This window comes from Tympanuchus pallidicinctus, unplaced genomic scaffold (assembly GCF_026119805.1).
Source record: "Tympanuchus pallidicinctus isolate F22 unplaced genomic scaffold, pur_lepc_1.0 scaffold8, whole genome shotgun sequence".
NCBI lineage: Eukaryota > Metazoa > Chordata > Aves > Galliformes > Phasianidae > Tympanuchus > Tympanuchus pallidicinctus.
In genome coordinates, this window is record NW_026294802.1 from 8,140,663 (window position 1) to 8,267,744 (window position 127,082).

Consider the following 127,082-nt stretch of genomic DNA (forward strand, 5'->3'; position numbering starts at 1 on the left):
GCAAAGGCCTAGGCTATGGTGACAAAGTCTATATCTAAAGAGAAGACAAGATGCTGAGGGAATAACAGCTATTCTAAAATTTGCTTTAACTGGGGTGTCTGGAACAAGCAAAGGATATAACGAAACACTGTGAACAGAATAAGTAGCATAGCAAACTCTCAAATTCTTCTTTGAGTACGGAAGGTGGTACAAGAGATGAAGTAATCTGTTTCTGGATGTTTCCTCCACCTAGTCAGCATGACTTACACATTTTCTAAGCTGATTCTGTATCAGCTTGTCACAGTCTTCATTTTATCTCTATTGATTTGTCACCCCGGTGAAGCACTGAGGAGCCAAATGAGTCATGGCCTGCTCCTAGCAGTGACTAGACCAAATTGTCCACTGCTTTAAGACCAAAGACATTTTTCAGACTTTTTCAAAGCAGCACCAAGCAGCTCAGTCTGGGACATCTGTGTCATGGGAAAAAATGTTGAAATGTGAAGTTCTGCATCAATTAAAAATTTTACTAGTTATATTTGGGGCCTGGCTGGGACAGAAACGTGAAAGCCATCTGTATTATCTCATTGACAAACTTCAGTTTTCCAGAAGGACAGCACAGCAGCCATTCAGGATTTACTCCTTTTTTTTTTTTCTTTTTTTTTTTTTCTGCAAAGTTGGGCATTCCTCCATAAGAGATGTAAAAAGATTACTTGTGGGGCATTTCAGAGCAGAGGATTATTTGATTTTCTCTGAATTTTCCAGTAACCCTTGTTTATGAAAAGTATGGATTAGACTAAGTATAGTTCCAGGTGATCAGCCCTATACATCTATCTGAGGTAGGCTCGATGATAAGGATTTTCTCTACAGTTCACTACATCTATCCTGGAAATCCATTATTCTATTAGAGGATTTTTGAGATAGGATGCTGGGGATTCGAGGAGTCTGTTGTACTTGTTTAGCCTATCTGCTGTCTACTTTAGTATGGGATCACTCAATTGAAGTGTTTTCCTATCACATTTCTCAACCATAATTAGCAGTGTTGTGCTTCAGTTCTGCCAAGGTCAGGGTTGGGTCAAAGGCAAGGCTAGTCGTCCTGCATGTTACATGCTATGTTTTTCTTTATCTCATCTCTTTTTGCAATGATGTATAGTTTCAGGACAGCAGTGACTCCTCTTATTAGTGGTTTAATGTCTTAAAGGTCTGTAGGGTAATTGTCATGTGCACCTCTGTTGTTCATAACCTGGATGCAGGTTGCCTTTGTCATGGCAGCAGATAATTTGCTTAATGATTGTATTTGTATAGTGGTGGGCTCCTTTCATTCCTTATAATCTGTGCCCCCTGCCCAACATACTATCTATAGCACATGATCTAGTGTACCTGATCCCTTGCTTAAAAACACTCCCGGTGCCCAGAAGCCATCTACCTCTTTTTGCTCTAACACAATACAATCTCCTCTGGTTAGACAGACATGCCACAGATATTTAATCACATCTTCACCAGGCTTATGCCTACATTTTCTGCACAAATTAGCCAGCTGAAGGGAATCCCAAGGAATGGCCCTTTTGGTCACCTCCTTGGCATCTGGCAGATAACTCAGTTTTAGTAATAGGAACTACCATAAATTCACTCAACACAAATGAGTTACATGAATTAGAGGCTGCTGAAAAATTCTGAAACATCCAATTCATCCTTGTCATTTTCTTGATCAGAATCATCCCAAATATCCTTATCCTAACCTCCCAGGAACAAGATCTTTAAAGGATCTGACGGGTTGTGGATGCAAGTTATCATTATTTCTACCTTGCCCTCTACAGTTTGTTTTTCCTTTTCTTCCCTATTTGTTTCTGTAATTGTTCTATTTGCAGGAATAGTAGGATTTTTGTGTTGCTTTCTTTGTTCAACCTTATAGCATAACATTCTCACTTCATTTTCTTTACATTCCTTACCTGACTTGCTGTTTCCAAATGTGTTCCCAATATCTTGCATATGATTCCCTTTTTGTTAATGTCTTTCATTTTCCTTCTTGTGAGTTTTGTCCATTCCTCTACTTTATTCTAGCTATCCCAATGTTTATGTGCCCATTCTTCCAAGAATTTTGACAAAGGGTTGGCTCCATGCATCCCTAAGTGCTCAGCGACTGAATGTGCCATCTTGCCAGCTACACTGATCTTTGTCACAGGTGAATTATTGAAACAACTTCTCCTTGTGAAGTTAACCAGAAGAATTTATTAGCCACTATTTAAACAGAATTACTGATTAAACAAAAGTGGCAGTCAAACACTCTATGATGGATGGTTAATTGGCACTGAAACCTCTACTACTTACTACAGGCCTAATAATTAAGCTAGCTTGAAGTGTATGCAATGCCACTTAGGCTTGATATAAATGAATGTTGTATTGCATAGAAAAGTCTCTTGCTTCACTGTAAGGATCAGATAAGGGATCTCTCAACACTGAGGAGTAACCTTGAAAGGTGTCCGTACTTAAGGAGACATTGCCACCATGCAGCCCGTTGCCATGTGGGAGAGCTCAACCAACTCTATCAGCTGCAAATATTTATAATGTAAAGTAGTTGGCTGGTAGTCCAACTTCTTCCTTTAATGGTCATACAGTATGTGCCACTTATCTTTCTTATCAGTAGATTTCCAGCTACAACTGTTCTGCACTCATGTTCTTGGGCAGTTGGTGTAGTTCCTGATATGGCATGTCTCTTCATGCTGACATAGAATGATTCTGCACTATTTTGCAAATTTTCCGTACTCGTTCAACTCCAATTAGGTCTGCTTATCAGCAGTACCTGAAACAAAAACCTGCCAGCATGAGGTAGAAAGAGTGTATCTCATACCTTGATGGCCAGAGGCAGTGTAGGGTGGCTGTGGTCTGAAAACCATGCAGCCAGGTTGGCATAAAGGGTTGCAGCATCTTAATAACTGTTCCCAGATTTTGTTTGAGAAATGCAGTTCTACACTCCAAGGCTTTTCTCTTCACTCTGTTGTCTTCCTATGGCGAATGGCTGCATATATTGGGATGCCTTTTCTTACTGCTTTTTGCTCCTGCCCTGAGTACTCCTAGTAAAATTCCCTCACTAACAGCAAGGAGAGCAGGGCTCTACATTCAAATCATAAAAGTTCAAACATTTATTTTATAACAGATGCTATTTGGATGTCATGAGATTACAGATTTTACAGCAGAGTTCAAGTGTGCTTTGCAAACATTCCAAGCAAACAAATTTTGCAGGAAACAAAATTGTATATATATTACTAATCACTGGGACACAAGTGGTTTGTGGGGATATGATTTCCAACAAAGCACCTGCTCAAATCCTCTGCAGGTGGCCTTTGTACCTTTAGATAATCTCTATTTTCCTGTCCAGCCTTTTACTGGATAAACAGCTAATTCTAGTTGCAGAAATGTTTGATTAACTTATGGCTTCCTGTCACTCACTAGAAATATATTATTCATTGACTTTCCAATCGTTTGCCATTAAAACTAATCAAATGCACTTCAGTGATCACCTGCCTATCCCAGTGGCAATTTTGTTGTTTTTCTTCACCTTACAGAACTCATGCTGTCATCATTAGTTTTAATTCCTGAACCTGTTTCATCATTCACCATTTACACACTCTTGGCACATTAGCTCCCGTCACGAGGACCTAGCAGAACACCATCATACAGTGCTGGACAGCGAAGATGGCAGTGAGGAGAGGAGGACAGGATTTGAGCTGGGTCAGGAGGCAGAAGGTGCTCTGGATAAGTGCTGCTGGTGTTGTCTGTTGGCAAGAGAAGAGCTGAGAGGGTATAGCTGTATTGGTATTTGGAAGCAGGAATGACATTTATCGCTGGTCTAGAAGGGATTGCCAGGAAGTGGGCTACTGAGTCATCTGGCATGTGCTTGAATCAGCCCATGACTGACCCATGACCAATATGTAGGTGATGTTTTACATCTACGTGTGTACTTAAGTTCAAGCATTTGATTCAGCAAAATGGTGCATCCAAACTAGAACTGTACTTTTTAAGTTTTACTGATTGCCTATTCAGTTGGGTGATGTGCCTGTGAACAGCGGCATTGATGCCATGGGCCAAACTGAACGCAGGCTAAAATCTCCACAAGCATCCACACACCGAGTGGGGTTGAAGTATGACCACCACAATAATCTCTCTGATAGGATTGAGGCCCCTCTGGCCCAACCACTTGCCCCACATAAGCAGGCAGCCACTTGATCAGTAGCCGAGGAGACGTGGACTGCAGCAGTCGAAAGTCTTTAACAAAGTGCACGTGGGCCGCTGGGGTGCAGGGCTTCTTTTGGGCGGCGAGGATCGCGCACAGAGCGGAGCATCGGGGCAAAGCGGATGAGAGCCATTGGGGGCGGGCCTACAGAGGGCGGGGCTTTTATGGGGGCGTGGCTTAAGTGGCGCGGGGCCGCTGTGGGGGCGGGGCCTGCGAGAGGGTGGGGGCTGGTTCTTGCGAGGGCGGGCCGGGAAAGCTCGAGCCGCACGTAGCCGGCGGGCGTGGCCTAGGGAGGGGCGTGTCGCGGAGGGGGAGAGGAGCGGGGCGGGGCGCGGGCGGCCGTTGGCCGTGTGGCGCGGCGGGGCAGCCTCCTCCCGGGGCAGGCACACAAACAGCGCGGGCCGCGCGCGGGTGGGGTGTCGGCGCGGGAAGGCGGGCGAACGGCGGCGGACAGCGGGGCTGCCCCGCATCTCTTCGGCGCTCCGGCGACCGGCTCGGGACAATGGAAGAAGCGACGGCTACGGTAGCGGCGACGGCGGCGGCCGCGGCGGCCGGGGGGGGGCCGTGCCCGGTAGATCGGACGGGGGCGGCGACGCTGAGCGGGGAGAACGAGGCCGAGAGCCGCCAGGGCCCGGCGGAGCGGGGCGGGGAGGCGGCGCCGCTCAACCTGTTGGACACTTGCGGCGTGTGCGGGCAGCCCATCCAGAGCCGGCAGCCCAAGCTGCTGCCCTGCCTCCACTCCGTGTGCCAGCGCTGCCTGCCGCAGCCCGACCGCTACCTCATGCTGCCTCCCGCCGCCCCAACCAAGGAGCCGCCGCCTCCCCCTTCCTCGCCCGGCCCCTCGCCCCTGCACTGCACGCCAGGTAAGGCCGCTGGGGACGCGCGTGTCGCGATAGGCGACGGAGTGTTGCGAGGGGAGCATGGTGGGCGGGGAAGGAGGGGGGAGGGGGCTGGGGCGGCGTTCCTTTTCTTTCGTTCGAATTTCCCACCTCGACCCGGGGAAGTCCTGCGGATGTCAACCTCGTTGCGCCGCGCTCCGCCGGGCGGCGGGGTGGCACCTGTCCGCACCGCGCCGCGGGCGGCTCCCCCCGGCCTTAGGAAACTTGGTTCGTGTCTCAGTGGACAGTGAATAAGTTTTGGGGAGCTCCTCTCCCGTTGTGGGAGCTCGTGTTACGAGTGCATTTGAAATGATTGAGGAGCGCTCCGACCTGCTGCAGTATCCTAGGGAAGGGTACCCGCAAGCGTCCTCTGATCAGAGCGGGAAGGTCCTGGCGAATGCTGCGTGCAGAGGGGGAGGCAGAAAGAAGCTCGGTTTTCATGACAGGAGTTAATAGGATAGATGTGGCTGTGCTTTTTGGGATATGCACTGTGAGCTCAAGTATAAAATTCTACCTGCAGAAGGCAGCTTGAACTCCAGACATCTGTTATTAAGAAAGTATTGGCCTATTGTCCTCTTAAGTACCTGTACTGAAGGCACAGTGGCTTCTGTCTCTACTATCCCGCCAGCACATCTAATACAAAGGAGTACAGCTTGAACCATTTCCGGTTGTATGCAAAAGAAAACCTCTGAATGCTTGGGACAATTGGAGCCTTGCTTGGGTTTACCTGAGAAAGTCAGGCCTGGGATGTCTGTTAGCAGGGTGTGCTGAGCCTCTTCCTCGACGTGGATGTCTGCGTTAGTATGTTCATTCAGCCTTTAATTTTAACATTTAGTTTAGGTAGGAGTCAGGCTGTCTCATCAGAACTTCCAGAATGGGGGAAGTCGGTGAGACTCAAAGCTGGTGTATTTAAACTTGTTGGATCCAGGAGGTGCCGTTGCTTGTACATCTCAGAGCAGAGCCGTGAACTCCTGCATAGGAGGAACGTGAAAAGCTCAAACTTTGGTGGATGATGGAATATTTCAAGATGGGACTTGGAAATGAGAAATGGGAGCAGAGATGCTGCCAGCTCAGGAATTGCAACATAGGTTGTGGGAGCGTGTAATCATCCTAGGAGTTTCGAGGTCATGAACAGCATAGCTCAATTCCCAGATGTTATGCTTAAATATAGCAGAAATTAAAGTATGTCGTTGAGCATAAAGTGAGCTGCATCTTAAGAATAAAAAGATGAGTGCCATTCAAACGTCTGCTTACAGGAGGACAAAGGACAGCTAAAACAATGAATCGTAGCAGCAGTGAACTGATACCTCCATTTACTCTTTGATTATGTGAGTTGGTTCTGTGTGCATGAATAGCGCAATATATACTTCTCTCTGTTCTTCGAGTATACAGCCATACCGCATTTTTATCCTACTTTCTTTCTAGTTATTTATGTGCTTCCACCCTACTGTTAGTTGTCCAATGGGAAAAAGAAACCTGTATAGATCTCGCAGTCTTTGTCACATTCCTTAGGTCTTGTTGCTGTTTTGGTTATGTTAAAGTGAATGTATACCAGCTAATTACGTGTGTATTGGCTGCTTTGTTTTCCAACTGATTAAAGCAGCTGTAAATTTATTTTAGGTTCTGAAAAAATAATGTCACCTTAAAGCTGATTATGGTGAGGAGTAATGTGTTATGGAGGAAGTCCTAGAGTCTCAGAATACAGAAGAAGGGACAAAACAGTGTAAATCTGTTACAACCAGTAATATGTTGCATGAAATGTGTATGAGAAGTGATCTCGAGTAATAAACAGAAGAGTATAAGCTTAGAAAGCTGGACGATAAATTCCTCATGTTATGTAAATTATAAGATACTGTGACTACACTGAAGAAATAAGCAGCAAGGAAGCTGTTCGCTAGAAGCAGTGTCCGATGTAAGAGCCACAACAGAATAACAAACTATGAAAAACTCCTGAAAGGTAAACAGAAAGGCTGCTTATGCACGTGTGCCGAGTAGTACCAGGCACAAAAAGATGCCTGGAGAAAGACTGGCAGGAGGGAGTCAGGCTTGAACAAAGGAAAGGCTCTGATTTGACAAATGCCTCAGTGCGCCAGCTCTGGGAAGGCGCGTCGTGCTGTGCTAATATCCACATCAACTGAGAAACTGGGAGCTAAAAACAAACCGATTTTCGAGTATAGTCTGGATGTGTGGGCTCCTGTTTATCAGCGTTTTGTCTTCAGTGTACCACTTCCAAGCAGAAACGCTCTTTTGCTTTACTAAAACTGGTCTTGAAAGACAACTGGGAGATTGTTGGCTCACTCCCTGCAAAGTTATTAACAGCTAACAAGGGCGTGCTGAGGAAAAATCTTTCAAACCTGAGAATCTTGAGTGAGTTGAGTGCTGTGGTGTTGCACACTTGACGCACAGGTCAGTGTGCACAGCGGCAGTGCCAGGTGTCAAGACACAAGGGATTTCCTGTGGTATATGTAAGTCGGTGTTCCTCCCACAGGGGTAGCCTGGTGGTGAGGCCACCTGCAGCATAGATATGCTCTGTTACTGTCACATGTGTTCCATTTGGAAATAAAATATTTTTTTTTCTATAGAAAAGAATACTTGGGAGTTTCTGGTCTCTGGTATTTCTGAGGTATAGAGTGTTGCAAAGACAACTGTGTGATTTCAGGAATGTTAGTACCGGAAAACTCTCGGCTTGCTTTCTGAATTGCCACTGGCAACTTATTTGATGTAGTTGATGTATTTTGTGGTTGCACTGCCAAACTACAGGCTGCTGGGCACAAACATGAAGCAGGAGGAATGCTACAAGAGTGAGTCTGCAAATGTGATGCTTGTCTGCTGTTAAGAGTCTTGGCTAACTTCTTGTACGTTTCCCTTTTGTTTCTCAAATGACCCTTCTTCATTGTTTGATGGTGCAAATAATAATCAGTGTATACAAGGAAGCTGTGATTAGGAATCCACCATTTACCCAAATTTCGTGCTGAGTGATGCTTAATGACTGGCCAAGTAGTAGAGTGTTCATAATGGACTGTCTGAACACCACTGGGCTTCTGTGGAACTTTTTTTGTGTGAGGGCTTGTCTCACTCCAGCTGTTGGAGTAGATGATTTGATACACACACACATATATGCACACACACCTGGAGCGAGATAAAGACATAAGCGGGGTCAAATGTTAACCAACTAGATAACTACAAAGTCTGTAGAGTTAAGGAATGTGGGGAAGATGGGGAAGTTAGCAATAGTGAAGAGAGGAATTCTAGTGAAGGGATCACGAATTGGGGAGAGTCAGTACCATGGGTTCCGGAATGTCCTGATAGCCCCTGGGGGCTGCGGGTTGATCAGTGACATCTTGTTGATCTTAACGGCTGTGTTGGGTGGAGAGAGAGACTACCTGTTCTACCTCTGAACTCTTTGGGTTTTTGTGCTCTCTGTTCTGCTCTTGTGTACCTCTGGTTGGGGCAATGGCATGTGCTCCCCCATTGGGTGATCTGCCGTTGGGTGATTGCAGATCATGCGACAATCACACGCCTACCATCACCTGGCAGGCTGTTGAGCATGCATACTGGCTGCATGGTGGTCACTTACTACAAAACAACTGCAGAAATCAGCATGACTTGCAAATGTTAACTGAGAGCAGATTCTTTCTGGTCACTCAACCAGACAACTTCCTCTTGTTGTCTTGATCATAGCCTTGGGCAGGTCCTGCTGAACAAATCCTTGAGACAAGGATGCTTTCTTGCAAATTCTCTCAGAGGTACATAATAACCAAAGTTTGGTTGAGATTCTTTTTATTTAAGCCTATTAATTTTGCTTCATGCTGTAAATATGTTTTGGTGTTTGTTTCTTGTTGTTTGCTCAGCCTGTACAAAAAAAATAAAATCAAGACCTAATGTGTAGAAGAACTTGTGCATGGAAATGCATATGAAATTTTATGCAGGTATTAAATCGTACTAATTAAATCTGCCTAGTGTCAATAACCAGAATAATAGAGGGGAGTGTTTCTTCTTTGCTTTATCTGTAGACAAACCAACTAGCAAACTAATCTATATGAAGCTGTTAAAGCATGTAATGCTTGGGCACTCCTAGGATATAAATTCTTGAGGAGCGTCCAGACTAACAACTCAAATACATTCAATGCTTGCTCTTAATTAAGGAATAAATACTTCAGGTAGTAAACAAGGATTTCAGTGTTGTTCATGTTTTGTATTTTAGCTGATTAATGCCTAGAGATACTTGGTTACCGATACAAGTTGCAAGGTGTGGAATGAAGACCTAACCCTTGATATCCCATCATGTATGCAGATGGCATCCCATGTTCTGATATGTGCCATGCTCAGTCTTTCTCTGGATAGATTTGAACCCTCAGACTCTCAGCTGATCTTGGCATCTGCTGTCATCTGGACTTTGAGATGCCATCACTTCATTTTATAATGAAGACATAGCTTTTGAAATATCTTATATTTTCTTAATTTTCTGTATGTAACATGATCTTTCCCTTTTTAGGTTTGATAGTTAGGATCCTTATTAGTGAGTTTGAAGGACATAATAGCTTCATTTGAGCTTTCTTATGGTGAAGCTCTATTGTTCTTCCAGCTCTTGATAGTCTAGGAAGACTTAAGACGTCTTGATCTGCCTGCTACATATGTTTATTTCCATTTCATCTCACATATTGCTGCTTGATTAAAGTGAATTCTCTCCATCTTCAGTGCTACAGAGAATACATATTTTATTTATATATACACATACTCCCACAGACATACACATATGTGGTTGCCTCTATGCATTCTTTTACAAGTGTTACTTCCATTGTGGCACCATCAGGAAATAAATTCTTTAACTCATAACAAAATTAAGGAGATTTAGGCGTAAGTCTTTTTGAAAAGAACATGTGTTATAGATGTGCATTTACACTCTTGTTTTTTTTCCTTAACTATCCAATGGGTGACAGGAACACTGAAGCCACCAGATACATCAGAGGAGCATCAAAACCTCTGTAGTTGTGTAGCCACTCCAGTGGAGTTGGAAGTTGTCTAGAAGTTACTGTACCAAGTTCTGAATAGTCCAATTTGAGACACTTTTTAAAAAAAAAGGTTTAAATCCTCAAGGACAAACCTAATTCAGTTCAATTTATTCTTTACGGAAGCATACTGAAGAGCCAGCAGGTTGTGCAGTGGGTTTTTGGCTTGGCCTGCTGACTTGCATCTATGCCATAGAACGGCCTTGTTCACTCCATTTTAACCAGCTTGTTACATGTAAGGAAGAAATTTCATGGAAACTCTTCTGAATGTAGTATTGTCAAAGAAGACATTCTTCTGTGCAGGGAAAGCCAGTGGTGTCAAGCTTGTATTAAAATGCTCTATAAGGAATTTCCATGCTATTGAATGGAATTTCCCATCTCTAGTAAACTTGTGAGGCCGGTACTTTCCCTGTTATGCCTAATCTAAAAATGAGGCAGGGGAAAACCAAGACCAATTGAATTTCAAAGTAAGTTTCAATGTGACTATATTTTTAATTTGGGCCCTGTAGTGTATGTGCTGAACCTATGATCCAGCTGAATTATGAATAATACCATCATTTCTTAATGTTAACGAAGATTTGGTTACTGTGTAATTAATGGAAAAAGAAGTCAAAATGTAGAGTTCTAGTAGCTGCTTAGGCTTTGGTTATCAGCACTGATGAATGAAGTGGGTTTGACAATGCAGCTGGAATTCCCTGTGAAAATACAGAATAATGTGCAGGGAAGGAGGGAACAAGCCAAAGATTGTGTTGTTTCTGAGATCACAGTTATATTAAAAGGCAGTTCCTCTGTGTAAGTTCTGATTACCAGCTTTCCTTCCTGCAGTGTAGTGGTGAACCAAGTCTGCTCCAGTGGTGTGGAAGGAACTGCTGTCTGTGGATTTGGATAAACTAGGGGAGCAGGGAGTTGTTACATCCACTGTTAGTTCAGGAAAAGCAAATGGCAATGTGATTTCTGCCAGCTTTTTGTGATCTGGAGTGAAAATACTTGCTGTTACTCCCTTGAGTAGTTTCCTACTGATGTTTCCCATAGTACTTAAAGCAGAACATTTGCCTATTAAAAATTCTTAATGGATTTATTGCCTCTTACTTAAATTTCATCTGCTGTAACAGCTTAAATGTGCTTTTGTGTGTATGCGTGTGTGTGTGTCTCTTTGGCTAATTTAAAGGTCATAAAAATGTCCCAACGACGCTGTTGAAATTTACCTCAACAATTAGTTAGCTGTGGAGTCATTTACTGCTTAAAATACAAAGACTGCTCTGAAAGTAGTGCCTTCTATTTTACGACGCTGGCCTGGGCCACCAGAGGCAGATGCCGATGGGATGGCAATAGAGGTTGAACCTTCCCACTAATGTCCCATTACACGTTGTACCCTTTAAACCTCACTGTTACAGCTGAGCTGACTGAATTTCTACTTAAACTCCTTTTTCTAAAGGATGGAAAGAGTATAAAACAAATGTTTCTCAACAAAGCAGGAAATAATTGTGTAAAGTAACGGAGAATAGGGATTTATATAATCAGTTATTTGAAGATTTTATGTGGCGAGACTGTATGCTGCCACACATTCATTGTTAACATGATAGAGGATTGATGACAGACCAACAGTGTAGTTTTTGTTAGTTTGGGGGTGACGTTGTTTCTCAGGGAGCTTTGGAAAAAGCCAGGCAGCGAGCAGAGTTCAGCAGTTGGAACTGCACTCCTGGATTCTGGGGCCCTTGTTTCTCTGGACTTCGATCGCGGGCACATCTTCATTTCAAAAACAGAACTCTGCAACTCCAGAGCTGAACTCTACTTAAGCAGGAGTGCACGGACAGGAGAGCTGAGCCATTTGCTTGATGATTGTAGGAAGATTCCCACTTCTGATAGTGAGTGAGTGGCACTTCACTACTTCTCCTTTTTAATGGTGCATTCCACTTTTTGCCTGGTCTCTTAGGTGAATCTAGTACTATTTAAATAAAACTCAACTGTAGCTGAAATACTATTTGAAATTAAAGGCTTAATTAATTTGAAATGTGGCTGGATGTTTTTCCCAGTGAGCTGAAACACATCTCTGTACTGTACACAATAAGAATCAGGACTGTTTTTAAATATTTGCTTGGAAAAAACATCTGTATTTTCTAGAATACCTACTTTTAGTTCAGAAAGCACATAATAAACTTAAAAGTTCATTTTATCCTCCTCATTCACTTCTGGACATCTATTAGTGAGCCACTGTGGCTAAGGATATGCAGGGTTGATGTTGAAGCGATGCTGTGAGCCAACCCAACGGAAGATCAGATGACACTGCTGCTAAATTGCAGTACCAATACTTGCGACACTGATGCTCGTTAGGGACTGCTGTCAGCTGGGGAGTGAGTAGGGTGGAAGAAGGAAAAGCAGTAAGCTGTAGAACTGCTGGGAGAGGAAAATTGGGTTTATAAGGTGGGAGTAAGGTTCTGATTTTAAAGATAAGGTACAGTGCTTCTGTCAAACAGCCCAGTGCTGACAGGCCCAATCCTGGAAATGAATAGGGTGCAAGATCAGCCTATGCAGCAATAGTGTGATTTGAAATATGTGTATGTGTATGCAAATCTATCTGTACTGGGCTTTGAATCATCTTTATAGTGGACAGTGGGTCAGCTGAGATAAAGATGGCCTGTTTAGCAGACAAGCTCTGCCAGAAGAGCATACAGCTTTGTCACGATATGTAGTATCTAACAGCAAGACCTTGGTAATGTGCTACCTCCAGGCTTCCAGGAACACGTTTCAAGGGCAGATACAGTGCTTTGGTGTGTTCATAATCCTGGTTCCAGGAACACCTTTGCTTGCTTAAGCAATTGAATTTTAGCCCTCAGTAGTTTAATTCCTTACTTCAGGGGGTCTTTCAACGTGTATTAGTAGCTATTGTTCTCACTCATGCCTATGAACTGTTGGCCATACCAGCTGCCCAGTGCTTGGCCTAAACTACTTTTCTGTTTCCATCAGTGGGACCATGAGGGTTATAACCCATTGGCTAGAAAGCTGTTCTCTGAACCAACACCCTGCTTGAACTGAATAGTTCAATCAAGTGTTAAACTTTTTCTCTTTTGAAAAGTTCTCTATTTAACTTTTCCTAAGTCCCTTCTCTATGCAAGAAGTGAAAAATGGATTAGCTTTAAAACTTATCCGAGTGTTATCTCAAAAAAAAAAAAAAAAAAAAAAAAAAATCATCTACATATGTGAAATTCCAGAAATAATTATTCTAGCAGCTCTTTTGGCAACATGGGGAAGACTTTATGGGCATTCCAAATGGCTTGAACTGACTGACTGTCCTCTTCCTTCCATTCCACCTTTTGTACAAGAGCTCTGGGTACTTTTGGAGGTTTCTTTTTTTTTTTTTTAAATGGTAATCCAAAATCCTTTTAAAGCTAATGTAGCAACACTTAGGATTGTATTGTGTTCCAATTTGTTGGTATTTCTTGTGGTTTTTTTTTTCCTTGCCCCTACTTCCATTCAGATGAGACTGGATTTAATAAGGCTTTTATTTGGCTGCCTTTCTACCGATTTAAATTACTGAGAATACAGTATAGGTGCTATCATTTGTATGATATCTGACTTCAGATCTTTAACAGAATAGCTGTTCTGCTTTGTAAAGTATTTTGTTCATTTGTCATTATTCTTGCCAGGTAGGTTAAGGATCACGAAACTGTGGTGGAACTCTTGTGCCTATTCCCTAAAAAAACAGGAATAGTACTGTATATACATACTTGTCATTCATTCCCAAACTGGTTTTGGAGGCAAAACTCTTATTTCCAGAACTTTATTGTTTAAACTAATAGATGATCATTCCTATCAGGCAACACTGCATTAGAGGGTGGAAATAGATCAGACTAAAGAATAGGTAAGTGATGTTTGTGAAGGCCACTTATGGTAGGAGATTCATTTCCCTAAGCTTTGTTCTTTGTACAGAGAGAACAATACGAAGGCTAGATTTCTGTAATGGCAATAGATGTTAACATCTGTCAGCACAGAGTTTCATTCGTGCTTCAGTTCTGCATGGCAGGTTGCACCAAGAGAGGATATCAGGAGGTATGAAACAAGACCACAAGTAGTACCATGGGCTCTGAAGTCACTGTTGTTCTTCCTTCCTTGATCAGTCAAGAGTGCCTCTGACTCAGAAGGGATCACTTTTATTGGTTCTTTCAATAACTTTCATATTAATACACTATCCAAGTAGCGGGAGCACTGGTGCGTCATAATGCTGGTTCTTGGAGACTGCATAGTCTGCATGAGGCTCTCAATGTATACATGTTGTTTTTAGCTTCATCATTTTGAAGTGATGAGGGTATGGGAAAAGGTGGTCATCTTGTTTTCTGAAGCCTTGAAGCAGTGCCATGGGACACTGAACACAAAGAAGTTAGCCTAGATTGAGTTGACTTTTTTTTCCCCTGTACATCTGCACCTGGATAAGCAATGCTTAGTAAATATGCATAGTATTTTCCTCTATAGTTCCTGTTGGAGGGATTCTTGCTGTTCATCTGGGTGCTCCATAGTGGATGGCTGTATATAGTATGCTTTGAGCCTGCTTTAACAGAGAGTTGGATTAGATGATCCCCAGAGGTCACTTCCAACCCCTATGATACTGTAATTTTGTGATTATTCGAAAGAAGTAGAGCATTTCTAAGATACAATTCACTTGGCCATATGTAGATACCTGCTTTTAGGATGAGACAAGTCATGACCTAACTACGTGCATTGCTTAGATCTACACTGACTACGAAGGGCTCTTCATGTAAACTGACACACAGATGGGTGAATCTCACCCAAGGTATTAAAATGTTGGCAACACTCCGAAGAAATGTTATACCTCTTTCAAGTGCAGAGCTAAACTTTATGGACTTAATCTGGTATAGTAAATTGGTATTATTTCTGTGCTGCTATTAAGAGTTATTTTGTCATAGATGCAAAAATCCTGCTTGTGGCATTCAAGCTTTAATATGAAAAAGCTTTTGAATATGGGAAGTAGTCACAATAGACAGAAATTAGGAATCATAGTCATTTTGCTCAAATAAATGGCTTGAATGTTTACTTTTTTATTCCAATACTGACTTCCTGCTGAGCTCTAATACCTCCCTGATGGTAACAACAGGAAGTAGCAAGTACCTTCTTTTTTCCTCTTATTAACTGAAATTGTCAGTGGGAATTTTCATCAGATACTGTTTGTGTTTTCCATTGCCTCTGTCAACAGCAAGTTTTTTGTTTTAAATTAGAAATCCTTAAAAGATTACCAGGTTAATAATGGCAGTGCTTGTTACATAATAGCATTAATTCCAGTGCAGGCTGGAAGTGTGCCTTTGTAAATACTCAGGATTTATTGGTAAGTACATATTAAATCCCTCTTTTTCTCTGTTAGGAATCTGCTTCCTGGGCTTTGTGCTTCGGTGATAAGGAAGGAAACACAACGGAGAGGTGTTGAGGAGTTTTTGAACTGAGCAGAACTTTGCAACAGCTTTCAGTTTAGCAGAATACTACTGGATGCAGCAAGCACTGCAATGAAGTTGATAGCTCTGTGTTTTGAAATTAAAGTTGTTTGAATTGTGTTTTCTTTTGGAGCTGCAGACTGCAGTTTGTTCAGAGCTATTTTCTGTATGCCTCGTGGCAGCCTTTTGTACTGATGATTTGAAATGGGCTGCAGAAGCTGTAATAGCAAAGCAGTGTGAAATAGAGCAGACAGGGTGAGGTCCAGCTGTCCAAACTAGAATCACTTCTGCCACTTGTGAATTTCTAGAATCTCTGTGATATTCAAACCGGGGCCAGCAGATATACAATCCACAGCACAATCCACAGGAGGCTGGTTTCCTTTTGGAAGAGTATCTGGAAGCCAGGCAGGATATCCTTCCTCCTCGATCAGGTTACAGCTGTTCAGGCACCTGAATTGCTTGCCGTAGGCTACTGGCTCAGAAAGTGAGGGCCGGGGAGGCTGGTCTCTCAGGTCTTGATCAGCAGCTTCCTGTTATTTGATGGTGATCCTATCCTGTTGAGAATGGGGGGAAAGCTGTGAAAGAAAGAAGTGCGTGGATTCATCTGAGCATTCAAGAGAAAGTAAGATGAACTTGCTGAAGATCCCTAATTGTGTTAGTGTTTTTGCTTTTGATGATGTTTCTCACAAGTACTCTGACTGAAGACCTATGTATTGTCCTCAGTACAGCTTCTACTCGGTTCCCTTAATTTGGTTCAGATTCTTCAAAGTTATTTTTAGGCTTACTTTTTAAAAAACATATCTGCTTAGCGTTTATGAGAATACTATGGTATTTTCTAAAACAGTAAATCAATGTTGGGACTAAATGGGGGAACTGAATGGAATAAGTTATGTCCTGTAATGAAGTAAAAGCTTTATCTTTTCAACAAAGGGTTAAAAGAGCCAATTTCTTCAGCATCTTCCAAAAGGGCTTTGTGTGACTGGTTTCAACTGCCCAAATGATCATCTGTTTGTGCCTCCTTCTTTCTAAGTATTCTCTCTGATAATAGAGGCATTGTTGTGCATCTACTGAACTGTCAACCAGTAGTAGATGAAAAATCTGAAAGATAAGATCAGACTGTATGAAATTTCTCTGTAAAAGCGAATGACTACTAGCAGTGTCACGCTCACAACTGCAGTGAGAGATACATCTCCTTTTCTGGCATTTACATTTTCTGGCAAAACAATTTTTCTTATTCCAATGTTTTTTTCTTTTTTTGATAGTAAAGGTATTTCAGTACAATGTATCTATCTGGACTGCATTGAAGCCTCTTTCAACATGTTACTGTTAAGCTGCTCCGCTGCTCAGAGAGAATGATAGGAGAATGTCTCTGAATGTTAAAAATCCTCGCTTATAGCTTCATCTTGTGTACATAGATTTTGGAGATACGTAATGAATTCAAGTTGGAAATACTTGACAATTTCAGAACTGGAAGGAATGTATTTTAATTTTGATGAAAGAAATGCTCACCACAGCCAGCAATGAAAATTGGCATAATTGCTGGAAGCTTCTGCATCATTTAAGCGTGTTCATTGCAAGGCAGTGAGGTGTTTTTTGTTAATAATCTAGTACTTAAATACTGCCTATCCTGCAATAGCAGTATTTCCCTTTGTTACCATTATGATGCTTCTTATAATTACAATGTTGAAGAAAATGTGTTGGGCAGCGTTGGATGTGAATGTGAACTCTCCATGCAGAATTTGCGAAGGTATTTTAAATTTGTGAAGGCTGATGTCCACTTCTACAATGAGGTGAAGTCCAGTATGTGATATCTGAAATGTTCGAAGCTTGGGCATGTACAGCAAAAACAATGAGCCATTTCACAGAGCAGCTGAAATATTTTAATTCAGCTCTGCAGTGCTTTCCAAGAAAGTCAATGCACTGCAGCATAAAAACTGGCCTGTAACACTTTCAGAGGGGGGATTACAGATAGTATTCTTCATCTGTTTTTCACTTATTTACATTTTAGAAGGTGGCATATAGAGCATTTGGATTTTGATAAACTCGCCTGCTAGATTTGTGGTTGCTTGGAATGTTTCTGTTTTGGCAGTAGGTGCTGGTTTCCCCTTGAGGACTGTTTGCTTGTTGGTTTAACCTACCTCCCTCCACTAGCAGCAGCAGGCTGTCACAACTAGATAGGAGCAGCTTTTTCTGGAACAAACTGGTTTGAAGAAGTTGCCAATTTTGCAGCACCAGGATTGGCTTAATGAGAAACAAGAGGAAAGCAGCAATTACCTTTAAAATTGATTCAGACGTTATTGCAAATGATACCGTCTCTCAAGTTTTAAGTGCTTGTTTTTAACAGCAGAATCTAACCTGTATATGTGTATCCAGTTTCACCTCAACCCTGTGCATTTCTAATGAAAAACCTTGCAAATATGAATGGTGTGCATCCACACAACGAGAGGATAAGAAATCTGTGGGTTGTAACTGAAATGCCCAAATGTTTTGTGTGGTTATACAGTAAATCTTCTATCTGGCACTGTTTTCAGTCTCTAAAATACCTTAATATTAACTATTTTGCATGCTTGGGGGGAAAAAAACAAAACAAAACAAAAAAACACACCAAAACAAAAACCAACACAAAACTGTAAGTCACACGTAGTATTTTCTGTTCTAAAATCTCAGTAGTTAATATTTCAATAAAGACTTCTATACGATTGAGGAAAAATTGCCTTATGCAAGCTTAATTAATTTATTCTGTAATGACTATGTCATTTTAGGCAAAACTAGCAACCAGTTGCTTGCAGGTCTTCTATTTATTACAGGGAGCTTCGTGTCAAAAATTTGTATGCATTTGAGTAGGACTGATCAGTATTGAATAAAGGGAACTGTTAATTTTGCTCTACTTTTAGCAAAACACTTTACATCTACAACCAAAACTACAGTTTTGTATCTGCAGCTGATTGTCCAGTGGCTTTATGAAATTGGCTCTGAAAACTGTTTGTTACAGTAGAGATACAAACGAGCTGAAACTGGGTCAGAGCAGACCCGTCTCCTCCTATTGTCTCTGAATGCTTCGGTAGTCTCGAATTACTCCCAGGAAATTGAGAGTTGAGTTGGAAATAATACAATGTATGTCTTAAATCCATTTTACTGAATGGCTCGAGGTGGCTTTCCTATGGATGCAATATACAATTTGTGAAGAAGCACAAGAATGCTTTGCCTTACATGCATAAAACGTAGGCTGGTATTCCTTGAAGAGGCACTGCACCAGGACTCTGTAGAGAGTGAAGGCTGGTACACTGGAAACTAACTTCTCTCCCCAAACCCCCAAATAAATCCATGTTGTATTACCCGGTCCACCCATGTCAACATGAATCTCGGTGGTTGCTCAAGAGGGGTTGGTGTAGGGTAGAAATAAATGAGCAGGGCAGCCATTATTGTTACTTTTGTTAGGAGTGTGGTGTCCAGGCCTGGTTCAAGCAGGGTCTGAGTGTAAGGTTCCACAGTTTTAGTGGATGCTTCTACTAAAGAGTGCTCATCTCTACTTCACCACCTTGAAGAGTCATGTGCTCTTGATCCAGATCGCCGTGTAGCTGCACGAGCACCTCCTGGCACAGAGGACTAGATGGAAAATGCAGGTTATGATCACTTAACGTGATCCTCATGATAATCATAGTGGTGATTATGGAGCACCTCCCAAGTTAAGTAATATGCTTCCACCTGCCCATTTGAGCACTCTGCAAATGCTTGTTCCATTCAGTAAAAAAGATCACTGCCAACAAAAATCTTATGGGATTACTTTGACAAAAATAAAATCTGTCATGGGGCAACTTAATTTCTCCAAGCAAGAATAAACATGCATGTAGGTTTTAAACATCTTTCTCCCTGCAAAAATGTCATGGTAGACACAAGCAAATGAGTGCATTGAAAATAGTTTAGTTTGTCTCAATTCTCAGTGGCCTGCCTGTCTCCATTTAGGATCTCCCTCTGCTTGTATTAATGTGAGGAGACAAGTGAAGAATCAGTTTGAAGCTTTTCTTTCCTGATAGGCAGTGAATTTCTTTGGTTTGCTTTCTACCTTTGACTATTCAATTCAGTCACAAGTATCTCAAAGCTCTTTAGAACTGGTTGGGTCAAGAATTAGTTTAGCATCAGAACTTCCATATGGAATTTAAAAGATTTCTTCCTATCCCAAGTTTAATCAAGATAAATGGTAAAGCTGAGCCACTCAGGAATGTGAGTTTCCACTTATCCAAAAAATTCTATTCCATGTTATGTGAGTTAATAATGTGTAATGCTCCAGCTCTCCAGATTTTCCCTCTTTTGCCCTCATTGTCTTAATGAAAATTATGGGACTTTTAAAGGGAGAATGAGCAGCAAAATAATTTGGGATTTTTTCCTTTAAAGCAGTGAAGTAGTTCCCCATTTTTGTGACGTAGTCTATTTCTCCTCTAGTTTCAATAGAGTTATTTTTCTTACTAATTCATAGAAGAAAATCATCTAAATAACTTTTAATATCCTACTACTCAGAACTTGAATCTTCTTGAACAGATTGTTGTATAAAGCTAGAGTTCCTGGCCTGAAAGTAATGAGAAACTTATGGCACAGTTTAGGAAGTGTCTTGAAACAAGAGGAAGGAAGAATTGACATTAAAACTAAGCATGATTAGAAATCTATTGTGTGATTACCTCAAAATGTTAACCCCCACACAAAAAAATTGAATGAATTCACTTTAGTACTAGGAGAGTATCTTGCAGAGGGACTCAATGGAGGAAATGTTAATTATTTCAGAGGTTAATTTAGAAGTGGCATTCTATGTAGCTTAAGAAAAAGCTTAAAATGTAATTAAATGCTTATGGGAAAATGATGCACCAATGAACGTGCATATGTGGAATGTGGCTAAAAAAAAAAAAGGTTGGACTGTATCGGTGTGTCTTTATTTACTTTATTCCTTCTTAATGTATGTTATTGTGACTGATGAAATACAAGCCAGAGAGTCTCTGGAAAATGTCATTGCCTTTTTGCTTGTTCAGAAAGGCATTAGCTGCTTGGCACACCACCTGTTGGATTGTTAGCAAAAGGCTTACATGGGCAATCCTATGTTTACTTCAGCCATCTGACTTAACGCTGTTAAATTGATCTGCCTCTTTTTCGTACACTAAAGTATGGCAGCAGGTATATTAGTAGATGAAAGCAAGAATCATTAATGTCTGTGATGTCCTATTTTGTTACTACTGTCAGGACTGGAAGGGAATACCTGTCCATCTTTTTAGTTAAGCCTCCGTACTTGAAAGCTGGATGAGGACGGTGGTTTTCAAAGCATGTTTCTGATTTCTTCTATGGATCCTCGCTGTACATGCAGTATATTATAATTTATAGAACAGAATCACAGAATGGTTTGGATTGGAAGGGACATTAAAGACTATCTCATTTCAATTCCCCTGCCGTTTGTGGGGACATCTTTCGTAGACCAAGTTGATCAAAGCTGCAGCCAACCTCACCTTGAATACTTTTCTGTGTAACATTTTCCAGTGTCTCAGCAGCCTCTGTGAAGAATTTCTTCCTAATACCTAATCTAAGCCTACCCTCTTCTATCTTAAAGCTATTGCCACTTGTCATGTGGCTATACTCTTTTAAAAAGTCACTCACCTTTTTTGTAAGTACTTTTTAAGTATTGAAAAGCAGCAATAAGGTCTTTCTAGAGCCTTCTCCAGGCTGAACAACCCCAGCTCTTTCAGCCTGTTTTTGTAGGAGAGGTACTTCAGCCCTCTCATTGTCCTTGTGGCCCTCATCTGCACCCCCTCTAACCTAATATGCACCTAATGAAGTTCAGCAAGGCCAAGTGCAAGGTGTTGTACTTGGATCAGGGCAATTTCAGATATGTCTACGGACTGGAGGCAGTCCTGCAGAGTACAACTTGAGGGTGCTGGTGGGTGGAAAGCTGGATGTGAGCCAGCAGCGTGCTCTTGCAGCCAGAAGGCCAACTGTATCCTATGCTGCAACAAAAGAGGGATGGCAGTAGGGTTTGCCCTTGTCAAGCCACATGACTTGTAATAGGCATGTTGTGTATTCTCCAAATCTCTGTAGGGCTGTAATAGTATAAAGCAGTGTCTTCTCCATATAAAATCTGCTAAATTATGTATGGACCAGCATCTTTCTAGGTGCTGCTTCAGGTTTCATATAAACTGAATTAGAATTCTAGTTTAAAGCATAAAATCAGCCAATAAGACCGATCTGTAAGACTCATGTGCGGTGGGTTAGCTATGGCTGTCTGCCAAACACCTTGCTAACTACTTCCTCCTCCTCAACAGGATGGGGAAAGAAAATAAGACAAAAAAATCTCATGGGTTGAGATGGAAGTAGGGAGATTTCTCACTGTTACCATCACAGGCAAAATGCAACTGACTTTGGGAAGATTAATTTTGTTTATTGCCGGTTAAGATAGCCTTTTTTTTTTCTCCCTCTTTTAAAGCTGCCCTGCAGTGTTTTTTTGCTTTTTCTAAATTAGGCCAACAGCTCGTGGCTTAGACAGCATAAGGGATTCAAGAAAAACTTCTCAGGAGGATTTTGAGAGGTTTGAGAAGTTTTTTTTTTCTCCTTCTCCCATCTCAGTCTGGTATCTACACAGTCTCTCAACCTTACTGTTGCCATATTCAGTCTGTGAAAAGACCAGTGGAACGTTTGGTTTCAGTGCTGAAGTGCATAGCAGGTGTCTCTCTGTGTCAGAAATGACAAATATATAGGTTACACTGAAAATAATACCTTCTATTTATTTCCATGAGAACTAATACAGATAGAAAAAGCACAGTAACGCTATTTGATAGAGCAAATTCTCAGCTACAAAGCACTTTTTCAGGGTAGTCACCACCATTAGCTGTGCATTTTCACCAGTGATTAACGTGGCCTGCATGCCATGCTCATAGAAGTGCGCCAGCGGAGGTGACCCACTGTTGCTGTCACCAGCGCTTAAACACACCACCCCACTGCCTCACTGTGCTCACAGCCACTGTTTGGAGTCTGTAAATGTTCAGTAAGCATTGATGAATGTCAGTGGGTGCCCTTTTTCCAAACAGAGGGATGCAGTGGTGCACTTTTGCTTCATACGCATGTCAGTGACAGATGCCATTTTGTCACTGTCCTTCTGCTGCCGTTCTTTCTGTACCCCACTCCCAAACACATGTATGGATCAGCTCAGTTGCTTGCATTTTCCCAGAGAATTGTGTCTTGCTTGGACCAAGAATGAGCAATGAGGGAACACAGGGTTGTTTGTAACCATCACTGTAATGAAATGTTCTTTTTTACTAAAAGTATTTTCCAGCAAGTGTGTGGATTGAGTATTATTGTCTGTGGCAAATTGATTTGCTTAATAAGAGAAGAAAATAAGAACTGAAGAGTTGCATTACCTACCTGACATACCTGAATTGGATTTTTTTTTTTTTATTATCCTTCATGAAAATGGTATAAAAAAGTTGCAGAAGTTTTAACCAAAATATAGAATGTGTCTATCAAAGGAAGCTGCAGAGATGTATATTGAAACACAGACTTGCGAAATAGCAATTACAATTGAAGCAGGCTTAGTATCACAGCCTTACAGATGAAAGTGAAATGCCTTGCACACAAGGGGGAAGCTGCTGGCTAAATTTCAGGAGTGAAGAGCTAATTGAGTATAATGTGCTCAGATCTCTAGCATGTTATTGGAATAACACTATGGAAAAGTTATCTAAATGTTGTGTGAAACATAAGGAATTCAGTTTTTTTTTTTTATGGAAAGTAAAATATTTTAATGATTTCTGCACTTCTGCCTTTTAATTTAAAAGTGAAACAGGAACAAAATTAAGCACATACCAATTTAGTTAAATATTCAGGTGCTGAATTATTTACTGATTTTAAATTTGGTGCATTAAACTATACCTATAAGCTTCTCTTAATCCTTAAAAACATGCTTCTTTTGAAATAACAGCTGTAGGTCTAGAATCTGTCTTGGTTTGGTCTTGCATCACTATTGTGCTGTGGGATTTGCATGGTCCTACATCCTACATCAGAGAATGACAATATCCCACGTTTGGTGGGGCCCACAGAGATCATTGAGTCCAATCCCTGGCTCCACACAGCACCAGCCAGAAAGAAACCTTATGTCTTACAGATTTGTCCGAACACTTCATGAACTCCAGCATCACGGGGCCATGACCATTGCCATGATGAGCCTGTTCCAGAGCCTGACCACCCTTTTGTGAAGAATCTGTTCCTAACACCCAACCTGACCCTCTCCTGACACAGCTGCCTGCTGTTCTCTCAGGCCCTGTTGCTGTCACAGCGAACAGAGCTCAGTGCTGCCCCTCTGTGTAGTGATTATTTCAACCTGACTTAGTTTTTATTCATTTCCTTTTGGTAGCTGTGAGTGTGGATAATTTCCTTAAAGCAATACATTAATGTCAGCATTTCAGAGATTTCTCGGAAGATAAAGAAATCGCGGTGTTAATAAGACATTCAGTTGTTTTGGCATGTAGAAGAGGTGTCTTTAAAAATGTTTCTGCAGGTCTTCTTTGCTTAAACCTGATCTACTCACTGTTAAGCTCCAAGTCTTGAGAATGACTTTGTCCTTTTTTTTTTTTCTTGTGAGGGATAAATCAACTCTTTGTGTTACTGGTTGTCAGCTCTGTGTTCAACCTGGATTATGTTACTGTCGTGATCCAACTGGATCATGATTGCCTCAGGCTAAATTAAGGTGAAATGACACCAAAAGATTGGTTAAATATTTATTTGTATCCCACTACAATACCTGGCACATGACATGGAGAATACATATATTTAAATTTCTATACTGCATTGGTGACAAGCCAGGAATGTATGCCTTGTGTTACATTCTAATGTAACTTGAAAAGAGAGAGGAAAAAAAAATAAGAGGGGGAGAGAGAACAGAGGTGGGGAGAGGAAAAGAGGGAGTGGATAGGCATGGAAGGAAAATCCAGATTACCACCCTTGCTTCCAGTGTAGTCTCTGGTCTAGTAATACCCAGGTGGCAGGTGCACACCTGACCATTGTAGTCCTTTTTATTTGTAAGAAAAGTATATTGCATGCATATCTGTAGTTTGCATGTGAGGTGGGAGTAGTTGGAGTTCAGCATTGACCCTTTACTCCAGCTGAAATCAGGGTCATTGAGACTCTTTCACATCACATGAATCACATTAGCACCTCTTGCAGCAGGGAACCTTGCCCACATTTGCATGGAAGAGTAGTGCCATCCATCCTCTGACATACTCTGCATCCTCCTCAGCAGAGCACTTTTGGTTTCTGTTCCGGCTGCAAACTAAACACACTGTTTCCCTTTCTTCTTCACTGCTAAGCAATCCCTCGGTGACTGAGACATTCAAACGGTTTTAGAGATTTTCCACAGGACTTTGCAGGTACTACCTTAGAACTCTTCTTCAGTGTGTCTTGCAGAACAAAGGAGGGAGAGGACCTTGCTCATTTATTCCTTAACATATCCTTGCTTTTTATGAAGGTAGTTGCTATTTTAATGCAGGTCTGTTCCTTTATACAATTTCTCTTTGAATTTATTGCATTTCAGTTTCTCTCATTACTGTAGTTGGAAGTCAGTCGTGTCATGCTACTGGTGTGTGTAGAACTGTTCACTCTCACTAATGAATACTCCACATTAATAAATGTTTGCTTTAATCAATTGTGTAACAACAATTTGTCAATGGAATAGATGCTTTTAGAAGAAAAGGAATTAATTTTCTGTAAGATTAAAGCAAATCTAAAGTAGGATTGAAATGGAGATACTTGACCTTGGTTAAGGGAACATATCATCAGGGAATAACAGGTAAAAGGTTTCTTCAGTGATGAATGAGAACAAGCTTCTTACTCAGACATAATGGATAGAACAGTATTAATGTTGACTTTCAAAGTGTTTATCCTTACAAGCTGTCTTTGAAGTTGTTGATAAATCTTAAGTTGCGCAAGCATAATTAGATTTTTTTCCCCCCCAGTTGGTGTTATCCGCTGTCCAATTTGTGGTCAGGAATGCGCAGAGAGACACATCATAGATAACTTTTTTGTGAAGGATACCACAGAGGTTCCTAGTAGCACAGTAGAAAAATCAAATCAGGTAAGTGCATTAACATGTAATCAAGTTAACATGTGTTGGATGTGTATGCATGTCCTTGGCTTCTTGCTGCATGGCCTTTTTTGCTATTCATATACAGAAAAAGACCTGAAGTACTTAATCATCATATGAAGTAGCTACTCCAAAAAATCAGTTGAAATATATGAAAGTGCACATGAAGAAGAAGGTTGTTTAAGCTATTTTTAATTATCAATTTAAAATTGCATTGTGATAATAAAAACTAAATGCAAGAAATAGATATTAGAATGGAAATTTCTAGACTTTGGGCAGGACACTTTCAGCACTCTTTGATCCAGAGACCTAAATGACACCATGTCAGGAGATCCCAATGTAAAATGCAATCCTCTGCTTCAGTCAGCTTTAATTTTTTGTTATCACTGGCAAAACACTGCACTAAATAACATGTCTTCACTGTCAACTAATGAGAGAGACCAAATATCTTTTCAAGATTTTATTAAACTCCAGGAACTTCTTGGAAATGATTCAGCTTCTTTATGTTGCTGCATTCTTGGTAATAACAATAAAAAAAAAAGATTACTGTTTCAATGTGATGTCAATTTTAAGCTAATCCAATGTCACTTGTATTGTAGCCTTAAAGAACTTCTTGGAAATTGCCTTTCATCTTGTTCTAGGGAAATGTATTATTGGCTTTCGATCTATTTGTTTTGAGGATATCTTCTTAGAAGTCCTTTATTGTTTAGTCTGCTTGTTTGAAAGCTTAGCTGGAATTTGTGCTTACCTGCGTGAATGGGTATGTCAAGAGTCAATGGAAGTACCAATCAGGTTTGTAATGCTGACTCACTGGCTATTAAAGGCATACGTTTTGTCCTCGTCCCCAAGAAGGAGGACTTAGATTTATGTCTCCAAAAACCATTTAGCTGTCTTCAGAGAGTAGGACATTTTGCAGCTCTGATTCTTAGAAATTATATACCCTACCTGAAACTGGAATTTAGTTGGAAGTCTCTGAAGTACAAGCAATATCTCAGTGTTCTGTTGATGTAGGATTATTTGAAGCTGTTGTTGCTTTTTTGGTTTTTTTTTTTTTGTGTGTTTTTTTTTTTTCCATTGGTTTCCTTTGATTACTCTGCTAGTAAAAGAAAATAGTCCTTTTTGCTTCAGTTAGGAAGAAAAGCAAGATAACAAATTGCTTTGCTAGGCAAAAGCAGTCCTGACGTTTTCCAGTTTTCCTTTTTTTCTTTTTCTTTTTTTCCTTTGGGGCCTGTGTCATAACTTCTAGGTAAGTTATAGAACGTGTCCTGTGACGTGCTGCTCTGGGGAGTTGGATAGAAACAGAATTATTTCTACTGGTTTTGGTGGCAAAGAAGATTTTTTGTCTTCATTCTTCTTCCTCTAGATTTTTCTTAAACTTTAAGGTGGGGGGGAATTGAGACCTTTGTGTCTTAGATAAGGAATGGAAAATTCAAGGATCCGTTATTCTTGGAAGTTGATGGTAACCATGCAAAACTGGGCATACTCCTCTGAGCTACAGGGTATCAACAGCTGGAGTATCCACCAAACTCAGTGCTGTCAGGGTGAAGTCAGGCACTTATATGATAACAAAGTAGCTACCGTGTATTCTTCCAAAGAAGAACTAGTATGCTAAACACCTTAACAAAGCTGTACACATGGTGAAAAGATCTTTGAAAGTTGCTAGTTTAGAACAGTGGATAATAGGCTGTCTTGATACAGTTGTGATGTGCTTAGTAGCAAGGTGGCCAGTAATGGGATGTTGCAGAAAGGCTATGTTCCTTAGGGTTCGTGATTTAAGATGTCAGGATATGATTCATATTTAGAAGTACAGATGGGTGAGTATGTCCCAAAAGGCAGATGTTGTCCTTGCTGCTTTTGTATGTGCCAAGAAATATCAATTTTGGCACCGGTGTTTTTTAAAATAAAGGTTACAATTACATTTAATTTAACCTGGAGTAATTTTTATTCAGAATATTAGTTGAACAAATATTTCTCTGGAATGCTACTGAGTTCTTTTCCTTCAAAACTCGAAAATTTTGCTTATTTAATGTCTTTGATACTTAAAGCTAATTGGAAGAGTAGGTAGTACAGAGTAGCAGCTGAGAAGACAGCTCTATTACCTCAGCTCGTGCATACAAATCTGTCTTTAAGTAAACAAACAAGCTTTTAGAGCAGAAAATATCGTAACCTTCCTGGAACATGCTGAGTAATTTCAGCTTACATTAAAATTGAATGAAGGCCGAGTGAACACTTCCCAGGGTTGTAAATACTAAAACTAGTAACTGAATTAGACATACTTACAAGGAAAAGTCAATTAAAAATAAATCTGTCTAACCAGAATAAAGACTTGCAAGTTAATTAGGGAGAGTTTTCTTTGAAATTACTAAAGGAATGCTTGTATTAGTCAAAATAAGTGACATAGTTTTAGATTTTGTAAGAATATAGCTTATATTTCCGGTAATTGTGTTTCCATGTACTTTAGGTATACAATTTCTTCTAATAAGTCAGAGCTCTAGCAAAATCTAATCTTGATCTGAAAATGCATTTTTCAAATAAGAACTGGGTGGAAGCAAATTTAGTTTTTACCTACAGAGCAGAACTATTTTGACAGCATGAGTTATAATGTCTATGAAGAAGTTTATAAATCTGTCTGTCTTCTACTTGGTGGATTTGAGGAGTATAAAGTTGCAATACATGTATATTTGGACTACAAAGAAAGAGTTTCAGTTCATTTCACACCACCTGACTGGTTATTGAATCACAATCTTCTTTCTAACAATAACAGGTCAAAACAGACAGAAAAAAGTTAAAATGCATTGCAGAAATAAAGTAGACAAAGATCTTGGAATCTAGGAAGAATGATTACTTTCTGAAATCTTTTGAACTCATTTGAATGGTCTGACACATATCAAGCTTACCTGCCTGAGATTGCTAAAGGTGACCTGGAAAGAGCATAATATATTTATTAATTTCTTAATACTATCTGGGTTTTCACCTTTTCTGTTTTGTTTTGCTTTTTTGATTTAATAATAACAATGAAAAGGCCTTGAAAGATTGGTGTTCTTTTTTTTCCTGTTATCTTCTTTTATTTTTCTAGTTTAAAGAAAAATCTTACTTCTCATTCTGTGTATTTGCAAAACCTCTTCCTAGTCAGTCTGGGAGCATAGTATGATAATACTTCTCTGCCAACAAGTTCTTTAAAAGCTTCTTGGCCTGCAGAAGTTCTCTGCTCAGTCAGCAGTGCTCATGTAACTGATCACTGGGCAGCAGTGATGCAATCAATCTGGTTTTACACCAGCCTGGCGAAGGATTGCATCGGTACTTTTACTGAGAAGAAACTGGAAATGGAGGCAGAGAATTTCCTTCACGGGTTTTGCAGCCAGAGAAAATGTAACATTGAATTAACGCCTCAGCGATGCTTATTTACTTGTTTTACATACTTATCTAAGGATTCAGTATGGCTTTATGATTTTTTTCCCCCCCGAAGTGTCATAGAAATTAAAATTTTTCCCTAATTAACTGGTCTAGATAGCAATAGAATTTTTGTTGTTGAAGAGATGATGGGGAAAAAACATAAAAATAAGCAGAACATATTTTTTAAGAAGGGTTTTTAGTAAGACTTCCAGGCCTCCTTTTTGTAAAGAAACAGAAAAAGGGGCACAAGCCCAGTTTTTGTTTTCCTTTTCAGGTCACCTCTATGAACATGAACTGCCTCATACTCCAATTGAGAACAAGAAGGGTCTCCCATTCTTGTGTTGTAACATAATTTCTCAGAAGATATTTACAGTGAGAGGCAACACGATCCAGAAGAATAAGCACAGTGTTGGGAATCTGGGACTCGTATTTTCAAATTCCAGTTCTGTCAGTAACTTGCTATGTGGCCTAAGGCAAGTCAGTTCACCTCATCAGCTAATATTCTTCTTTTTCTGGAAGGGGCAAACTGGGACGTAGTTATACATATCTGCTTAGGATAAAAATTGTTGCTTCTGCTTTAATCTCTATCTTGTGTGGGTGCAGAAGCTGAATTTTTTAAAAATGAAACTAAAAGGAAAACCAAGATCTAAAGTTTTGTCCCTTGTATCCTGTTAGCATAATTCTATTGGTGGGATCTCTAGGATAGAGTGATCATCAGGCAGCTTGAATCTTTTGTTTGCAGCAGTGCTAAACCTTGATAGAAATGGATGATAGTTGCCTAAATGCTTCAAGATATGACTGGAGAGGGGAACGTGAAGGATGAGTTATGTGACTGTAAAGGAGGACTTAAAAATGAAATAATTTTATGAGCATGTAAATTGTTGTTGTCTATCACTCTTAGTTTTCAACCTGTTGCTGAAATTGTTGGTCGAAGGGAAATCTTCCTTACGTGGAGATACTGACTTTATGCAGGGACATTTTGATTGCTATCACAGAATCATAGAATGACCAGGGTTGGAAGGGACCTCAAGGGTCATGAATCTCAAGGATCATGAATCTCCAACCCCCCTGCCACACGCAGGGCCACCAACCTCCTCGTTTAATACTAGACCAGGCTGCCCAGGGCTGTCAGGTGTTATCCTAAATTACTTTTTTTTTCTAGATCTCTTGGGTGTAGTCCAGAGGCTGCAGTTTGAAAAATGTTACAGATTCCCTGAAAATGTCTTGAACTTTACTAATGTCTTGAGCTTTACTAATAAGCTGTAATCTGTCTCAAAGTAGCAATGCAGAGTTTCTTGAGTGGAACCCTGCTATTTTTTACTTTGTTTGTTTCCTGTAACTTTGTGTAGATGAACAGAAACTAAAACTAAAGCTTCTGTCTTCTAAAATCAGAGCAGTGCTGATTGTGTTCTGTCTTTACAATATGCTCTTGTGAAATATTTACTATATAGTAAACATTATACAACTCCTAAGTGTGCAGTGTCAGGTGGAAAGTAATGATTTGACTTCTGTGATGTCAGGTAAATGTTCTAGAGTAGCACTGATAAAATGACCATTTTCTTTGACAAGTCATATTCAATTACTTTTATATAGTTATTTATAGTGTTCCTGTACCTCAGGCAGTTTTCTGTTCCCATTTCACTCTTGTAGGGAATCTACAGAAGTACATTGATTATATATGAATAATAGCTTGTATGCATATGCTATATTTATTTTCATAGCTGCCATTTTTTTTCCTCTTCGTGTCAGGTCTGCACAAGTTGTGAAGACAATGCAGAAGCTCATGGGTTTTGTGTGGAATGTGTGGAATGGTTGTGCAAGACCTGCATCAGAGCTCACCAGAGGGTTAAATTCACAAAGGATCATACTGTAAGACAGAAGGAGGAAGTATCTCCAGGTAACATACTTGATTTGTAATTTTGCAAAGGATGTGTGTTAATCACAAAGAATGCATCAGAAAACCGAATTAAGTCAACACATTTAATTTTTAAAATGATGCATTTCAAAAATACTGTCCCTTAATCTTAGTAAATGTAAAAGGACAGATTCAGTGTGGTGTAAACTCTTGGTACATATGAATACTAACAAAATAAGTTTTACTTTCTGATTGGATCAGGAAGTGTTGGTTCCTGCCTTCCATTCACTTATTTCAGTTCCATTCTGAAGGCTGCAACCATTTGAACTAACTCTGGTGTTTCTTTGGAAGCACTTTAAACTCTTTAAGAGAATCTCTGAAATGGCTCAGCTAACAAAAGAAAACTGTTGGTTTTTTTTGTTGTTATTGTTAAGAATTAGATTCATTAGAATGTAGCTACTGAAAAGACAAATTTTTGTCATGGCTGCAAGTATAATAGTCAATTTCTTCTATCAGGTATGATACATAGTGGTGAGAAAACCTACAGATTAGTATTTAATTACAATTTTTATGTTGAAATGTTTTAAACATTATACATACCAATATGAATATAAAGCCAGTATAAATATAAAAGTGATGTTTCATCTGGAGTGATTGCTCGTTATTGTCTTGGCTTACAGATTAACCACAGAAAATACTTCTTCACGTATTTGGCTCCTCTAGCTTTTCTAGAGATCTACTAAATAGTTATGTTAATTTACTGTAATATCACAGCAAAGGGAGAACTAATAAATTAAATTCTTTCTGCACTGATAATAAGGACATGTTTTGTTAGCAGTGGAGCATGCCAGAATTCACATTTTAGCTAAGTATATTTTAAATTTGAAATGTTTTGCTTTAGAAATTCAAGGAAAATATGTTATGAATTTAGGAGTTTTTCCTCAGTAGGATCTGGGAAACTTGAGGTTGAAAGGAACATTAGGAGAATATCTAGTCCAGCCTCCTGCCTAAAGCAATTCAGCTGTGAGGTCACATCAGGTTGTTCAGGCTTTATCCTTTTGGGCCTTGAAAACAAAGATTGTTGCAGTGTACAGTACAGCCTCTAAGAAATTTTGAGTGTTCTCATTGTGAATGCCTGACTCTTCTCATGGTGAGAAAGAGTCCTTTTGTACTTTTATTTACAGAAAACCATCTTTGTTTATGCTCATTTTGAGTTTATGCTCATTTTGTCTCGTCTTCGAGCAACATTAGGACACTTACAAAAGTAATAGGGTGCTGACAAATTTTCTACTCAGGTTAAGTTCTATTAAGTCTTTTGGACATAGATGATCTTGTAATTATGTATTTTATTGTGAACTATTTTCTGTTATTATAAATACATGTATGTATTTTTCACTCCTCAATGTCAGTTTCTGTGGATTTTATATGTGACAGGATTTATCATTTCTGTAATCTACTTCTCAAAGGGTAGTTTCCAGTATAGTATATTTTGGGTGCTATATTTACATCCCACTTTCATACTAGTTAATCAGAAGTGACTGCTGAATGTACGTGGAAAGGACAAGAGTAGTGCATGACTTATTTTGAGTGTAATTTGCTGAGAAAAATGCCATAGGAAGGGAATGAATGGGAATATTCAGTCCTCCTCTGAGTGCTAGTCATTTTCAAATAATTTTGGTGAAATATAGATCAGAAAATCACACTGCAGATTTTTATTAAAATAAGCAAATGAATGGGTACAGCAAAGTGGCCTTCCTGGTCTGCAGTGAAGAAAGGGCTGCAGTGTCATTACAAGCTGTATAATCCTCACGAACTCAGTATACAGCCCAAGTCATAAGAAAAGTATTTTTTCTTCTCATTACGTTGCATAGAAGAACAGATATCATTTTTAATAAGTGATGATGTTTCCTATGCTCATTTGTATTTACTTCAAGAACTGAGACTTCCAACCCGTTTAGACTGGGCTCCTGAAGAAACGTAAGTAACTTCTGGTTAGCATATAGATGAGGAGCATAATAAGGAAACACATGATAATGCAAATCTATAACAATTTCAAGAGTCTGGACTGACATCTCCCTATAATTAATAGAGGCAGTTGGTGTGACCAGTCAGCGACCTGTGTTTTGCCCTTTCCACAAAAAGGAGCAGCTGAAGCTGTACTGTGAAACGTGTGACAAGTTGACCTGCCGAGATTGTCAGTTACTAGAACACAAAGAGCACAGGTATGAAAACAAAGTCAGTGTTTTATACAGCTTGCATGCAGGAAGACAGCTTGAAGTTAATTGTGGCTGTAGCAATATACAATTCAGTTGGGTGAAAAATTAAATTTTGTGATCAGGAAAAAAACTGAGATTGTGTCGAGAAGAACGTGGCTGGCAAATGCGTGATAGTTTGGAGATAAACCTAATTCTTTCGGTTTTTACTCTGGTGGTTTAAGAATAAGACCTTTATTTACTGACAATTTATTTGGATGGAATTTGTTGCTGTGCAGTTTTTCAGAGAGACCTTAGCACAGAGGCTGTTATGTAACTGTATGCTTATGTGTAATTTTTCCATTTGTCCTTCAACAAGATGTTTATATAACCAAACAATACCCAAGAAATTTAGAATGGAGCAAATGGACAATTTTTCTATGAAGAGCTCTTCAAAAAAGAAAAGTAAATCTGAAATTTAACTATACTGTACTTTGAGAATGCTATTTAATAACATTCAAATTTTAGGTTTCTGTTCTTTGGCCATTTCCTACTGGTCGTAGAAGATGAAAAGAGGAATAATATACAACTCCTGGGTACAGGACAGTAATTTTCTGTTAACATATAACAGTATTGGCCTGGGACAGATGTGCTCATAGGTTAAACATTAATATGTTCACTGTTCTAAATGTAACCACCCAATGAACTTGCTTGGCTGACAAGGCAGACAGACATCAGTAGGTGGAGGAGTGTTGTCCAATTTTGCTTCTTGGAACCAGCTAAATGTTGATCTTGCTGAATTGCTGTCTTCCTCTTAAATTCTCCTTCTCTTACAATTTATATCCTGTTCAGAATGTCTCCTCTTATTTTTTTCCCACAAATTGTTGCTGATTTCAATTCCTTGATTTAGTGTTACTGACTTTACTGACTCAGCAATCTCTTCTTTCTTCTGCTTCAACATCCTTATCTTGCATGAAGTAATAGCTTATGTGCTCTTTCACTTGGAGTAATAGTTACAGCACAACATTAATTTTTCTTTCAATAGAATTGTGACAAGGTCACACAGTATGCCTTCAATTTTATGAAAAACATAATTCTAAAAACTTAAAGTCAAAATTAAAAGGAATATGCTGTAAATAAAATAGGTCAGCATTTCCTGACGTATACCTCCATAATGGCAGTTAAATTTTTGACCTGAACAGCATCTTTCTTCATGTTACAAAGCCCTTTTGTAGGGCAGTCTGCTTTTTATTATATCCTACCTTTGGCATGTGTAAATACTCACTGTTTCTTCACTACAGGTACCAGTTTATAGAAGAAGCTTTTCAGAACCAGAAAGTGATCATTGAGACTCTAATCACTAAACTGATGGAGAAGACTAAATATATAAAATGTACAGGGAAGCAGATCCAGAACAGGTATGCACTGGATTTTGAGGTTGAAACTGACAGATTGCAACTTCAGTATACACTGTAATTTGTTGAAATGTTTAGATTAGTAGATTTTGCACCTCAGTCTTTATATGCTTCCAGAAAGAAAAATTTTAAGATTTTCTTGGCCTTCCAAAAGCTTCGGTTTTTTATTGTGTTGGGTGTCTTTTTAATGTGCTTGCTTATGTTAAGTAATTCTTCTGCTCAAACCCGTGGGAACAATAACTTGGGTGCAGTGAAACAAGTTATGCAATAAACTGTGCAGGAGGCGGTCTTATGTTCATCATCAGTGCGCTCTTTTTGTTAGTGTAGATCCCTTAGAAAGTGAGAGATAATGACTCATGTTTTCATAATGCTTGTGACACACATTTGAAGATTTATGTAATACTTTTGTTCTTTGGGCTTGAATTCACTCTACTGCAAATCTAGCAGAGGAATAAATCTGTAAAACTCATGCAGCAGTAGTCCTTTGTATCTGCTTCTTCAGCACTTACAGGAAGATTCAACACAGTAGAAGATGCTGAGTGTAACTTGAAGTCTTCCTCTCTGCCTGTCTTTAAGATAGCAGAGCAGAAACCATTCTCCTCTATTGCAGCATCTTAGTGTTATTATCCCCTGTCTTTTAGCAGTGCTTTTCACGATGTAAGAGTATGCCCTGTTACCAATTTGAGCATTACTACTGAAATAACTAAATGTAACTAACTAAATAACTATAATAACCCTTGTTTTACCATAGAATCATAGAATGGCCTGGTTGAAAATGACCATAATGATCACTTAGTTTCAACCCCCCTGCTATGTGCAGGGTCACCAACCACCAGACCAGGCTGCCCAGAGCCACATCCAGCCTGGCCTTGAATGCCTCCAGGGATGGGGCATCCACAGCTTCCTCGGGCAACCTGTTCCGGTGCGTCATCACGCTCTGAGTGAAAAACTTCCTCCTAGTATATAATCTAAGCCTTGCCTGTCTCAGTTTAAAACCATTTTTCTCGTCCTATCACTATCCACCCTTGTAAACAATTGCACCCCCTCCTGTTGATACTCATCCTTCAAGTACTGGAAGGCCGCAATGAGGTCTTTCAAGAGCCTCCTTTTCTCCAAGCTAAACAAGCCCAGTTCCCTCAACCTTTCCTCATAGGAGAGGTGCTCTGATCATCTTAGTGGACCCATTCCAAGAGTTCCACATCTTTCTGGTTCTGAGGGCCCCAGGCCTGGACACAGTGCTCCAGATGGGCCTCACAAGAGCCAAGTAAAGGGGGACAATCACCTCCCTCTCCCTACTGGCCACCCCTTTTTTAATGCAGCCCAGGATGTAGTTGGCCTTCTGGGCTGCAAGTGCACACTGCTGGCTCACATCCAGCTTCTTGTCCACCAAGAACGCCAAGTCATTCTCCGCAGGGCTGCTCTCAAGGAGCTCTTCCCCCAGTTTATATAAATACCTGGGATTGCCCCAACCTAAGTGCAGCACCCTGCACTTGGCCTTATTGAACCTCATTAGGTTTTCATGGGCCCACTTCTCCAGCCTGCCCAGATCCCTCTGCATGGCTTCCCATCCCTCCAGTGTATCGACTGCACTGCTCAGCTTGGTGTCGTCTGCAAACTTGCTGAGAGTGCACTTGATGCATTATCTATGTCATTGATAAAGGTTTTACAGACTTAGGTCTTTAGAACTTGCCACCAGTGGATTAATTTTATTGTAATTCACTGGTACTTGTTCTTTCTGTTTCTTCTAGTAATTTTCCTGACTAAAAGTGTCTGATTGTTTATGTATTAATTGGTGCATATAATCAAGGAATATTCTAGTCCCAGTAGCACAGAAGTATAAAATTCTGTGTTTGAAGGGTGGGTTTGTGACCTAAAGAATATAATTTTCTATACTGTTTACTTGCAGAATTCTTGAGATGAATCAGAATCAAAAGCAGGTGGAACAGGATATTAAAGTTGCCATATTTACACTGATGGTAGAAATAAACAAAAAGGGAAAAGCTCTGCTGCATCAGTTGGAGGTAATTTCATTTCTGTCACAAGAAAAAAAAAAAGGCAATTTTCTTTTTTTTTTTTTTTTTTCTTCTGGTGATGGTTGAAATCAATTTTAGCATTAGCTGTTTGTACATGTCCTATTGCAGTTCCAAAGCAGAGAGAAGTCCCACACAAGCCATTTGAGCAAGCGTATTTGTTTACTTATTTATTAGTGTTCCTTTATTTCTTTGTAAATCGTGTCTTTTATATATATATATATGTGTGTATGTGTGTGTATGTGTATATATATATATATATATATATATATGCATATATATATTAATAATCAAAGTTGTCTCTGAACCTGTTTTTTTCCTCCATGCTTTTGTAGGCCATTATTTTGTGCACCGTGCATGAAAAGTCTTTCCATCAGAACTCCATAAATTCTGCAGTCTAATAGAAAATCAAAGGAGGTTGTTTGAAATTGATGCCTAGAAAATGAGTTCTTAAAAAACTGTTTGTGTATATATAGGCATATATATATATATATGAAAATGTGTCATAAGAAAAAATGAAGATCTACATGCACTACCTTGATATCTTGAATAAATATTATGACTTTTTTGACTGGTAGCTATAGTCAAGATGTAGGGGAGTATTTTTTTAGAAGAGTTTCAGAAGAGAATCTCTCGATCATTGAGTCACAAACATGTAAGTTAAATGTATCTCAGCTGTAAGTTGAACGCTTTGACTATAACTAATTTTCTGCTTACAGACTCTGGCTAAAGAGCATCGAATGAAACTTATGCAACAACAACTGGAAGTGGCAGGTCTCTCTAAACAGCTGGAACATGCCATGAATTTTTCCAAATGGGCAGTTTCCAGTGGAAGCAGCACAGCTCTACTCTACAGTAAACGCTTGGTAAGACGAGGACAATAGATTTCTTTTTTTCCTTAAATATTATAGTTAGGTCATATGCGTGCACACATTTGTCTTTGACACCAAGGGATTAGGCATTTTAATGACTTCATACTACTTGGAATATTTGTATATCAATTTTTCTTGGTTTTCTCTCAAAAACATAAATGTAGAGTATTTATTATAATTTAGCTTAACTCATCACGATTCTCTCCTGTTGTGCTACCATAGTATTGTTGTAGATGTTCAGAATTTGCCTTAAACTCCTTTTTTCTGAAGTGAAAACCTTGAAGCCATGAAAGACTGGGCAAAATTGCTGTATGTCCTAAATTATTAATGAGATTTTTAGTAGTATATTTTACAGCTTCTGAGTTTAGATAAAGAAGCCTGATATCCAGCATTTAATACAGTGTATTGCTTTGTTATGTTAGAGTCATCTTCTGTGAAAAGTCTTCAAAAATTGATTTGTTAAGCTGATAAAAGTGAAGATATGGCTTGTGCTTTCTTATGCAAACTGCTATGGAACTAAGCATTTCAGTGTTGTAAGGACACGCGTGTGTGATCTCATTGACTGCTTGTGATGAAGAAGAATCCTGAAAAACAGTAACAACCAACCAGTCAAAGAGAAGATTGCCCATGAAATTAAAAACGAAGAAAAAAGATGACTATCAATCATTTATCCAGGGATTTCTAGATTGTACTTTCCAGATTAAGAAAATACGTGGTAATGTTGAGGAGAGATGATCATCTCCCAATTTCTTATAATTGGAACGCAAGTTTTCGTTTTGTCTTTGTTGCCTCACTGCCTAGTTGAGAATCTGTTGGTGTGTGTATGAGTTTGTTTGTTTGCTTGATACCCATTAAAATGCTGCAGGCTGTTTTCTCAACCTATTTCAAGTGGTTAAATTCACTGAGCCTGTCTTATACGGCCTTAGCAAGTAACTTTTTTTAGCTGAATGGAAAAAAAGGGCAGCACACTAAGTAACGTTGTTTAGAATTGCCTAGTGTTGCCACATAGACTTCTGCTATATGAGTGAGAAAGCATTTTATGTTGCAGGTGTCTTAAGATTGTAAATGTTAAAAATCCTAAGAAAAAGACCATCCTAGCCCATAAAGCCTCTGCAAATGAGAGTGAATTTTCAAAGGAACAGATGAAACTTCAGCTTCAGATTTTTGCTGGAGGTCAGAGTTATTTGGGGTCTGAATAGCTATGTCCACGGACATCTGAAATATGTGTTCCTGAACAGTTACTCATAGAGGAGCGTACGAGGTCTCTACTGAGGGATATCCAACCACATGTAACACATAGGAGGAATATCCAGCAGATTTAAATTCAGCATTATAGTTTGGAGATAATACCTGTACTTCAAGGGAATAACACACCTAAACAGTTCAGTAAGAAGGCATCAATTTCCTTGCCTAGTCCTCTGTCATAAACAAAACATTTTTGACTACTGTCATTACTGATAGGAGATAACCTAACTCTGAGTTTATTTGTAATATATATTTGTACACAGAAATAATATATGGAATGAGCTATGATAAAATTTTTTTGCAACTAGTGAAGAGATGAGTGAAGAGAGTAGAAATTTTCAAGCGTATTATAATTGTTTCTGGCAGTGTACAGAAGTACTAAGAGGTCTATATTCAAAGTGCACTTTAAATTTTCCATAGTAATTTAAAAACAAGCATACAAAAAGATGTGTAAGTCTTGCTAAATGTTTTGTATCTGGTCTAGAATCAACCTGCCTAAATGATACAAAATGTAGGAGCAAAGTGGAAACTCATATAAAATTCATGTAAGATAAAATAGATAACTGGTGTCCTTTTAGGTAATATGGCCAAATGTATCTCTTGTAATGATTTCCCGGAAAAGTCCGTAAGAAATTTGAAAGGAAAATGAAATTTTGACAAAAGAAGCGTGGAACTTGATAAGCTTTTTCTGTATCTGCTGTGTGTTACTCTAACATTTGTGTTAGATATTTCTAGGAAATATCTGCAAAAAAAAAATCTTTCTAGCAGCTGGATAAACTCAGATTTGTTCCAGCATTCTGCCTGTGTATCCCAATCATAGTCTAGTCTTTTGGAGCCAAGAAGTCTGAAGAATGTGAAAATGTCTGAGAATTTTCAAAGAACTGTATGAAAGAAAATATGATAAGCCTGTAATGGACAAAGCTCTCTGAAAAGACCTTGTATCTGCTACTAAGGAAAATTCTCTTTTGATGATGCTTGTCATCAAGAGGATGGAATACTTTTTTATTTTTAAATGAATGGGTTAGCTTAGATTTGGAGGAAAAGAAGCAATTAATTCATTATTTGTCTGCAAGTAAATTTTATGTAATAGCTGAATTTGTGGAAAGATATGCATTTATGGAGGGGAAAAAATACTTGCCTTTATGCAGTAATTGATTACTTTGTTGTTTTTTTTTTATCCTTTTAAATTTTTGTTTGGACAATCTTCTCTTTTACCTCAGTTCTTTGGGGGATTGTTGAAGATTTTTTGTTTGCTTGTTTTCAGTAGTTCATATTAATGGCTTTAACTGAAGAGGAAAATGTTATGTTTTGTTCTTGTTCTAGATTACATATCGACTACGCTATCTTCTCCGAGCGAGGTGTGATGCTTCACCAGTGACTAACAATACCATCCAGTTTCATTGTGATCCTAGCTTCTGGGCTCAAAATATTTTCAATCTAGGTGTGATAAAGTTTGTCAGTTCTTTGTTTTTATTTTATTTTTTTTAGAATCATCTATTTAACTGCAGAAGACATTTAAGATGTTGTGTGGAAAAAGTATTATATATGAATACTTTCGATGAAACATTAACAAACGTCCCTTGCTTGAATGTGATATGTGATGATGATTGATGCTGAGAATGTCGGTAGGTTAACCTGGCCGTGAGTTGTAGCAAGCAGGTATTTCTTTATTGCATCACTGGGCACCTAGGGGATGGCTCTGACCAATCTGTGCACCTTGGCTTATGTGCAGATTACATTTATTGGTTGTGCTCATGCATACTCATATTTATCCCCAGAATTTCATGCATATGCTAAATATTTTCTTTAGTCATTGTTTTCTTAGAGCTGATTAACATAAGACCCTCTTCCTTAGAGCATTGGGGTCCCTTTGGTGGTTGTCTGAGGATTGAGGGAGGAAGGCTGACAGTCTTCATTGCTCCTAAACTTTTGACCCTAGTCATGCTCAGTTAGGTGCTTACTTCCTCTCTAAATGTGGTTTCTCTGGTATGACCTGATAGGGCCTATCCATCTTCAATTTAACTTTATTTTCCTGCCTTATCTTCAGAGTAGTACATATGGTCCCTCCAAATATTGATGCTTGCAATATTTGAGGTCCTTACTCCATCAATGATGAAAGTAGCAACTTGCAGTTTGTTGGACAGTGCACATGCTATCTAGGTTCTGAAGCCAAAAACCCTTGATTAACCTTGATTTATAACCTAAGGAAGAGTTCCCAAAGACATTCTCATCCTGCATCTTACAGCACATTCTTTTAATTAAATCCAATCTTCCTAAACTGATACCCTTAGCAGCAGCATAACATGTTCAAAAACCCATATTCCTTGTCATTATAAGCAATAAGCCTTTCAGAAGGGGTGAATGCAACAGAAAAATAGAACAGGAAAGAGGACAATACTTTTGGCAAGTTGTCTATTTTTAAGATATTCTTTCCTGAAGTTAGGAATGCACTTCAGAAGAAAGCATGTTTTTATCAGGATTGCAATGTAGAAATTTAGCATCTGTACTCCTAATGCCTTCTGGGAAGTTTTCTCTGATCTCCAAATCAGTATTTTTATTTTTGTCTTATAACCATAAACTGCTAGGGTTTTATGACTGTACTGAACACCAGAATCTGGAAGCTTTGCAGGTAGTCCATATATGTGATTACCTGAAAGCCTCTGTGTTTAATGGAAATAAGCATCCTAGGAACTCATCAGATTGGGAACAGGAATCGAAGCTCAAAGATCTCCCTAGGTTGTTTTTTTTTTGTTTGGTTGGTTTTTTTTACTCCTGTTGTCTGCCATTTCTTTCTCTACTGCTGTCTTAGTGGCCACCTTTTATTTTTCTGTTATGTGTAGAATTCTTTGGGAGATACCTATTGAACCTTTTCTGCCTTTCATCAGCTCTATCAGCTCTACAGATGTATAAAGGTTCAAACAGTAGTGATAGGAAAATTTCTGTTCTGCTCTTTATTCCAGTAAGAGACAAAGGAGAGTCTTCAGCTTTCTTTATTCGAATAAAGGGAGAGTCCACTGGGGCAAACTCTTGTGGAGTCTCACAAAGTACTGGGGTACCCTTTTATCTGGGTACCTCAATGCTTGTGAGCCCTTCCCCCATTTCCCATTGGTTAAGGTAATCAAGGTTCACATTTTTCTCCATTTGCCTATCATCCGCTCATCCCCCCAGTGTGTAGCCCCTGGATCCAGAGTTTGTTGTTTTGCCCAGCCAGAACTATCTTTGTATCCTATAAAGTATATCTCTCTTTGTTCTGTCCAGAACACAAGATTCAGGTGCTAAGCTAGCATCTCCTGCCATATTCCTGCAAGATAAATTTGTTTAACCAGATCCTTGTGACCAAAACCCTTCTTCTCAACTTTATCTTGTTTTGTGGGGATCCCCTATCCTTCGTTTGTTCTTCCGAAATTTCTCCTTGTTTTTCCTTCAGTAGGCAGCTGAGCACCACATAGCTTCTTACTCACTCCCTCCTAGTGGGATGGGGAGAATCCAAAAGGTGAAAATGAGGAAACTTGTGGGTTGAGATAAAGACAGTTTACTTGAAGGCAATTTTAGACAATGGCTACTAAAGAAAAGCGAGTAAAAGAAGATTGAGAGGAAAGAGAAGAAGAGAAAGAAAAGAGAGATTTAAAGATAGATATCTTTCACCACCCCTTGGTTCAGCATTGTCTTAAGAGTAGTGTCTTGTTCCATGGGTGGTGAGTTGACAGAGATGAATGCACATGTTCATGGTTGGATGTAGTCAGTCCATCTGAGACTACCCTTGGGGTGGCAACCCCTTTGTGTCTAGAAGCTTCAGGAGTTTTCCAAGAGTATCTCTGGTGGTTATGCATCCCCGCTTTCCTTTTCTGATGTTTATCAGAGATGAGGGACCACGAGAGGAAGTGAAGATAAGCATCCCATCAATCTGCCTCCATAAAGTGAGTGTCTATAGATATTACAGCTTCCAATTTGAGTCATGAAGAGGTCTGCTCTTTCGATCTCAGACAGCCCTTAAGACTAATTGAGTCAGCAACTTCTTTGTACAGTCATGAAGGCTCCATTTTGTAAGGCGCCTTTTTGTTTGTTTGAGCCATCAAACACTTTTTCAGTCTCACACAGCAGCATATGATATGGAGGATCCCTTTGGCCAGTTTGGGTCAGCTGTCCTGGCTGGGTCCCCTCCCTGCTCCTTGTACACTCCGAGCTCCTCATTGGCAGGGCAGCATGAGAAGCAGAATAATTCTTGACTGTGTAAGCACTGTTCAGTAACAAGTATATAATCCTTGTATTATTAAGTTATTTTCATCAAAAATCCAAAACACAGCACCAAACAAGCCTTTATGAAAAAGATCATCTCAGCTGAAACAAGGACAGTAAATAAATTACTCCAGGAATGGCTTGAATTCTAGTCAGGCTGCATGCTACTGACAGTGTGATGGCATCTGTGCACTAAGTATTTTGGAGGGTAATTAGAAAATGAAATATTTTTTAATTCCACAAGTTGCCTGCTTTATGGGAAATTAATTGCCTAAAGCTGTTATAGGCTTAATAAGGAGTATTACTCAATAGGTTGGTAAGGGTTTTCATTTTCATTAATATTTTTGTTAATGTTTCTGATGTGGTCGAAGCATAATTAAAGTGTATGCAACACTGAATTTACTAAGTGTTAATACAAAAACAGTGTGACTGATCTTAATTTTCTGTCCTGTTCTCCACTACAGTGTTTTGGCTAGCCTAGACTGATTCTGTGTGTGTGTGCACATCTTTTTTCCTTTACGTGCCTGGCTAAGGAACCAGAATGATGCTTTTTTCATAGTTGCTGGTCCTTGGGGTGAAAAATGGAATATATAATACACAATGCATTTCTTCCTTGTTTGGATAACCGTTTCAAAAATGAGCCAGGCTAGACTGCACAGGATCTGTAGAGATGTGCAGATATGGGGAGAGAAGTGGCAGAGGGTGAACCCAATCTTCACGCATGCTCAGTTAGCTTCTTACCTTGACTGCACAATACTTGCTTTTAGAAAAGTAGCTGATTCAAAGCAGAACTTCCCTAATCTACTTGATGCAAGGACTTTACAAAACTTCCTTTATCTGCTCTGTACAAGGACATAGATTCTTCCTGTTTTCTGAACAAACTACAGGACTATCCACTAACAGGACTTAGCAAGCTCAACAATATCACTTTTTTAAACTAAGTAACTCTTTTTTTTCCCCACCCCCCGTATAATCAGCATACTCTTCCCTTGACTGTAAAGCAAACTCAATTTTTGTTGAAATTCATCTTTCGTGGTTGTGGTTGTGGTAGCCAGCTTTTGACCCAAGAGCTTTTTAGAATTGCCCTGTTGGTCTCTTTGGGTAAAGCCTTTCAACCAGCATTAGTGTCTAGAAGTTTCCTCTCTAGTTACATTTCCTTCTAAATCAACAGAGAGGAAACATATCCTGGAGGCGCCATTACATCCTAAAATTGGTGGTTTGTGTATTATTTGCATATTTCATTGTGGTGATTCAGAGGCAAAAAAAACCAAAAAAAAACAAAAAAAACCCACAAAATTTTTAAGTATTATAATACTTAAAAATAAAAATACAAAAATACTTATTTTTTTTTTTTTCTAAATCAAATGATTGGATCACAACGCTCTCATCTCTATGAATGAAATTTTGTTTCCTTGCTCTTCTGGAGGGGCCAGGGCAGCTGTCTAGAATTCACCTCTTAGAGCATGCTGTAGCATAAGACAGTTTGCTAATATCTCCTTCTCTTTCATTATAAAATACAGCCATGTTTTTGCAGGGAAACAATATGAAGTGAGTACTTTGTCTCATGTTTACCCATCCTTTGCATTATAATAATTAATTATTGCCTCATGGTATCAAAAAATCTAAAACTGTAAAAATAGCATTTCTGCTAACTGCAGTATTTTAGTATTCATTTATGTTTTTTAAACCAGGTTCTCTGGTAATTGAAGATAAAGAAACCCCACCACACATGCCCAAGAACCCTGGGACAGAAACAAGTTTGCAGCCACCAAGCAGCTTACCTTCAAATCAGCTATCTAAGTTCCCAATGCAAATAAACTTGGCTCAGCTCCGTCTCCAGCACATGCAGCAACAAGTCATGGCTCAGAGACAGCAAGCTCAGCGCAGAGCAGGTCCAGTAGGTTTACCAAATCCAAGAATGCCAGGAAGTGTGCAGCAGCCTCCTGCTTCTCATCAGGTGAGCTGTGACAATTTCCAGAGAAGATTTTTCTTTCCCATATATGGTGGTTTCGCCCTGGTGGGCAGCTGAACTCCAGCACGACCACTCTCTCTACTCAAAGGAAGAAGGGAAACTGCATGAAAATGCTTTTGAAGGTATTGGGTCTGTCAGTGCTGGTCACTTTCAAGTACCACCTCCTCTAAAGATCATAGGAACAGTCAATCCCAAAATGCTGGAAGTTGTGTTTATGGGGAAGATTGGCTGGGCTGTGCAGGGATCTTCTTTTAGAGCTTAGGAGGAAAAAGAAGGTGTATGGTCACTGGACGTGAGGTTGGATGACATGGAAGGACTATGGAGATACTGTTCACCATTGTAGGGAGAAAATCTGTGTGGCCAAAGCTTAGAGTTGAAGCCTTAAGCAGCCTTTCACTGATGAGGGAGAAAGTGAAGAAATAGAAGAAAAAAGAAAAAACAGTGATGTTTAAGTATAGAATTTCAGGTTTTCATCTTTAGCTGGTGGTTATATCGAAGAGAACGTTTTCTTTACTGAGAATTGAATAGACATTCTATGCTTGACTGGCAGAATGTATGGTAATACTCAGCCTTTTATTGTAGAGAAAAATATACGACATGGTATGTGATGATATACAGTACTGAGCTATATATATTGAATTTCTTTCAAATGCTTATAAAATGAATCTGTCTTCTTTTTTTTTTTTTCTTTTTTTTTTTTTTTTTTGCATGATACTGTGATTGTCCTATATAACTTCCAAAGTTGAAATACTCTCACTAGCTGTTTCAGTGCATCTGCACTTGTTGTATCAGAGTAACTCAAAACCACATGCTAGGTCTTGTTTTTAGCATTAATTTTCGGGTAAATTAGGTGATACTCTTTGTTTGCATTAAATATAAGAGTTAAGTGCAGTAAAAAAAAAAAAATCTGGAACATTGAATCAGTATCATCTAACTTACAGAACTGTTTTTTCTTCATGCAGGCACCTCCACGTTTGATTCATTTTCAGAATCATAGCTCCAAGTCCAATGGTGCAGCTCCTCCTGCGCAACAGATGAGATTTCCCCAAAATCAGAGCCTACCAAGGCAAGCAATAAAGCTCAACCCATTGCAGATGGCATTCTTGGCACAGCAAGCTATGAAGCAGGTAGAGTTTCTTTCCCATTTCACTTACTGTGTAAAAATAAAGCATCAAATGTGCTTTATATCATCATTTATGTTATGTTTCAAGAGTAATTTTCAATTGGAACAGAGAACGCTTTCTTCTCTGTGACAAGATATCCACAGTTTTCTTAATGAGAACTGTCAAGTTTCTTTCATTCTGACGGTTCTAAGCAGCTGAACTGTTACAGAAGTGAGCCACTGTGTGTAATACGTAGATGTTTCATTAAGTTATTTGCTATTACTGTGCTTTCTGGCCACTTACGTATGTGAGCATGTAGTCTACACACCACAGTGAATAAACAGATGGGCAAATCCTCCTGTTCATCTTAATGTTAGTGACTTTACTACCAGGTAAAAGCTTGATTAAAAAGTTGTAGCTGCCAGCATCTCTGGAGTATGCCAAACCTTACTGATTTAAAAAAAAAAAAAAAAAAAAAAAAGCCCCACAGTCAGGTGACCTTTGCTGAGTAAAAATGGTTGATGCCCACCTGATCAACAGTTGAACTAGGGCAGGAACGAATACTTCAGAAGCTTTCTGTCTATTTGCGAAGCCAAGTCCTTATTAAAAAGTACATTAATGTGTTCTTTGGTATTTTAAAGGAAAGAGGGCATCATATTTCCAGAGACAAGCAGGGTAGAATCAAATGAATCTGTTCTACCACCTGAAAAGTGGAGTAGTACCATTAATGTCTGCAATGCTTATGAAGTCAGAGAACTAATTTTAACTGAATTGAAGAGGGCTGCATGATATCGCAGAGAATCTGTAACAAGAACTATATCAGTTCCATTTGAGCATTTCAAAAGAAGATTGACCTGTCTGCAGGCCTTTCTTTCAAGTATTTTTATTATCTATTAGCATCTTTCTCAAAGCAGAAACCAGGGAATAGAGTGACTGACCAAAGGAATTGAGCAGAATCAAATTTTGCCTAGAGTTGCCATGAAATTCCATTTCACTTCTTGAAAACTGCATATGTCTAAATGAGAATTAAATTTAATTTGACTTGACTGTACGCTTTATATCATGGTGTTAAATGTATAGGTAGGTGGAAATCTATTCAGCATTTCAAATTCTTAATCACCTTAAGTTGTTAAAGAGAGCATTAAATTATTGATTGCATCCAAGTACAATGTAGATATTTAATAGAAGCACTGGATAGCTGTATATTCATCATATTATAATGCTTTAATTTCACTAAAATCATTACTTTCCTCCTACAATGCTGTCAGTGCAGCATGAAATATTAATAGATACTCAACATCTTTGAATTTAGGAATTCACATTCATTTCTTCTTTTCATGGCTTTTAAACACTTGTCATCTTTCCTCATCTTGTAATACTGGTTGTTGAAATTAGATAACTTCAGAGTAAATTGGGATTTTAAATTTGAATTCAACTTGCTGTACTAGATTGCTTGTTTAGCTGATGAGTTAGAGCAAGGACATGTAGTGTATGTATTCTGTAGAGAGAAAAATACTGACTTGTGGATTATCATCTTATCTTTTTAGTGGCAGGTCGGTAATGGACAAAGTTCAACTGCCGTTTCAACAGCAAGCAGCATAACTTCTACTCCATCCAGCCCCACAGTCACTAGTGCTGCAGGATGTGATGGGAAGACATACGGTCCTCCTGTGATAGATTTGAGTTCTCCAGTGGGTAGTTCCTACAATCTGCCATCTCTTCCTGATGTAAGTGTACCATCCATACCAATCTTCTACAGATTCTATTTTGAAGCATGCTTTAATGGTTTTGAAAAGTAGAAATTCTTTTTGTTTTGAAATTCTTCTGCTGGTTATCAAAATGAGATAATTCCAGAAAGCGATGCAAGATTGCCTACACATTTTTGGCAATATTCAGCACTGTTTTTGGGAAACAGCCATTAAGAATGCTAAGAAAAATAAAATTCCATGTTCTAACAGTAATTGGGCTTGTTTATGTGCTTGCTTCATATTGCAGTCTTTACCACCATCCACTGCTCAATGAATTCATTATAACTCGTTGAAAGTGCTATTGTGGGTGGTTATTGTTGATGTAGTGGAGTCAAATTTTCCTTATAGTACTTCCTTTTGGTACTTCTTTCCTTCATACTACCTCTAACATGCATGTGAGCAGGCGTTGGAGGAGTATCGTAAGTTCTTCATTTTTCTTCTGATTGGTCCTTATTTGTTAGAAGTCTATATTAGATGTTGAGCTTTGTTTGGTTGATTTTCTTCTTGATTTTTTTCTTTCTTTCTGCTGAGCCTATATATGTTTATAGAGACCTGAAACGTCACAGTTTTCAAATCATAACTTACTGTTTCTCTCCTGTCTTTTGATCTCCCCAAAAAACTCTTAGATAAAAATGTTGGTTTTTTAAAAAAATAAGAATACATTGATATTACAGTGTCTGTGAGTAAAAAGGTAGAGTGCACAACACAGTCATAAAACTACAGAATCTGAGACATTTCAGCACACTGATTTTTGTGCACGCCACTGTTAGAAACTCTTCTGCTTGCACGTGGTTAAGTTTGTATTATGAAGATGTGTTGCTGAAATCACTGCATGTATGCTGACCTAGCAGAGACTTCTGCATCCAATGCTTAGAAGTGTAGCATGTAAAGAGAAATTTCAGTGGCCAATGGAGTTGCTACCTGTAGATTTGTTACTTGGCTGGATAGTTGAGAAAACTGACACCAGAGTGACCTGTTTTCTGATCAAACATGATCTCACGTATTATTAAACAAACAAAACAAATCCAGCATCTAACTAACATCTCAAAATGTTATCTCTCTTTACCAAATCAGGATATATAGTTCATACAGAAAGCTAGACTGATAAATTTGCAGTTCCTAAAAGAAAGTTTTGCTGTCTGGCCTGGACCACGAATAAAAAGAACAAATGTCTTGTTGTCTGTGTTTTGAGTGAATATGTGTGCCTCCTACCCAGAAGATTTGTGAGGCAGATGGAATTAAGTGTCTTTTGAGGTTCTTCCAGTTCCATTCAAAATTAATGGTTTGGGGAGAGTTTGTCTATTGCTTATTGCTTATTGGTTTTAGATTATGTAATGTAAACGTGTTGAAAGAGGGGGAAGAGAAAAAATTTCATATCCTCTTCAGTGTATGAAAGCTATGTGTCTGATGTAAGCTATCTCAATAGATGATGGGGAAAAAAAGGCACTTCTATAATCACTTCAGCATAAACTAATGATGTGGAACACTGGGTTTGGCCATTTCTCTCTTTAGAGAAAATGAAATGACCTGTTTTAAAGTAACCACTTTACTTTTAGTTTTTGGTTGGCCAAAGTTAGATGGTCTTCATCTCAGTCTTCATCTCCAAAACAGAAAGTATGGCAGAGGCATTGTATTTTAACTTTTAACTGCTTTTCCTCTGTTAACCATCTTGTAGATTGATTGTTCAGGAAACATCACACTGGATACTGTTGCGAGGAAGGATGATGTCACTGCAGAGCAGAACCACCCAAAGCCCCCTTCAAACAGAACTGTGCAGTCACCAAATTCATCGGTACCATCACCAGGCATTTCAGGTAATTGGACTGTGATATGATTTTCTATTTAAGTAGCGTAATGGTAGAATGTAACATGGCAACGTTAACATGGATATCAGAATGAGTTGCTTCTATTTTATATCGACAGTAAGAAATATTAAAGGCAAAGAGGTAGAAAGCCTAGTAAGAGGTAAAGTTGAGACTGTTTTAGCACTGTGAACAAAGTTGGCAGACTTTTAAAACATAAGTAAATGTAAATACATAGTAGACACAAGAAAACTGCAAATGCAAGTGTATCCGTGGAAAACTCCAGGTATACCAGATAACATCCTAGAAGCTTTAGTAAGAGACAAGTATTTGATAAAGCAAGATAGTATGTAACAGGAGACAGTGGCTGCAAGTGGTCACTCGTGAAACTCAATTTGAACATTACAAAATCTTTTTTACCAGCAGAGTAATGTAGTACTGACAGAAATTGACCAGAAAGGTTATTGGTATAGGTAGCTAAATCTGGTAGAATTGGAAGACCCAGGGAATTCCTGACACCATGCCTGGTAGAATCAGTGGCTGCTCCTTACTCTTACCTTATAGGCCATTTCCTGATTTGGCCTGTAGTGAGGCTCTGTGAGCATGAATTCCCAGTATGTTCTTACTTGATGTTCATACACTTGGACAGACTAGCTCAGAAAGGAGGACATTGAGTACAGATGCTCTCATAAACAGAGACAGTGCAAACAGCCTGATACTTTTGCTCAGGAAAATTACCCTTCACAAGTCTTTTCCTGTCTGACCCCCAGAAGCTTTGGAGGGATCTCTCTCATATCTGCACCCTGTCCTGAGTCCTCATATTACTGACCAGCTAATATGGCTTGAAGTTTTATAGTAAATCACAGAAATAGAAGCTAGAAATAGACTTTAATAAGGTAAGACACAACAAACTGCAGTGATCAGGTGCAGGCATCAACCAGGCAAAGGTACCAAATCATCAGCCTGCATACAAGCAGTGGGGTTCTACAAATAGTTCTTTCCTTTACTCTATTATTCTTTTCTTGTTCTCTCATGATTTTGTACTAAATGAGATATCAATTAAGTAAATAACAAGGCAAGAGGAATTTGAACAAAGGCCTACATACTTCTCCAAATAATGGATCAGACTTGTCATAGATATACGTTACATTCTAATCTGATTCTTTTGTCCTAGGAGGTGTCAGTGTAACAAACATACATCCTCCAATACGTTCACCCAGTGCCTCCAGTGTTGGGAGCAGAGAGAGGTAAGGAAGGTGTGGGAGAGAAAGAATGTATGACTTCCACATCCATAGAACATGCCTCAGACTCTTCCATCGTTAGTGCAGAGAGATGTTAATGTACTTAAGCTTCTCTCATAACAGGTATGGCAGCTATTATAGTACTTAGAGCAGTCTGAAAGTATGAGGGCTGCTCTGAAAGTAAGATCTCCTGTGTTATTCTGTTGGCCCAATATGTCAGAGGCATGGTGGTATGGCAATAGTGGTTGAACCTTCCCACCAGTATTCCATTGTGTTTTGTTGCCATGCGAGAGATGGCAGCAGAGGGGCACTCTGACACAATGGTCTGACATGCAAGTGCATATAAAGCAAAGGTGTGGCACTGAATTCCTCCATGTTGAAAAAAATGGCACCTAATGACATTCAGTGATGAACGTTTATGAAGACCAAACAGTGGATGTGAGTACAGTCAGGTGGTGGGTAGTGTGCTCTACAGTTCGTAGCTGAGAATTTGCTCTATCAGAAAGTGTTATTTTGCTCTTTGTATCTGTTGTAGTTTTCATGGAAATAAATAGGAGGCATCACATTAAGAGCAATCTCTGAATTTCATTTGTAGTGTTTTGATAGCACATCTAATAATGTATCAACCCTGTGAATGATATATAGATTGATATTACTAAAAGAATGGTGTTTTAAATTCAAAAAGTCAGCTAAAGGAACTGATTGTGTGCTAGAATTTCCCTGTAGAACTATAAATGAGTTCAGATTTAAGGAACTGATGTTACAAAGTAATTACTAAGAATTTTCTGGTACTAAAGAGTTAGTTAAATGAGCACTAGATGTCTACTGAGAGTCTAGAAAAAAATGTTTTTATTCCTTAGTGATGGAATATAAATGAACAAATAGGCTTGAGACAATGTTGTTGAAGACAGCAGCTCCATTAGCATGTTCCAATAAATTAGAGAACACATCCGACATGAGATTAATTTTTCATGCAGAGAGGAATCAGATGACATTGATCCTACTTGAACTGAAAATGAAATTGCTTTTTTAAAATATACAGTATATTTTGCTCTATCCTTTTACGTAGCAAATATTTTGAAGGACTCAAAATGTACAAATATGAGAGCTATTTAAATGCTTTTCAGAAAAGTCTATTACTTTAAAATATGTTTCTATCTGCTGTTATTTGAATTCATTTGTTAGATATCAAATTATTATACAATAAAAAAAACAGCAGGCTGGTATTTTTTAATTTGATTATCCACTCTCTTTCTACTATGACTAACTGTGTGAACAAAAACAGAGTCCACTGTGTGCTTTATCTCGCTTATCTGCTCCTGTGCTTTACAATGATGAGTTCAGCTCCGGAGACACACTTCCCTTCCCCAAGACATACCTGCATCTCCTCCAAGGTGGGATGATGCTCAGTGAAAGTGCTTTTGTGACTGACCTAAAAGAGGCAGAGATCATTTGCAAGCCTTTTACTAACAGGAAGTAAAGTTGGAAGTAATTCTGTAGTTCTGAAACCAAGCTATTACAAGTTTTCCGTTTTTGTAATGTCACTTCAAAACACACAAAAAAATGAACTTGGATGTTGTATTCTATAAAATTAGTACTGCACTGCTCATAGCTCAAAGAAGCAAAATGGATTAGCATTCAGAAGTCTCAGAAGGCATCAACATACAATAAGTTTTCAGTTTTGACTTTGTATTTCCTGTTTTTTGGTTTTGGTTTTTTTTTTTTTTTTTTTTTTTTGCCTTTTTCTGTCATTTACAGTTCTAGCTCTTCCAGCCGGCCGCCGGGAGCTGATTCTACACACAAAGTCCCAGTTGTTATGTTGGAGCCTATCAGAATTAAGCAGGAGTCAAGTACACCAAATGAGAACTTTGATTTCCCAATTGTTATTGTGAAGCAAGAAGCAGAGGAGGAATCCCGGCCTCGGAATGTAATAAAAATCACCTTTGCCTTTGGAGGGTGTTTTGTGTTACGGGGAATAAAATAATTTACATATGTTTTGTTGGAGGCTTTTTTCAGAAAAGAACTGAAAAGCTGAAGGTAGTGATTTAAAATGAAGAAGGAAAACTCGGCATCAAACTGTTTCTTTCACTAGAGTAGTTAGCTGGTGCACTCAAACTGTTATCTGTTGAAAACCTGGGAAAGCAGGAAATAGCTTACAAATGCAAATTTCTTTACTAGGAAAGTGGTGAGGTGCTGGAACAGGCTGCCCAGAGAGGCTGTGGATGCCCCGTCCCTGGAGTGTTCGAGGCCAAGTTGAATGAGGCCCTGGGCAGCCTGGTCTGGTATTAAATGGGGAGGTTGGTGGCCCTGCGTGTGGCAGGGAGGTTGGAGATTCGTGATCCTTGAGGTCCTTTCCAACCCTGGCCTTTCTGTGATTCTGTGATAATACAAACATCGAATTTTCATGTGGTGTTAAGAAGTTCTTCTAATCATAGTGTAGTAATAAGGTTGCTAGACTTTGGGGTGTCAAAAATTTGTTTTATTAGTGGAGTGGTATTTAAAATGCCAGAAATGCCTCTCATAGCTAATTTCTCGTGGTTATGTACTTGATGTTATAGAACAGTTGTAATTTTTGCATACATGTTATATGTTGTATGGCTGCCTGCATATGAGTGTGCTATTCTGGTCAGTTTAGTCATTGCTGGGGACACCTAAATTCAAATAAGCAGTATAATCAAATTTCCCTTGTTTCTTCTTACAGACCAGCTTTTCAAGAAGCATACTGACTTCATTGCTGTTAGATGGTAATCATAACTCAACTTCTGATGAAGCTGTTTTAAGAACAGATGCCCCAGACAGCACAGATGATCGGCCAAGGGTACTGCAAGAGAATACAACCAGTGCCAAGATAGGATGGATGGGCCCCTCACACACTGGAGAGGGCAGAAAAGAGGACGATCCCAATGAAGACTGGTGTGCAGTATGTCAAAATGGTGGGGAGCTCCTTTGCTGTGAGAAATGTCCCAAAGTATTCCATCTTTCCTGTCATGTCCCTTCATTGATGAACTTTCCAAGGTAATTAAGATCCCTTTAATTTCAACTAAACTTGCATTAAGAGATGTGAGTTCTGCATTGTGAAACTCTGTAGAAGTTTGAGCCTCAAAGGAATCTCTCATCTTTGAAGTCTTGAAGTCTGCAGCTTTATTAATTGGTGAAAACTGGAATTTGCATTGAAACTTCAATTTAACTTAATTGCAGCCACGAAATCTGTAATAAAACTTTTCAGTTGTTTGGCAATCACTTACATCTAGGGCACCCATTATTATTAGCTGTGGTCTTATAAGTGGGCCTTGAAATTACTGGTCTATCATAGAATCTTTTAAGGGCAACAGGAAAAATTGTGTTAAATATATCATTTACTATAATGCTAAATATGGCTACGATCCAAGCATGGGATGTAGTGCCTGACATCTTCTAGTAACATTGCACTCTGTGTTGAAATAAGCAGTAGGGTTTCTTGAGTGGACGATAGAAAACAACTCTTGGCTCCTTGAGTTTCAAAATTCGGTCTTACATAAGATATCATTATAAACATTACTGACATTTCCTTCTTGAGTTTGTGTCTTTGATAGGATAAATAGCATTTTGCAATGTTGCAGCTTGGAAATGCCATGCAATAAGTTTATTAAAGGACAGGACATCTGTCATAACATGCTCACTGTTTAATGCTTTTATGTAAATATTGGGTTTTCTTCTTAAATACCAGCACAGTTTGCTGGGATAAAACATTTGGATAACAAGTTTGGTTTGTATGCTGCTCATCTCTGCTTATGTGCATATTTCTACAAGCATGTCTTCTAAGTGTCTCTAAAATTGGCACATAAAAATGTTTCTCTTACCTTGTGAAACTTCAAATTATAGGGCTTTTTCTTTAAATAAAATGATGTTATATTGCAGCTTTGTGCCGTAAGCAAAACTCGGCAAAGTTACAGTATGCACTTAAGCTAATAAACATTTGTGCCTCTCTGGAAGGAAGAAAAAAATCTGTGAGGATGTAGGTAGGCAGATTACTACTTATTCACAAGACTTTGCTTCTATTAAAATAAAAGCTTCGAAAATAGATCTTTAAGTTCTCATTTTCACTGGATTGTTCAATGGAAAATGGGAATGTCTAGGGCACAACAGAGCCAGAAACAACTTTTCTGAGAAGTGTTCAGTTTTGTAAAGGTGCATATTAATGCAAGTGCACTATGTTCCTGGACTTCAGAACCATAGTTAGCTTAAATTTCCTCCTGGCTTCAGAATGTATCACGTTTTTGTTCTCATCTTCATGGTGTTTTGTTTGTTTATTTTGGTTTGGTTTTGGTTTGTGTGTTGTTTTTTTTTGTTTTTTTTCCTGTAGCAATGGACTAGTTGACAAACGTTGGTCTCTAACCATTCTTCAAAAGCACACACAAAAAAATCCTTAATTATTACTTCAGTGGTCTCAACAACTTCTTTCGTGATTGCTTTCTGTTCTTGCTTTGGGTAGACAGAACCCTTTCCCCTGTAGATTCACAAGGTCACTGCATCTTTTCTTTCCTTCGCTGTAGACCGTTGTACTTTCCCTTACTCTCATATATTTGAATGTGCCTTTCCTCCATCTTCTGCCTTTCCTATATTGTGAGATCTTCAGGTCATGACTTTTATCTATTTTTGTCTGTGTCACGTAACACCTTTGATGCTGGTCCATGCACAGAAATGTCAGTATCGTGTAAATAGCTTGTTAAGCTGAACTGTTTGAAAGTTAAGTCTCTTTGAAAGGAATCACTCATTATTCATTACCATATGTTAAAACTAGCAGAGGATGGAAATCTTTGAATTACTCTGAGAACCAGTAAGACAGGCTTGTTTTATTAACTTTGAAAATCTCTGCTTTACTATCAAAATGCAGTGAAAGCTGCTGTGGAAACTGATTTTCATTTGTGAAGATTTTATTGTAAGATTTTGGAGTAAATGCATGCAGTTGGCTTCCATGAACAGGTACTGCTGAATTGTGTCTGCTATTTGAAGTACAACTCAGCCCTCTTGTGGTTATCTGCAGGGGTGCAAGTTCCCCAGAAGTCTTTACTATTCATAGCTTTTCTAAAACCTGCAGAAGCTCACAAATTGAATGAAAGTCGATAAATGTAGTCAGCTTCCAGAACTTACTTGGTCTTCTACTTCTTCCTTTGTCAATTAAATCTACAGGGTTTTCCTAGATAAAATGTGGAACAGCTCAAAAAAATCTTGTCCAGAGTTATCTGTATAGAGCAGAAATATCTTGCAGTCAAGCATGTAAAGAAAAAATACCGTTTCTGCTATGTAACTCTAACACTTTTCCTTCTCTTGGACCAATGTCTGCAAATGAATCCTTCATTCTCTCTGTAGCTAGGAAGCAGAGCTCTTAATGCTTCAGTTGAATTCTATGAGGTCAAGAGAGAAGTTTTAACACTAACCAAAGTGGTCACTGTTGGTCTGCTATGACCAGCCGTTTTCCTACTGTAAAACCACTAATAATACCAGTGCCATTAAAAGGAAAGAAAGTTCTAAGGAAACATTTTTGCCAGCAGTGCCTGTCTCTGCTTTTTGTAGTTTTAACAGGCAAACAAAAAAAATAGCAAATAAACAAAAGCAACAAAACAAGGCATGGCGCAGCAAAAATACCAACCCATATGTGAAGAACTTCTCCAGAAGTCTGTGGAAAGTTTTCTGTCAAGAATGTGCTTCTTCACTGAGGTTAATATATCTGTCTGTCTTGTTTAGTGGAGAGTGGATTTGTACGTTCTGTCGGGATTTGTCTAAGCCAGAAGTTGAATATGATTGTGATAAACCAACTCACAACCCTGAAAAAAGAAAACTGGAAGACACTGTGGGCTTGGCACCAATAGACCGTAGGGTAAGGATGAGTCCTGTTGTTTCTTTTACTAATAAATGTATGCATTAAAAAAAAAAAAAGGTAGTAAAATGGAGAAGTATCTTTCTCAGTAGACTCTGAGATGTTAGCAGCCTTCATATAGAAATGCTGAGCACCACATTCTGAAAGACTGAGAAGTGGTTGTCCCATGCTGTGGACTGGGAATGTGTTCTAGGAATTACCAAGCACTGTTTCCAACATTGACCTCATACACAGTGACCTTGCCTTGAGAAATTTTTTTTCTTTCTTTCTGCTTTCCAGATTTAGTATAGATTGCCTCTGACTATATTTGGGGGCATAGTCTACATATGGAGCTGTTATTTGTATTTGATACACTCTAAAAGGGAATAACTTACTGTGTTAGTATTTGGCTTTAAATGCAAATTATAATTCCCATAAATACCCCGGTGGAGGATCATCAAGCATAAAATCAGAAAAACTATTTTCTGAATCTCTTTCAAGGTTCAAAATTCCATTCAGTATGCTCAGGTACACAGAACTGATTTCTCCCCACTGCTAACAAAAAGCACAGTGGGCTTTGCACAGAGCAGCTATGCACCAATCAGGAAAAATATTACTTATTTCTCTGAATGTTTATAATAAACTAACAGCTACATATGCTATTTCTACCCCATTGAATGTTTGTTGCACTTGGCAAATGCTAAATAATACTATTAGTAACTGCATGAAGTTTGTAACGTATTTGAGCGTTAATAAAAATACGGAGTATCTATTGCAGAGAATGAATGCTGTAGACCATTAGTTATGACAGGCTTGTTTCCAAATACAGTTTCTGTGCTCACTTTTTCTGCTTAGAAGACTGGAGGAGTACTGAGCATCTGTTTGGTGTTTTATATAGTCATTATTTTAGAATAGATTTTATAGCTTTTTATTTGTGTATCTGTTTTTCTTGACACAGAAGTGTGAAAGACTGCTGCTATACCTCTACTGTCATGAAATGAGTCTTGCTTTTCAGGATCCAGTTCCTCCTACAGTATGTACTCTACTCCTTTGCATTTTCTATTAATCAGTTGCGTAATTGGCACGGTCCTAATGGCATTGTTATGCTCATGATCAGAAGTCAAGTTTTGTGGACATGAAGTGTATTGAATGTATTTTATTAAAACTGTCTGAAGGGCAGTTGGACAGCTCTGGCACAGTCTGCATGGAGAAGCTGTGGATGTCCCATCCCTGGAGATGTTCAGGGCCAGGTTTGCTGGGGCCCTGGGCAGCCTGAGCTGGTGCCTGATGTAGAGGTTTGGTAACTCTGTCAGCTGCAGCGGGGTTGGATGATGTTAGAGTTCCCTTTCAGCCTGAGCCATTCTAAGATTCTATGAAAGATGAAGCACTGGATTGGAAGGAAGTTAATAGCAAAATTTCCCAATAACTGTTTTGTCTTACTTTGAGAAGTACTTCAAAAATAGACACAAGAAATATATTTAACACTGTCAGCTGTTTTCACAATGCTGAGTGTTATCACTAAAAAATGAATTGGGAGACATATTTATTTCTTAAAAAAGTATCTGATTTTGAAGATTGTAGTCTTGCTTAGAAGCAGAATTCCTTATTATTAGCTGTAAGTTTATGAATTTAAAATGCTAAAAACAACTTGAGTTCATCAGACAGTGGAATAAAAAAGCAAACTGTAGTTCAAGGATGCACAGTAATGCTACTAGTGTGGTCCAATGAACGTGCCTCTTTTATGCTCCTCAAGACATGTCAATGGAAAAAGATTTCATCAATAAGTAATAATGCCCCAATGCATCCTTCTTATTCCATTTGAGTAAGAAAGTACATCTGAAATGCCAAAATAATTCTCTGTAGTTTACCACCATTTCTAAGGATATATTTCATCACTGAATGGCTCTTTAAGCAATACATTTACTGCTTCTGAATGGGTTGCCAGATTTGTTATATGACAGTCTTGAGAGTGAGATTTAATGGATGGTTCACCTGACATATAATGTCAACATCACTTGCTTTATTCTATGTAGTAAATGCAGTTGGTTTTATTATTTATTTTGCTTTTCTTTTAAAAGAGATGTTGGGAGAGGTGTATGTATTTTAGCCAGTAAAACTAGCATGTGTCACTGCTACTCCAGTAACTGTATTTGTAAAAGGTACCGTTTTTGTATGTTAGAATCATATTTCAAAAGATGAGGCTACATTTTCCCCTCTCCCTCAGATGTAAAGGTTTGTAAAAACAACATGTAACGAGCGTGAGTGCGTTATGGTAAAACTTTTCATCTTTGTTTAGGTTCCTGATTACTACAAAATAATCAAAAAGCCTATGGACTTGTCAACCATCAAGAATAGACTTCAAGTGAACGATTCGTTCTACACAAAGCCAGAAGATTTTGTGGCTGACTTCAGACTGATTTTCCAAAACTGTGCTGAATTTAATGAGGTTAGAGAAGTAGACACTTTATCTATTTTTGTAGGCTTAGATACTTTCAGGAAAACTACAGTGGGGTTAGAATTTACTTATTTAATTAAATTACATTGATGATAAGAGCCCAGAGAAAATGTAGATCACATTTAAGACTACATTGGTGTTAGATGAGTATGCAAATGAGATCCTTCTATTGAAGGGAGGAGAGCTGTAACAAACATGCTAACTGAAATGGCAGGAAAACAGGTAAGGAGAAAATGATTGTTCATCATAGATATTAGTGGTGAGCATTTGATTGAAAACTTGGTTTAATCCTTATTGCATTGTATCTGAAATTCGTTGGAATTTTTGTTCTCAGAAGTCTTACCCTTATTTACTCTGACACTAAATGACTTAGACTGTTGTCTAAACCCTCACTGTTTGTAAGGAAACATTTGCTGAAAAGGGGGTGCAGATACTGAGTGGACAAAAAGAGAGAGAATTGACAATGAAAACTAGGTTTCTCTAAGTGTCTTCACTTAGGTTCTCATCCAGGGCAGTTGCTGGGTATACTTACTGCTATGGTGACCTTCCCTTCAGGAGATAGGTCAGCCATGGTGGGTATGAATGACTTCAGGACTGCCTGGTCTTCTGAGATGCAGTCATTATCCATTACTAGTAATATTTTTGCCATAATTAGAGCTAGGTCTGTAACCTAGAAAAATTGCAGCATTTCGTGTAGCCGTTCTCTTAGCAGCCTTGAGACATACCTATATATATTCTCAATGCTGTTTGACTTTTGTAGCTTGTAAGAGCACCTGAAGAACACGAATATAAAGCTGTTTCATGATGTGTTGATGTTGTTAATTCACCCAACAGCCCGATTCAGAAGTGGCTGATGCCGGCATGAAGCTTGAAGCATACTTTGAAGAACTACTAAAGAGCCTTTATCCTGGGAGGAAGTTCCCTGTACAATCTAACTGCCAGAGTGAAAAAGATAATGCAGAACTTAGTGATGACTCAGAGGATGACATTGTACAGCCTCAGAAAAAACGTCTCAAAGGAGAAGACCGTCAGTTGCTTAAATGAGTCGCATGTGGAACGTTTTTTAAAAACTAAGGGTATTTATCACTGACAGTTGTTGCAAGGGGAAGAGTCGTGACTGCTTTGACCTGGAGGTCTGTGGACATTTACTTGACTTTCTACCCCTTATCTGAAACACAATTCCAGGGGAGATCCAGAGCTGCAGAGAGCTTCCTTGAAGTTCCAAGTTTGCAGCATACTCCTGGAACCGCGCAGAAACTGCGATTTGTATGGGATGACAGCTGTTTAACTTTACTTTGAAGAAGAAAAGAAGTTTGTATAGAACTGAACTTTAAGATGTTACATAGGTTCAACATGGTTTTCTGAGTTTGAAGAAAATGTGATCTCACCAGACATTTAATTTTACCAAAGGCATGTGGCTGGCCATGATTTGGTTTCTTTGTACTGTATTTAACATAAGCCATGAAAACAGATGTTGTAATATTGTTGTCTTGCAATACTGACTGATACAATGAAAGTGTAGTTGCCCCTAAAGAAGTTATTGGTTAATTTTAAAATGTGAGGGAGAGCATATTAAAAATAACTTAAAGAAAAAAAGGAATTTGAGAGTTTTTAATAGAGAAAGGAAAGGACGTGGTGCTTTGTTTTGTGTACCACTTTCCCACAGTCAGCAAGAAACAGTGCTATTCCTATACACTATGTTGTTTAAAAGGTGCCTCACAAGTTTGATGGACTTCTGTTTAATGGACTTCAATGTTAGAGGGGAAGACTCAAGGGAAAGAGCATTTGTTTGCAACTATCAAGCTTTTTGGTAAGCTTAGGGGGGAAAGAAAAGTGTCTTTTCTGTCCACAAGATCTTACTGTTTTTCCAAATTTCTAAATATTATTGTGGGAATGCAGCCAGTGTTAAATAAACAAGTGTAAAGGAGAGGGGAGGGCTTTAGGAAAAAAAAAAGATACAGTTCCTTGAACCTTCATCTGTCCTTGTTAAAATCACCAGAAACTAAAGACAAACGATGTTGGGATTTACTTTTTTTTTCTGCTTTCCATAAGTGCTGATAACAATGTAGATGGCTGTTTCTGCATTCAGCAATGGCAGATTGAAAGTACCTGTCTATGATTGCCTCAGCTATTGGTTTATACTCTTCACGTATGTCATCTGAAGTGAAAGCTGTCTTTTTTTTAGGTAGAGCAGACAATCTCTTGGATAAATTGAGCTGATTTGCACCAGAGTTTTGCAGATGGATTTATGAAGACATCTGTGTTTACACAGACCTGCTTTTTACTTGTTATGTAGCACTAATATGGGGGCTACGGATAGATCCTCGCAAGCCTAAACAGAAGTGCTGCTTGTTCTTCCCTGCTGTGTACATATACCCTCAGCAAAAGGGCACATCTTCTTCTTTTACCTTCTGAAGCTGTTCACCTGCCTTTATCCTAGAGAGGCCCTGCATATTTAAATGCTGTGGACATTTCAAAAGAACACTCAGCTGTGCTTGCAGCTGGCCTTTGACGGTCAATACAGCTTTTGAAGTGCTGTGATGGTTTGACTGGGTGTTGAGCTTCCTAGAGTAACTATTAATTTATCCTTTTAAAATTATTATTTTTAATTGCCTGAAGGGAGTTGCTTGCAGCAGGAGCTCTACCACCCCAGAGTTCCAGGAAAAAACGAGAAGTGAAAGTGAAGGAGCTGAACAGGATGGTGAAGGAGACCATTTTAACATAACAGGCACAACACTGTGCTGCAGAAGCACAGAGTTAAGAAATGAGAGGCTCTGTCACTGCAGCATCTAATGGGTATCTAGGACTTCTGTAACAAGTCAAGTTAGCTATGCTTCCAGAGAAAGCTGATGAATGTTTCTCTAGACCTGAAGCTGCAAGCAGAAGTTTCATAGGATGCTTGGTGCAGTTAGAGGTGAAGTTTGACATCTATGTAGCTTCATCTACAAGTTGTTCTCTCAGTGAGAGATACTGGAGAGGAAAGTTAATGTACTCTTGCAGTCCAGTTGCTGCTTTCTCTTTCTTTTGATTCTCCCCTCATAACAGTGAAAACTTTTTGAAATAATTGTACAGCAACAGTGGAACAAATTGAAAATAGTTTATTCAGAAAGAACCCCCCCCTCACAAGTCACAGTATGTTTTGTTGGGGAATGTGGTTAAGAGTGTAAGACTATTCTGCAGTCTGTTTTTCATTTGGACATTTTTCTTCTAGTACTGCAACAGTTCATAGAATCTGCAGCACTATAGATCAAAACAGACATCTCCCGTGATGGAGGTGGGACAGAAGCTAAAAGGAATTACCTTACATCAGTCCATTTCCTGTTGTCATTGAGAACCAGTTGTGTATACATAGGAAAAATGTAAAAAGGGAAAGGGAAAAAAAAAAAAAAGACTTGTTTTACACAGTTCTTTACTAGATTGGAGGAAGAGATTGTGATAAACAATGCAGGTGCCACTTGTCCAATAAGTCAGTAATACTGATGGCCAGCCAATGACTTGGCTGAGTCTTGCATCAACTGTGGAGACATGGAAGCTGACAATTGAAACGGTTAGATTTGAATGGGCAAGTGATGTGTGTGCTTTAAGATGGCAAGCCAGAGTAAACAAGATGGATCAGGATAGCTCTGTCAGCCTGCGGCATCACAAATGCCTCAGTACAGAAAGTGATTAAAACAGGTCACCAAAGAACTTCAATTTGCTAACCTGTTCACCAGATGCTTCCTGAGAACCTCATTTGGATGCTACCATCAGGCACAAGGACAAGACAACTTTTTCAGTGATCTGTTTGATCTTGTCTCTGTTTAAATAATCCGTGGGGAAAAAATCTGACTCAGCTTTCATCTTGTGGTTTTAAATGTCACCCTAAGGACCTTCTGAAATTACCACTGCAGTGACATTTGAGATGTTAAACTTAGCTTTTGATGCAGGTGAGATAATAGCATTCCTCAAACGTTTGTTCTTTTGTTTTTTAAAAGTAAGTACTGCATCCTCCTAAGCTGCTATGGCAAAAATCCTGTTGTCCTTGTGTATTTTTTTCTTCTTTGTCCATTTAATCAATTAGGGATGATGTTTTTCATTCCTTTTTTTTTTTTTTGTGTGTGTGTGTGTGTGTGTGGCATAACATTAGAAATAGCACTAGCAAAGAGTCTTTCTTCATGACATGGATAGAAAACATTTTTATTGAATCATAAGGGGAACCTACTTGAGGAAGCTACCCTTGGTCTATGCAAATCATAGCTCTTACACTGATCGGTTCCATTTTTATATAATGGAAGTGGTATGGAGAAGCAATCAACATCAAATGTGGCTCACAGGAAATGATGGATTCCAAAGGTTTCTTTTTCTTTTGTACCCAATCCAACATCAAACGCTTTCATTTTACTTGCTAAGAGAGGGGAAAAAAAAAGCAACACAAAAACCATAAAATTAACAGAATGCACATGAAAAACAGCAGAAATGAATACAGAGGGAAAATAATATCCATTTGAATATGTGTCCAAAATATTTTGCCTCTGATTGACAATCCCTGTAGCTACTTTAAGAATAAACTGATGCTGTCCTAATAAACTGAAATAGGTGTAGATAGAGATTAGAATTAAGGAATGGTTTGGGTTGGAAGGGGATTTAAAGATCAGCTGGTTGCAAGGGCAGAGATGCCTTGTGCTAGAGCAGGTTGCCCAGGACCCCATCCACCCTGACTGAATGCTTTCAAAGAGGGGGCATCCACAGCTTTTGAATCTTCTGTTTTTCTTTTCTCACCCTACTGGCCACTCATCTTTTGGTGCAACCCAGGATATGGTTGGTTTCCTGGGCTGCAAGCGCACCTGGTCCAGTGTCGCCAGTGAATTGTATCTGTCCCAATAGGGAACCCTGATGGTCACAGCTCCTCACTCATTGAGGACAATGCCAGCCAGACAGTGGGTCTGTATGCTTTTTACTTTTCATTTTAGATTCCACAAGATTCATTCAGTTGTTTTGTTTGAACCTGATATTGAGGCATGCATCAATTGTCTGGAGCCATAGGACTGAATGTTGCCATGTTATGCACTTAAATTATTACATGAATTGAATGACTGCTGTGTGACACCCTTGGACAATATGTCCAATAGCCACAGTTCAGCAATGCCTGTATGGCTTTGCACGCACAGTGGTCTCTGAACGGCAGACTAGAGGATCATTTGCAAGTTGAATAGTAGATCTGATGCCAGCTTTTCCTGGTACACAAATAGTTCTGCACGAAGGAAGAAGTTGCTTTTTCCACTTCCTTTCTTAAATTTGTGTATTTTTTCCAATCTTTTACAGATTTTCATATAGATGTTTTAAAACATCATAAACGGTAGTCCTTATTTTTAGAAAGGCACTCATTTAAAGAAGCAGTTGATTATTAATAAATTGCTTTCTCAAAAACCCTAAGGCTAACTGTCCCATGCACCTTGTGGAAACCTAAGATGTGGCCCAATGAATTTGTGTGTGTGTATACATATATGATGTATGTATGTACGTGTTTGTATACAATTTTTTAGTCTGGTCCTGAATCTGATATCAGGTTAATCAAACATCTGTCTGGCCCTAGGCTGCTAAAGAGTCTGGATTATCAATCCTATGATTTTCTGGCTTGTATGGGTGAGACTGCAGAAGAACATGCAGGAAGAAGACATGCCTCTTCTATGACACGAAAATTCCCATGGCCTTACAGCTAAATTGCCTATAACTGACTTTCCTTCTTGATCTTTGGGCTTGTTTTGTCTCATTGCCTCTAGAGCCTTATAGGAAACACTAGCCATAGGGCTGATGGAGCAAGGGCTTTTGACTTGAATTTGGTGTCAAAGTGGCTTTAGTACTTTAAGGTGTTAATTGTTAGCTGTTATCTTCTCTGCCTGCAGCAGAGGAGAATAGGTGCAGCAACTTCAGATGGAGACCAGAGATAGCAAAGAACGGCTTGCAATAATTTAAGCTAGCATGCTGTAGTGAGGGAGCTAGGGCTAGGGCAGGCATTCCTGTTCTTCTATAAGAAATGAATTTAGGCAACTGGGGTAACAGTGCTTTCAGTTGTTATGACAGCACCTTCCTCTGTTTATCTCTCAGTTCTTGTTTTGGCTTATGAACTCTGAGAAGATTTTGGTTTCCTTTCTGGCTGAATCAAGATTTACTGTTTCTAGGTAGCTTGTAGACAGGGAGAAGCTCCTGGAGAGTCTATACAAACCTGCAGTGCCCTGCCCTTGGTCTCAATGGGTAGCGTGAAGGCAGAGATTGCACACACAACACACACAGATGAGAAAAGACACAGGGCCCCAAGGAAAGATGCACTCATAAGAACCTGCAGATTGAAAGAATGAAAGAAAGAAACAGTTCAAACATCTGTTCAGTGCTGTGGGAGCCCACCAGTTAATCAGAAATTAGAGAGTGGGCAATGGGTTGCAAATGCCTGGGGGACTCAGCAACATCCAGAAAATGCCACTCAGGAAATCTGTAAGTTTTCAGAAAGCAGCAAATAATAGCAAGATCCACGTCTGGCAAAGGCTGTCCAAGTGCTCTGCATAAATATCAGATAAAGAACAAATCAGTTTGAAAAAGCAAACCAGACACCGAGATTGAATGCCTCCCCCTTTTCTATTAACTTCATGGACATCCCTGTGTATTTGATGGTAATGTTAGACTCAAGGCTTACGGGCATTGTCAGCAGTGCTCTTACTTGTGATATGAACGGTGCCACCATAGCTCCAACACGGCACAGTGACCCACTGGTTCCCATCCCCAAGGCTCGCATTGTGGTGGGATAAACCTGACACAGGTTAGAAAGAAATCAGATTAATGCAACAATAATCAGTGATATGTGTTCTCATTCCACCCCCCTTTTTTTTTCTGTTCCTCTTTTCCTCATGTAGACCCTTGCATTATCAAAAGCAGTCAGTGGGAGAAGATGCAAAAAGATTTAAAGATTCCTTTGCATCTCATTCATTCCATCGCAATTCTGCCATTTCATGTCCAAAGTAGAAGTTGAAGGCAACATGTACACAGACACCTTTCCTTCGTCTGCACTGGGCTGCTCAGGCCATAGTCACAGACCATAGGCTTGGTGCTAAAGAGAGAATTCAATTTATATTGCCTGACTATGTGTCTGGAAAGCAGGAGAAAAAGAGATTGTCTGCAGCCTTCAAGACAGCCTACTTACTTACATCAACAGCACCTTTGTTTAGAAGGAGGAAAAAGAAAGGGAAATCCTGATAGGAAATATCCAGGCTTAGAGAAATAGAATTGTAGATTCGTTTGAGTTGGAAGGGAATTTTAAAGTTCATCTAGTCCAACTCCCCTGCCATGAATCTACAGCTTGATCAGGGTGCTCAGAGGCCCTCCAGCCTGGCTTTGACTGGATATCTACCACCTCTCCAGGCAACCTGTTCTAGTGTCTCACTTACTGTAAAGAAACTTCTTCCTTATGTCCAATCTAAATCTCTTCTCTTTTAGTTTGAAATCATTTCCCTTTGTTCTATCACAACAGAGTTTGTAGGGCTCTGCTCTATCCTTACATCCCCCAGCTTGTACTGGTAGTGAGGGTTTCCATGATCCTGGTGCAAGACATTGATTGCACTTGCCTTTGTTGAACCTCATGAGGTTCAGCTGGGCCCACTGCTCAAGTCTGTCTAGGTCACATTGAATGGCATCTTGTCCCCTGGGCATGCCAGCCATGTCACACAGCTTGGTGTCCTAATGTGCTTTGTGAATTTTTCACATCTCCCTGACACCCATGTCAGTAAAACACTTGAGTATATGCTTTGCTTCAGTGCTGTGGGAAAATCCTGATAGAAAACATCCTAACCCTATGCTTTGCTTAATTTAAGTCCCATTCATGTCAGTAGATTTTAGCAAGTGTTGCCATTTAAGCGTTTGTTTAAAGAAGGCTGGGCCAAGCCAGAGGATGTGATGTAGTTCCAGAAAAGTCTGGGATGTGTCTGGAAAGAGTTTTTTCTGAGTTTGGTTTTGATCATTGATTAAATCTTGTGTATTTGTGGTTTACAGTATGGCTATTTCAGCAATAGTTTTCACATCAACAGCATCCAATTCTGGACTATTTAAAAGCTGGTATTTAGTAAAGTCTGGTACGTGCTTAAAAATAGTGTGCTATAAAAAGAACTATGGCACACTATCAGGTCAATCAAGCTAACTACTGCTATCAGCTTCTTACCACTTACCACTCAGTCTTAAAAGGAAGAAACTAAATTCCACACAACTCTGTTTTTATACAAAAGCAACATGTAAGTAACCCACAGGACTAATCATTCTGAAGATGTGTGAAGGAGATGCTCTCTGATTGGTTAAAACTATTTGCAGACACAACACAACAATTTCCATTAGTTGAGCATATACATGTAAAAAACTTTTATACTAGCTACAATAGCCAGCCTTAAGTGCTGGAAAAGGTTCCTTTCAGTGGTAGTCTGTTGTCTAACCTCAACGGGACTGAGAGAGAACAGAGATTTTTGGAAGGTGATAGTGTATAACATCCTCAGAAATAACATTTAGTAGTAGTGACCAACAAGTGACCCAGAAGGGCACTCCTTTCCTGGCTGCTCATGTCACCTCCAGCTAGTTTTCTGATCTCACTTATGAAAACAGAGTGGTCAGGAAGCCAGAGATACTCAGTTCAGGGAAGCTGACTCTTAGCTGGTCAATGCATACAACAGCATTCCTGGCTAAATGGGCTTCCATGCCCCAGAGCAGGCTCAAGTGCTGTGGCACTTCAAGTACATGGCACTGAGGGACATGGTTAGTGAGCATGGTGTGATGGGCTGGTGTTAGGATTTTCAGTTATCTTAGAGGTCTTTTCCAATCTTAATGCTGCTGTGATTCCAAGTACCTTCAGCAGGACCCACCTCTGCAGTGTAAATGTAGATGGTGTTGAAGTTTGCTGAAACCAAGGCTCGCAGCATGAAGAGAAAGCCGGTCACGCCTGCACTAAAAGAAGCAGTGTGAAACAAAGCATTAGTGTCACTGAACAGTGACAGAGACACAGCCTGGTAGGCTTTCACTATGCTAAGGCTTTTACAAGCTTGAAGTAAGGGAAAGTTGGTTGTTGGCAAGTGTAGTGGGTCTTTTTTTAGTCCATTGACAGTGCGTGTTTGCTACTGCTATAAAGAAACTGCAAGCAGATCTCTAGCTAGCCATGCTCAGGCTAGACATAAGGCAGAAAAAACTGGAAATTATGATAATAACAGCAACAAAGCAGTTGGTACCTAAGTGAGCAGCTATAACCCTCCTGACAGGGGCTCATTTACAGACTTCAGGAGATGTCTACCTCTGCCACGTCGAATGGGGCTCTTCTTAGGAATTTCCCCAGGTTAGTTCAATGACTACAGCTCTGGTGGAAGCGAGCAGTTACCTGGATGTGCAGATGTTGAGGAGAAGAAAGAACAGTGCCGTACATCCCATGGTGATGCACAGGCTCAGGCGCCTGCCAAGGAAGTTGATGCCGAGAATGTTCAGGGGATTTACTGAGACAGAAAAGAGATGATAACGTTAGGTGTTAGGGCTCTCAGTCCTGCAGTGAGCACAAGAAGGGGAGAGGAGGTTACATGCGATCTCCCCCGCGGTGCTGATGATCATGGTCCGGTAGGCAGAAGGGCCAAAAGGGCGGCAGTAGCAGGGGCTGCGGCTCTCCTCTGAGACAGGGCCAGGGTTCTCGCTCAGAGGTGTCCTTGAGGTGCAGCCCAGGTCCCGCTCCAGCAGCTCAGCACTGGCCAAGATGACTCCATAGTAAGCAAAAGCTATGCCAAGCCTGTAGGGAGGAGTGTGGTGTGGGTGGGGAAGGCAAGGAAAATGGCACTGGAATGCAGCAGGTTTGGAGTGCCCTAGGAACCCCCTGTACACACGAGTGTTACGGTGATGCACGATTGGCACCCTCATCTATCACCTTGAGCCTGATGACACCCACCAAATCAGCAGTCACCCAGCACACAGCAAAGCACTGCCACCTCTGTCCATGCACTTCTTCCATGGAGGAGCCCATTCCAGCTCCCAGCTTGCTGTGTGCTCGGCCATTAAGACTGGTTTGTGCTGTGCAGCAGGAGATAGCACTGCTAAGCCCCCTGATGAGGAGCCGCTGAGGGAACTGATGTTGTTCAGTCTGGAGAAGAGGAGCCTCAGGGCAGACCTTACTGCCCTCTGCAACTATCTGAAAGGAGGTTGTGCTGAGGTGGAGGTTGGCCTCTTCCCCCAGGTCACAGCAACAAAACAAAAGTTAATGGCCTCAAGTTGCACCAGTGGAGGTTCACGATGGATATTAAAAATATTTCTTCTCAGAAAGGGTGGTACTGCAGTGTCACAGGCTGCCCAGGGAGGTGGTGGAACCAATGTCACAAGAGCTGTGTGGATGTGGCACTGAGAGACGTGGTCAGTGGGCATGGTGGGGATAAGCTGATGGTTGGACTAGATGATCTTAGAGGTCTTTTTCAGCCTTAACAATTCTATGATATTATGAAGCTCACCCATGCAATGCTGCATGTGTGCATGGTTTTTTCTCCTTCCTATTATTTCTGTTTTACTCCAAGAAAGGAAAGGATGAGTGAAGAAGCCATGAAATCTACAACCTTTCATTAAAAGTTTAATGCCAAGAGCTTGCTTGTAAGTCTTAACACACTGACATCCTTTCTGACAATAACACTGCTGCACTGGCCAGATGCTCACTGCTGACACTGCCTCCTTCCCACTCCAGTTTTCACAGAGGGAAATGCTCCTGCATGTCTCAGCTCCTCCTTCAGAGCTAATTGTAAACTGTTGCACCACTAAGCACTGCTGCCTCTGGGCAAGAAATGCAGTGATCTAGCTGGGAATAGGCTGGAGCACCTCTCCTATGAGGAAAGGTTGAGGGAACTGGGCTTGTTTAGCTTGGAGAAAAGAAGGCACTGGGGAGACCTCATTGTGGCTTTCCAGTACTTGAAGGGAGCTTATAAACAGGAAGGGGAACAGCTGTTTACGGGGGTGGATAGTGATAGGATGAGGAGGAATGGTCTTAAATGGAAACAGGAGAGGTTTAGGTTAGATATTAGGAGGAAGTTTTTCCACACAGAGGGTGGTGACGCACTGGAACAGGTTGCCCAAGGAGGCTGTGGATGCCCCATCCTTGGAGGCATTCAAGGCCAGGCTGGATGTGGCTCTGGGCAGCCTGGTCTGGTGGTTGGTGACCCTGCACATAGCAGGGGGTTGAAACTAAACGATCATTGTGGTCCTTTTCAACCCAGGCCATTGTATGATTCTATGTGCTGACCAGCATTCACCCAACCTCCTGATACTTCCAGACTGGGAAGTAGCAGTGCTGTATCATGCAGAAGACAGCACCTTTGATCACTTGTATGTAGGTGGAGGCATTTCCATATTGCCCTTTCCTGCAGCAAGCCACTAACCCAGACCCCAGTTCTTACAGCTCAAATGTAGGAGCTGTCTGGGTGTCTTATTCCGCATTCTTTCTGTACAGCAATTTTCCAAAGGAGTTCTCACCAGCTGGAGAGGCTCACACCGCACCCAGGCTCGCTGCCAACAACAGGGCACTGGTAGTGGCAGCCTCACTGTGTCATTATCAAATAATTCAGCATACGCCTCATCATAAGCAGGCTGAGAAGTAATTTTCACTTTTTTTTTTTTTTTTTAATCCCCGCTGGCAGTTTCGGAAACAAGTTGCAGAGTGTGGGCTGCAAAATGAGCTGCCTGTGGACATGGGGATGCTGAGGGCACAAAGAGACAGGGACACAAACCTGAGAACACACCACTGCCTCCTGGGTGAGAAAGAAGGATTAAGAAACAAGAAGAGATTTCATAATAGTCCTGCAAGTTGATGGGAAAAACATAAAATATTCAAGGCCTGGTTTAGCAAGATTTTGGTCAATGAGTTCCCACGGACCCATTATTCAAACATATCCATTCCAGCCAGCAAAGTCAATGAAACATATATTACCCTTGCATACATCTACAGGGAACAAGGCAAATGAAGCCCATCTCTCTGCGATCTTACATTTTCCCAGCCATTGGCACCGGTACCAGTCATTGGTTTTCTGTGTGAGCCCTCTATCACTGAGGGCAGTGCATGTATCTTCTCTCAGAATGAACAAACTGGCAACAAGGAGTGAAAGCAAACCGAGGGCACCACCGTGCTCACAGTGGGTAGACCAAGCCAACCAGTCCTGAGGGAATGATAAACAAGATGAATAAATAAACAAATAAATAAATATATAGATGAAACACTCTTTACCATATGATCCATATCTGCAGAGTGGTTCTTAAGTACTTGGGGTGGAGGAGGTCTTTGAATCTTCCTCTTCTTTCCTGCAAATAATTTGGTAGAAAGGCACCTTTCACATCAGGGCAAATGCTTTGTGGCAGCAGCTGGTGCCCAGGCCTCAGTGCATTTGCCCTGGCCATCTCCTGGCATGGATGGATGGACAGATAGCACTGCACCCTTCAGAAAGGAAGCCCCTTTTCAGAAGATGGCTGTGGGAGGTCATGCTGCAAAGCAAAGAGGGGGGAGAAGAGAGCACCCCACACACCCCTTCAAGTTCACAGGGACAGGTATGGGATTGCCTTTCTATGTTTTATTCATTATTGGTGAAGCCTGGAAGGGTGCATGTCTAAGCAAAACCCTGTGTGTAGCCAATGTGGTTCCCTTACATAATTTCAATTAAAAGACAGGGAAGCCTTAATCCTAATTAATTCCAGTACAATGGCACCATCTTGCATGAATTGCTGAGGACAATGCTTGGTGCCTGTGGGACTGAATAAGCAGCAAAAAGGTCCAGGAAAGGGACTTAAAAGAGCTAGGCCCTGGACAATGTAAGTGTTCAGCTCCCGAGTTGCTTGGAAGAGGTGGAACTGGTGGTTGGGGAAGGCACTGGGACCAGCAGAAGGGTCTTGTCCTATGGCCACAGCCCTCAGGTACACCCCAATGGGCAGGACCAGGGTCCTGTGGTGCTGCAGACATCCTGAGAGCAGGCAGTGGTGGAAAGAAGCACTTTGTCTGGAGCCCTTTTTGTGTTAAAAGCAGCAAATCTTTTCTCAGCATGATATTCATCCTGTGAAAATGAAGATCATGGGGAAAAAAAAAAAAGTGGAAAATCTGATTCCTTTTTGGAAGCCAAGATTATTGTCTTTCCCAGAGTAAAATGGCCTCTTCATAACCACTGCCAATAGCTGGGAAGGAAGCCAGGCGTGGTGAGGGAGAGATGTGGAGTGAAATGTGCTTGGTGACCTTGCTCACATCCTTGTGCCCAGTGGACCAGGGGGGGATGGGATGAGTCAAGATGGGGTGGGATAAGAGGGGCCGAGCCAAGATGAGATGAGGTGGGATGGGATGGGACAGGATAATGGAGCGAGGCAATGCTGCAGGCTGAGCTTACCTTGGGAGGTTCCTGCAGCACTCCCTCTGGCATCGCTGCCCGGTTCATCTTGGCTATCCTCTGCAGCGTGGCCAGGGCAGCCGCGTTATTCCCCGTGGACACATTGTAACGTGCTGACTCAGGTATGAACTGAAAGTGGAGCAGTATTAGAAAGCCCTCCTGCCTCTTGCCTAGCAGCCTGTGCTGTCCACATCCCCTATCCTGCCCAGGAGCCTGACAAGATCAGTGCAAGGTTACGAGTCATTCCTTGTCATGTTCTCTCCAGCTGTCCCCCAGGGAAGCTGCAGTTGGCTGAGAAGATGAAGGGTGATGCCTCTTGGTGACTGGGGAGATGCCAGGTCAGTGGCTGTGGGAGGTGAGGAGAGGCTCTCCCTACCTTGAATACCATGATGAGAATGATGCCAGGAATGGAGGCGATTCTGATCAGCCACCGCCAGCCAACGGTTGGGTTCACCACTGATGCCAGGCCAATGATCAACAAGGATCCTGCCAACCAGAACACCTTTCCAAGGGAAACAGAAGGGTTAAAAGGCTTGAACACATGTCAAAAATTTGTTTATTTTCATCCCTTCCCTTGCTGTCTGCAAAGATGAGTTTGGGATGAAGGAAAGAGAAAAGTACAGATCAGAGTCTGGGGAGGGATGTCTGAGAACAGTCTTAATTAGCTCTGGACAAAAACAGGTAACATGTAGTTGCCATTGTACTTAAAGCCTCTTTTGTCCTTCCAGTCACATCTCTGCTAACACTCATGCCTGTGAATTTTCTCATTTGAACCTCTCTGGGGATGCAGCAGATGTATAAGTACCAAAGGCCAAACGGGGACAGATTTCCACTGTTGGAGGTTGGTGGGCTTCCAGTGGACTCAATTCCAAGTTGTACCAATGGGGAACCTGGCCCCACATCTGCAGGTTCCCTTGTTACCATCAGGAGAAGAGCCCCTTTTGGGGCACCATACAAAGAAGCTCCAGCAGCACAAGCCACAAGCCACAGCAAGTTCATGAGTAATCTATGGGCAGAAACAATACATTTGTGGAAAGAGATGCAAGACTGTCCCTTTTTATATATCTCTGATCTTCTGGAGGCACTTTGGTAATAAACCCCTTGGATCATATACAGTAATGAAAAGCAAATTACCCCTTCCGCCAAGACTGTATACCAACATTTTCATTTCAACAGACAGATGCATTAATGATTTCAGTGAGGTCTTCACAGATCATCTGTGCATGCATAAAGTTGTCCTGGTAGAAATTAGAGGAAGGGCCCACCCCAGTCATGTTGGAAGGATGGTCACAGCCCTACCAGCACATCTCAGGCCTAACTGAGGCCTGCAAGGCAAGGCACAGCCCAGGACCTCATCCAGGAGCCACCTCATTAATCACACGTAATTATCACAATTCAGTCCCAATGGCTTGCATTTACCTTATGTGAGATCCCAACACAACCCAGCTGGAGATGTTGAGTTGCCCTGATCAGAGACCCCTCCTCAGTCCACTTTCCTTTTGGTTCATGCTTGCACAAACATTTTTCTTGCTGTGAATGCTGGAGAGAGCCTGATACACTCCAATGGGAGATGAGATGAGTGCAGGAGAAGCCATAAGCACTCTTTGCCTCGAGTAGCCCTTCACTGACTACTGCATTCCACTTCCCAGTGGAGAAAACAGACACTCTTGCTGCAGCCTGAGTGACAGCCCACTGGCACCGACCCCATTAAGGCAGGCAGCACAGTTATCAGAAGGTAACAAAAAGGGCGGATGTCAGCTGTCACTCAAAGTCCCCCCACAGTGTTGGGATGATCCAATTAAGAGAGAAGAAATAGCTTCTCTTCTGCACACAGCTGTCTGTGTGGATCCTTAATAATGCACAGCACGTGCTCCATGGTACAGGAGGCATTCACTCAACCCATGATAAATGCGGATATTCTGGCTTGTTGGAGATCTGCCTTCCAAACAGCAGCACAGCAATTCTGCTGGGAATACAAATGAGAAGAAACAGTAACATGCCCATTCTTACCTGAGATAAGGGCAGCATGTATCCTCGGTACTTGGTAGGCAGAAATTCTGTTTTTATGATAAGCCTAATGAAAAGAAGAACAAGGCAAATGACAGAGACAACAACGATTTCTGTACCAATCAAAGAACAATTTGTCCGGCTCAGCCATCATCCAGCGTGGATGCCTGGAGACAGAGGGACCACCCTTTTTACACTGATGTATTGAAACCAGTTATTTGATATTTCTCTCTGATTGAGGTATTTCTTGAAGGTTAAAGTTCTGCTTTTAGGTTGCAGATGTCCTGCTTATCTATGGTGAACATCCCTCCTGAGACTTGATGTTCCTCTTCAAGATTTTCACAAATAAGAACAGTAAGAACAGACATCCTTGAAATAGAGGCACACGTCCAAGACAGTAACAGTTCAATAGAGATTGGTCCTTAGAAAACCCAGCCATGTATAAAGTAGTGGGATACCTCCTAAACAACAACTAAAGACTTCTGCACAAGCACAGAAAACTCAAATATGTTAATATAAACTTGTAGTTGCATAATACCATTGAATAAGTGGGTGGTGAAGCACTGGCGCAGATTGTCAAGAAAGCTAGTGGATGTCCACCTGTGGAAACCCCCAAGGTCAGGTTGAATGGGGCTCTGAGCACCCTGATTGAGCTGTAGATGTTGCTGTTCATTGCAGGAGAGTTGGACTAGATGACCGTTAAGGGTCCCTTCCAACTCAAATGATTCTAACATTCTGTAATAACATGCAATGGGTAGGTGTGACTTATGTATAAGGTAGGTATATAATGAAAACTTGTGACTTAAATAGAAGCCAATGTGAAGACTTGGGGAACTTGATTTGTGGGGATGTCTCACCTTGCACTCTGCACAGAAATAAAGCCATGTCTCCTCTCTGAACACTCAGTTTTTTGAATGTGTTTTGGGAAATTTAAAATCAGCAACACCATCACTGGTGTAGAGACCCACACTGACCCTTTCCATCATCTCAGCAGTTGAGGTGCCTTATAAAATATGCAACACCAATGAGGTGAGGAACTGCAAGTTCCTCCTGCCTGCTTTGCCCTGTCCTGGCCTCTAGCAGTACCAGCCTCCCATACTCTGCTTTGATAAAGGGCTTTTTCAGTCAGTGCAAGCTGATTTGTGCTGTCCTGCACAGGCAGTGGGTTTGAAAAAAAATTGTGCATTCAAACAAGTCTTCACAGAGTCTCAAAGGGAGGTGAAGAAGAGGCTACCAGAGGTTTGCTATAGGAGGTCACTTCTCACTTCCTGGAGAGCCCACAGCTTCTTGCCCTGAATTTCAACACAGGCTATGAGGAACTACAGAATATGCTGAAATATTGCATGTGTTTCCCTGACAGAGTCAAAAGAAATCACTTATTTTGTCAGCCTTCTAGTGAGGTGGCATTTAGTACAGTGATCTTTTCCTTCCCTCCCACATCTCCACAATTTCACCCTGACAAGGCAAAAAGTTTAATTTAAGTGGGAAGGTTTTACATCAGTTCAAGAAGAATTTGCTACTCTAAGCAGAATTGTTGTGACCTTTTTACAAGGAAGCAGTCTTTGCTCATCTGTTACCTGTCTAATTGTTTTTATAATATATGTGCTTAATAAGACCTCTGACATTGGCTTAATGCAAACCAGCCCATTCCACTATCCCAGGGCTGAGGAGTCCTTGGGAACTGCAATTAAGGTAGACGGACAACAACCCAATGAAAGAACAGGACAGCATTTTGCTTTAAGGCAATGTGAGAATTTGCTCTCCCTTGCACTTCCAGCCCCCTCAGAGGCCCCTTCCTGGCTGTCTCCTCCAGGTTTCTGCGCAGCCTCAGCTTATCAGGCTCAGTGCACGAGGTACTGGGCGCTCTGCCAAGGTCAGCCAAAATGAGCTGTGGGATCTCTGGGCCCCTGGATGCCTCCTTGGAGGAAGAAAAGCAGAGCCGTGCTCTCACTTTATAGAAACAGTCTTAAATAAAGACGATCTAGGATAAGCAGTGGGGACCAGGCACCAAATATTGCCTGCCTGTTCCTTCCCTTTGACTGCAGATGATTCAGAATCATTTGCTTTCATTACATTTCCCCCTTATCCGCAAAGAAAATAACACATTCAAAAACCTGACTTTCTATGCTTCAGGACTCTCCCCTCCTCCCCTCTTACTTTGTGCTCTTCTGACCCCCAGCAGCTCCCACCAGAGTAGGAAAAAGCTGCTAACCTCCCCATGAAGGCTAGTTTGTCCTTGTCCTTGCCATAAGGCATGAAGCATGGCCTTACCCTTGTGCGTGGCCTGATACACCACCTCCCACCATGGTCCTCAGGAAGACGAACCAGATGTAGGAGGGGGCAAATGAGGTCAGCAGGGAGAAATAGGCTCCCCAGAGGAAGGAGAGCAGCAGAATCTGCAAAGGACAAAATTAGGGTAATATAGTCTAGGGTCCTCTCTGTATGGGACAGCACAACAAATATTTTGAAGGTTTTCAGAGGCCAGGGTGCAAGGTAAGAGAGAGACCGGCTTAGCCCTGAGCTCAAAGGGAAGGAAAAGTGCCATGAATGGGCACCATGAAGTTTGTTTTTGTGCAGCCCATCATTCTTTCATGGGAGTAGCAGCTTCCTGGCTTCTAGAAGCTCAGGTATATTGGAAGGATTTTGTGCCCCATGTGCCAACTCCTCCTGGCAGCAGTGTTACTAGGACACTGCACAGCAAAGAGATAAAGGGGACAGACAATAGCAGGTCCTGTATTTGTCTTGTCAGAGGGCTCAGGAAGAATACATACAGCCCCTGAACCCACTTACCTTCCAGCGGCCGTATCGGTCAGCCAGGAGCCCAAGCACTATGCTGAAGACCATGTAGCCAAAAAACACCATCTATGGATGTAGTAGAAATGCTAAGTCACAACCTGAAACAATGATTGAGCATCTGGTGGGAAGGCAGAACTAACCCAGGGGGAACTCAGGTACATGCAGTGCACCTGAGTGACCTGAATGGGTAGAGTCAGGATCCATCCCTTCCCAGACCTCATTTAAGGGTTGTCAGAGGCAATGAGGGTGTCTTGCTGGAGATCCTTGCATACTAGAGGCCTTTTAGTGGTAAGTAGTTTTTCTTCACTTGTTTCTGAATCTACAGCTGCTGCATTTGGGCTTGTTCCTTTTTGCAGCAGCCTAGGATTGTGCCACTCTGCTATTATTGCTGTACTTTCTATCATATTATAGCATTACAATGGAGAACTGGAAGCAGCTGTGGGGTACTCATTCCCAGCAGCATCAGGCTGCTTTGCTCTTCGAATCAAGTGTCTGTTAAATGCTTCATAAACAAGAAGATAAATTGCACTGCCAGAGCCATGCATGGTCCTCAAAGTAAAGGATTATAGGGATTTCCAAAGAATCAGGATATAGGAGCCTGTACTGGCATTATAGTTCTTGTTGTGGTTGTGTGCTCATTGTTCTCTTGGTTTCTACAGTTGTGTCACTGCTCTTGTCCCTGACAGGAGGTCTTGGAATTTATTTGGCCCTTTGGGAAATGTACATTGTTAAGCCTGGGGTGGTGCCATGTACAGTCCCCGTGCGATGGATGACCTGCATAGTGAGGAGGAGTCACTCACTGTTGTCACAAGAGCCACCTGCCAGTCTTGAAGCTGCCACTCGCATCGGATGAGAGGGGACACAACAGCTATCAGCATGATCTCCATGGCTTCGGCCACCTTTAGGGACAAGTATATACATTAACAAGAAGGGAAGCTGTGAGGATCCCATGAGAGAAAGGCCCCTAGCTATGCCAAGCCTACAGTCATGGAGGTGTCACATGCTGCAACAGGCTCTGTGAAGCTGTGGTGCCTTGGTGGTCTCAGCCCTGAGCATGGTCTGCAAGACATTCCCACTTGGGGATGGAGAGAGGAGACAGGATGGAAGGAAGCTGCACCTAGAGAGTGGATATCTAGGTACAGTACAGAATCATATAATCATTAAGGTTGGAAAAGACCTCTAAGATCATCCAGTTCAACCACCAACCCATCTCCACCATGCCCACTAATCGTGTCCCCTCAGTGCCGTGTCCACATGATTCTTAAATACCTCCAGGCATGGCAAATTCACCACCTCCCTGGCAGCCTGTGATGGTGCAGCACCACTCTTTTGGAGAAGAACTACTTCCTAGTACCCAACCTGAATCTCCCCTGATGCAACTTAAGGCCGTTATTTCTCATGCTATTTCTATGACTTGATAGAAGAGGCTGACACCTACCTACTATAACCTCCTTTCTGGTCACTGTCAAGAGCAAGCTTGTACCCAGAAAGTCTGGAAGGACTTTCAACCAGATGTGCTGATGGAAAGTACTGGAAAGCAAGCTGCTTTTATTTTAAGTACCTGTCTGTGAATCTGGGCATCTAGAACAATCTCTTAAAATTATTAAAAAAATAATAATAAAATTACTGACTGTTTGTTCCTGGCAGCTGGCTTTGGTTAAGAAGTAAGCCCATCATTCATAGTTACAGACCTTCCAGCCTCAGCTGTGGTGATCCTGTGGCTATGTCCCCATCACAGCTTCACCCTAGCCTGGCTCCAGTTTCCAAACCAGGTGTTTTACCACTGTTTTACTGTTAACTCAGCACCCTCGCACGTCGTTAGTTGGGAAGTAACCCTGGTTACTTGGTCCAGGTAACCCTGAACCTCTGTGGTTGAGGGATGGAACTCGAGGGCAGGGGACAGGCCAGGATGCCCTGGGTCAACCTGTTTGCTTTTGCCTTGAAACAGGTTCAATATCAGAGTTGGCCAATGCTGATTTTGGTCAAAGTTGACACAAGCAGGAATCCTGCTTGAGAAGGTATATGTGGGAAAAAATGTGCTGCAATACGTTTTTGTGGTGATTTGTAGTTGTTATTGCAAAGTAATAAAGAAAATGAGGGGAGTGTTTCATCAGGCTGGTGGTGTTGGTTGCAAACACTTACCCCAGTGCTTCCCATGATGAGAAAAAGTGCAATGTGGAACCTCCCAAACCCAATGGTTTCCACAGCTTCTTCCACTGTAAATGTCTTCTGCCCTGAACACAAATGGGAAAGAAAGACACCTATATATATATATATATATATATCAGTTATTAAATAGTACACCCTCAGGTTTTATGAAATGGGAATGTTTTACAAGCAACCATGGGGCTGTGCCAGGAGAAAGGCTGGAAACTCTCGCTTGCCCTGGTGAGGGTGGTGTGGGCTATGGCTTGGGGCTTCCCCAGACCCACAAGAGTCACTGCCACTGCAGTAAGCACAGCCATGGGCTCTGGGCTCGGTGTTGTCTCTTCCTGAATTTTTTCTCCCATTAAAGGGACAAAGCAAGTCCGGTGCTGGGATGGATTTATAAATAGAGCTGCCAGAAAGCTTTCAGTGTCTACTTTCAACATCATACTTAAGAAAAGTCAGACCTATGTAAATTTTTCCATCAGAACACTTATCTCCCAAATAACTCAGGACAAATCCTGAGACTGCACAGATTTTCAGGAGAAACTCATTAATTTTTCCCCAGCGTTTTCTGTTTTGATGCTTCTCCACTGAAGTTTTTACTTAAAATGCTTTTGGGACTGAATAATATATATATATTTTTCCCAAGAATAAGCTAAAATGAAAGAATTACCAGAGGAATACATCGCTTACACAAAACAGTGGCTGAAAAAAAACAAAACAAGCAGCTCTTCCACTGCCACTGCTAGCAACCTAGCAGCTATAGTGGGAGAGAGGAAGTATGAAGCTGATGTCGAGGTCCAGGTAACTGGAGTGCCAGAACCCTCCCTCTACCCTGCTTCATGAGGGCCAGCAGTTCTGGTCCAGCCAACACAAACACACCTTTGGGGGCTTCTTGTCCCTCCATGTGGATTTCCTCCAAGGCAATAACGTTTGCTGCCTCTTTTGGTGCAGCGGCCATCTCAGCTGCTACAGGGATCCACCGTAACTGTTGGAGAAGGACAGGATTTAATCATGAAACCCCTGGACCCCTGGAGGGTCATAAAGCCACCTTAGTAACCGTACAGCAAAGGAGTTCTCTGGGCTGGTGTGGAAGCAATCAGATACACTCTTACACAGATTTGTTTCAGAGAACTAGAATGAAATGACCTTTACTCCAAGTTGGTTGTTTTTTGTTTGTTTTTTGTTTTCTTTGTTTGGTTTTGGTAGGAAATACACAGAATCATAGAATCATCAAGGTCAGAAAAAACCTCTAAAATGATCTTGACCAACCATCAGCCCATGCCTGCTGACCATGTCCCTCAGTGCCACACGGTTCTGGAACACCTCCAGGTGATTCCACCACTTCCCTGAGCAGCCTGTGCCACTGCAGCATCACTCTTTCTCAGAATAAATTGTTTCCTAATATCCAACCTGAACCTCCTCCGGCACAACATTCCTTCTTGTCCTATCACTGTTACCTGGGAGGAGAGGCTAACCCTTACCTTGCCACAACCTCCTTTCAGGTTACTGTAGAGAGCAACAAGGTCTCCCCTGAGCTTCTCTTCTTCAGACTGAACAACCCCAACTCCCTCAGCTGCTTGCTATCAGACTTGTGCTCCAGACCCCTCACAGCTTTGTTGTCTTTCTCTGGACACACTCCAGGGCCTCTGTGTCTTTCTTGTAGTGAGGTGCCTAAAACTGAGCACAGCACTGGAGGTGCAGATTCACCAGTGCTGAGTACAGGGGGATGATCACCTCCCTGCTCCTGCTGGCTGCAATATTTCTGACACAGGCCAGAATGCCATTTGGCATACCTGGGCACACTGCTGGCTCATGTTCAGACAGCTGACCACTACACCCCCAGATTCCTTTTCCTCCATGCAGCTTTCCAGCCACTCTGTCCCAAGCCTGTAGAGTTGCCTAAGGGTTGCTGGCATCACAAGGCGGCTTAGCTGAGCTGACAAATCAGTCATTGCATTGCTCTGGCTGTTTTCATGCAAAGTCCAGAGAATGAGAGAAGATGCAAGAGCTTGTGTAATGGCTTCCCCATCCTGAACATGCAAAGAAAGTCAAAAGATGCTTCACAATCTCCAAGAGCTGAGAATTGACAGTGATCAACAGTAAGTTGTCCCTCTCAAAGGTGGAAGTGTCTCTTTTAGGAGCCGGGGCCCAGTGAGCTGTAGAGGTGCTGCACTCTGTAATAGCTCACGTTTTTGAGAGCATGCAAGAGCATGAAGCAGAGCCAGTGGCAGGAGCAGGACTGCCCAACCTGCTCCCCTAGCCCTGGCTTCCCAAGGATAGTACACCTGGCAAGTACGCACCTAGCTCCTTCTTGCCCAGCCCAGCCTTGCCAGCCTTGCTTCCCACAGGACATATGGCCCTCTGCCTCACCCCACTGCATCAATCCCCATCCACTTATGGCAGCAAGAAACAACAGCAAGCTCTGCATTGCTACTGGCTTGCTCCTGCAGAGGGTCTGGTTTCCAATGCTACATCTTTAAGTCTGATCACAGACTTTTTTCCTGATAAGAAAATCTCATCTTCATCCCATGGGAGGGATTAAGCACACAGCAAGCTTTAACCCCCAAGCTTTCCTGCTGAGAACATGCAGTGACTCTTGCAGGGGGGGCTCAACTCATCTTTAGTTTAAAACCTCTTCTTCAGTGATCTCCATCCAGAGCTGCTGGACTTGGTGAGAAAGTGTTCAGTGCTCCCCCACAGGAGTCATGGGGCTGGAGAAGGGCAAGCAATGCACCTAGTCATAGAATCATAGAATTGCTCAGTTTGGAAATGACCAAGAGCATTGGTGATGAAAGGTACAAAATCTCATCTGAGACAGAGGGCAGCATAAGCATAAAAAGCACAGAGTTACAGTGCTCCCAGCTGGGCACATTGTATGGAGGTGCAGTTAGAAGGAGGTCATTAAGGGCTAATAGCAGTTCAGTTGGGTAGGTCAGATACACTGACCTTACAGTTATAGCTCATTACAGCCCAGGATCCCAGAGGACGTGCACAGTATTGCTCACTACTTCCTCTCAGCACCATACTCGCAGGCAGTGGTAGCTGCCAGCAGCACATGGTGCCAGCAGCTGATCATGCTGGCCATCATCTGCAGATCATTTCTAACTGGAACCAGCTCAACAGCAACCATGTAAGGTGTCTGGAAGAGCCCACGGGAAGACATAATGGTTCATTGTGTGGCTGAAACACAAAGGGCTTCACAGAAATGAAACCTGGGGTCCAGTTTTTTGCTCCTTGCCTGATCCTTTATGATTAGATCCTGCAAATATAACCTCCTGTAAGTCTCCTTATCAAGACTCTGCCTGGCTCAACAACTGTACCTCTCCAGAGCCCACAGCATGCACAGCTCTGGACCCCAGCAGGCCAGGCTGGGACATGCCTGGGACAAAGGGAAAGCACTGGGCTCTGATCCACCTCCATGCATGCCAGATGGACTATAACTGCAAGCCATAGCACCGTGGAAGTCTGAAGCTAGAGTATTCTGCTAACATTCGCTGAGAGGCACTCAAGCATTTGATTGGTGCTCACTGCTCTGGATTACGTGCCACCAGGATGGGAAGCACTGAAGTTCTTCCAAAAATAGGGAGGAAATGGTGAACCTCATGCTATCACACAGGATCCATCAGCAAGGGTCAGGTGCTCAAACACAAGGGTGCACAGCTACCTCCAACACCCTGTAGTGGCTGAGACCCCTGGAGGTGTCAGGATGACATCTATGGGATACCTCCACAGCTCTCAAACAGCAGTGTGTGAGCAAGTGGGACACCTGCTGTAGCACCTCAGGTACTACCAGAAATAGGTCCATATATCTTCATCCGCCTCATGGCCAGACTACTGGGACAGCCTGAGCAAAATTCACTTGCACATAAGCAGGTGAGAAGCCAGCGTTCAGGTGAGTCCTTGACACTGTATGCTCTGCTCTAGCATTTGTCTCCAAAAGACAGGTTTACACATAAGACTTCAGTAAATCTCCTGAGAGTTCCTACAAAGAGCATAGGTTAGTCATTGCAAACACTTGCAGACCTACTTGCCCTTACAAAGCTTCTCATGTCTGTCAGAGCTCTGTGGGGAGTCACGAGGAAGAGTTTCCTGCTATTTGTAAATCACACTGAAAATACTAAATGGTAACTACACGAGCCAAAAAACAGCAGTGCCAAAGCTGTTGCTGGCAAGGAAAATAGCAGTCCTCCACCAGAAGGGAGTAAAATGAAACCACTGCAGGGTCCTAGCAGCAAGATGACACGATGTATGAATGATCAGATACTCCCAATCTTAAATCAAGGCTCAACTAGATTTCTTGTTTTTCTCAGGTTTTGGGTTTTTCTGAGTGAAGTTTTCTTACCTCTGAAATGTCTTGGTCACAGAGGAGCAGAACTTTCCTCCCTTACTTCTGCCTCTTTCTTTTCTGTTTTCTTTCCTCATTGTGCTGGCATCGCTGTGTGTTTGGAATCCAGCTGTAGGGAGTCAGATTTCTTCCTTACTGGGTACAGTCAGGTCCCTCCCCAGCAGTAGGTTGTACAAGGAGGGGTGCCCTGTGTCACAGGGAGTGTGAATTCAGCTGGTTCCTCTGCACCTACAGGTGCCTCTGTGGGAGTAGCCCACTATGGGTGATGGTGCTCACTCATGTTTTTTGGTGGGGAGGAGGGAGATCATGGAGTCATTAAAATTGGAAAAGACCTATAAGATCTCTTGTCTCATCATCAACCCATCTCCACCATACCCACTGACCACATCCCTTAGTGCCACATCCACCTGGTCCTTGAACACATCCAGGGATGGTGACTGTCTCAGCAGCAGGAGATGGAGAGTGGACAGTGAAGATCTGACCCTGTCACAACACTGGTGAGATTGTAGGGGACAAGCTTCAGAGAGCAGATCCCACAGTGCTAACACCCAGGTAAAGGGGTTTTGCTGCCCTGTGCAAAGCCACAAGCTGGGCCTGGCCGCTGTTGTAGATACTAGCTGCCCCAGGCCAGCTGAAGCCAGGTGCCATTATCACAAAGAAAACAGGGCCTGTTCATTAGCTTCATCTCTCTAAACTTCCTAACCAATGAGTACCCATGGCTAGCAATGATTCTGACCTTGACACAGCAAATATCAATACTGCAGGTTGTGCCGACCAGTAAAACCAAGCTATGATATACAAGTGCTCTTGACTAGGAGTATGCGTGCTGATCTTTATTTCTCAAATATGTTGGCTTGTGTGGAGTTGATGGTGTTTTTTGTCTCCTTCCCATGAGAGTTCCCCAAATCCTTCTCTTTTGAAATATGTTCACCATGCTGACAGCAATGCTGTAGGAGTTCTATCAAAGCATGGAACTTTCATGCTGAGTTTCACACTTCCAAGCATCAGGAATGCATTTGCTGTCAGCTAACATATGCCGTTTCACAGCCCTATTTTACATCTTCCTTTTAATAAGATCTGATATTCAGTCACAGCCATTATTGACAACTGCTAAACTAAAAGCAGGATGCAGGCTGCTAAATCCATACCTTACACTTTCATTTGCAGGAACTCAGACACTATGCACACAATCACAGAAGGGTACTGAAGTGTTGGCATTTCAGCTTCTCATTGCAGGAGGGAAAGGATGGTCAAAATTCCAGTAAAAGTCTCAGCTGCAGAGATATGCTTTCAGATGTTTGGGATTGAACAAAGGCATGCTATCTCTTACTTTTTTTTTTTAATCCACCTCATGATATTTTAGTTACTTGTAACAGAAATGCAAATAAACTGGTCATAGTGGAACGTGAATAGGAACATCCACATGTATGAAAGTTCCAGGAGAAACAAGAGAGTGAAGGGGAGAAGAAAGACCTTCACAGCTGGCCAGGGACATGACAGACAGCTATTACATAGGTGAATACTGAGGAAGGTGCTGTCTGCTGCAGGAGCCAGAGGCTCCGAGAAATTCCTGAAGACTATAAAAACTTTCTCCACAAACCAGTCCATCATTACTGATCCACCATACATAAGGGACTGGACAAGAACATGGGAACTGGCTATCTTTATTCCCCATGTCACAGCTCATCTTGGTGGGAGGGCCAGGCCACACACAGCTCTGGCTCTCATAAGGAGGAATCATAGAATCATACAATGGTCTGGGTTGAAAAGGACCACAAAGATCTTTTAGTTTCAACCCCCATGCTGTGTTCAGGGTCACCAACCACCAGACCAGACTGCCCAGAGCCACATCCAGCCTGGCCTTGAATGCCAGGGAAAAAGGGATGGGGCATCTACAACCTCCCTGGGCAACCTGTTCCAGTGTGTCACCACTCTGTGTGGAAAAATTCCTCCTAGTGTCTAACCTAAACCACCCCTGTCTCCACTTAAGACCATTCCTCCTCGTCCTATCACTATCCAACCTCCGTAAACAGCCATTCCCTCTCCTTTTGACAAGCTCCCTTCAAGTACTGGAAGGCCTCAATGAGGTCTCCCCAGAGCCTTCTTTTCGCCAAGCTAAACAAGCCCAGTTCCCTCAACCTTTCTTCGCAGGAGAGGAGCTCCAGCCCTCTGCTCATCTCAGTGCCCTCCTTTGGACCTGCTCCAAGACTCCTTGTGTTTCCTGTACTGGGTTCCCCAGGCCTGGAATGCTCCAGTTGGGGCCTCCAGATGGGGCCTCACATCTTGTAGAGGTCTTGCTGAGTAGAGGGAGACAACCACCTCCCTCTCCCTGCTGGCCACCCCTTTTTATTGCAGCTCAGAACACAGTTGGCCTTCTGGGCTGCAAGCGCACACTGCTGGCTCACATCCTAAGTGCAGCACCCTGCACTTGGCCTTATTGAACCTCATTAGGTTTTCATGGGCCCACATCTCCAGCCTGTCCAGATCCCTCTGCATGGCTTCCCATCCCTCCAATGTATCGACTGCACTGCTCAGCTTGGTGTCATCTGCAAACTCCCTGAGGGTGCACTTGATGCCATCGTCTGTGTCATTGATGAAGATGTTGAAGAGCACTGGCCCCAAGACCGACCCCTGAGGGACACTGCTTGTGACCAGCCTCCACCCTGACATAGAACCATTGATCACAACATTTGGCTGCATCCAGCCAGCCAATTCCTAATCCATTGAAAAAAAATAGGAAAAAAACAATCCAAAAAGAGTGAGTGTGAGTGACTGAAATCAGTTTGACTTTGTTACCACGTTCTTCTCCTATGCGGCCATTCACTGAGGTTTTTTGTATTAATTTTCTACAAAATTATGTAGCTCATGTCATCAGCCCTCAGAAATAAACACCCTCCTAGCAATGGATGCAGAGGCAGCGCTTTCTCTTAGGTTAAAAATTCCCAGTAAAGTTCTGGAAGTCACACGTCTTCCATCAGTGGGTAAAGTCCAAACAATGACAACAGGGTGTTGTACCAAGGTCCACCAGTCTGTAATGGCAATCTCTTCTGGATCTGACTACATCTGGTGCCCGTGTTCACAGCAGCAACTAGAAAATCTGATCTCATTCAGCCTAGCAGCTGTGCTGGGGAATGGGCAGTCACTGCTCTGCCCAAAAGTACCTAAATGCCAGAATTCCTAATACCGAACCCGAACCTCTCCTGGCACAACTTGAGGCCATCACCTCCAGTCCTATCACTGTTAGCCAGCCCTCCCCCATCTCGCTACAAAAATCACTGTTCAGTGCAGTAAACAACAGACAATTTTGACACCTGCAGCGTTCATGGGATAACTTGTTTTTCTTGCTTTAAATATAAACCCAAGACAAAAAGTATAACACCCGGAAACTCCAAAAGGAATAGGTATTCTGTTTCAGGTAATGGTTTCAGGTAATCACCTTCTCAGTTACACTGCAATCACACGGAAAGGTGCAATAAGGATAAAATATGCACTTGTGCAGAAAATCCCCCCACTGTTTCACAAAGCAAACTTTTATCTGTTTGATAATGCATCCAACTATCTTGGCCTTTCTTGCTTCAAAACATCTTTTCTCTCAAACCTCTACAGAATAGGAATAAACTAATAAGATTGGAGTGAGGAAACAAAGGCGATGTCCATACACTGAGCCACTGTGAGACCAGCTGGAATGACAAGAACCACAAGTTACCCAGTCCTGAAGAGCCAGAGACATGAAACCACATGTATCCTGGACACACGCCTGTACCCACTCTTTCTTCTCTCAGCTCTAACTCCAGCTCCAAGTCTAAGCTGCTCTTAGAATGAAAAATACTGCTGACTGTTGGCAGCCAGTGTCCAATGCCACTACAGTTTCTTGGCAATTCAAGAGAAGAACAGAACAGAACAACTGCTTTGCCTGAGGATGTGTGTTCTGTCAACACAGCTGGAAGGTGACTCTCAAGGCTGACCACTGCAGTCTCATGGCCCATGAAAACTCCCCCGATGCACTTGCTGCTGGGAACCCTCAACAGTTCTTAAGCGGAGTTGAGTATTAGGAATCATAGAATCATAAAATGGCATGGGTTGGAAGGGAGCTTAAAACCCAAGCAGTTCCAACCCCCTGCCATAGGTAAGGCTGTGAACCAGCAGATCAGGCTGCCCAGGGCTCTGTCCAACCCAGCCTTGAATGCCTTCGTGGATGGGGCACCCACAACCTCTTTGGAGGGAAGCAAAACATTCCATGTCCAAAACATTCCATGTGTCATGTTGGGATTTTACATCCTCCAGGCTTGAAAAAATAGCCTGTCTTGATTAATACTATTCAGTTTGAAAAACTGGCAGTTCATGAATATTTAAAAAAGATCACGGTACATCAACACTGTGAATTCATCTCAAATGTATTGATTTCCCTCTTCTCTCTGTTCATTAAGTATTAGCATTACTACACGATCTGTTTTAGCAACCCATCTTGAGAAATACAGCACAGGAGGAGTCATTTTAAGTTTCCAGTGTGAAACGAGTCCATAGAAAGAAATAAATTGGCTGCCAGTGTGGAAACTACTGCACTTTTTTGTTTACACAGCTCAAAACCAATGCTTTTGTTAAGTGATGACGTGTGCAAACTTCTATAATCTCACATTGTCAAGACCTGGAGCAAATCAGATAATAGGAGGGTTCTTGTAGTAAAGCATGTAGAAAATTGCCTGCCTGCAATATCATCTGTCTATGAGCAGTTTTGCATTGTTTGTGCAATGAAGGGCAGCAGTCTTCTAAGAGAATTAATCATTGTGAAATGGTCAACCACAGCTTCAAACAACAGCTGAAACATGTTTTCCTTGTAGAGAAATAAGCCACAAAGACAAGTGGAGCAAAACACATGCAAGTTGAATATTAATAACCAATTTAATTCAAAAGAAGTGCATTGCTTCTTTTTAACCAAGCACTGGGCTGCTGATCTGATCAAATGCTGAGGATCAGGTACTTGGCAAATACATCAGTGGAGATATGCAGCTCAGGGTCCAGCCAACCAAGCTGATGAAGCATATGTGTTATTACTGGGACATTTAGGAAATTTCCATGTACAGCTCATCTTCTTCCAAGGTCTATGTCCCATTCTATATCATTGTATATAACCAACTCTGTGGGCAACCAATGGCAAGGAAATAGGGCCTGGTCTGATAAATGAAGAATCAATGCACTGGCTTTAGTCTTCTGCAGTGCCATCTATGATGTGCTTGAAGGAGAACGGGCAAAATTTGTATCCAGCTCCCACATAGAACTTGTTCTGGAACTCCACCCTGGGGAGGAAGCAGAGAGAGGCGTCAGGGCTACTTGGGGTGGACAGCATCTGCATCCAGATGAGAAGCCAAACCATAGTGCCTGTGGAAAAAAGGAGCCACGAGAGCTGGTGGCCTCCAAGACAAGAATACAGTCTCCTTCCAGAGCCAACTGGGAGACACAGGCGGCCCTGGAGAGCAACTCAGCACTCATTAGCTCTGACTTTCCTTAAGTCAGCCTGGAAATGCTCTTCAAGAGACCAGCTGGCAGGACCTTGTATGCCTGCTAAACTTCTTGCAGCTCTGAAAGCTGGATAACCACATGCTGCAGCTGGGTACTCTGGTGTGAAAGCAGCACAGTGCTGCCCAGCATACTTCTTACCCTCCCTGCACAATAAGGAGCAAATCCACCACAATTTGCTGTAGCAGCCACAGATCAGGCTCATGGAGTACACCAAGTTTTGGTGATGGTGGGGGAGAATTTGTTACCTCGGCCTTATTTTACATGTTATCATGCAGGTCAGTGTGGCCTAGGAGGCACTGCTCATTGACTGGGAAAAGCTGAAGGCTCCCATTTGCTATGTGTGCCTACCACCCTCACAGCCTCACAAGGATGGGTCACTCCACAGTGTAGCCTAGAAATGTAGCAGGCCACCTGTATCTTCCTTCCAGGCAAGACCTGCCACTCTGTTGGTCAAAGGTGTACAAACACATATGTATCAACGTGGCACAGTTGGTGCGGCCACCACTGTTCCTCCAACCCCATCCCTCCCAGGAAGAGCTTAGGGAAAAATCTCCAGAGCAGAGCAACCTACCAATGCAGGCGCAAGGCATGCAGAAAGGCTGACAAACCCTCCATGACGAGCAGGATGGCTACGGTCAGCACTGCAAAAGCAGCAAAGATGATGAAGACAACAATGAGGCCTACCCAGCTGCTGTTGTTTAACCCATTGTGCATTACCATCGTCCAGAGAACTTCTGACAATTCTGCGAAAGGAAATAGCGAGAAAACAGTTCTGAGAAACAGCCATGGACAGGCACAGCACTCAGTGTGCTCCACTTTTCCCATCTAGGTGAGCTGGCTTAAAATGTCAGCCCTGCTGAGAGTAGTTGTGCATGGCCTCCCCTTGATGAGAGGGGAAGGAAAATGCATGCAGGTTATTTTCCATTGCTTCTCTTCACTGTGTTGGAAGATAAGTGTGCTGCTTTGGCTTGGCTTTATGTCACCAAGACCACACAAGCACACTACCAGGTCCATTGTTACCCTGATACAATAAAGTAATCAACTTAATTTGCACATCTTTATCATGACGGCTGGGCTCTATGCAGAGCTTTATAGAACTGCTTGCTGCTAAATCCCAGTGAAAGTGATCGATTGACATAGTCAATACATTTGCAGATGAGATTTCAAGCTGTACTGATTGATGCCAGCAGACCAACAAGACACAGAGACAAGTAATTCCCATTTGTTCCCCAGACCATTTCTTCTGGAGTGTCACAGGGAAGTTATGGTGGGGTGGGATGGAGAAAATTGGTTGGTCTCACCCAAGCCAAGACAGGGTTAGGTTTTAAACGTTTAGGTAGCCTGCAGGCTTGTTAAAGATTTTTTTCCCTACACAATTGTAAATCAACATTCTCATTACTGGCATATCTGATGTGCTTGGCCATCAGGAGATCATATTCCTAACCTAGTTACTCCAGTTACCCAGGATAGATTCGGAACCAAGAAATTTTTGTCTTCTGATAGAGGCAAAGAAAGGACTTCGCCCAGCTCTTCTCCATCCAAATACTTCAGCCACCACTCCAGCCTTGTTTTCCATTTCATCAGTCATTGCATGACAGGTTCTCAGGCCATATCCAGACTACAAGTTCAAAAACCTGTTATTTTAGGTGACATGGTGAGGGATCTCTTTGTAACTGATGCCCTCAGGAAAAACAGTCCTTTCAATATCCCTTTACAAGGCTGCAAAGGAACACAATGATTTTCCAGGCAGATTTCTGACAACACTTATGACTGCCCTTGTCTCAGCTCTTGAGCTGGTTTATTTTATTTAGATACCTGTCCTCCATGTGAAATTTATGCATGTTAGCTTCCATTCAAATTCTACTACGTTTATTTCCGTGCCAAGAACTACTGCTCACTCCACCAATCCATGGTGTACCCCCTCCCTTCTGTTTTATCCTTCTATGTCTGTACCCAGCTCTTCAGGACAGGCACAACTCCTAGCCAGAGGTAGTATAGCAATATTAAAAAAAACATTTCACAAAAATTAGGGTAGTTGAAGTTCCAGCCAGAGGGAACTTCTAGTGTTTGGACATTTGTTTTTATCTTAAATTAAGGTAAGAGACACTGAAATGCAGTGTATTTTTCATGACATATGAGATTCCACTATATATTGCAGGGAAAAATCCTAGTGGAAATGGTAACATCCAAGAGTTTTTGAGCTGAAACTTTTTCTAAACTAAATCAAAATATCTTTTACAAGTTTTTGATATTCATCTGCATAGCCTGAGGCTACAGCAAGTGCCTCCCAGAATGTGCAGCTATAGTACCAATACTGCAATTACTTTTTTGGACAGGAGCACCCATTTGGGTTGCACCTCCTACACAGACACATGCCATGAGGGCTCTTCCAGCAGTAGAGTTAAGGAACAGCATGGGAAATGGGTCCTGGCTAGGAAATGCTGTCAGGAGGTCCCTGCTCCTGGGAATCACCACTAAAAAAACAGGCAAGTCCATCACAAAACACTTGGATTTATCTGAAGAAAAACACTCTGAGAGGCAAACACCTACAAGGAGGACTTTGATCTAATGGGGAAAATCTCAGCAATAATCAAACACCATGAGAAGCAACGATCAGCATGGAATTGCTGGTGAGGAAGCTAACAGGTTGTCACTCACGTGCATGGGCTAAGCTCAGCGCCCAGAGCCTCAGGTAGGACGCTGTGTTGGAAATGCAGCCAAGGCAATATTCAATGGTATGGATAGCTTGGTGGACAAATGTGTCTCCAAAGTTGAACTAGAACAACAGAAAACCAAACAATTTTTTTTCTTACTTCACTGTTTCCTGATTAACATTCCACCAAAGACTGTTCATGTTCCTCCATTTCCCTACTATGTCCTGAGCAACAAAAAGATGTTATCCAAAGGAAAAGACTGCACTGAAACATGTCAATTCTCTATGTCCTTTCCATACATTCTCCTTTGAAGAAATACAATTTTAGTGAAAAACAAACGTTCAGAAAACAGGTCATATCCCAGTTTCATAATTTCGAATCTGGAGTAAGGCGGGAACCCAATTGCTTCCAGTCTTTATGATTTCCACCAGAGGCAGAAATTCTTGTACAAAGTAGGCGTTTCCAGGCTATCTGCATTTTGGCATATGCCTCGTGGGAGATCTCACTGAATAAGCATATCTCTTAAGACTGTGAAGATTCCCTTGTCATTCAGACATATGCACACCCAATATTGTTGGTACTTCAAACTGTTACAAACACTTTTGTCACTTTTTTCAGTGTTGCTGCATATTGCAGAAGCCCTTGACAGTCTGTGCCAAAGAAAGATTTTTCTCCTTAGCCAACACTGCAGGCTGCCAACTTTTAAGTGCTTCTTTGCAATTTAAAAGAAGGAAAAATTGCTGACTCTTGAGAAAGCCTTGACCTTCTCTGGGTGCAATGTGGAAGTGAAATAACTCCCTGAGGAAATGAAAGCTCGAGGTTTGTAAGAATGCCTTCTCTCACCAGACAAAACATAAGGAAAAATTTAAAGGAATTTCTTCTATTAAAATTCAGAGCTTACTCTGTTTGGAAATACAAACTGTTGCAACAGAATGTCTTCGTAGCTTGTTAAAAAGACTCTGCAAAAACCTTCTGTTTGGCTTTGTGTCTTGTACTACTGCCTGAATAATTCCTTCTGTTCACATATTCTTACCTCTTCTTCATCATCCTCATGGGCACCACCACCATGGTCTGCTCGGGAAGCTTTCTTGGTGTGATTGGTCTCTGGGGCATCCACTTCATTTTCTCCCACAGTGTTTCCTGGGTGAGCTTGAGACTGAATCTTTCAGAAACAAAATGTAATGTGACTTTTGTACCATGCTACAGCAGACCATGGCACAGAACTTCATCACTAATCTCTTGACAGGTAACGTGTGAAGAACTATATCAACAGCAGTCCGTCATCATAGACTGCAAAAAATGAGTACTCCTACTGAATGGCTAGAAGCAGTAGTAAAAATTTCCCTTCTAGAGCATTTTTCAATGATCCTAAACAATTTAGAGCTAGTTTCTTGTGTCACAATGCACCTTTTTATTGTCACAAATCAAAGAACCGCCACTTCTGGTAAATGAGAAAATTGAGGCTTATTAAGGCTGATCATTTCAGTTATATAACATCAAAACAAAGACATCATCATCAAATGAAAGGGAAAAGGAGCCTGACAGGGACAGATGACTTAAGGAAGGTCGCAAAGATACTCAGATACTCACAGAAGTGCAGTGCAGATCTCTAGGTTCATTTTGAATCAATGAAAGCCTCATGTCAACCAATCTTCTCTCCATAATGATACAGAGCTCATCTAGAGGCCTAAACAACTTGATCTGAGCCTCATCTCAGAGATGATAGCATAACATAAGAATAGCCCTGCATTATATGCCTATAATAGTCCTATTATACAGCACAACAAAATACTGACTTCACAGCTTCTGTCAGGTTCTGCTTTGTCGTTCTTTATAGCTTCCAGTGGGTTTCATGGGCAAAGTCTCATGATAACACATTGTTTCTTACCACAGCAGTAATCTTTGTCACATCTGCTTTATCTTTGGATTATCTGAATGTCAGCAGAGAGAACAGACTGTTGCAAACTTATAAATCTGGGTAAATGTAAGATGTGATTAGACAGCTAACATATGAAAATCGGGAACAGAAATAGAGGGGCAGTATAGGAGGTGGGGAAAAGCTGTCAAATGTTTCCAGCATAAGAGCAGGATCTGGAGCTAGCCATGTCAAGCTTTCATTGAAATCCCAGAAGAATGACAAAACAAGGAATTACAGTGCAGAGGCAAGGCTGCAAAAGTCTCCCAGGGACCTGCCTTTCAGTTATAGGTCAGAAGTGACTGAGTTGGAAAGGTCACATAGCAAAACCGGTATCTCTTTCTTCCAATAGAAACATCTGTGCCCTATAAAAGGTACTCCAGGCACTACCTCCCACCATAAAGAGAAGTAAATCCTGACAGACAAGTAAAGTCCTGTTAGCGTAATAAAGGAGAGAATTAATGAGCAACCAGGAAACTGCAGCTGCTGCAATTACTACTAAAGAGCTGGGTGAACCTCAGAGCCCAAGGGAAGGAGGGTTTTGTTAATGGGAAGGCAGTCACTCAGGGATAAAGCATTTATGAAAAGCTTTTAAATAAAGCCTTTTCTGTAAGAAGTGTTGGTCTCTCAGAGACCAGGTTTGTCAAAGATGCCCTGTTCCTAAAGAGCAGCCAATCTGGTTTGTGAGCTAGGCATGCAGGCCTTTGCCCTCTTATTGGCTTTACTGGTCCTTCTAAAACTCCTCTAGTTTTGGATGTTACTTTTGGAAGATCTTGGCGTCGCTGTTCTCCCAATATTGCATAGCCTTCTGAACAAAATCTCCTGCATCCTATTTAGATGGCTCAGTCAAATGTCCATTCTCTAAAACACTGTTTGAAATTTCTAGAGAAAGTTTGAGATCAGAATAAAGCAAAATTAGTTCATTGCAAACAATTCTGGAGGTTTTCTGCCTCAGCTTTGCCTTTGCCACCCTGAACCCTCTTGCATGGCCCACATCTCTCACCATGCGTCGTGCTTTCTGGTGGTTGGCTCGGAGGATGAAAGGTTTAATTAGCAGCATCCAGGGAATAGCAATCAGAGCAAATATGACCAGAAAGCTCTGCACTTCTCTCTAAAAGAGCCAAAAATAGAAAAATAAAATGTCATTTTTACTTCCTTTAGCCAACTGAATTGATGGTAAAAAACTTGATACTATAAAATGTTTTTGTTTTACTTAATGAATACAATCCTCAAATTGGTTGACTCTCCTCTGCATATGATTATATGAAAATAAACGTATTTTGACTTCTTAAAACTCCAAGAAGTGCTGCCAGCTGGAGATGGTTGGAGACTTGGAGATGAAAAGCTTTTATGTTGAGAAGTGCAATTTGCCAAAACCCAATGTTACGTACTTGAACCTGGCTCTCCAATGGCCCAAGTGAATGTCCTAACCACTGGGTGAGGTAATGAGTCTGCCTTGCTCTGATCAAAGCAGAAATGCTGCTGTAAGGGCCAACCCATTCAAATCTTCCCCTGGAAAGCAGAGAATCCAGGATTTGCTTTCCATTTTCAACTCCAGAAGGGAATGAAATTCCTGTAATTTATCTTTGATAACACATTGCCCCCACCAGTACATCAGTAGAAGGTGTCCGTGTCGCAGTGTGCCACCCCTATTTCTGTCCCAATGTAAATGTTTGTACTCTAAAACCAAATCAACATGGCACAACACAAACCTACAACTTTTACATTTTTTTTAAAGATGGCTCAGCTCCCTGGTCACTTCATGGATGATTTTGTACAGTCTTTGCATTCTGACTATGCAAGGGAATTACGAAGAAAATGGGGGGTGAAGGGTAGGTATACGAGAAAAAATACAGTTTTCACAGAAAGCTTTAAATTGTTCCAGAGTAAAATGCTGCTTAATTATTTTTTTTGAAAGCTGGGAATACTCCTCTGCAGCCTTAAGGCAGTTATTAGGGACAGACCAGTTTTTTCTACAAGATCTGATTTGCCAGTAGCTCCATAACTGAGTTAAAGGTGAAGTGCCAAAACGTGTAACCGAATAGATGTAAATGTATGTGTGACTGGAGGCAGCATTTGCTTGCAGATTTTTCATTGATGCTGCTGATACAAATGCAAGCAACAAGAAAACTCCCTGTTTGGAGCACAAAGATATAACTTTAAAAGAAGTTTTCTCTCAGTGGAGGTTTTTTTTGACTTCTACGTGTGGGTAGTTTGCACCTGTGTGTGTGTGTGTGTGTGTGGTAGTGGTGGTGGGTGTTTTGTTTGTTGCTTTTTAAGTGAGCTCCCCAGAGAAGATACATTTGAAAAAAAAAATCCACTAATCCTCAGGTTACTTCTATTTTTTAGCTGAAAACACAGTTTTCAGATTTTCCAGAAAAGAAAAAAAGGAATACATCATCAAGAAAAGGAGACACTTGTTTCATCTCCAGGATGTATCAAAACTCAACGACAGTATTTCTGCAATAGTGAGCACTGACTGTCTATTCACCCTTTTTTTTTTGTTTTTCTCCCAAAGTATTTTAAGTTGTATCCTCATCCTAGCAAGATGACACTAACAGTGAGGTTTCTGCATCTCTGATAGCTCCACTCTCCTACCTGTCTACAGGGCCAAGAAGAATACCAGAAGAACAAACTTCTCCTATGCAACTGGCCCTTGTAGTTGAGGTTCTGAGTATTTTCCCCATTTTTATGCCCACCCTCCATACATCCACTGCAGATTCACAAGAAGCTGCAGTGGATTCAATCTTCTTGATGCATACCTGGTGCAGATATAGTGGAGCATTAGAAGCATCACTGTAATTAAACAGAAACATATTGATGAAGTGGATGAGAATGCTTGGTGCGCTCTGTGATGAGTGGACATCAAAATGACACCATTTGAAAATAATCATGAAGACAAGGTAGCCAAAAAGACATATAATAAAGATCATCTCTGGAATGAACTGCAGGATGATGTTGATGTATTTCTTGAAGTAGCTGGAAAGAATAAGAAAATATAGTTACGATTAATACAGTGACTATTAATATGAAGTTGCACCCAAGCATGACAAATTTGCTTGGTATGTATACTATTTAGTCTTTGGAAAATCACATTAAAAACATACTACTATTACTAGCCAAGAAGAACTCTTTAATGGCAGTTCATATGAATGAAAGTGAGTATTTAAATGCAAAAGCTTTTTGTACAGATTATCTTCAGGTTCTTGTGCTTTCCCATTAGTGCCTGAGCATCTCAAAAGATTAACACATTCAAATAAAAACCTATTTTCAAAAAAGAACCCAACAAATTTACAAAGCATTATAAGCTGAGGAAGGTCAGAAAACAAAGAGTAGAATCAATTCTGTGCAGTTCTCTCTCTCATCTTCAAATATCTCCCATTCTTTTGATGACTACAAACCTTCAACCTATGAAGAATCTCTCAAGGTAGTGGTTTCACTTCCTCCGCTCTACCTCCAATTCTCAGTTTTCTTGTAGAATACAGAGGGAGAGCAATAGACATGCACATACACATCCTAACCAAGGGCCCACTGAGTCAGGAGGAAGAGGTGTACACACAGCGTGCAAGGTATCACAATACTTTGGATTAAACCTAAAGAATTTGTCTTTCAAGACAGAAATTACCAAAAAGTGAAAGGTGTTGCATATTTTTAATGCAGCGCATTTTAATATTTCTGCAAAATCAAGATGAAGGGAGAAAGGGAAAAAGACAACTTGCTGAAGAGAATAATTACAGTGTAATGGTCATCCCATCCATCTGGCCTTTGGACTTCACACTCTATAACAGCAGTGGTTTGAATGTCACTACAAAGACTATGGGGGAAAGAGTGAAATTCAAATCAACAGATCGAGACACGAGGCTTTCTCTGAACGAGGGACACTAGTTTAGAGATGAGGACTTCTATGTGCAGCAGCAAGGGGCTTGGTGAAACAGACTTACATGTGGTTAAAGAGACTGAGTATCACCCCAAAAATCATATGCACAATCCCAATCACAACTGACATCTTCATTTTGTAGGAGTTCAGAAAAGTCAACTTGTTTGATGCAATGTTCCAGATCTTTGGGAAAAGGTGCAAAGAGACAGAAGAATAAGATTTTCAGGTTATTGCTCAATAATAGATTTGTGGAAGTCATTCCTTTAATTACATCAATTTACTCCTACCTATACTAGTAAGAAGACTAAGCAACAGAAATCTAGTTGTTCTTTATAATGCGTCTTATTCTGCCAAACTGCTAATCTAAAAGGTATAATGTATAATTTAACAGAGGAAATATCAGGGAGTTAAAATGATGTACTGACTTCATTTCATTCGTCCAGAAATTGATGCTAAGGCTGGTAACAGAACCTAGCCATTTTCAGTGTTATTCCTTGCTTCTCGGCTCAAACATCACCACCAGTGGGGGAGGAAAGACATGAGAAGATTTCTCCTGTTGCTAGAGAAATTTGTTCAACATTCACCAGAGAAATAATAAGAACAAAGCACGTTCTACCTTTTTTTTGAAAACAAAAATGAAGCTCTTTCCAACTCACTGGCCATGGAGACCAGATTATTGCCTGCCTCTCTGTTGTTCCTCCCCCACATTCATGATCCCAGACCCTCAAACAAGCAGCAACTAAGGTTAAAAAGGGACTAGCCATGATTAACCTAAATTAGGTATGTGTCTGGAGATGTACAGAAAATTCAGCTGTCTCTGACATGACTTCCTGAACTGCACTGCCTGCATACTGGGCTGAGCTTCAGAGCTGAGTTTGTGAAAAAGTTACAAGGTCAGTTCCTCCATAAAACATGGGAAGCCCACATTTCTTTGTGTGACCAACAGAAATGAGAGCACGTCCAGCAGAGCAGAGGTTAATTGGATAATATTAAGGTAGAAACAGGAAAGCCTGAGGTTACCAACTGCATTTTAGTATGTGGTAAAGAGAGAACAGGAAGAATACAAAAATAGGAGAAACAACCTGGCTTTCAAGGCCAGTTTGGATGGGACCCTGGGCAAACTAATCTGGTGGGTGGCAGCCCTTGGGGGGGGTGGAACTGGATGTGCTTTAATGCCCCTTCCAACCAAAGCCATTCTATGGTTCCACATCCTTGAATGCTACAGAAAAGCATCACTAGTGCTGCATAAATAGACAAAGAGAAAAAAGAGAAGAACATGGCTTCAGGAGACAGAGCAAGGAGCTACAGATGTACCTGATGTATAGAAACAAGAATGAAATACAAATTATCTTAGAGCAATTTAATTTAATTACTGGATCTATTCCAAATGGGTATGGATTTCCAGAGTAGACCCCTGGGACTGCTGGATCCAACTGCAGCACAGTGTTGTCGAGAAGCACTTCCTTACTACAAGAGAAAAGTGAAATAACTTTTGCAGCTTAATTTCACCATATAAACCAACAGTGTATTTACACGTGATGTGCTGAGAACTACCACACTACACCTCCTACCAGCTCCAATATTTCTCTGAACTGTTACCCTGAGTTTGTGTGCACATGTGTGCAGAATTGGGTCCTACACGATGACAGTCTTCCACCACCCTGATAATTCTCTATGAATAAGCCCTGGACATCAGTGTCTGAACAAGAAGGCTTGTTCCCAGGGGCTCCGCCTTTTCATTTCAATGGTGAGCTTATCTGTATGTATCAGACAAAACCTCTGATTCACTGTCACTGTCTTTCTTTTCAAGCTTGTGTGCTCCATTTGGTGTCTTTTCACTTATTTCCCACATTTAGCCACTTACTTCCATGTGTTATTTTTAAACATGGGGATAATGTGCCAGGAAGAGCCGAAGATGTTGAATGATTTGGAAAAGCAGTCATTGTAGATGAAGCCAGTATACATGGAAAATATGCCCATGAGCAGGATCAGGTAGCGCCCACTGAAAAAAGTGTTCCAGATCTGCAGGGGAAGAAGGCAGCAGTGGTAAACATACACCTGTTGGACACTCCTTTTATTAAATGAAACAATGAGCCTTCTCCCAGGCTGATAGGGTCCATCAGCTTGTTGGTACTTGCCTCATTAGTGCTCTTCTGGGCCAGAAGGCTGTCCTCGTTAATGACCATCCAGAGCGCAAAGCCCAGCATGACAGCACCATGACCACAGTCCCCGAACATCACCGCAAACAGGAAGGGGAAAGTGATGATAGTGTAAGGAGCTGCAGAAAGGAAAACATCAGAAGCTCAGCTCCTCCTAAACAAGAGGAACTCAGCAGAGAAGCAGCTCACCCCACTTAGCCGTTCCGCACAGCTGCTGTCCTTAAGAAATCCTTGATCTCTCCTCTACTCACCAGACAACCACATTTACTGCAGAACTAGTTTTGCCACTAGAAAGAGTTTTCAATTCCACCTTCAACGCAGTTTTAGCCTTCGTTCTGGCCCACCATTAAAAAAAAGGCATAATGTGCAGACAGTTGCATCCTTTGTAGCAGAAAAATGCACGTGAAGGTTAGTTTCATGTTTCTCAGTATTCTGGGCTTAAACAGACTGAGTTTATCCAATTTGCTTCAACAGACTCTCCTATCCTCATTCTCTGTGGTTTCCTTGGGATTCTCTACAGCTGTTGCACACTTTTCTCAGGTGCTTTTGGCTTCTTTGCCTCAACACAATAAGCTCAATTCATTTTCTTGCGAGCTTACTCTTTTCCTTAGGGCTGCTAACTCATCATTTGCTCTCCATCTTATATTTGCCCCATTCATTATTCCTACTGCAAGAAATCACTGGAGACTAAGGGGCCAAATTCTATACCTAAGAAAATCCATGCTTGCACACTAGGCAATACCACTTTTTGCCAGTGAAAAATACTGTCCACATTTCTCATTGCGTTTTAGCCTGGTGACAGAATTCAAAGATTTCATTTTGGCTTTGGCAAGGCTGGCACAGACTGCCAAGTGTTTCTCACCTGGGTTCATCTCCCTGTAGTTGCCCACACCGTACGCATCCACGATGTTCTGAAATCCAGCTGTGAACTTGTTAGTCCTGTTGAAGGTAGGTGGTGCCATCCTAGTGTGTATGGTTGTCAGGATAGGGGCGATGGTAGAGCCACTTCTCTCCTGCAAACTCAGTGACAAGGGTAAGCACAGTCAGGGTGGCTACCAGGGAAAAATTGGTCCTGCAGCACCGAAGCCTTTGTTTAGACACACACAAGCAGCAACATGAATGCTGGACTCAAGAGTGTTATATCTTAACCCTTTTTCTCATATCCAGATTTTCCCATTTTCGATGCTACTGATTTGTTCAGGGGAAGCTGTCAGCACTGCTGGCTCCTGTGGGTTGATCAGAAAACTACCAAGATTTAGCGCTGACCTTAAATTCCCTGAGGCCAAGCAATCAAGCAATAACCTCAACTTTAATTAAAGGACAGAAAAAAAATTAATTAAAAGACAATTAAAAAAAACCAACAAAACAACAACACAGAAAATGGAGTCCAGCATCACAGTAGCAGACAGAAGCCTGAACATATGCTCAACATATGAGCAACGTGGTTTGGGTGAGAGCATTTGTCTCTTACCATTCCCTGATGGAGAGCTCTTTTTATCCTGCCAGCATCAGCTACTGGGAACCAGATCTCTGCAATGACGCACTGCTGGGTGACGTCAATGTTACAGCAATTCAGGATGTGATAGATGGCCTTGATTTTCTTTACCTTGATCTCCCAGGACCACATGTTGGCTGCTGCCTCGTGCAGCAGTCGCTGGCGGTGGGACTCAGTTTGGGTTATCACCTGTAACACAGCACAGGCAGTGCTCAAGATGGGAAGCAGCAGGTAGTATGGTCTATCGCGTTGTAAACACTTACTGTGTTTAAATCCTCAATCCTTGTGTTCACTCCATCAAGCATTTCTCGGCGCTCAGTGGCAGACTCTGGACAGGGGTACACTGTGGCACGAAATCTAGCCAAGGGAAGAGAGACAACAGAAAAAACATTTGTCTCATTATCTCTCTCAGCTGCTACAAGGTACGTGGTATTACACAGCAGTGCTCAGCACTAACATCTCCCTAATAACCACAATAAGGATAGAATTATAGAATTGTCTGAGTTGGAAGGGACCATTACAGGTTATCTAGTCTGACTCCCCTGCAATGAACAGGGACAGCTGTTAGATCAGGTGCTCAGAGCCCCTCCAGCCTGACCTTGGGTGTTTCCAGGGACCATCCACCACCTCTCTGGGCAGTTCCAGTAAAAAACTCACACCTTAAATCCAGTCTAAATCTCCCCTCTTTTAGTTTGAAACCATTTCCCCTTGTCCTATCACAACAGACCTGCTAAAGAATCTGTTCTTACAGCCCTCCGGATACTGAAAGGATACCCTGCTTAAGTCCGGGGAAATTTCTTGGCCTACAAGGAGGCACAAAAATACAACCCAGGCAGAAGCAGCTCTGTAAACAGAGCAACCAACAGATGTCCCTCTTGCACTGAGGCTGGAACAATCCCGTGTCAGTGCCTTGCATTACCCTCCCGCAGTCACTGGGGGAAGGCAGCGCCAAACTGCTATTTCAGAGCAAGCAAACGCCCTAATGCATGCAGTCTGTGTGAGTAAATAACGTTGTGTGCGCAGGAGAAAACAAAAGAGGATGGCCATGCGGCTGGCTCTTGACTCCCGGTCTGACTGTATCGCCAGACAGCTTGTAAAGATAGGTGCTTCCATAAGCTTATTTCCAAGACTATATTGAGGAGATGCAGCTGGTTAGTTTAGCGTGGTATAATTAGGACAGATGTGGGCTCCCTTTGTGTGAGTGAGGTCTTGTCTGCATGCAGGTGTTGTGTACTACTTTACCTATGGTATGCAACATGAACACCCCTAGTACATTAATGTAAGAGCACTGCAGTCCTGCAGTGGGGCTGTGCTGAGGGAGGGTCACAAAAGGCAGCCTTTGTGCAAGTATGGCAAATGGAAAGAGATAGAACAGGATCATTGGGGTTATGTCTGTTAAGGAGAGAAAAACATGCTCTCTGTACAGAGATGCATCACTTCTGGCTTCATCTGATAACAGAATACATCACCACCTGCTCTCCGAGGTCAGTTCCAGCACACACACAAGTGAGGATAGTAGCAAATTGAACAAAAAGCAAAGCAGTTTCCTAGAGATCACCCGAGCTGTGTGCAATGGCAGCACACACTCTTTTGCTCAACTTCCAGGACTGAAGCTCTGCTCACCCAACACCTGGCACTCCCTTCCAAAGGTTACTCACCCTACTAATTATGCCCATCTTTTCATTCTTCACAGCTCTTAGTTCATCTTTAATAAGGATTTTTAATCAAACTTGAAAGCTTATTCCTCTGTGCTGTGGAGTTCCCCCATTCCCAATAATGTTACTGCAGCAGCGTTGCTTTGATCTTTTAACAGCCATTTTGCATACCGAGTATCAGGTTTGCCCTAATGGCACAGACATCTCTGAAAGCTCCTGGAGAATTCAGCAGGGAATCCTTACACTGATAAATCCAGTTTAGTATTCACACGAGCACTGAGGCAGCTGCAAGAAAAGGAGGAAAAGAAAATTTCTTACATTTTCCTCCTCCCTGCTCCTCTAGACCTTCCACTAATAAATCTGTGCACGGACTTAATGCTCGTGAAATTGGCAGACTAATGTTACCAATTAGAGTCAAGCAGACACTACAGGCGTAACCTGAGGCACCACTGCTTTGCAAACAAATCTTAGCCTGCCTTTGCAGGAGGCTGGCGTCTATCAGTCCTATGATTTTTGCAGGGTGTTTACCTGTCATGAATGATGACTTAGTGCTAAGCAGAAACGTCCTGCAGAGGTCGGGATGACACAGCCTTCTGTTTTAGGTTTTATTAACCCTGCCTTAAAGATGAGCCAGACCAAAATGTCTCAACCTGTGTACCAGGCTGATGGTCATGGAGCAGAAATGGAGAGGCATGGGATAGATACAGTTAAAAAGCATAAACTCAGCAAGACATACAGGCATATTGGCAAGCAAAAAAAATTTGAAAAATAGGAAGAAAAGGCATAAAGGAGGATTTCAAGTGTAGCCTGATTAGCTGGCAATAAATGAAAACCTGCATGCTAGCACTGCAAAATGCATCCTGCGAATTTGTTTTCATAGAATCATAGAATCACAGAATATCCCAACTTGGAAGGGTCCCATAAGGATCATCGTGTCCAACCACTGACTCCACATGGCACCACCCAAAGATCAGACCCTGTGTCTGAGAGCATTGTCCCAGTGCTCCTTGAACTCCCGCAGCTCAGGGCTGTGCCCACTGCCCTGGGCAACCTGTTTCATGCCCACCACCCTCTGGTGCAGAACCTTTCTGTGACATCTAACCTGAACTTCCCCCATTTCCTTGATAGAACCTCCCTTGTCTTAGGGGTGCATGTTTCCTTTCAGTTACAAAAGCTGAGAGAAACTGGTTTAAGTTCCTTTCTGTGAAGCTACCACCACATCCACACCACCAGCTCATGACAGCAAGTTGGCATGTTGTGGCCAAGTTGTGCAAGGATCCGCCCCTGCTGGCAGCACCCTGCTGCGGAGCACCGTGCTTCCCATTTGGAAGATTCTGGGTACAATCAACAACAAAAATGCCGACAGGCATCGTACGGCCTGTTCTTAAAGACAACAGGCAGCAGACTGATCCTGCACAGTGGGGAAGGCAAAACTCCCTCCTTTTCTGAGGCTCTGGATCAGATAGGAGCAGCTGAGTCTCCCTGCGCTCTCTAGGCCTCTATGGCTGCTTTTCACAGAGAGACGCTCATCTGAGGAGGGCATGAGACTGATTTGGAGTGAAGTCAGTGCTCCTGACGTTTTGACTGAACCCAGGAGGCAAGGAGAGGCTTTCCTGAGGGAACAAGCTGGGCAAGAGCATTTGTTGGCTCCTTCCCCTTGAGCTTCTACAGGCTGTAGGCACTTGGCTGCCCTGCTAGGACTTGGGGCTATGCCTTGTATGGATTCAGTGACAGCTGACAGATCCCCTCATCAAATCTGATTTATGCTGCAACAAAGCCCATCACTCACCAGTGTTATGAAAGAGTAACAAAATATTCAACCTGAATTATCTTTTCAAGACGCTCAACCGGGTGGAAACAAGTCAAGCTGTATGAAACTTCCATTTCTCTTCTGGGCTCTGTCTCTGATTACATGGATATAGCCCAGAGGTCTTGGAAAGGGGGGGTAGAATAAACTACAGCATCATCTTTTCATGCTGAAAAGCAGGAAAGTTTGAGAACAGCCTGGGGATCAGCACGTTCTGAGTGCCTGGGCTGTGGGAACTGCTATGGCTCCTGGTTTTCAGAGTAAGGATGTTGAGTATTTCTTAAAAAGCAGTCCCCTTTAAGACGTCCCAAGTTAAGAACCTCACAATCAAAGCTCCTACTATCTGTCTCTAAGTCACCTTGGAAAATTTAGAATTTCAATTTCCAAGCGTCAAGCTGACATACATCTCTTCAGATTAGGAGCAGCAGAAGAGAGAAGCAGGATGGAGCTCCCTGGCTCCGCTGACAGCTCCCAGCCCTGCCAGCCCACGCCAACCAGCAAACACCTCCGTGAGAGTCCTGCCCAGCTGCTCGCCGGCTGCTTACCCATCACAAATCTTCTTGATTTTTTGTTTGAGCTGCTCTCCCTGATAGAAGATAATGAACACATTCTTTTTCACCTCTTCTCTCTGCAATGCAATTCAAGCAGAATTTAAAGCACTCGCGGCAAAGGATCAGGTGCAGAGAAGGTGCTGTTTCCCTAAGGCTGCCTCTTCAGTGTTAGTTCTTTTCCCTCAGCCCTAGTTTTCTAGCAGCAGATGCTGCTGCAGGGGACAGGCAAGGAGCAGAGGGGCAGGGACAGGAGATCTTGGGCACAGGGCTCGCCCTCAAGCCACAGGAGTTGACTCTCTATGGTCATAGCCCACTGTCCTGGTGGCTCCCATAACACAGCCACCCCTCTTAGGGCTCACCTTAGGCATGCAGTGCAGAGAAACCACCTCAGTGATGGCAAAAGTGGAAAGTGATAGCAAATAAACCTTTTCTCACTCTCAGGCTCTCCTGTCTTTCCTCTGCAGGCTGCCCTCAAGCACTGCAAGCACAGCCAGGGCTCTGCTTTGGTTTCTGCAGGCCAAAGGTATGCGCAGAGGCAGGGAGAAGCAGAAGCAAGCAGGTACCCACCGTCACAGGGTCCTCCAGGGGGGTATCCATCTCGGTGTATCTCAGATAGATGTTTCCCCTACAGGCTCGCCACAGCAGACGCTCAAAGGGTATCATTCTTTCCCTCTTTATAACCCCTGCAGTGAATCTGAACAGAGTTAAAAGATAGATAAATAAATTACAAGCCCATCCTGAGACTTCTGGGACCTGTAGCACATTCAGGTTTGCATTCTCTTTCTTTCCAGTCTGTGATAGCAGCGCAGTGTGGGTGGGAGGCCTGATCCAGAGGGGCTGTCACCAATACACACCCCAGCTTGGCAGCTGCAGCAGAAGGGGTGGTCCTCAGCTCCAGCAGGCCAGATGTGTCTTCACTGAAGAAATCATCTGGCAGATTGGTTTCTGCCTGGAAAACATCAGTTTTATAAACAAATCTAAGTTCGCCATTTGAAAGCTATTCTCATATCTTTCTCCTGACATGCTGTTGTTCTTTTTTTTCCCCACACAAAATCTTTCACAAAGATTCAGAGCAAAAGAAAAAAAGAAGTAAAACACATCTCAGAAATGAAAAGCAGAAATCCCATCTGAGAACCAAATTCTTGAGCCCCAGTGAATCACAGAGAGATGCAGACTCCAAAGCGACTGAAATATTTTTGCAAATGTGTGTAGGTTGCTCCAAAAGTAATACTCCTATTTTATTTTTTTGGCCCACAATATTAGAGGTGGGTGTTGATGGGATGGTAGTAGATGCTGAACCTTTCCACCAATATTCCATTACATTTTGTTGCTGTGTGACAGATGGCAGCAGAGGAGCATTCTGACAAAATGACATCTGACATAGAAACACCTATGAAGTAAAATAATGTCATCGAATTTCTCCAAGTGAAAAAAATGGCACCCACAGACATTTGCTGACCATTTATGGAGACCAAACAGTGGATGTGGACACAGTGAGGCTGTGTGTGCTGCATTTCAGCAGTGGTGGCAGTGACAGGAGGTCACCTCTGCTGGTACAGATTTTTACAAGTGCAGCACACATGCTCTTTGTCGTAGTCAGTGAAAATGTGCAGCTAATGCCTGTGTTGAAAAATAGTGTTTTGTAGCTGAGAATTTGCTCTATCAAATAATTTTAGTGTGCTCTTTGTATCTGTTTATTTCCATAGAAATAAACAGGAGGCATTACTTTCAGAGCAACCTACATATCTCACTGACTTGTGGTAAAGGTCACTCTGATTTGCTTAAAAGCCAAAAACAGCAACACAGAACATATCAAAGCATCCACATTTTTAGGAATCACCCACATCTCTATGGGAAGAGCAAAGAGATCTCTCACCTCAAAGAAGTCCTGAGTTTTCTTCAGCAGATGCTTGAGTTCCATCAGCTCAAGGAAGTTCTGCTTCAGAGTCTGCTGATTCTGGTTGGCTTCCAGCAGCTCAGCCTCAAGTTTCTCCAGCACTGTCTGTTTAGGAGCCAAGAGCATCCAGAAAAAACTCAGAAGCCACACAGTGTACCTTTACCAGGCTGATATTAAATCTTGAACAATAGTTTGTTGTTTCTGGTTGTTTTTTTTTTCTTTCTTTTTTTTTTTTTTTTTTTCCAAGAAGGGAATATAGAACTATTCATTGAGCCTTTTTAGTAAGCACCGAGTTTGCAGAAAGGTATTCAGGAGGGAGAGGAGAGGGGAATCTAATCCAGGTTTATAAATATCTGAGGTATGGGGGCCATAGTAGTGAGGCCAGTCTCTTTTCAGTGGTGAGTGGAGACAGGACAAGGGGAAACGGATACAAGCTGCAGCATAGGAAGTTCCGCACGAATGTGTGCAAGAACTTCTTTATGGTGAGGGTGATGGAGCACTGGAACAGGCTGCCCAGGGAGGTGGTGGTGTCTCCTTCTCTGGAGATGTTCAAGACCTGCCTGGATGCCGACCTGTGCGACCTGCTGTAGGGAACCTGCTTTGGCAGGGGGGTTGGACTCGATGATCTCTGGAGGTCCCTTCCAACCCCTACAATTCTGTGATTCTGTGATTATGATCAACACCTCATTTTCCCATTGCCACATTCCCTGTTGTATGCTTTGTCTTGTTCAGGCATTAAAGCCAGAATTCACCCTCTCAAAGCACAGGCAGGTAAATGGGTAGGTGTACCTCCATATCAATCATTTCCCGAGGCAGGGGAGCCTCCGGGTACTTCTCTAGTTTGACTATCTCCGCAACATCTTCCATTTCATTTTCCAGAAAACCTGCAAGGAGAGAACACATAAGTCTTGATACGGGGTCATTGCTGCTTCATCATCCTGCTCACCAGCTGCTGCTTAATGCACTATCAGGACCAAAGCATCACAATGCTGCTTGTGTGTTAAAGATTTTTCTGCAGGTTGAAGCACAGCACAGTGGTAGGAGATATGTTGCCTGGACTGAGCCTTCTGCCCAGCCTCAGATTATCACTGTGATTTTACACATGCTAATTATCCTCCTTTCAGTTTTGTTAACTGTTTTCAAAACAGGGGCAAAAATTTATAGCCCACGTGGCGGTGAAGTGTTAATTAGCTGATGCAGGAAAAACACTTTCAGGGTCTTGGATGAAACTACCACCATTTTGCCTCTAGTCCTGCTTCATGGTGTGTGAGCACTTAACACAGACATAAATCCCACACTGTCAGTTGCTGGAGGGCTGGCTGCCTTTGACAAGCATTTACTTACGCAGGATCCTCTCCAAGGATTCACACCTTCTCACTTCATTCACAAACTTTCTCTGGAAGCTGTTCACATTTGCATTCAGCTGAAGACAGGAGGGAAAAGAGGCCTGAGGGTGAAGGCTGAGCACCACCACACTCATTTTAAACATCAGCAGAGAACAAATGCCTTTGGTGCAAGAGGATGTCTTGCGGGCTCCTAATGGCAGGGCAATACCATGCTGTTTCTGTGTATTAGGGCATCGTGGCTTTACCAGTCTAGTGGGCTCTCATAGAGAGCCCCCCATTCTCTGCTGGTGGAAGGTGCTGTCTTAAAGGGTGTGCAGGGGGTTTGCTGTTCACTGGGTGGGGACTCAGAGATGGGTGCTATCTCATAGAATCAGAGAATCCTTAGGGTTGGAAAAGACCTCCAAGATCATCTAGCCCAAATGTCAACCCATCACCAGCATGGCTCTTGGCTTTCTGATCATCTGTGTGTGTTCCTGGTCTCCCCATGGGCTCTTTGTCTACTCTGCAGGGGTGAGATTCACCACGCATTTCCCCAAGTGCACATCCTGGAGAACACCTCTAGCCACCCAGCCTGCCTACCAGGTACCACTCACATCTCTGAACTGGACCAGGCCCAGGTCTCCCAGCTCAGCCACGCAGCAGTAGGCAGCCTCCACTTGCAGGAAGAGCTGCATCAGGCTCATTTCCTCGCTCCGAAAGACAGAAGCCATTTTGGCTGGCCTCCTCTTGCTCAAGTGTCCACAGGGACCTCAGCAGCTGTGTGGTCTTCCTCACCCGGGGAGGTACTGAAGGTGCTGAGTGCTGTGGGAACATTGGGATCACTGAATCATAGAATGGTTTGGATTGGAAGAGACCTCAAAGATCATCTAGTTGCAACCCCTCTGCCTCAGGTAGAGTTATCAACCAGGCACTAAGTCAGGTTACTCAGCACCCCACCCAGCCTGGCCTTGAACATCTCCAGGGATGGGGCATCCGCAGCTTCTCAGGGCTGGAGGCTAACACAGCGCTGCCCATCACATCCTTCACTAAGATTTCTTCTGCTGCTGAAAGCAGGAGACTCCTCAAGCACACAAGGCTGCATCCTACTAGCAGGGGAATGGATAACAGTGTTGTACGCAGCACAGAGGAGGGGAGACACCAGTCTTCTAAAGCAGATACCAATCAAATATTGGGCCTTGTTTTCTGCTGGCCCCAAAATGCTTCAGACTGCTGCACTTATGAAGGGTTCCGTTTCTCTTTGTCTTGCACAATGCAGAGCAAAAAAACTCTTTAGTGGCACCTCACAGTTATACTGCAATTAGAAAGATGCCAGATTGGTTTCTGTCATTGGCACTGGTGGTGTGAACACAGCATTACAAAAATGTCTGGAGCATGTTATATGGGAATGGGGAGGAGCATTTTATTTAAATTAAAACAAACTTTATGACTGAAAAAAACATTTTCTCCCCATAAGGGACTGTTTTCAAAATGAGAAAAATGACATATCATGCATTTCATATTAGTTCCTTTCTCCTATATGCTTCCCATTATTTACCTCAGGTAGCTTGAACATACATATTGCCTGTAGTCATTCTTGCACAAAATTAACTAATTTACTTGCACAAACACAGTAATTATTATTGCCCAAAGAAAAACATGAAAGTAGCTATATTTCATGCATGCATTTAATTTTGAGAATTCAGCAGCAAACATACATCTTTTAAATAGCAAACAGGAATCCATACATAACCTCACTTCCACCTCTTGACAGGGATGGAAAGCCAAGTCACCTCAACCTCTCTTTCAACCTTATTTTCTTACAGTTTTGTGGGGGTTTTAATTATGATTATTTTTTTTTTTAATAATGCAGGAAGGTCTCCTCTTAAATATGCTAAAAGCATTTTGTAGGGTGTTAGAGGCTGTTTAAGAGGAGCACAATAGCCACTAGTTTGTATTTGCTCAACTGCCCTGTGAGCTTTCCTTGTCTTACTCTATTCATTCATTCCATGATTTAAGATGCTGAAAATATGGCATACAAAACAAATAGTTAAAAGAAAACTTGCCTTGTGACAGCTCAGTGGGTCAAGTAAGTATATAACCATTGAAAATGTCTGGACATATTCAACAAAATGTAATTTTCACAGGAGAAAGACCCCAAAGCTGCACTTACACCTCACTTCTTTCTCAAAAAGGTCAAGAATTCCCTAGCTGTGATTTTCAAGATATTGAAAAGAACATCAAAACATCCCCCACCTTAACTCCTTTAGGCTGAAAAGCATGAAGAGAATATAATTTAAAGCAGTTTGTTGTTCTAAATGGCTGCTAACTTCCATTGAGAAAACGTTGAATCTTTAGAATTGAACTACCAAAACTCAAACAAATATCTGAAATGTTTTAGTTCAAGCTGCTTCTCCGCTGTGATCGGTCAGGGAAAGGTCCCAAGGCTCACCCCTTTTGATTTGGAATGAAAGAGGAATAAAAGCAAATAAGAAGAGAACGCTCTTTTCATCCAGAAAGCCTATTTCCTCCAATTTGAAGGATGGCAAGAGTGCTCTCCCTCCGCTCAGTGGGTGCAGGGAGCTTTCCAAAGAGCCGCTCTCAGATACGCCTGTCTCATCATTCCCCACCCCGACTGCTTTTTGCTTTGGCGAAATAACAGTTAACAGAAAGTCACTCACGTTTCCTTTGCTTTCTGTTTTCCAGCAGCGTTACGGGGCATGAACGCACTCCAGGCTGCCGGCTGGGTGGCTTGCAGGCGCTGCACTGTGCTCCTGTCCCCGTGTCCTGTGGATGGCTGTGGCAACTGAACTCAGCTGGGAGCAGCAGGTTGTTCCTGTTGAGCTCTGCGCTGGTCTGGACCAGAGAAAGGAAGGCTTCTCATGGCCAGGGGTGGCCCAGACCTGGTGCTTTCTGGCTGGGTCCCCACCTCCCCATGATGCTATGGTGTGTTGGGACTAACAACACACGGTGCCTGAAAATGAGCCAGAGCCTTTGAAACCTGCTGCACGCAGGGATCTACAGACCAGTAACAGGTCATTTGCAGAGCTGGGCGCAGCGTCTGCGATCAGGGAGGCGGAAAACTGCTGCGCTGTTTCTTGTGTGTTTCCTCAAACGAAGAGAGGAAAACAGGTGCAAGGGGCTGTGCCAGAAGTGCTCTATTGGATAGGGGCAGTAAGAAGAGAAGGAACACAGTTCTCACTGCTGGGATTAATGAGTGCTGCACGCAGGAGAAAGGTGGCTTTACAGCCCTTCTGCTCTGGATAGAAGAGCTGCTCTTCCCAAAACCAGTGGCACAGCTCCCACTGAGGACACAGGAGAAAGGGCTACATCCCAATAAATAAGTGTGGCTGTGTCACTGCTCTGAGTACAACATCCATAGGGAGTCCTGCTCAAAGGAAGTGCATGGCTATGCGTAAGTTGCAGAGTGCCCCTTAAAGCAGTGTTTTCTCTCAGCCAGGCTTCTATAGGTTCCCAGCAGCCCTGCCACAAGCAGGGTACAGTGTGTCCAAGGGAACAATTCTGCTGGCTGGGAACAATAGCGAGTTTTCTAACACAGAGCTTTCCTTTCCAAAGTAGCAAGGAGTGGCTCTGCCCACTAGGCCAGCTGCTGGGAGAGGGGCCGTGCTGCTTTTGCTGTTTTCCAAAACATGCTGCCTCAAGCAGAGTGACCCAAAATGAACGTATAAAACCCATAAGAGCAAGCTGTACTACCCTGGCCATGTGATCTGGTTGGCTGAGCGGCAAGAGAACATAGGGCACAGGGATAAGGCTCTCTCCTGTCCTTTTCCCCCTCTTTGTATGCAGAGGAGAGCAGCAGAAAGCATCTCTTTTTTCATGCCTTTGGCACCGAGCAGTATGAACATTATTTGATAATAATCTCATTATCAGAGACCACATTATTGCCACTGGCAGCAGGCAAAGCAGCGGATGCCGGTGAGAGGCACAAGAGCCGGGGGAGGCTCTGGCCCCAGCAGTGGGCTTGTTGCCTTTCCTGGCTGCCAGGCTGGCTGAGGGCAGCTGCTCTTGGGACGGTATGGGGGCACAGCAGGGCCATGGGCTCAGCATTTATCTGATAGCAACACCAGCCAGGGCTGAGAAGCACAAAGGGTACAGCCAAGTGCAAGTTGCTGCGGTTGTTTTTCTCTGTGCATACAGAAAGCAGATCCCCTTCTTTTATTTAAATAATAAAAATTTGGTGGCTTGGACTTTTTTCCCCTCTTTGTCCAGTTCTATCACTTAAACTGCTGTTCACAAATAGTTTTAGCTGAGATAGCCATTCCTCATGTCAGTGAAGACGGTAACCAGAACAACCCTCTCTCAAATAGACATAGTAGTGGCATTGGATTCATCTGTTTAAGGTTACAAGCCATTTGAAGCCACGTTTTGAAGGCTTTATGAAGACCACTGGGGTGGGAGCTCAGCCCACAGTACCATGCCCTCCAAGTAGACATCTTTTCTAGAGCTGTGCCTGGAGATTGTGCTGGCTACGAAGCAAGTATGAAAGATAGATCTGCACATACCACCAAGTCTACTCTTTGGCTGATTGTACCATGATCCCTTCCATAGGTTGAGAATTGTCAGCTGGAAAGTGTCAACCAGCCCTCAACTCCAGTCTGTCCATATGTAAAGCTAAGGGAGATCCATTATAGACTACAGTGGGGATGTCATAATTTTCAGCTGCCAGGAGAATTTCATGCAGCTGTAGGTGTCTCCAGGATCAGCATCTCAGACATTACCTCTTCATGCTTAGCACCATTATGCAGGAGGCTTTGTGTGGCTATGCTGGTCATTAATTTGTGAGCTTTCCTTCACCCAAGCTACCTCCTGTTGTAGCAGCTAACCAGGGTAGCACCTCAGGTAGAATCATAGAATATCCTGAGTTGGAAGAGACACACAAGAATCATCAAGTCCAACTCCTGGCTCCACACAGCACCACTCAAAAATCAGACATATGTCTGAGAGTATTATCTGAAGGACCCTTGAACTCCAGCAGCTCTTAGCTGTATCCACTACCCTGGGGAACCTTTTCCAGTGCCCAACCACCTTCTGTGCAGAGTCTGTTGCTAACCCCTACCTGACCATCTCCAGATGCAGCTCAGTGCCAGTCCCATGGGTATGAAGAAACCAGAGCAGGGTGAAGTTAAGCTGGTCACAAGTGTCTTACACAAAGAAGGGATTTGTCCTTGTACCATTTACATGCCTAGAAATGGTCCATCTGGTCTGCTGTGCTCACAGGTTGTGTGTTTTTGCTCTTTGTTAAACACAGAGATACTGCTCAGTTCCTGGCATGTTGGTCACTTCAGGGAGACAACAGGGTTGCAGCAGCAATAAGATTTCACTTGGAACATCAAATATAAACATGCTGCATATACAAACAGGAAATATATTTATAGACAGAGTGAGGATGTGTATATGAGGGATAAAGGTAATAACTTCCTGAGAACCACACCCAGTGGTGATGTGCCAGGGGTATACTCTTGTTCAGCAAAGAAACTTCAATCTGGAACAAAACACAGAATCACAGAATTGCAGGGGTTGGAAGGAACCACAAGAGATCCAACTTGGGTCCAACTCGCTGCCAAAGCAGGTACCCTATAATAGGTCGCACAGGCAGGTATCCAAACCTAGATATTCAAAGTCTTGAATATTTCCACAGAAGGAGACTCCACAACCTCTCTGGGCAATGTGTAAAAGTGCTCCATCACCCTGACAGTAAAGAAATTCTTTCACATACAATTAGTTTAGTATGCATTGTCTCCTTAATAGTGATTGGGAAAGCAGACCAGCAGCCCTACATACTGTGCAACAGTCTCTAAGGGGAGAGGAGTGGAAGTACATAATAAAGTAAGTAAAGCAAAGGCATATCTTGTGAAGTGCACGTGCACAAGAGCATAGGAAGCAAGTGAGGGAAAGCTTTGGAGAGCCTTATCACTCTGTGGACAGTCACAGCACTGAAGTATGAAATAAGAAATGAAACAAATCCAAATCTGTGTCAGAAGATGATTTCCTAGAGCTCTTGTTGTGCCTGAACTTATCAAGCTAAGCCTTCATTTCCAGTCCTATCCAAAAGTCACTGAAGCCAAACACAGCCTTTTCTCTGCTTCAGAAGACTTCGGAGCAAGCCCCTTCTGAGAACTACAGAAGAAGCAAACATTGGAGAGGAAAAGAAATACATTACGTTAGCTGTGGGAAGCATTTTCGGCATCCCTCAAAGTGGACATGTTTACCTGCAAGCTGATGCAGAGTAGACTGGTAAGAGTTAAAATTCAAAAGATACGCCATTCATTCTTGTAATAGCAGGGCTGTTTCATCTTTAATTTCCCCTTAAACATTCTGTTCTGCACAGAACGCTTTGGTGCTCATTATTTCTGCAAAATTAACTGCCAGGTCGACTTTCAGCAGGAGCTATGGTTGAGAGATTCAGGAGGGACAGGTGGAGCTGGAAGCAAGCAGACCTGCCTTCCCAGCAGAGAGTGGGACTTTTGTTTAGCTTTGATGCAACAGCATGCTCAGATAAAAGCACAAATCAGAGAAAATTGTCATGAATGGACTTAGGCACAGAACTGAGCAGATATGGTGATGTCCTACAGGCCACCTCCAAGCAACCCTGAGCAATAGGAGTGTTTTTACAGTGTGTTTCTTGCCGTAACATGTGCTTATCTATGCCAAGGGCCACCAGCACTGGGGTCACGCATTCAGCATGATGCCAGCTGAGCAGAACATGCTACTGGCCCAGTGGGACACATCACGGCCACTCCTGGTCACCAGCCAAAGGACAGGGCCCGTGGTACTGGGAGGCAGCTGCCACACACTGGCTGGTGGCAGCTGTGACTCCTCCATACCTGGTGCTGTGTTGACACAACAGGGGGACAAGGACGATGTTCATGTCCTTTTCAGCTGCCCTGCCTTGTTCTGCAGCTGAGTTAGGCCTTTGTCCAGGGGAATGCTTTGCAAGGTGCTGATAGGGAGCAGAGCACGCTTGGGGCATGAGAAGGGCAGGCTGGGGGATGGAGGTAGCACTACACAGAGGTGGCCACAGCTGGAAGTGAGGGATACCCACCCTGATACCTGGGAATGGAGGTATGCAAAGTACACATGCCTCTGCCTCCCCTTGGGCTGGCTCACCCCACGGAAACATGGAAACACGATGGCTGTGCACCCCAAATAAATTCATCTTCACACAGGTCGCCCAGTGATGTGGTTGATGTTCTGTCCCTGGAGACTTTCAAGGTGAGGCTGAATAAGGCCCTGGGCAACCTGATCTAACTGTGGTGTCCCCATTCATTGCAGGGGAGTTGGATTAGATGGCCTCCAGAGGTCCCTTCCAACTCTTAGAATTCTTTGATTCTATGATCAGCACCTAAAATCACTGGGGGCCACTACTGAGAAGCACGACAACCTGTGCAGCCCACCTCTTGCTATGGTTTCTCCCTGATTTATTCCCTGAAGCTTTCTTTACAAAGGACATGAATGGGCAGCCTGATCTGGTGGGTGGCAAACCTGCCCATGGCAGTGGGTTAGAGCTCAATGGTCTTTAAGGTCCCTTCCAACCCAAGCCATTATGTGATTCTATGATTCTAGGACATCATGATGAGTAACAATAGGAGCAGCACAGCCAAGAGTCTGGGGAACTGCAGCAATGTGTGGTGCCCATCAGACCAAGGCAATACCACAAGTACTTTGGTAGCGTGGTTCTTCCTGACAGATGGAGCTGTGCTGTGATAGCAAGAAGGTGGCATTACTACAGGAGGAGAAGTAAAAGCTCTTTCAGCATCATCTGAGGGCAGTGGAGGCAGTGACTCAACTGCGCTTATGAGGTGAGGATGGTGGGAACTCCTCCTTAGCAGAGAGCTCCATAGCCTGAAGCAGTAATCCAACCTATCACCTCTCAGATAGTTAAGGGAAGGATGTTGTTAGTGAGTGATAGATGCTGGTAATCTACACAGAGCAGTTGGTTTCAGCCCATTTTTGATGGAAAAGTGTCCATACCCTCTGTTAACTCAGCATTTGCTGTACAAGTGGGACCAGATTGCTTCTGTAGGCTTCCATACAGATCTTCCAAAGAATCATTGCTGCCAGGCAGCTTGACTGGGGTAGAATCAATTCAGCATGCCAAATCAGAGCCATAGGAAAACAAATTCCCTGTCCTGATGATGCTCAGTGCCTCCCAGCACTTTCAACCCTTGTTTGCAGGATCAAAAGGAGACTAGGAGGACAGCAGCTGCCTGAGGATCCCGCTGGCAGGGCTGGCTCCAGAGGCCTTTCTTCCCTCAGGCTGCAGTACGTCCAAGGGTGAAATTGTCAGGTTTGACCTTCAGGGGCCCTACAGCTGCACTGTTACTCATATCCACCACTTTTCAGGGCTGTTGTGGTCAGAGCCCTTCTACTTCCTCACCCTGTTGTGGTAGGGAGGTTCAAGGTGTCCTGGCAGCAGGAAGCTTCTTTGCTCCACCCTCTGCCCTGCATGCAGAGTATCTAGGATTTGCTGAACCATTGCTGCCAGAATTGGCATGCTGATCCTTGCAGCTGCTCAGCAGAAGCTGGACCTCTGGCATGATGCTTTCCTCCCATGAGCCCTGGACAGCCTTCTTCATGCTCTTCTTCACCACTGTGCTCCAGTGCTCCTGTTCTGCAGGTATTTCTTTTCTCTTGTGCTTCACTTTCTGTACCCTTACTTTTCTCCCACTCCTCTCTACATCTAAAGGTATTGCCCACTGTTTGTTTTTTAGAAACAAGGTGGGCTCCCTTGTCTCATCCAAAAAGTGTAAAGAGATGGAATTTCTTAATCCTAATGAGACTTACACAATATGTTTGATCACAGCTCCTTTCTGCCAGCTATTTACAAATCCACTACAAATGTGACTGAGCTGCAAGTTGCTCTGCTGAATGGCAATGAGACAGGGGACCACTGTTTCTTGGCCTTCACTTGCTGAGGCAGGAGACCTCTTGGAATATCTCCCAGGACTCTGTGTAGTCTATTTTAGCTGTGAGTAGATGCTTTTTGCAGGAAATCTGGCTTTGTAGCCCTCTTAGTTGGAGAAGCTGCCTAAAGCCTAAATGTAAATGAGACCTGTCTCATCATGATACTGCCCACATTTGTATACTGACACCAGAGGAGATCAACCACATGCTTAAAAATGGGCTTGATCTGACAGCCTGTCCTTTGGGCTTCCACATCTATAAACATGAACACTGTGCACTGCAGTGCTTTCTTCCACAGGTCACGCAGAGGTCTAAATGTTTCTTTCAGTGCTCCTGTAAGGTACTTATTAACCCAGAAAATAAGTTATGGGCATAGCCAAGGTCATTCAGCAAGTTTTAGCAGAGCTGGGGTGGAATGAGGAGCTTTCCGACCCTGCCTTGAAGGAGGCTGCCCATAGACCCACTTCCCACTGGGAAGAAGTAAGGGAAGCTGTGGCCTTGATGACGTGAAACTGAAAGTCAGCACCCCAAGGGGGGAACCTCCTGCAGGACAACCTTATTTTATTCACTGTTGCTTGAAAGATACCAAATTCAAAACAAAGGCTTGGTCTGTTTTGTTCTCCTGAGCTGGAGTTAAACCCGAGATACTACTTTAAAGTCTTTCATGAAATCAAGCTGGAACTTAATTTTGCTCCCTGTCATATTCCATGTTGTCAGCTCAGAGTGATGGTTTGGCTGGAAATAGCTCTCTCACAGCCCCTGCTCAGTCTCTGGACCGGGAGCCTATTGGAGCCTCTGTGCTTGCATGCATCAGCCCTTACTGCAGCAGCCTGTTCAGGCTGTTATTCTTATGCCTCTGCAGAGCACCATTTCAGCATGGAATATTTCATCTGGCCGAACTCAAGCTGGGCTGCTGCTTGTAGTGGCCCAGGAGGAGATATTTCTTTGACTCCCTTCTTTCTGCAGTGGCTTGGTGCTCATGCACAGAGCCTGCAGCAGCCTATGCTTCTCCCACATGGGCATTCCCTCAGCCATCCCTGCATGCCATCCTGCAGCACTCTGAGGTCTGCATTGTGGCTGGGGGAAAGTGGAAGCCCTGAGAAGGCTTTGCCCTGTGACACTGTGTACAGATTTGGAGGGCTGCAGACCAGAGGCAGCTCTGCACTGAAGTGTCAGTGTGCTCTGATTCTAGGTAGGAAGCAGGTTAAAGAGGCAAAATCTTCGCTGAAGCCCCTCTCCTTCCTTTACCTATATCTGCATGTTGTATTTTTCCAGCCTGAGCTGGTTAATGAGCTCTGCTTTCCTCCTGCTTTGCTTCTGACAGCAGCTGGAGTCTCCAACATATCAACAAGCACCATGCACACAGTCGAGTATGAACCGCCATGTCTTAGTAAGTCTTCATAAATCGTTACTACCACGATAAAGCCAGGTAAGGAGACTATACAGTTCACTGGAGAGGCTCTCCTGGAGAACAGTTTGTCTGTTATAATCTGGTGTTATCAAAGCTTCAGTTGCAGGTAAAACTCTAGGAAGCATTTCCAAGACTCCCCCAGTCAGTCAGGCTTAGGCAATCTGAGATCCCACCCTCTCACAGTTTTTCTCCATCCTGAACATGAAACAGCCCGTAGTCCTGCACTTCCTGAATTGCAGTACATGTACCAATAGAGATATGCTACTTCAAAGGATGACGTATGTATAGGAGACGAGTGTCCTTCTCCCCTCTCTGAGCAATGTTTACTGGTGGGAAAAGCTGTTCTCTACAGCACAGGGCAATGGTACTGCACACTCTGAAGGCCAATGCACAAGAATATGGTCCAGCATGATGCACTTGAATGAGAGCAACTGAGGAACATCTGTTCTTGCCTTTTCTTCTCAACATACAAGAGGACAGCTTCCCTGTACCAAGATCAGGAGGCATTTCCTTTCCACAGCAGACAAGCAGATATGCATTAGCATTGCAACATGCAGTGCATGTAGCTGTAAGGCAGTTCTGGCTGCTCCAGCTCTCCTGGGCTCTGAGGTTTCATGCTCAGTTTCCATCTCAGCCCAAGGAGCTGAGGGACATTTTGGTCCCCTAGGTTCCTTTTGATATTCCTGCCTCAGAACCCAGCCAGGTATCATCACTCTACCCTTGTGATGGAAAACATATGGCAGATGCTAACTAGGTATTCTGAAAGATTTCAGCAATGGAGGGTGCAGTGGTAAGGGGACCAGCTCATGTGTTTGGCCAGCTGGGACTGACTAAGTCTTGAAAACACATAGATGAAACTTAATATTGCCACCCTTGAGGTTAAGAACCAAGCTTAGGGGAAAAATGCCCAAAGGTAGAGTGACAGGCCATGGAGCAGACTGTGATGTCAGCATCTCACCTACCTTCTAGCAAAGAAAACCTGCTTTGTACTTAGCCTCCCTTCAGCTCACTTCGTTTCTTCTCCTCCAGAGGTAGACTTCTGCACACTAGCAGCAGTGTGCTGTCCAACTGGTGTGGATGATTACGGATGGATTGCAGCAGCTGTTGGCTGGAGCCTCTGGTTTCTGACTCTCATTCTTCTCTGCGTGGAAAAGGTCATGAAACTCCGTCCTGATGAGCCCAAATATTTGGTAGCCTGAAGCAGGGCAAGTCAGTGAGCAGCAGTGAGGTTCAGACAGACTGACAAAGCATTTCTATCACTTCCTGAGAAACAGAAAAGAACTTGCCTTCAGCTAAAAGAACTCCACACGTAAGTGGGGTATCTGCTGCGGCTCCATCCTTCCTGGAATGCCGGAGCTGCTGACCCAAGCTGGCCACCATGCACATCCCAATGCACACAGACAACATTTAGTATCATAGAATCATCAAGGTTGGAAAGATCACTAAGATCATCTAGTCCTACTGTCAGCCTGTCCCCACCATGCCCACTAACCATGTCACTCAGTGCCACATCCATACGTTTTCTGAACACCTCCAGGGATGGTGACTCTACACTCCGTCATTTTCCTGAGCCCATCCAAACCTGTCCTGAGGGTAAATCAGACCCTGAAGGACCTGGTACTAGGCTCCCTGCCCTGAGACAACCCAGAACAGCCTTGGAATTTGAAAGAGCATTGGGCTGGTTTCTGAAGGATCAACATCATGAGATTCAGAACTAAGCTGTGGGCCAGGCTGTATCACTAAAAGAATGCAACTCACTGGTTATACTGAGTAACTTCTGTTTGCTAAACCAAAGTGTTTACTGACACCAAGAGAAACTCTGTTTTGGAAACCTGAGGCTTGTTTGGGCTGGTTCAAAATTAGAACTAATTATTCCACTGCAATGTATACATGAACTGCTTTGTGAGAGGTTAACATATTGGTTGTATCTACTTGGCTTGCACCTGTCTAAATAATTAAGACACACTACACCACTGCAAATGGATTTTAAGCCAGTATGTCCAAGTCAGGCACAACACTGGTTCTATTTACGTAAGATGATAATAAACACTCTTCTCCATGAAAGGATTCCCACTGACTGTTTTAATCCTACTTTATGTTGATCGAGCTTATATCAGTAAGGAATTACCCCATCCAAATTGCTAGAAACATGATCTTAATGAGAAATATTCACACAGCAGTGTTTGCCTCACCACAATCAAATCATCTTATTTGGGACAGTATTTGTCTATTATTAAAACCATAAATCAACATGAAACCCGTAGAGTCATATATAGAATAGCAAACCTCCTAGAGACCAACTGAAATAAAACACAAAAGACTATCCTTAAACCAGAGAAAGCTACAGTGGAGATTTGTATCTGCTAGATAACATTAAAGTTTCACATCTGCTTACCAATATATAACTTTTTAGGTTAGAAAATATACAAATCAGTTTAAGACTCAGATTATTTCTTGTACAACTAGGCATTCATTCAATCAGAACAGTTCTACGCCTGTTCAAACTGGTGCAAACTTATCAGCTTTCCACAGGAATGAGTACAAGTTAGACACTGAGAAAAAGACATCCTTCCTAGGGAATCATAGAATCTTTAGAGTTGGAAGAGACCTTTTAAAGCCCTCTAGTCCAGCTTCCCTGCAATAAGCAGGGACACGCACAGCTAGATCAGGTAGCTCAGAGCCTGGTCCATCCTTGCCTTGAAAGTCTCCAGGGATGGGGCATCAACCACATCTCTGGACAACCCATTCCAGCGCCACACCACTCTCACTGTAAAAGACTGTTTCCCTATGTCTAACTTAAATCTCCCCTCTTTAAGCTTGAAGACATTTCCTGTGGTTCTGTCACCACAGACTCTGCTAAAGAGTCCGTGCCCTTCTTTCCTGTAGGTCCCCTTTAGACACTGAAAGGCCGCTCTCAGGTCACCTTGCAGCCTTCTCTTCTCCAGGCTGAACAGCCCCACTTCTCTCAACCTGTCCTGGAGATGCTCCTCCATAGGAGAGTTGTTCCATCCCTTGGATCATTTTTGTGGCCCTCCTCTGGACACCCTCTAACAGGTCTATGTACTGAGTACACCATGTACTCTAACAGGAGTTCTTCTGTACTGAGAACTCCACACCTGAATGCAGCACTCCAGATGAGGCCTCATCAGTGCAGAGTAGAGGGGCAGGATCACCTCCCTCACCCTCTTTGTTGACTAACTCCTTAAAGAACTGGAAGTTAGTTTTCCTAAAATGTAGCATCCTAATTTTACTCCATCCATGGCCTGCTGCTACATTTCCTGGAATACTATCAGATGAGGAACTCCCACAGTAGAAGATCTTATGGACTATATTTTCCCTATTTTAAAAAAAACCAAGTCACAGTAAAATGTGTGTTTTTTAAGTACAAGTTCATAGAATCATCAGGCTGCCCAGAGAGGTTGTGAGTGCCCCATCCCTGGAAGTGTTCAAGGTCAGGTTGGATGGGGCAGCCTGGTTTAGTATTAAATGGGGAGATTGGTGGTCCTGCCTGTGGCAGGGGGGTTGGAGATTCATGATCCTTGAGATTCATAATCCTTGAGGTCCCTTATGACCCTGGCCATTCTGTGATTCTGTGATTTGAGTTGGAAAGGACTCTAAAAGGCCATCTTGTCCAACGCCCCTGCAATGAACAGGGACACCCACAGCTAGATCAGGTTCTCAGAGCCCCTCCAGCCTGGCCTTGAGTGTCTCCAGGGCTGAGGTATCCACCACCTCTCTGTGCAACCTCTGCCAGTGCCTCACCGCACTTACTGAAAAAAACATCTTCCTTATATCCTTATCCTTATGTAAATCTCCACTTTTTTAGTTTGAAACCATTTCCCCTTGTCCTACCACAACAGACCCTTCTAAAGCTTTCTCTACAGTACACCATCTTAAAAATGTAGTCCATTAGCCAGGTCATAGACTCATTTATTTCATGTTATCTCATATTCCTAACACTATCACTGACACCTAGTAGAACACCTCTTAAAGTATTATAGCTGAAATAGTACTATTATCCCCAATTCATGTATTGCAGTCCAATCCCTGTTCCATTAATGGAGCTACACTAGTACCCATACAATCAACAGCACATGCCCTCTTTTTAGTATTTTGTTTTTCCCATTGCAATTCAGGAAGCATATAGTTTTTATTCTTACATGAAAACCTGGAAACAAAACATAATTAATAATTTATCAATGTGTATACATCATTTTTCCTGTGTTAAACTTTGATGCCCATACTATGCTGTAGCACCAAGCTCGTTTAGGCTCTCAGACATCTCAAAGCATGTAAAAAAATAAAATGTTGGCTTATATCACCCGTTAAACCACCCACTACCCTCTCAGAATGATGATGGAAATCTTAACACTGCAGTCATCTGCAGCACATTGATCAAATTCTGTCCTTGTACCAAAAAGTTCTTCAGTGGAAGAAGAAGGAAAAGCAATCTACTCCAGCTCTTATGGCTCAGTACAAACACAGCCAAAGTGGCTGGATGGCTAACTGAAAATGCTTGGGAGAGCTACTGCTGTACAGGTATCTCAATACACAGAGCAGAAGGGAGCATGCAACCATTCAGCGCTTCTAATACTGCCTGAGAGAAACATCAGAAGCAGCACACGACTCCAGGGAAGCTACTTTAATTTGCCTGGGAACAATATCGATCACATCTGACCAGTGATTTTTATAAATTCTTAATTGAAGTCTAAATTGATTGATATGTGATGCATGACTCTTCATCTCTTTAGAAACTATTGCTCCGGTAATGACTCACATTACTCACTGCCTCTTATCCTTGGGGTTTTAGTGAATGAGCTACATATTAAGCAATTGCATTTTACAATGATTACACTTTGCAAAATCACCAGAGGGATGAAAACTGGCAAGCATCAGAGGTTCCCACTCACAGAGAAAAATACAGAGGTTAAATTCATAAGAAAAGTTCCACTGTGCTGGGAATTGGTAGGAGTTTTGATAAAGCCACTACAAAGACTAGAATTTCATAATATTACTGTAATTAATTACAGGCAAAGAATGAAATTCAGGAAATCCTGGGAAGCAGCCACCCTCTCTCCTCTCTACGTTCCAGATCCTCATTTTGTGGTACCAGTGGCAGCAGCCTCTCCTGTGAAATTCAAACCCAACTGCAGATTTCTTTCCCAGAATCCAATACGCACTTCTCAAAGTGCTTTTACTCCCAGCTCCTATTTTGGTGTAACTTCCCAGAAATAGGTACGAGGTTAAACAGTGCACTGTTGTCTCCCAGTGTACCAACAAACTGGAAAAAAATACAGCTTGAAGAGACCTGCAGACCTTTCTTGCACACTTTGAAGGTGGGAAATCTAGAGACACATTCAGTTAACCATTTTGCTTACCCACCACAAATAGTCACCTGTGGGTCCCTAGGTCTTGTGGACATAAAACTCTTTTCCAAATCTCACACTCTGCTTTTCATAGTGTTCTTTGCTACAAAGGCTGGAGAACTAAAGACTATGTAAGTGTATGTTTTCCCAAATGCTACTGCCAGGGGTGAAGTATGTAAAGGTGCCAGACACATTTTGGGGACAGCATGAACAACCATCACCACTCAAGCTGTGTCAGTCCCAAACCCTCCATTTCCATCTTTTCGAAGGTCCTCTACCTGCCAATTCAGGGAACCAAAAAAGCCTGGGGATTTATTACTTAATTCAGACGAAGATGCAACAGGCTGGAGAAACCCCACTGCAACAACAGCACGGTGGGATTTAAGGTCCCTCCAGCTCAGCTCTGTCTTACAGCAGCTGCCACCTGAGGAAGAAGATAAAAGCACAGCGCACGCAGTGATCCATCCTGCCTTCCCTCCCTGCCTGAGCTCACAGGTGAAACACAGCACTCTTCTGAAACACAGAAACAGAGCTCTCTGGGAGAGCTCATCCCCCAGGCATTTTGAAATTAATCCTGTGAGGACTGTAGATAGTTTCACGCAACAATAACTTCCCAGTGACTTTTTCTTTTCAGCTTTTCCCAGGCGATTACAGTCACTCCTGTTCCCCCTGCTTCTCCTTCCCATTGAGCACATTTTCCATAAGTTTCACATATTCACAACTTCTATGAAAGTTTGTACACTGACTCGAGCACAGTATTTCGCCCTGCAACTAAATCACGTGAGTGACTTTTAAGATAGATATATAGACCTTCTTCTAATCTCTAAGCCCAAAATAAAACTTTTTTCTACCTCGGTGATCTTTGCTGGGTTATCTTCCAAACTATTTATTCATTTCAGCTTTCCCTCTGTTATTGGCCATATATTCAAAAATAGGTTCCCTCCCTTTGTTTCCCGTCTACAGCTGCACCCACTGCTGGTTGCAACAAAGCAAAAAGTCCTCTCTCGTAATTTCATTGTCTTCAGGTCAGATATTAGAAACATTTCTACTCAGAAAGAGTGGTGCTGCAGTGTCACAGGCTGCCCAGGGAGGTGGTGGAGTCAGTGGGCCTGGTGGGGATGGGATGGTGGTTGGACTGGGTGACCCTGGAGGTTTTTTCCAGCCTTAATGATCCCATCATTCCCTATCCAGGGGGAAACAGCATTTAAAATCAAGTCACTTCCCAAGTGATGATACGTCCACAAGCTCTCTTTTGTTACTTCTCCTTACCAAGGATTGTTGTTGTTGTTTCTTTTTTTTTTTTCATTAAAACATTCTTATATCCATAGATTTTCTGATTTCTTTATCTAATCAGAAGGCCAAAGCCAGTGGTACTGACATACAAAACCAGGGTTGCTGAGTCACAGGGAGAACCATTCCTAGTTTGCACTTTTCACATCACATTACTAAACATGCAGCCAAATTATTTTTTCGATGGAACTTTTTGGAGCACAAGCTATAGTACTTTTTCAGGTCCTCTACAGCTCTGTCTTGTCTGAATGGGAAAAAAGGGAGATATCTGCAAAGCAACCTCTTTGCTAGACTGTTCCCATATCATACGTTTAAACCACATCAGTCCAGCAGCATTTATTCTAAAGCAGCACTCTTTGGGCTCAAATGTACTTTGTTATCAGACATCAGCTGACCTACACTAATGTTTTTGTACAGATGCTATGTGACAGTGCTAAGTGAGATGTTCATCACTAAATAGAGACCAAAAACTGCTCACTGTCACTGATCTGAAGTGCATCTTCAGTGCAAAGCTGCAGGACAGTAATATCCTTTGCTCCCAGGTGGAGATGTGACTGTTGTAGATAATGCTGCATCACTGATGCTGTCTTCTGGAAGTAAGAAAAACTTCCACTAACTTCTCTGCAGCTTTACCACACACTGCAAAAGCAAGAATGTGGTTTCCAGCACCCTAGAAAATTCTCTTCCACTTTTTGGCGGAGAATAGCAAAATATACCAATAATGTAAACACTTTGCCACGCATCTATAAATCCTTTAAAAGCCTGGCTCCACCTCTCCCAGCCCCATATAAGAGCTGACTGCCACTAAGGAAGGATTTCTTTTAGAGATTGCTCCTCTTAGAGGCTTCTCAGTGAGCCCAGGACAAGGGTAAGCTTTCCATCTGTTCTTTAGCATGATAACCTGTTCAGCCTAACTTTTCTGTGCATTTCTTAATTGTAACATCTGTTATAATTCATTATATTCATATAATAATTATATTCATTGATTACACAATTTCCTATTTGCCAACTAAGTTGAAATACTACTGATGTTTGCAACTTCCCAATCCTGTTCCCTTAACTCCGTGGGTAAAAGCTCTCTGATTTTCATTATTATTACAATATTTTAAAATTCCTGTTACTGTAGTCAAATTTCTTCCAGAACTTCATTTCAAGACCAGAGGAGAGTGATGCATTGCCAAATACAACACCACATTAATTTTTCCTTGAAGTTTTTTTCCTGAAACACGGTGGTATCTAGCTACTCCTTTTAACTCGTAACAGCACTAAAACATTCAAACAACCTGGAAGAGACAACCAACTTCCAAGACATTGTGTGCCAAAACCTTAGAGAAGTGATCATGGGATTGTGTCAGAGTAATTAAGAAGCACAGACATTAGCATATAAATGGAAATGCTAAACAATGTAGTTTTCATCTTTCAGTCTGTTTTTCACTCTCTTAATTCTCATTTCCCTTTGCCTGCTCTACATATGGCAATACCAGGAGTACTGTATGAAAACACCACATCAGGGATCCATGACAGTTTTGCATTC

General features: G+C 42.0%; 3 protein-coding genes across 7 annotated transcripts; 1 reads left to right on the top strand and 2 right to left on the bottom strand.

Annotated features, from left to right (window-relative positions):
* The first annotated feature begins 4,611 nt into the window (after positions 1 to 4,611).
* On the top strand, positions 4,612 to 60,629 carry TRIM24 (tripartite motif containing 24). Its single transcript, XM_052667426.1, has 19 exons — positions 4,612 to 5,070; positions 25,507 to 25,625; positions 30,777 to 30,924; positions 32,972 to 33,104; positions 34,376 to 34,492; positions 36,396 to 36,510; positions 37,239 to 37,385; positions 39,960 to 40,077; positions 44,564 to 44,829; positions 45,807 to 45,971; positions 47,495 to 47,674; positions 49,371 to 49,509; positions 50,672 to 50,744; positions 52,497 to 52,665; positions 53,440 to 53,753; positions 56,463 to 56,595; positions 57,533 to 57,607; positions 58,871 to 59,020; positions 59,864 to 60,629. The coding sequence occupies exons 1-19, from the start codon at positions 4,710 to 4,712 to the stop codon at positions 60,071 to 60,073; spliced, it is 3,132 nt and encodes a 1,043-aa protein (XP_052523386.1). The 5' UTR covers positions 4,612 to 4,709; the 3' UTR covers positions 60,074 to 60,629.
* A 2,526-nt stretch (positions 60,630 to 63,155) lies between these two features.
* On the bottom strand, positions 63,156 to 83,813 carry SVOPL (SVOP like). Of its 4 annotated transcripts, XM_052667428.1 has the most exons (16): positions 83,705 to 83,810; positions 80,242 to 80,347; positions 79,354 to 79,445; positions 78,012 to 78,110; positions 77,206 to 77,277; positions 76,687 to 76,811; positions 74,419 to 74,482; positions 72,785 to 72,910; positions 72,409 to 72,537; positions 71,268 to 71,341; positions 68,599 to 68,801; positions 68,406 to 68,517; positions 67,900 to 67,981; positions 65,721 to 65,810; positions 65,232 to 65,345; positions 63,156 to 63,413 (listed from the first exon to the last, which is right to left on the bottom strand). In XM_052667428.1, exons 2-16 carry the CDS (start codon positions 80,318 to 80,320, stop codon positions 63,402 to 63,404), a joined length of 1,473 nt encoding a protein of 490 aa, XP_052523388.1. In that variant the 5' UTR covers positions 80,321 to 80,347; positions 83,705 to 83,810; the 3' UTR covers positions 63,156 to 63,401. The 4 variants fall into 4 exon arrangements, with proteins under 4 accessions (XP_052523388.1, XP_052523390.1, XP_052523387.1 ...); XM_052667430.1 differs by lacking the exon at positions 68,599 to 68,801 and having other exon boundaries at positions 83,705 to 83,811; XM_052667427.1 differs by lacking the exon at positions 63,156 to 63,413 and having other exon boundaries at positions 64,852 to 65,345; positions 83,705 to 83,811.
* A 4,774-nt stretch (positions 83,814 to 88,587) lies between these two features.
* On the bottom strand, positions 88,588 to 111,580 carry ATP6V0A4 (ATPase H+ transporting V0 subunit a4). Of its 2 annotated transcripts, none has more exons than XM_052668862.1 (21): positions 111,238 to 111,580; positions 109,174 to 109,381; positions 108,579 to 108,657; positions 108,024 to 108,118; positions 107,214 to 107,339; positions 106,192 to 106,286; positions 105,905 to 106,031; positions 105,332 to 105,414; positions 101,588 to 101,681; positions 101,301 to 101,513; positions 100,692 to 100,842; positions 99,809 to 99,948; positions 99,535 to 99,692; positions 99,044 to 99,137; positions 97,735 to 97,853; positions 96,556 to 96,772; positions 94,797 to 94,904; positions 92,912 to 93,040; positions 91,883 to 92,000; positions 89,796 to 89,865; positions 88,588 to 89,001 (listed from the first exon to the last, which is right to left on the bottom strand). In XM_052668862.1, the coding sequence occupies exons 2-21, from the start codon at positions 109,288 to 109,290 to the stop codon at positions 88,908 to 88,910; spliced, it is 2,427 nt and encodes an 808-aa protein (XP_052524822.1). In that variant the 5' UTR covers positions 109,291 to 109,381; positions 111,238 to 111,580; the 3' UTR covers positions 88,588 to 88,907. The 2 variants fall into 2 exon arrangements, with proteins under 2 accessions (XP_052524822.1, XP_052524821.1); XM_052668861.1 differs by having other exon boundaries at positions 89,796 to 89,967; positions 111,238 to 111,579.
* Positions 111,581 to 127,082: the final 15,502 nt, after the last annotated feature.

Bases quoted from the DNA above. Each gene is read 5' to 3' on its own strand.
- TRIM24 (XM_052667426.1), top strand. From the start codon at position 4,710: ATGGAAGAAGCGACGGCTACGGTAGCGGCGACGGCGGCGGCCGCGGCG. The intron at 33,105-34,375 runs GTATGAAAACAA...TCTTCACTACAG, and splicing joins CTAGAACACAAAGAGCACAG to GTACCAGTTTATAGAAGAAG. The intron at 34,493-36,395 runs GTATGCACTGGA...GTTTACTTGCAG, and splicing joins GGGAAGCAGATCCAGAACAG to AATTCTTGAGATGAATCAGA.
- SVOPL (XM_052667427.1), bottom strand. From the start codon at position 80,320: ATGGCCGCTGCACCAAAAGAGGCAGCAAACGTTATTGCCTTGGAGGAA. The intron at 79,446-80,241 runs GTGTGTTTGTGT...ATTTGTGTTCAG, and splicing joins GGGACAAGAAGCCCCCAAAG to GGCAGAAGACATTTACAGTG. The intron at 72,538-72,784 runs GTAGGGAGAGCC...CTCCACTTTCAG, and splicing joins TTCTCATCATGGTATTCAAG to TTCATACCTGAGTCAGCACG.
- ATP6V0A4 (XM_052668861.1), bottom strand. From the start codon at position 109,290: ATGGCTTCTGTCTTTCGGAGCGAGGAAATGAGCCTGATGCAGCTCTTC. The intron at 99,693-99,808 runs GCAAGTACCAAC...CTTCCCCTGCAG, and splicing joins CCCAGAAGAGCACTAATGAG to ATCTGGAACACTTTTTTCAG. The intron at 89,002-89,795 runs GTAGGTTGCTCT...CTTCCTCCCCAG, and splicing joins CATGCCTTGCGCCTGCATTG to GGTGGAGTTCCAGAACAAGT.